This window comes from Oryza brachyantha, chromosome 5, assembly GCF_000231095.2.
Source record: "Oryza brachyantha chromosome 5, ObraRS2, whole genome shotgun sequence".
NCBI lineage: Eukaryota > Viridiplantae > Streptophyta > Magnoliopsida > Poales > Poaceae > Oryza > Oryza brachyantha.
In genome coordinates this window covers 14,313,692-14,416,924 of record NC_023167.2, presented here as the reverse complement: position 1 = coordinate 14,416,924, position 103,233 = coordinate 14,313,692, and the positions used below count along the sequence as shown (strand labels likewise).

Genomic DNA, 103,233 nt, shown 5'->3' with positions numbered 1-103,233 from the left:
CGGATATTCTCTCGCACAAACCAGAATCCTGTACTGATTTCTCCTCTCGTGCCAAGATGCGAGTTGGCCTGCCCGTTCCCATGTGACCAAAGCCACTACATGATATTCCGTTCCTCAAAAAAAAAACATGATATTCCAGTATACCGCAATCGACATCGGTATGTGATATTTGTAATTTCAGACGAAAGACAGCACAAAATTCTTGGAACGGCACAACCATGAAAGTCAAAAGAAAACCATTAAAGTTTCACTGTCATGTTATTAAACTACTGTTTCGACCAGATGATATTTACTAGATTTTCACGGGCGCTGCATGTCACGGTCAGTATCACCAAAACACCTTTTTTTTCCATGTGCTACAGAGAGGCTGAGAGGAATTACAGCGGCCAGCGTTGACGAGGAACCTTATATTACATGGCTAGCTATCGCACTCCTCTACCGACCTGATTACTGAAAGATATTTCTTCCCTGACATCCGATCACGGAAAAGAGTACAAAATCCACATTGCATTGTATGATAGGTTATCCTTCCTGTCCAGCACCATGATCTCGGCTAATGCACCAAAGAGTGAACGTCCAAAGCTCACATGGAGACAACCAGGCAAGGCGCCTATGATCTATTGATGTCTCAAGATGTCATCTCTCAAGTGTAGTGTGGCAGCCAACTCCCATATATGTGATATAGATGGACCGTTTGGACGGCTCTGATGATCAGACCGGCGTACATCACGATTGTACCTAAATGTAAAAAGGAATACTTGTCGGGCAACAGTAGAAATGGAAAATACAACATTGCTCTAATTTAACTTTATTTGTGGGTTTCTGTGTTCAACGTTTGATTGTTCGTCTTATTTAAAAATTTAAAATTAGTCACATATAAAGCACTATTTATATTTTATTATCTAATAACAATAAAAATAATAATCATAATTTTTTAAATAAGATAAATGGTCAGAACATAAACCATGAAAAATTCATTCTTTCTAGTTCGAAGGTAGTAAGAGATATGTATGGAAGATAGGGATGAAGCAAATCGTCCCGATGGTAATAAGAATGGGTAAGGTCCATGTGACCGGTCTGGTATTGCAAATTTGTTGAAAAGATAAAATTTAGTTTATTTAGTTTAACTAAAATAAGCTAAGTATTATTTAGTTTATTTAGCTTACACACGTTTAAACCATAGTGAATTTTTGTGATGATTTATTACTCCTAAAAATACTATTACCTCCCTATCTAAATAAGTATAATTTTCCAGTTTAAATTTGTACTTCTTTTGGTACACATGGAATAATTATCACTATGTTAACAATTGCGTCGTAGAATAAATATCCAATTACGGTATTCGAGGACGTAGGGTTCAGTTAATGTCAAGTATATACGAGATAGTAGCGATGAGAACGAGATAGGGATTTTACTTAGGTTTGGACCTCCTGATGATGGATAAGAGCCCTACTTCTGTCGACGGAGTTAGTTTCACTGTTATATTAACCTCAAATCAGTAAATATATGAGGAGAAAACCATAATCACTTCTACAGCTATATTAGTATGGTAGCACGAGAGTGGTTGTTGGCAGCTAGGATTGTCTAGCTTCTCCAATGCTAGTTTGATGGGATCTGCATTATATTGGACTCTAATTTCTCCTCAGGGTCTATTGGTCCCTCGAGGCTTGTTGGATTGTCTCCTCCTTATATGGATCTTGTATTTATACCCATGGTTATCCCTTGTCTATGTAAAATTAGGTAGACAAGTATGAAAACTATCCGAGTAATCTCGATAGGAGATGAGTAGGACTTTGAAGTCCTTCGCCAAAACAACTAGAAAGGTACAGTCGTAACCGGATTGGACTACTTATGTCTTTTTATCCGAGTACAATTTTCTTACTTTACGTTCCCTTCCTTATTTGCTTGAGACTCTCTCTATATATAAGACTTCCTTTTCTACAGGATTGAATATGAGACCCTCCCTCCCTCCCTCTCTCTCTATATATAAAAATTATTTTCTATAGGATTGGATATATATATTACTCCTGCCAAGACAAGTACACATCTATGAGACACCTCATATTTGTAGGACTAATAAATAGGAAAAATGTTTACTCTAAACCCCTAAATTATGTACTGAGTCCGAATCTTATCTTCTTACCACAACACCGAGCACAAAGACTCTCTCAACTATTAATATCGGGTCAACTTGCTTCCTTCGTCGGTTTGAACCGCGATTTTCTCTTACATGGCAATATGATCAGCAAAGTATGGTGGTTTTACTTTACATGGAACTACGGTGGATGTCTAGTTAGCAAAAAAAAAACAATTTAAAAATTATGGGAATTGCCACCGTCCACCAAGTAGCTTCAAATTCGTTGTTGTATCTAATATCGGTCCCAATTTTCCCACGATAAGCTTTCACTCTCACCTCGTACAACACATTGTCTTGCGACCAATACACCCACAGCCGCCTTCCCACCACCACTACCAAAGGCACCACCCCCGTGGCGACAATGATGATGGTATCCTTCATATTCTTTCCCTCCTCCTGCTACTCCCGCTCTGGCACTTGTAGCTTGGGAGAGAACGGGATGGGCACAACTTGAGAGGTGGGGATGACATGGCTTAGGGATGCGTGGAGCTTAAGCTGCTCCACCTAATGTCGCTTGCTTTGCCTGCCTAGACCCGACTTCAACCAGCATCACCTGGTCAGCCGAAGCCCACTCCGTGTCCATCTCGAGCCTTCTCCATGAGGAGTCACACTGCTCAGGACTCTGACATCCTCCTTCCTGCTTCTCTTCTCAGAGATGCTCTAGACGTCACCTCATCCTTCGAGAAGACCCAACCTTCACCCCCTGCTCGCCTCTGTAGCCACCGATGTGCCACTATAGCAATGAGATGCACATGGTGTCAAAGAGAAGAGACCTCTAACCTCCGCCTTGCTTCGCAAGTTCAATGATGTCACCGCCCACCTCCTGGTAAGAGAGGAGGGAGAGGTAAAGATGAAAAGAGAGAAGGGGTGTCTCAACGAAAGTTGGTGCCATATTTTTTTTATTTTGGCTAACTATGATTATACACAAGCGTCATGTAGGTGTCATGAAAGATAAAGACGGAATCAATATGCCATATATGCACCTTCTTAGCCAAAAGCCGTAAGCAACCGAGAGAGTTGACTTGTATTGGTATTAATACTTAGAAGAGACCTTATATCCAGTTTTGTGGTTAAGGGATATGAATCAAACTCAATCCATAGTTGAGGAAGACAAATGAACTTTGGCCACGTTCTTCTCCTCCTGCTGCTAGCCTAGATTCTCTCGTTTTTCACGCTCACGTTTCTCAAACTGCTATGGTGTGTTTTTTTACGAAATTGTTCTACTGAAAAGTTGCTTTAAAAAATCATATTAATCTATTTTATAATTTCTTTATAATTAATAATTAATTAATTATATACTAATCTATTATGACGTTTTTCGTGCTGAATCTTTTATACTTTATAATAACATGTGAACTAGGATGGTACATAATTGAAGCCCATCTCATGAAGCTCATTATTCTCGAGAAGCCGGCTTGCGCGGACATGTGCCGGGCGTTTGCCTGTAGAATTAATTGGCTACTTGGGGGTCCTTCTCGAGAAGGCCGGACGGCTCTATTCTATGGCCGTGGAAGGCATCTTGCAAGCGATGGCCGATTGCTGGGGGTTTTCCCTCTTCTGGGCCCAGATCGTATCTTCTTCAGTAGCCGTTTTCTTGGTCCAACTCCACTCCACACAGACCAGTGATTGGGCTGGAGGCCACTGTCGCTTGGCATTGCTCCGGTTGTTTCCTAACAAACCATGCGCGGACTGATGAGTGATGACTGGGGCCTTGAATTAAACTGCCAGTAATCATGATCAGCATGACGTTTTCAAGTAAAGCAAAAAGGGGCGATTGTTCGGTACTTTCGGGAAAAAGCTAAATAATATATTTGTAAAATAAAAATATTCTGTGAGTAAAAAATTTATATATGTATTCTTAGCGAACTAAAAAAACTAGGCTAAAAAATAAAATATGATGAAAAAAATCCTAAAATTACTTCAAGTTTAAAGTTAAAATTTTAAATTTTGACTTATAAACCTCAACAGAATTGAGAAGCAGTTGAAAGGCTAAGTATCCTATTCAAGATTTGCCATCCATATCGGTCGGTTTGATAACGGAGCCAGCATTATTCCAATCTTATCATATACCTACTTGACTTTTTTCTTTTTGACGTATTTGATTTTTTGACTTATATTTGATCGTTCGTCTTATTCAAAATATTTATATAATTATTATTTTTTTATTATAAGTTATCTTTTATTAAATATTCTTTAAATATGACTTATAATTTTATATATTTATATAAAATTTTTAAACATTCTAAAAGTTAGCGACCTCAGACAAAAACCAATAACACTATCTCTTTGGTCGATAATGATACAAGCCATCTTAAGACAAATCATGCGAGCGTTGCCATGCAGATCGAGAGGGAAAGGTGCCTAAAAAAAATCTACGCTTGTTTACAGTCTATAAGTCCTTAAAATAAGTGCTATGTAGGAGTAGTTACTACTACCGCATTGTCCTAGCAAGTTGTTTTGATATACTAATCGGTGATTTGACTCACGCCCACAATATGTGAGGGATGGGAGACATTCTTCTTTGGGAGTTTGGCAGGCAAAATCCGCCGCTTAATCATTACACAGATCGTCCGATTGACCTTTGGTACTACTACTACTATAGCCTCCTGGGCACCCCAAATCCTGGTTAATAATTCAATGGCGCGATTAAATTAACTTGATTAATCATTCAATGTACTGATCACTGAAATGTGCCTCGTACGGTCGTACCAAACGCTGAAATTTGCTCCGCTTCAATGTAAACCTTTCTAAAGTTCGACTTGGCCATAATCATCTCATCATTGTCTAAGGTTTTCCTTTCGGAGGTGTACATGCAAAAATTGGATTCTTTAATCTAATTTTTATGGACTCTCTCAATTCTAAAACGTGTGGCGTGTGTTATTTTGTTAGAACAAATATTTACTAAAAAATTACTCTCTCCATCCAGTTTTGATCAACTTATTTAGGATGAGCACCAAGACTAAGAGCCAAAACCCTCTCGTAATCAATTCCTAATACATTTATTGCCATGTAAAATACATCTTACTAGTAGATAAGATTTGTCATGCGATGACGTTTTGACACCATTCTTATGCATGCTGCCAGCTATCCAATTAATTTTGCATGTGTACGGAGCGACGCAAGCATTTGCATCGAGGAAATAATGAGGCCCCCTGCTAATGCATCGATCAAATTTGGATTTGCTTGGTTTGCTTATTCGTCGATGATGGAGGGAGTACTATGTTAGAATATAATTTCTATAAAACCAAATTGATATTATTAGATTTGTATTGGAAATACTTCCTTGTGATTTTATTTTTTGTCACATAATTAACATATTAGTAGAGTAATAACTAATTAAAATGTTATTCTAACGAAACCAAATATGCCCCCATATTTTGAAATGGTGGGAGTACAAACAACTATATCTGAATTTAGAGTTTTAGAGCATCCCCAACAGCTCATCCATTTTATCTTTCATTTTGGAAATAGAGGATGCAGAGTAAAAGTTGAGCTCCAGTAGAACATTTATCTCATCATCTATTTTTGGATGTCATCCATATTAGGAGAGAGAAACTCTATATTTAGATGTTCTCTCTCTAATTCTCTAAATAGATATAGAGTATGTCATAAATAGATGATCTGCTGGAGTACAAAGTGATATGAAGGATGAAAATGTTTTAGATGATCATCCAAATGAAGTATGGATGACCAAATTTAGATAAGCTGTTGGGATATGGATCAAGATACTCTTACCCGTTAACTCTCACCGTCCTTTACACTAGCTAACCGATAATGGATGCCTATACCTCTGATCGTGGGAGCTACATGGTTAGAAAACACCACAGCCATTAGTCCATTAGTATATGGTGCAGGTCGCTTTCCGTCAGGAGGGCTGAAGAAAGTGTTCCTATCTACAGCTACATGCCTAGTAACATTTAGGAACCGATTCCTGCAACATTGCAACAAGCTGTGAGGAGCTGAGTGGAATTTAGGCAGAATCTCAGCCATATGCCGATATCAAAACTTCTAGGAGAAAAATACTTAATTTGATTAGGTGTATCAGATGCATCCTTGGTATACTTCGTTTGATCTCAACCATATATGTACGAATACCCTCGCAGTGCATACATGACTATTATCCAAAGTAATAAATCTGTCATTTTTGATAGCAACATTGCGTACCATGTCGCGCTGCAAAGTTTTCTTTTGATATTGTACCAGGCACATACCAAGGCATCTGAAATTTGGAATGTTTTCTTTTGCAAAAGATAAAGAAAAAGGCAACATTTCAGTGCTTTCATGTCAAGATATGCCTCAAAAAGGCAGGTGCCATAGTTTCTTCATGCGTCTAAATAGTTGTAGAAAAAAAAGGAAAAAACAATAAACTAGATTATTGTAGAAGACATCAGAGTGTATACATTGATGATCAATTTTTGATATAGAGATGAAGAAACACTTCTTTTATAAAAACAAGTTTGAATGTGACATTTTTTAGTCTGATTCATGTATAGAGAAAATTTTACATCATATGCTTGTGTAACGATGGGTGCCATATTAAGCTAGCTACGATGTTTTTTTGTTTTAGATTCTTTTATAAATATTTGGACTGCATATTATATCTGAAAAAAGTGTTTGAACTGTAAATAAGGACACGTACTCTCGAGAACTTGATCGCTTTCTCTATGATGAAGTGCATTGCCTATTTTTTTGATCAACTATTCAAAAATAAATAAATTTTGTTGATCAACTAGTGTTGAGTGAAGTATGGAACTGAAAACTAGATATAGATCAAGGCTCATGTCTCTTTCTTTTCCCTGGAAGGCTGACGCATCACCCATGTTTAAACATTGATTCCAACTTGTAAGCATGTAGTTGGTTCAAGAGACCATGGAATAAAAAGAACGTCGTTCCATTTTTTGAGATGTTTGGATGGAAGTCAAATATAGATAGAATGGTGCCTAGGAAAATATTCTCTCAGCATATATATCAAGTTGATAAAAAAATGATGGATCAATCCACCCACTTCCTATATCTCGCTGACATGCGAGACACATCATCCCATCTCTCAGAAAAGAGGATTATCATATCTTATGCTAAACATGTAACTAGGATCACCACATACTTAAAATAAGGATGATCTCAACCCTTCCCATCTTGTTCCAAAACCAAAGACATGCAAAAGGAAAAAAATGGTCACGCACATCACAAAGAAGAGTTGATTTGGAAAAAAAAAATTCATTGCAAAAGGGAGGGCCTAAAATATGTAGAAAACGCTTGAAAATGCTATTGTGATTAGCTTTTCAATCCAAAACTGTCATTAGTGCCTTTTTTGGAGAAAGGACTTCCCAAAAATGCCAATGCCTTTTTTTGGGTCCACAAAAATGCCAATGCTACCCTTGAATCTCTTCCAATCGCTTCTATTTTGTACTCCCTCCTTCCCTAAATGTTTAACGTTGTTGACTTTTTATATACGTTTGACTATTCATATTATTTAAAAAATTTATATAATTATTAATTATGTTTATATTCATTCATTTAATGTTAAATATACTTCTGTGCATACATATAACTTTACATTTTTTAAAAAAATGAATAACACGAATAATCAAACGTGTATAAAAAATCAACGGAGTCAAATATTTAGGGATGGAGGGAGTATTTTTTTCAACCATACAAAATCTCATAATAGCTAACATTAGTTAATATGTAGTAAATATTGGGTTTAGTTGTAATTATTTAAAAAATGAGCATGGTGCTGTAAACTAAAAAAAACAGTATAGAATTATTAAAAATAAACTATCAAGGAAATAGTGTGGAAAATAAAATAAAACTGTACAAAATATAGGATTAACTATACATTATGAGGAGTCCTCTACATTAAGAAAAATTCATGATGGACAGTTCATGGAAATGGTAATTTCCCATCTCAAATCCTCTTGGCGATGGCATTTAGCAGCCTAATTAACTTGTTCACTGCAAAGGGCATTTTGCAACTCAGGCACGTTTGCTTGCAACCTATAGCTTGCTTGAAGCTCCACTATATATTCCGTAATGTGTGCTTCCGAAGTTGACATTGCAAAAACTGTTGGAACTGAGGAAGGTGCTTCCTTTTATTAACTTAAAACTATGGGTTTTTTTTATCATTTTTAAAAAGTAGTTCAAGGTGTTAATAATTTTAGTACAAATTTTTAATACCTCAAGGTACAATGTATCTTAAGGTATCATATTTTTTACATAAAAAACGTGATAATTTGAGGTATTTTTCTAAAAACGATAAAAAAAACTCTAAAACTATACATGCATGGAGGATATCAGAGGACAGATCTTAGCCATATGTCTTATCGGGCAAAATTATGATGATGTTCGCCGGTACCTGTCCATCTAATCTATCTACATAGCCTTTCGGAAATTCGAATCTAAAGACAGGCTCGAGCGTGCTTAGTGCTCTCCACCGGAGTAAGCTATTTTCCCAAGCAAAGGTTAGTCCCATGCGCATACTGCAAGCATCACATGACATCCACGTGGGGAAGACTTCGTGAGGTCTTACAATATTGCCATATCAAAAGTGAAATTTAGAACCACACGAGGAACCGCACAGATCACAAATAGTCCCGAGATTTTTGCAGTACTTTCAAATTTCTGATTCGTTTGATACGTTTTTGCAGAGTTTACACGTCTGCGGCTCCTTTTTGAGCTACGGGCACCGATGGACTTCATTAGTCTGGAAGGATGACGCACTGCCCTTTGAATTTCATCATGACACATGATAAATATTTGGTGACTTGTCAAGGGTCTTCTACCTTCAGTTGAGCCGGAGATATATTAAGGTTGACTCTAGTTTTACTAAATAGACTAAATTTTATTTTATGATAAAACTAGTTTATTTTATTGAGCTAGAGCTTACTCTAAATTACTATGGGTCGACCAGTTCCCATCCTTAATAGGGGGCGTGGAGGAACATGGCGATAGTGATTTCCGTTTTAAGGTTGATTACGATGAGAGGAGTTAAGGAGGTAGTGATAGTGGGTTTGAGTGGATATATATTTTCTATATAAAAGTTATTTTAAAAAATCAAATAGATATATTTACCAACTTTTAATAATTGCTATTTAATTAATCATGTACTAATCATGTTTCTTGTTTTGTATGGGGCTAATCAGCCGAAACAAACCATGGTCAAGAACGTGGCCATTCGATGGTGAAGCTGTGAAGGACCTATTATAAGAGGCAAGGAGGGGTAGACTTGAGGAGATCACATAGCTGGAGGCACGAGATTGGAGGAGCTGATTTGGGTTGATGGATGGTGGATGGAGCTAAGGATGCTATATGGTGCTATGAGGTGTTAGAGCGAGGAAAGAAAAATATAAGACGTCATAAGGAGGGGGTGATGACAATGGAGCGGACGACGGAGGTGGTGGGTCTTGTAGACGGCGATGGAGGGAGGTAGCTCAGGGAAGCAAAATGGGATTGGATCGGAAGATGGGGAGGATAAAGATTAGTTTGTTATGTATATAGCGTTGCATATATGACATGATCTGAGCCATTATTAGAAGAGTAATTACTCCCTCAGCCAAATGTATTCCCTAGGTACAAAAGCGTCATATTCGTAGAAAAAGAAGACATGTCTAGATTCATGGCTAAAGATAGCTATATTTTGAGAATAAGTGAATAAATATTTTCTAAATATAAATATCTACATGTCCAGGTTCATAAAAAGATTACAGTGTATTTCCTTATCTATTATATATCATCTAAATATTTGCAAAAATAAAAAAGCTATAGGAAAATGTGTTAATATAAAATATATCAATCTACAAGTAAGTGCAAATATAATTTCTACAAATTATAACAAATATAATTATGATCATGTATATAGTATCCATAGTTTAATTCGTTCTTTTTATTATACAATTTTGCAGAAGTTATATTTAAATTTACATGATTGTAAAATAATATATCATATATTAATCTATCTTTATATACTTTTAAAAGAATAAAAACTATTTAGATAACATATAATAAATCGATCCACTCGTAGTACGGGATCAATCTCTGACGCAAAATTTTAACGTGGTGATAATCAGTTCAAGAAACAAATTAGAGAGGCCTCTTCATCTGCTGAGCGTACGTTAACGTGTCAAGCAAAGCGCTACAAAATGGCAGTGCTACGTGCGTGGTTCCCCCCTCTAAGAATCCACACGTCAAATCACCGTGAAAAACGGGTGCACTCTCCCTCCGTCCCGCCGTCCCACGTCGGCCAGAGTATTTACCACTCGCCCGGGCGCGGAGGAGGAGAAGAAGGAAGAAAACCGGAGGCGCGCAGGCGCAGTCGCGGCCCCGGGTGGGAAGAAGAAGATCCGAGCGGCAGGGCAGGGGCGGCGTGCGGGTCTGCAGGATCCCGCAAAGCGCGCGGCGGAGTAGTAATAACTGCTTCCTCCGAAGAATCTCTCTGATCCTGTCCGCCCGCGCGCGCGTGATCGAGAGCTCGCTGACGAGCTGCTCTGCAGTTTCGGCTCCGCCCGCCGTTTGCCTGCCAGAAAGCACGCGCCTACCGATCGACAGAACAGTAAATTCCGCCGGCGCGTGGTGCAGTTTTGCCGGCAGCGCTGCGTGCAGCGTCCAGGTACATTTAGGCCTTGGGTAGTTTTCAAAATTTTTTTCCAAAAACATCACATTAAATTTTTGAACATCCAAATAAAGTATTAAACATAGATGAACCAAAAAACTAATTGCATAGTTACAGAAGAAATCTTGAGACGAATCTTTTGAGCTTAATTAGTCCATGATTAGCCATAAATACTACAGTAACCAACATGTGTTAATACGGATTAATTAGGCTCAAAAAATTCGTCTCGCGGTTTCCAGTTTAGCCATAAAATTCGTTTTTTCATTCGTATCCGAAAACCCCTTCCAACATCCGATTAAACATTTGACATGACACTTCTCCCAAAAATTTTCTAAATCTAAACGCCTCCATACTTCGCCCCCTCTCCGGAGGCAGGTTGGTCTCGGTATTCATACTCTCCACTGCCCCGGTCAGTCTGTTCGTTCGATCTGCTCGTCACTCTGGAGTCTGGACTCGTTCTCGGTTGGCAGGTTGCGAAGGGGACGAAGACGCAGGCGCGCGGCCGGAGACGGGAAGGCCAGCCAGGGGTAGGTAAAAGATGGTGCCGGGCGACCAGGCGGAGGAGGCCATCGTGGCGGACGTCTCCAACGGCCACGCCGGGAAGGGGGAGGAGGTGCGCGCCATGGGCGTCGAGTGGGACGGCGGCGATGGCCCCGCGCAGGCGCAGGCGCAGCAGCAGCACGGCGGGTTCAGCATGAAGGGCCTGCTCTGGCACGGCGGCTCCGTCTGGGACGCCTGGTTCAGCTGCGCCTCCAACCAGGTATGGTCACGAATCCACACCGTCCTCGCCATGCGTCTCGATCGCTCACATCGACGACGACGACGACGACGAAAGTGACGCGTGCTTCCTTCAATCTCGTTTGGATCTCCACAGGTGGCGCAGGTGCTGCTGACGCTGCCGTACTCCTTCTCCCAGCTGGGGATGCTCTCGGGCGTGCTGCTGCAGGTGTTCTACGGCCTCATGGGCAGCTGGACAGCCTACCTCATCAGCGTCCTCTACGTCGAGTACCGCACCCGCAAGGAGAAGGAAGGCGTCAGCTTCAAGAACCACGTCATCCAGGTCGGCAGCTAGCTCTCTTCACTCTTCAGTTCAGCCACACCTCCTCCTTGCATCTTCGCGACAGTTTCAGTTTCGTCAGTTTCCGGGTTTCCTGCACGCGGCTCCTCTGTTTCCGTCCGTTGCTTCTTTTCCCCATTGGAAATTGGATCCCTCGTGATCGTTCGTGCCGACCGCCGCGCCATATGCTCTGGAATTTCGTGCAGCGCCTGCGAGCGTTGCTTGTGCAAAGGAAAGCCTCTCCTGAAGGTTCCTTTATCAGTTTATCTCTAAAGCAAAACCTGCAACGCGATCAGCATGCATCCGCTTACTCCGGTCCAGTCTGGTACGCACATCAAACTGGCATATAGATTAGGAACTAAACTCTTGTTTCTTTTTGTTTTCTTTCTCCATTGACCAGTGGTTCGAAGTTCTTGATGGTCTCTTGGGCCCGTACTGGAAGGCGGCCGGCCTCGCGTTCAACTGCACCTTCCTGCTCTTCGGCTCCGTCATCCAGCTCATCGCCTGTGCAAGGTTCGCCGAGTTCTTGAGAAAACAAGATGGACACCTTTTTAAAACCATGGTTCTTCGAGAGGTCATTGAAATCGTAATGCAACGATGCCATGCAGCAACATCTACTACATCAACGACCGGCTGGACAAGAGGACATGGACGTACATATTCGGGGCGTGCTGCTCCACCACGGTGTTCATCCCCTCCTTCCACAACTACCGCATCTGGTCCTTCCTCGGCCTCGGCATGACCACCTACACCGCCTGGTACCTCACCATCGCCGCCGTCGTCCATGGCCAGGTGAATTCTCGACCGATCGCCGTCGGACTTGCTCATTGACCACACTGTTTATGAGCATGGTCGCAATGATTATATACTCCTATGATTCTATAGGGGCTAATTAAGGATACATGATTCGGCTTCGGCATGGCGCTGATCGAATTCGACCGATATCGCAGGTCGATGGCGTGACGCACTCGGGCCCGAGCAAGCTGGTGCTCTACTTCACTGGCGCCACCAACATCCTTTACACTTTCGGCGGGCACGCCGTCACTGTGTAAGTGCTGAAATTACTCTCCGTCACTGTGCAAGTGTGTGCTTGGACCATATATGGCATCTGCTAGTTTTGTCAATGACTTATGAACGATGATCAACAGCCGATCCAGTGTCCAAACCAGAATTTCCGAGAGCCATCTATGAACCAATGATGATAGTTGTTGCCTACCCTAGGTTTAACCATTTGCAGGTTTTTGCCTAGGTCTGAACATTCAGTTTGGTTTCTGTTCCATCTTTGGTCCCCCACTCCTTGGCCCAATAAAATCTTTAATTAGTTACGAAAAAAATCACAGTTCTTGATAAAATATCTCGAAATACTTAATTTTTAGCGTAAAAATTTAATATTTCAAGATAGCTACTACCTGGAGATACTAAATTTAAAAAAGCACAATTCTTGAAAAAATATCTTGAAATACTAAATTTTTAGCGTAAAAATTTAATATTTCAAGATAGCTAGTAGCTGGAGATACTAAATTTTGACCATAAAAACCTGGTACGTCAAGATATCATTTAAATGATGGTAAAAAGTTTATTATCAAACACGCGTGGATCAAGGCAAATAGATCATAATAAATAGAACTTGTTTAATTTGAAAATGGAATTTAATCTCTCAAGAAGATATTCTCATGTTTTTGCATATCATCTAAATATTTATGATTTTTTTAAAGAATCCTCAAGATTGATTAATGAGCGATATATTACTCCACAAAAATGCATATTTATGTAATGATATATACACATCTATTAATTATAACAAACATCACAAATTAAACATCTATTAATCATAACAAACATCACAAATTAAACAAATTCAACATCTATTAATTATAACAAACATCACAAATTAAACTCTGGTTAGCATACACATATTCACAATCACATTTGTTTTATTTTTTGTTAAATTGTAGGAGTCAAATTTAATCTTACATGTTTATGTAATGATATATACACATCAATATATCTTATTAATTTTTTACAAGTATGTTTAGATAACATATAAAAAATGAGGGATATCTTCTTGAGGGTTTAAATAGTTTCCCATTTAATTTAAGGAAACCAGCTGGGTTATCTTCTAACCATTGGTTACAGAGAAAGCCACTAAGGTTGGCGATCACCCTACACTGCTCAAGTCCTATGATGACCACCATGCATTTCAATAGTCCTAGTGAACATTCCTTTATTCCCGTTGTCCATTTCTCGTGTTTAATCTAAGATACCTGCTATGATGACCTTTGCATCGCGATCATTAGGAATAATTAGCACCAGTGATATGTTCAAACGCCCGAGTATTATTGAGTTCTTTGTGTATAAAATTCAACTTTTTTTTGTGGTGGTAAAAATGTTCTTTCCAGAGGGTAAGCGATATGGATTGGTTTCACTCCAGCTAGTGCGGAGTTAACATCGAATAAACCATGTCGCCCAACTTCAGTGACAGCCTGATAGGACATATATCGGATTGTGACAATTCAATAACTGATCGGTTCTTGTTCATGATTCCATTTTATATTTTCGTGACATCTGATAACCTTTGATTAGTGCTGTGAAATGCTACTTTGAGAATTCTTTCCGAAGTGTCAGTTTGACAGTACCCTTCTCGGTCACAATTTCTTACCCAAAGCAATTCAGGGCTTTTTTGAGTGATGAATGATGATAGTAGTTGCCATTACCTGAGCTGAGTGTTAGATTCTTAATGTAATCGGCAAATAGCTTATTTGGTCGTATTTGTCGGTCCCTCTGTTTACTTAGATAGCTTCACCGGAGGCGCGTGTGCAGCTGAATGAAGTAGTGAAAGTTAGGGATAATGGGAGATTCCTCGTGTAGTCGTGTCCTAATCCTTGTAAATATCCTGACTAGGATAAGCACTACCTGGCCCCCCCAGCTTGATCTCTTATCATTCAATCAACATAAAGTAAAGTTCTTACATTATTTTTGGCATGTGTATGAAAAAGCCCGTTTAGTACGTTATGTTCCAAGCATAGCTGATTCTCACTTTATACTAACAAACATTTTATTGGCTTTAAGATGAATACTTCCTTGTTTTGAATAATAATCATCTGATCTCAGCATGCATGTAGCTTTGGTAGAAATTTATGCTGTTGAACGATTGATTCAATTTCGTCTGAACAAGTGTAACGAGACTCGATTAACTCTGCGTGTGCAGCGAGATCATGCACGCGATGTGGAAGCCGCAGAAGTTCAAGTACATCTACCTCGTGGCGACGCTGTACGTGTTCACGCTGACGCTGCCGTCGGCGGCGGCCATGTACTGGGCGTTCGGCGACGCGCTGCTGACGCACTCGAACGCCTTCTCGCTGCTGCCGCGGTCCGGGTGGCGCGACGCGGCGGTGATCCTGATGCTGATCCACCAGTTCATCACGTTCGGGTTCGCGTGCACCCCGCTCTACTTCGTGTGGGAGAAGGTGATCGGCATGCACGGCACCCGCAGCGTCCTCCTCCGCGCCCTCGCCCGCCTCCCCCTCGTCGTCCCCATCTGGTTCCTCGCCATCATCTTCCCCTTCTTCGGCCCCATCAACTCCGCCGTCGGCGCGCTCCTCGTCAGCTTCACCGTCTACATCATCCCCTCCCTCGCCCACATCCTCACGTATCGCTCCGCCTCCGCCAGATTGGTAAGCACAGTAGTGCCATTGGGTTTTCTTTACTTACCATTAAATTGTCCGAGTATTAAATCGGGCTATCAGTCACCCTGCACCAGTGCCAACATGACACAAACACGCCGTTACACCAAGAATCTCTTCTGCTTGGCTGATGCACTTTATGAGCAACGGTGGCTGGATTGGCACGGATTATTGCTAAGCACTGTGCAGATATGGCATGGCCGGATCCTGTCCCTAACTGGGGCCACCCTACCACCATCACTATGCACTGTCAATATCACTAGTGCCACACGCACGAAGCCATGAACAGCACCCTCATGCCGAGAGCGTTCTAGCGCTGCTGCTCCGGCGCGCCCGTCTGATACCGACATGCTCATCCTCTGGTGCCCCGCAACAACGACGGCGCGGCCACGCGGATTGGCGCCGGTTACTTGGTCGTGTACGCTTGCTCGATCGGTCGGCGGCGGCAGGGACGCCCAGGCTGACGGGTCGCTGTCGCTGCTCCGTCTTTCTCCGGCCGTGCCGGCCCCCGGCAAACGCCAGGGACCTTATCGCACAGTTCGCCGGCCGGCAGCACGGCGTGAACCCACGAAGAGGTCGAGCCCAAACTTTGCCCGTGCTAACACGTTGTTGTTTTTGATTTGGATGCAACAGAACGCGGCGGAGAAGCCGCCGCGCTTCCTGCCGAGCTGGAGCGGGATGTTCGTGGTGAACGTGTTCATCGTGGCGTGGGTGCTGGTGGTCGGGTTCGGCCTCGGCGGCTGGGCCAGCGTCTCCAACTTCATCAAGCAGATCGACACGTTCGGCCTCTTCGCAAGGTGCTACCAGTGCCCGCCGAAGGCGCACACCGCCCCGGGGGCGCCCATGCCGGCTCCGCCGCGCCACTAGCCAACCGATCGAGTGGCAGGGCAGCTCGCGACGCCGGCCGGCCGGGCGGGCGGCGACATGGGGACAAGGAGCTTCCCGTCGTCGTGTGTGGTGCACAACTGCTCACCCATAGTAGGACAGCGTGTGGGTCACTGACTAGATTTCCCGTCTGCTGCGGGGCCTTGGTACATGTGTGTCGGCGTCGTTCTCTTTTTGTTTGGGAATTGGGATGTGAACTTGGGCTGTAAATCGTAGGTTTTTCTGTTCATGTTACATGTGCGAATATAAAGGAATCATGAAAGTTGTATGGGTCATGTAACTTATGTTACGATGCTCGTGTCGTGCCAAGGGGTGTTTGTTTCAAGGGACTCATATCGGATGTTTGGACATTTATTATAAATAGTAAACGTTGTCTATAAATAAAACTCATGCATAATCTTGGACTAATTTACGAGACGAATCTAATGAGCCTAATTAAGCCATGATTAGCCTATGCGATGCTACAATAAATATTTGCTAATTATGGATTAATTAGGGTCAAAAAAATTCATCTCGCAGATTAGCTCTTATTTATAAAATTAGTTTTTTAATTAGTCTATATTTGATATTTCAAATTAGTGTCTAAACATCCGATATGACATGAGACTAAAAAGTTTAGCCCCATCTAAACAACTCCAAAGTTTAACCAAGTTGGTCCTGAACCGGGCACGTACAACTTATTCGGCTATGGTAGAGGACTGAACGGTCAGGATTTCGTGGAATTATGTGGTTTGGGCCGTCCGATTTTAACTACTCTGACCAAACAATCAACCGGTTACACTCGGTTGGGTGGGGATGGCGTCACGGTGATGAGGCGATGAGATTGTGATGAGACTTGTTTTCCGGCCGAATCTCGGAATCTAGCGGAGCGACGAGCAATCCCCACCCATTTTGACTCCGGCCCTCCCCGGCCGGCGCAAGCGCCCACCCGATCCCCAAAATCCGCCGGCGAGATGGCGGCCAGCCTGTGGCGCGCGGTGATGGGAGCGGCCGGCGACTCCTCGTCGTCGTCCGCGGCCGGCAGCGACGCGGGGGGAGGCGTGGAGTTCTGGCACGGCGGGGAGCGCACGGGGTGGCTGAACAAGCAGGGGGAGTACATCAAGACGTGGCGGCGGCGGTGGTTCGTGCTCAAGCAGGGGCGGCTGTTCTGGTTCAAGGACGCCGCCGTGACGCGCGCGTCGGTGCCCCGCGGCGTCATCCCCGTCTCCACCTGCCTCACCGTCAAGGGCGCCGAGGACGTTATCAACCGCCAGTTCGCCTTCGAGCTCTCCACCCCGACCGATACCATGTACTTCATCGCCGACTCCGAGAAGGAGAAGGAGGAGTGGATCAATTCCATCGGCCGATCCATCGTCCAGCACTCCCGCTCCGTCACCGACGACGAGGTCGTCGACTACGACAGCGGCCCCAAGGCCCCGCCGCAGCCCAAGACGAGCGAGCCGAGTGAACCGTCGGCGTAAGACCCCGGTGATTTCTGTAACTCTCAGTATGCTCCCTGTTGTATGATTGATGTATCTACTTAAGTAATTGTGAATTTCTGGTTGTTGTTTCCTTCTCTTGGTTATATGTATATTATTGACTGCTGTCTGGGAATAAGCTCAATATTTTGCCATGTAGGCGTCTAGCCAGTTCTTTGACGCTATGGATCAGTTGCAACAGCATAATTCCGTTGCTGTTTACTTGTTTCATTCTGTATGTATGAAGTTACTGGCTTGGATCTCCAAAATCATGAAAAAAGTGAATAACCCGGTTCTTAACTTTCATTCTGGAGATTTTGTTTATTACCAGATAGCCTGAAATGCGATTCAGATGCAATGCTGGATGGAGTAATACTGAAGTTTGGACTTTGGAGTGTATTTATCTGTATGTTTAGCTTCGATCTTAATCTTGTCATCTGGAGTGGAAGGTCACGTCTTTGTGCTGACCTCTTTAAACATTTGTTCATCATGATTGTAACTGAAACCTGAAGTGTTAATGGTTACAGGTTGTGGTATCAGCCTCCTTTTAAAATGTTCAAGAATTCTCATCAGAAGCTGGAACTACTTTTGCTTTTGATATGCTAAGAAGCAAGCTGTTTTTAACATATTGAAGCCTCAACTTTCCTGGTAATTCTATGGCTTGCTGAAAACAGGAACAAATTCTACTCCATTGTTAATCCTAAAACTCCATTGTTAATCCTAAATGTAGCAGTGATATTTCCTCATCTGATATTGTCTTCATAATCTGATAGGTTTGGTTAGTTTACAGGTTACAAATGAGCTTGTTTGACAGTATTGTCATTCTGATATGTGATTGTTTTGGTGTTCAAACAATTCAAAGTGAGAGGAACACTACCGCCTCATCTTTTCACTTCTGATTATGCTTATTCACAAATTATTTCTTATTTGCAAATATATCGTACGGATATAGTGCAAGGGTTTAAGTTCTTAGCAAGTCTTTTGACTTCTACCTTGAGCAAAGGTTCTAGTTTCAAAGAGAGCTTGATAACAGTGGATTGTTGAGTGAAAAATAGGGGTCAGCATAAGTCGCATGTGCTTGGAAATTTGATCTGAATCTTTGATTTCTTTGACAACACTGCTACAGGTACATTGGAATTTATCGAGAATTTTCATCATGTCATTGCCATCAAGGCCAAGTAGACCATTTCAGTTCTTGTAAGATTGTGTCCTACCTGATACTCTTTTTTTTAAAGACTCTACCTGATACTCATTACTTCGTTCGTTCCAAAATAAATGACTACTTCGATCAATTCAAACAAATTGGTACTCAGGTACAATAATCTCGATGTCCCTAATTACTTATCCATTTGGTAATAAAAGAGTTGCTAACGTTATTCTCTAATAGGTGCAATAATTGTACATATACAATTTACTCTATTTTATTTTTTACTAGAAAAGTATCTGTGCGTTGCTACGGATAACAGTAATTTAAATTCTTAAGCACTAAGGGAAATACAATCGTGACATATACAGACAACAAAGATAGAAATAAAATAGGATCTAGCCAGTTAGTTAGGTTTGTTAGAGCAACTCTAACAGTTAGACAAAAATAGTTTTCCAAATATGATGTTTTAGTAAGTTTGTAAACAATATGGCAAAAGAAAAGTTATTTTATCTTCAATAGTTAGGGATATTTTATTTGCTAAAAACAGATGTAGTTATCGAAACAGTTGAAGTTAAGAAAGATCGCATCAGATTGCCGTCGCTCCATGCCGCCCATTCCGCGCCGCGACGCCGGCCGTGCCCCCGCGCCGCGCCACCCCGCCATGACAGCCATGAAAACCGGCGCCATGAACCAATGGTCTCAAGAAACAATGGTGCTAGAAATTGAAACCAAATACTAAATCAATCTCTTTTTGTAGTAGCAAAGCCAGACCTGGTGCTTCGCCAAGAAGGTGCCGGAGCTGGTTTGCACCTGGCTCATGACGCTCTTCCCTGAGTCGTTGTCCGCCACCATCGACTTCTCCAGTCTGCCCTTCGCCTAGCACCACAGTTAATCCAACAACAAAAGCATCAAGATCGCAATAACAACAACATCAACCTCGCATTCGCAATATCGCATCGCGTCACCAAGAAGCGGCAGCTCACCAGATTGACGAGGTGGTCGCACTCGGCGTGCGAGAGGAAGCCGCTGTAGAGGAACGCCCTGCAAAGGGGACGACAACGACGAGGCTGTGAGTGAGATGCAAAATCGCCAAACCATTCAACAAAGGGAAAGAGTGAGAAAAGCATGGCTGACCTGGGGCACCATGACAGCTGGGTGACGCGCGCCGGGTCGTAGAACCCGCCGCTGTCGGGTCGCGCGAGGGCCGGGCGGTGAGGCGGCGCGCGAGGCATCGGTGGAGCCGGCCGTGAAGGCGGCGCGCGGCATGGCTTGAACCGTCAGCGGAGGGCGGAGGGACCGCGGCGCAGGACGGGCGAGCGGCCCGGCGGCGGCTCGGCCACTGGACCGCGACAAGAGCGACGCCGGTACTCCACAGAAAAGAAAAAAGTCGCACGTGAATTTTTTAGGCGGAGACGCGAGAAAAAACAGCGTCGTACTTCTGGATGCCATGTAAAATCCGGCCTCTCATATATACGCGTAAACGAAAGAATATGATAAATTGCTAAATTTTAAAAATCCGGATGGCAAACTGTTGAAAACAGTTTTTTTACAATTTATAAAAAAACAGAGATAGTAAGTTAGGATATGAAGCTGTTGAAGTTGCTCTTATAGTGGTATTTTCTCACCCGGTTTAAGGCTCTTTTTAGTTCCCAAATTTTTACGTTCACCCATCATATCAAACCTTTACACATATATAGAACATTAAATATAGTTAAAATAACTAATTGTATGGTTTGAAAAGAATTTGTGAGATGAGCTTTTGTGTCTAATTAGTGTATGATTAGCCATAACAGCTACAATAACTCACATGACTAATGACAGATTGATTAATTAGGCTTAAAAATCGTATTGTGGTTTTCTGACCCCATGTGTAATTAGTTTTTTTTAATTAGTTACCAAAATATTCTTCCGACATTCAATCAAATATCCGATGTCACATTCAACCCAAAAATTTTCACGAACTAAATAAGCCCTAAATCCAAGATCTGACATTGATCATCTTATTTTCAAATAATTATTCTTTCAGTAGTAAATAATCATCTTATTTACAAATAACTATTCAAGTTCTTATTTACAAATAGGATGGAGTGTTGTAGTGCTCCTGGTAGACGATGCTCTAGGTGGACTAGGATACCAGCTACGTGTCTTCGTCCTATGGGCGCGTGTCGTGGTTATACTGAGATCAATCTCAATGGAGGTTTTATGGAGGTATCATACACATTAATAGATGAAACATTAATACAAAAGTGCATATTTAGATGAAACTACGAGAAGATAGACGGAATTAGTTTCATTGCCATAAAACATTTGGGTCACCGTTACCGAGTCCTCAGTAACACAATGAAACTTGCATTGAGGGACTTGAGACATTTTATGTAATTAAACACTCTCTGCATGCAATTAAACTTTTAACAGTAATTAAATTCTTTATTTAGCTTTGAAAATGGTGCGATGAAATGTTGTACTGTGAGTAGCTGTTTCATGCATCGTTTCATCGACTCAGCTGTTCTCAGCTGTTTTGAAAAAACTGCACGTTCAGGCTGGTCTTTGACGGACGAACGACGGGCGAAAAAAGACGCAGCGCGTGCCACGCGGCCTGGCAACCCAGCCGACTCCCACGGCCCATCGACCGCCGCGACGCGCACAGTCGCTAGCGTTATCGTACTCGGACACGCAAAACAGATCGCGCTCGGACTACAAATAGGATACGGAAAATAATACATATGCTGAAGAAACGACATATGAAATTTTGATAGAATCATTATTTTTTTTATAATAGTAAAATGTGTCTTAAAGTAATTAATCACTTATTTTAGTAATTAATCGCTAATTTCGATGAAGGAAATTTTATTTAAAATTAGCTGCGACATTGAAACCGGTAGACGTGCTACTCTTCATGAATCATGAGCGAGTACGAGTGGCGGCCGCCCGTGGTGAACTGTACGCAGTACGCTCCCACCGTTCCTACATCTTGGTCCTTTTTGGACCGAGGATGGGCTTGATATAATGATGCAAAATTCGGAATCCTAGGCCTTGGGCCTTCAAATTCCGGTTGGCCAGTAGAGCGGACTGCGTGATTTGCCTTGCCAGGTCCACCAGCTTCCCGGTTGGCTGGCCCCGCGGGAACCGTGAGGTTGCCGCGTGTAACGGCAGGAGCGGAGGTATCCCGATTCCCGAACACCGAGACGCGCGGGATCCAACGGGAGCCGAAGGCCGAGGAGACGATCGGGGCGAGGGCCGGGCCCGTGCCCGCTCGTCGTCTCCCTGCGCCTGCGCCGCACCTGTCCTGTACCCCCTCGTCGCCCTCCCCCCCTCTGCCAACTTTGCCTGCGCTGCGCCTGTCCAGGGGATCTCAGTACTCTCCCCTCCTCCCCACCGCAAAAATCCACGAAACCCTCGTGCTCCCGTGCCCCACCACCGCGCGCCTCGTCGCCACCCCGATCGATCGCCTCGTGAAGCGCTCCGCGGCCCCCTGCCCGGCTGCCCCTAGGCGGAAGAACAACCCCCCCTTCTCCCTCCCGTACATGGAAACCGCCGCGCTTGGCGGGCCGCGGGTGCAGGTCCGGGCCGCGGTGGTATACTGCCGCGGCGCCGGCCAGGGCAAGCGGCGCGCAGTAGCCGCTCGCCTCGCCCCGCCCGGCCGCCGGCGGAGGGCGTTTGTTGCCGCGCTCCCGGAACGGCTCGAGCCGCTCTCGCTAGCGCAGGAGGGCGCCGTGGCGGCAGCGCCCGGGGTATACCTTCCTTGCGTAGAATCGAAATCGCTGCGTTTGTTTGGGCCATTTGGCGCATCACGTTGCGGTTGAGGATCACACTGGTTACTGTTGCTGCAGGCTGATGGTGAGGAGGTCCATGGCGGTGTGGCTTCTGCTGAAATCTCGTCTCCCTGTGATGGTGAGCTCCTCTACTCTGCTTGGATATGGAAATAGTGAAAACTGGAAACCTCTGGTGAGATGGCTATTGTGTCTTATTGTATATCGGCCTGATGATTCCAGTTCTTGGGAAGACGGTGCGTGTTAGATTTGTGCTAAGGAAGGAGTGCACGTTCGGCCAAAGCTTCCACCTTGTCGGCAACGACCCCGCGCTCGGCATCTGGGATCCGTCAAAGGCAGCGACTTTGGATTGGTCGGAAGGTCACGACTGGACTGCAGAGAAAGTGAGCCTCACATTGTGCACATTGTTTGATGTTGTACTCTACTTTTGAGGTATTTCATCACCTCATTTCTTCTCTGTACACAGGATTTGCCAGCCAACAGCTTGATTGAGTACAAGTTCGTGCTGCAAGACTTGTCGGGCAGGTTGCATTGGCACAATGGGCCTAATAGAAGCATACAGACAGGTCAAACAACAAACACTCTAGTCGTCTACGAGGATTGGGGTAATGCGAATAATCAGATAATAGAAGAGGAGGCTAATGTGTCCGTTGGGATGGAGGAGGCTGTTGTTCCAGGTGATGGTGAGTGCAGAAATGGTATTATTGCTGCAGACGAGCTACAGATGGATGACAATCAAGCGGTCATACAAAATGAATCAAGTTTTGGTGAGGATGACAAGAAATCAACAGTTGCCACAGGTACTTCCATTCAAGCAGAATCAATGAGTGTACATGAAGCTAACCAACCAGAGGTAATGGCTTAATGAGATATCCATTGCCGATTCTGTCATGTGTTAAGTCTATTGCCCAAAGCATTCTATATTTCTCAACTGTTCTGCTGAAAATAAGTAGTTTGGTGTATCCTATATGCTTATTGGTTGAAATGTCAAATGTGGTTTTTTTATATCATTATTTTGTTTTCTTATCTCTATTAGCTTAGAGGAGTCATGATGCAATTTGCTAGTGACTGGTTGGATTACACGTGAGTTATTAAAAGCTATTTACTGTTTACTGGAACACCATATGCTTCTAGTTGTTATTTCCAGATAACACATTTAGTGTGCAAAGGAACTGATTTATCAAACATCAGGTCATCCATTCATGAGAAGATGAGACTTGGCGATACCGCCGGGATACTGTACTGGTAACCGTGCAGTAAATGCACCAAATTATCACAGATGTAAAAAATAATTTGATTTTTTTAATCAATTTTATCCGATTTTTCATAGTTTGCCGCAGTTATCGTGTGGTAACCGTGCGTACTACTGGTGTTGAGTAACCTAGCCCCCCAGTGGTAAGGTAAACACTATCATGTGACATAGGTGTAGTCATGTAGAAATGAATAAACAGGGGCTCTGAAAAGATATTCTAGTGTACGATATGAGCTTTTTAGTGCCTGTATTCATCTCATCAAAATATCCCACGACATTGGCTATAGTCTAGAGCATATTATCCTATTTTGTAGTTAACTGTTACTTTCTCACTCCATGTTGCTACCGTACTTATACAATGCAGTTTCTGAATCAGTTAATTATAGATGAACCACAAATTCAAGAGGCGCTTCATGAAACAGCAGGCACAGAACCAGAGAATGACAGTGTGGCAACGTATGCTGATGACGGTTATGCCGAAAGTACGGATGATGATGGTGTTCCAGTAGAAAACCGGTGGACCGGTGCTTTTGAACATGAGCTGCTTTGGGGTTGGAAGGCCCTGCAACAGTTGCTCATGAGCCTGGGTTTCAAGATGAATACATCATGAAAGAGTTATCAGGTACTGCAATACATTGATGGCAAGCTTGATGTATCCTGTTCCTTACATGGATTTAGCCGTAACAGCTGCGGCCTGCTGGTGTTTGCTGTATTCAGTTCTGTACATATTATTTCCCCAGAAAGTATGTTTAGTAAGGAATTGGAACCAAACATCAATAAGCTATCGAGTTTGTTCTTAGCTAATGGAGCAGCCACATTGCAGCTCAATGAAGATATTAACTTATGTAAGGGATGCCGTCCATCAGTAATATATACTTGCCATGAGAATCATGAGTATGACTTAAATCGAGAATAAACCGATCCTGGAATGTCCTACCATTCAAAGTTCGAAGTGCATGCTCGAGTCCAGAGTCAGACCAGCTTGACAACGGGTGGCAGAGGTAGAGCCCAGCATTTCCAATTTTGAATAAATACCATGTCCTTTTCTTTTCAGGGCATTTTGGAACAAAGGAATGGTCCCTACTATGTCTCTACATGAAATGGTTCGGTCCATTTGAATTTTAGAGAAAATATTGCATACGTGGTAGCGTCGAGAGGAAATATCTCCTGTTCGACCCACTCTAAATTCATGTACTCTTTTCCTATAGACCATCCAAAAAAAACATTAGACCCTTGCATTTTGAGTTCCAAAGGATTTGCCCTGACTTATTCCGTAGAGACCCTAAAGATTTTGCAACATCATTTTCACAACAATAACAACGAACATGTTGGCATGACAATTTTTGTGGTTTTTTTTTAATATGCTCAGCTAGTTGTGGACAAAAGGTTGGAAAATTTCCATATACACCACTCCAAAAATCTCCACTTTTGAGATATGCTAATTAAAATCTTGGAACTGGAAAAATACCACCAGACATTGTTACAGTCTTTACTGAGGAAGAGAAACAGAAACACCATTCATAAGATATTAAATAGTCTTATATTGACTGTGGAAGAACAAATGACATAGCTAGTCTGCAAGCCTTTCACCTAATTAGCTAGTTCAACATTTCTGGTCTAATAAATATTGGGACGTAAATGATCAATGAACCATGCGTATCCATGAGACCGGGGACCATTGGTATACGGTAAAAAAGATTGTTAAATATTGCTAATGTAAATTAGTCTCTTGTTTATTGAGTTAATAGCCAGTAATTATATACTTTATATATGATTATATGAATAACTTTAGATAATATGGTCTATGCTTATGATTATAAGATTAAACTTGCTCAAAGAAGAAGGGTGAGCGAGTTTTGGGAGTCGAACATGGGCCAAGGGCAGCATACCTGTAATGCGGTCTGATGGTCTTTGCATAATGTGTAATATCAAATTGCGGATGGGCTCTCGGCCTCTCGCATTGGATTTCTCCCCCAAATCGATTTGTTCACTGACTAGAGATGGTAGATGGCCGTAAATCTGAGCACCCTCCAATTGAAAAAAAATAATCTGGTTTTGTAATTCTCTCTGATCATAGATGAAGTATTAGCCATAAGTGTTATATCTGACATTAAGGTAACGCTTTTATGTAGTTTTTATTTTTAATTAACTTGTAATTTTATTATTTATAGTCGCTCATGACCACGGCGACGTTTGGGAGTGGGGGTGGGGAGGGTTAGTTATCTGGCGAGGAAAACGTGTAAGAGATTAGTACATGATTAATTAATTATTAATGATTTTAAAATATAAAATAGATTAATATGATTTTTTAAAACAACTTTTCTACAGAAATTTTTTGCAAAAAAATACACCGTTTAGCAGTTCGAGAAGCATGCACATGAAAAATGAAGGGGTTTAGATAACTTAGCCCCAGGACTGAACGCGGCCCACATCATATAATCCTAGATTTCTCTAAAGAAAGATCGGAATAAATTTCGCTATCTAAGAGGCCCGTTTGGTAGGGATCTGAACTTCAGATCCTAGCTTCAAATTTTAACTCCAGTGAGAGCTACTTCTGTGGTATGTTCTAGAACTAGATGATACCCTTGCGGATTATGTGTAGTCATAATTAAGCCATAATTTAATTATGTTTCTTTTTCATGTAATTAAATATTGATTATTTTTTAAATATGAACAACACAACTATATGGTTATAAAATACTACATGGCAATTAACACATAATATAAATATTTAGTAATAATATATAGTAGCATTGTCATAACCATAAATGAAATGAGCACAAAATAACATGCTATGGTATAAATCTATCGTGTCGCGAGCACCACCGCCAAGTCCTACACACGCCAACGCCGCTACGAACCATCCTATGCTTCCGTAAACGAAGAGAACAAATTAGGGTACATGAGTGACAAATTCGAGTAATTACAATAAAATAATAAATGATAGTAGATCTTTTAGCGTGGAGTGGAGCTGTGGAGCAGAAAAAATCAGCTCAATCCCTATAGTTCATTTTCTAGGAGTTTAAAAATATGTATCATTTGGTACAATTCTGGTTCCAAATAAATTAGAGTTAGGAGCAGAAGCCAAAGGCATATCAAACAGGCCCTCAAAAAACTGAAACCCCGCATAACTTTGCTTCTCCATGCTGGCAGCAAATAAACAAGGTTAAACCTACGTGACGTAGTATCCTATATTCCTATTCCCTCATAATTAAAAAAATGGGAAGGAAGGAAAAACTTAAAAAAATGGAAAGGAAGGAAAAACTATGGATGGGTTTTGGCCTTTTGGGCTTCTCTGCTGGAGGTAGGAGACTTGTTCCACGTCCATTCTTCTATGAAACACTGGAGCACGCATCCCACTTCCGGTTCCAGCTCTTCGCCCTAACCAGATCCGGGGACCCAGCCGATTCGCCGCCCATCCCACGCCGCGGAGCCCCTCGTCTCGTCTTAGCCTCCGGCGCGCCCGCCGGGACGGGGCGCCCCGCCGCGCTTTGATGATGGCCGACGGCGCCAGCAGCAGCGGCGCCGCCTCGGCCGCCGGGCCCGGAGGCGGGGGCGGCGGGGAGTCGGTGGTGATCGACTACGGCCGGCGCCGCACGACCTGCGGCTACTGCCGATCGACCGGCCACACGAGCATCTCACACGGTACGATCCCGTAAACTCTTTTGGTGTGAAAGGGAAGAAAGCGAAAAACTTTAGTGGATTGGGGGCTCTGTCTGCCCCGCGGAGTTTGTTTGTCGGTTGTGGTATCTCTCTAGTTGATGCGTATGATTGCTAGATGATCGCGAAATCTTCGGAATTTCAGGGGTAGATATTGTTGCCAATGGAATTGGGCTAGTACTAGCAATTAGCAAATTGCGTCGCCGTGTCTCATGGTTTGAGCTGTGGAGAATCTTCGTATCTCAGTTTGTGTTAGCAAGCAGCGTCGAACTATGGAATTTATTAGAGCCTATGTGAATACATGTGTTGACGCCTCGATGGTAATACGGATCGTTGGACGCTAGTAACGCAGGCAATATTTTCCCTTTTTGCTAGGCAACTACAACTTTTGTGACTTGTGGCTTGAGTCTATCCACGCTCCTCAAGGATGTTCTACCAAGTTACAGGCATACAGGCTCTGCAGATAACCTATTGACACTGATTTATGTTTTTTTATTAGCATATACCACTTATATTTCTTTGTGAGCTGAGGGCTAAGCGTTTCTGATGCTTTATGGCGTTTTGCTGAAAATAAGCATAAGAGAAAAGACTTATTAATGATTAAAAAACAATTTGTGGATAAAACTTATATATACGTGTTCTTAGCGATCTAAAAGCAAATGCTAGAAAATAAACTAGGATGAAAAAAACCCCAAAGCCAACTTCAAATTTATGTTTTTTTATAAAAAAAATCAATTTTGGTTTATAAGCATAAGCGAAAAAAAGGAGGGTCTTAGTTTTGCGCTTCATCAGTACATTGTCATCAAATCCTCTCTGAAATGGGATGAAAAGCAGGTCATTAATGTGCTTACCGTCCACTCTCAGTCACTGGATCAGTATAGAACATATATGTGCTGCTCATAATGTTATCAGCAATTAGTAGAGTTACCTGGTGCAGTTTCATGGTTACTTGAAATTGTATTTGCGACATGTCCTTATGCATATGACTACAAATATGTCATACAATGGTGATAGCTGTAGTATGTTGATCTATTATTCTGTTATTGATGTCCCTACCAAAATAGGCATCATAGATTCTTTTATTTTTCTATTTATTAGTGAGGGTACGTTTTCCTTTTATTTTTCAAGGTCCCAAAGCAAAGAGGCGACTTGACTGACTTCAATCAATCTCACTGGTTATTTTGTAATTGTATAGATAACTAACTTTTAATTAGATAGACCATCCTTGTTATCTCATTTTCTTTTTCCTTCTTTTGAAGCCTATTTCCACACCTTTTACCGTGCTCAGTTTTTTAGTCAACTCATCTTGCAGGTCTATGGGCTAACAGCCTGAAAGCTGATGACTATCAAGGTACATTGTTTTATTTAGTTTAATATTTTCCTCCTGTATGTAACCCAGAACTATGCCTCATTTAAAATAGAGAAAATGGCATCTATACAACCAAAATTTAAGTGGTACCAAGTAACACCATAAAAATTTCATCTCTATTCTATACTGCAAACTGGGAAGAAATCACCAAAAATATCACTAATGGTCCGCCACCACGCCCTCTCCTCATCCTTGCCTCCACCGCTGGTCCGCCATGTCCTTGGCCCATTTACATCAACTCATTCTCATGCTCCAGCTCTAGGTTGCGGCCTTGTGGAATGTGTGACCACCTATCTTCACTGCCAACCAACTCCTCCACAATCCAGTGGTGGCCATGTTCCCCATTGTGATTCCAGCAAACATGGAGCCATGGGCGGTGTCTCTGCCATTGTCGCACGGGCCAGCTGTGGTGCAGCTGTGTGCTGATCAGAGGTGAGGGAGGAGCTTTCTGCACACAGTTAGCAGCCACAGCGATGGATGGGTAACACCTCTACTCCTCGCGCAAGCTCGATGCAAGCACAAAATCTGGGTGCACTTCGCAAAGTGAAAACAGGGAGCTTCTCATGGAGTACAGTAGTAGTGGCGACCGAGGTGGTGGTAGTGGCCTGAGAGGAGTTGAAACACGGAGGAGAGACCGAGAAGAAGATTAGGGTATTTCTGTCATGAAAACTGAGTTGAGACAACTTAGTTGACGGTAATGGTATTTTTGTGAGGTTTTATCCTATCTGGTGGTATTTCTTGGAGGTATAAAGTTTTTATGGTATATATGTAATTTTCTCTTTAAAATATCCTATTTTTGGTAAAAAAATTGATGGGACAGGGATGTAGATTTTGGAGTCTGGGTATTTCTTCTGTTTATACACATAATATTTTTATAATATGAACATATCTTGTATACTTTTCAGCCCCATCCTTAAAAGGCTTGGAAGAATAAATAAATAGCCAATGAATTCATTTATAATTACTGTAAGGATTTGGAATTTTGTATGACTAGTTTACTGTAAGGAAGTGGGAATTTAAATGGTCTTATCTCTATTAATTGTTTTGCCCTAGCATTGTGTTACAGGTTTTGTATTGGTGGTTATGTTCACTAATGATGGGAATCTGAAGGTGATTATGAGCAGGGTTTCACTTGTCATTTTGGCTGCTGAAACTGCAGACCAGCGGTAGGGTGACTATCGCTGATAATCACAGAGAAAACGGACAAATTTGAATTGAACCATCGCTGTTTGGGTGGTCAAACTGCCAATATTGTGTGATTATCATTGGATATTATGCGGCGATCGATAATCGTGATATTCTTGACGATAATTGTGGCTGTTTCGCAATATCATTAATCGCGGTTTTGGTGTGTAAACCGCTCGATATGTAGTGACTATTACAATATATCACCACGAATTTTTTTTGGATTTATTCTCCTTTTATTTTCAAAATTTTGAATTCTCACGATATTTCCCAAACAGAATCGCGGCAAACCGATATCGCACCCTGGTGGCTTGACCGATAGTCACAATTATTGTAACGATAATAGTGATAAGTGAATTCCTGATTATGAGTCACTTGTTCTTATACAGCCTCCCGAAGGTGGCTAAAGAGCTATGCATCTGGGCGGGGAAAGGGTCTGTTTATGGTATTTGAATGGATATTTGGATAACACTATCTGCTTTTCTTGAACAAGCTAAAGGAAATTCATGATAACTTCATAGAAAAACTACACTGGATTATTTTGGGTGCCTTTTAGTTGATATTTGATGAGCTTTGAGTGTGCATGCGCTTGATGAGGCACTCCTATTTCATCAGGATGTCTAGGATGTAAACATTTAATAACACTAAGTTCCATTATTTCTTATCTTTGTTCATCCAAATTTTATTTTCTGCCTGTAATTGTGGCAGAGCATGTGATTCAAAGCCACCATAGCAGATCCAAGAACTATTTGATGCATAGCCAATTTTTTTAGCATGAAATGTGCATGGCATGAGGCAGGATGAATACATGTGCTGTGATGAGCATGCTGATAGTTGTGCTTGCCATTCTATACGCTATCCAGCAATTTAACAGCCTGCTGCACAATATTCACCTAGTAAAAGGCGATGCCATTATTTTATATTTCTGTTGCACCTATGGAATAGACAATAATGTGGTAACTATGATATCAACAGCAACTGATGGTAACTTAAAATCAGATTATTAAATAAAGATGATTTCTTAAAGTTCTTTGAAACAATTTGCAACAGAAAAAAATGTATACCATGAAACAAGTGCATTCAGAACAAGGACAAATGTATTGAAGTTGTGAATTTAACTAGAGATTTCAAAGAAAGTAGAGAAAAGGTGAGGCGGAATAAGCTGACTTATTGGTGTACTAAATTCTTATCCTTGTGATATTGAATATTCATATTTTTTAAATGAGAAGAATCGCTAATGCTGGCATGCTTTATCATGATTGGAAATTTTGGCGACTGTTTACAGCTCTGCTAGACCGTGGGTGGAGGAGATCTGGTTGTTTTCTTTACAAACCTGAGATGGAACGGACATGCTGTCCCCAATATACAATACGCTTGAAGGCAAGTGATTTCATTTGTTCAAAGGAGCAAGGTCGTGTAATCAAAAAGATGCAAAGGTACATAACCTATTGCTTTGTATTTTCCATCGTATTTGCATATACAGCTGCAGAATTGTTAGCATAAGTTGTCGTATCATTGCACAGGTTCCTTGATGGAGAGCTGGATCCACAGATTGGAAGTCCAGAGAACAAAATTAGCCCTACAAAACGTTCACTTGCTGAACCTATTAATTCGCCAACCTCAAAAATATCCAAGACATCAACAAATGAATTTCAAGTAGCCAAATGTCCAAGTTTATTTGAGGATGAGTTCATTTGTTGCCTGTCAGGCAAAATTAATGAGGCAGTGGATGTGTGCTTCCAAGGTGGTACATTAGGTTCTGATGTTCAACTCCCTAAAGCTGTTGTAAAGACTGTTAGACCACAAATAAAAAAGAATATAGGAGTATCACAAGAAAAGGAAGTAGGAGAACCAGTACAAGATTTATTGTACACATGTAACATAAGCTTCCAAATAGTGGCAGCAATCAGGCGCGCATTGCCTAAGGAGAAGGACACTTATCATAGTGAAGTATTAGCAGATATGTCTCCAAACTCTATTGCAGAAAAGCTGGCCATGACAATGGAGCAGCATGGATCTATAGCTGGTTTATCAGTAAAAGCCTGCAATGGCCATCTGAACTTCTATTCAGTCACCAATCAGACAGTGCAGAACAAAACCAATACCGTTGTGTCTGCGCATGCTACAGATATGTCTAGTAGCTCAAAAGAAAGCTCTGTGAACAAGAAAAATGTAAGACTTCCCCAAAAAAGAAGAAAGCTTGAAATTAAAATGAGAAGGTCACATTTTGATCCTGAGGAATTTGCTTTGTATCAAAGATATCAGACAAAAGTGCATAATGAGAAGACAGTTTTAGAAAGTTCATACAAGAGATTTCTAGTGGATACACCAATCGTTTTTGTTCCCCCACGGAGTAGTGATAATTCAGTTCCACCATGTGGGTTTGGTTCATTTCACCAGCAGTATAGAATAGATGGAAAACTAGTGGCAGTTGGTGTGGTTGATATCCTTCCTAAGTGCTTGTCAAGCAAGTATTTGTTCTGGGATCCTGACTTTGCTTTCCTATCTCTTGGAAAGTATACAGCTCTGAAGGAGATAGATTGGGTCAAGACAACACAGGAATGCTGCCCCAACCTTCAATATTACTATCTTGGTTATTATATACATTCCTGCAATAAGATGAGATACAAAGCTGCGTATCGACCATCAGAACTTCTCTGTCCAGTTCGTTACAAGTAAGAATTTTCTCCTCTTAATGTTTAACGCATCCAGGTCTCCTTTTGTTCATGCAAAATGCAACAGTGCAGGATTAATAGAGAAGGTGCACTATTGTGTTCTGTGTATGTATACTAGTCTTGGATGATAAAGTAAGTGTAAGCTATTGCAAACTTCAATAATGGATTAATATGATTCTTTAAAGCAAATTTTAGATTTTTTTTTTGTAAAACACACCGTTTAGCATACTCATGGAAAACGCGGGGAGTTTTCCTTCTTTTCCTTTCTTTCACTTAAGAATGAACGTAGGGGAGTTTTCCTTCTTTTCCTTTCTTTCACTTAACAATGAACGTTTCTTTCACTTAAGAATAAATGGTGCCTTAGGTTGTTGAAAAATGACTACTACCTCTTTTTCATATTGTAAGATTTTCTAGTCTTGTCTAGATTCATCTATTGATGAATGTATATATTTATATATATGTCTAGATTCATTAGCATCTATATGAATCTAGCCAAGGCTAGAAAGTCTTACATTGTGAAATGGAGGGAGTAGGATGTATCTTCTTCTAACTGCCTCTTTAATAATTTTGATTCAAACTCTTAGGATTTTGTACAAATGTGAACTGAACCAAGCAGTTTCCTGTAAGATTCCATCTCATCCAAACAGGCACTGTCTAAGAAGGGCGCAATTAATTTGCAAGAGACTTCCTTCTGTCACTGTTTACAATTCAATTACATGCTATGAAAAAAAAATAGAAAACCTTCACCAGCTCATAAAGATTATCGCAAACGTAACTATATAAGTGTAGGTTAGCTGTTTTTATGTTTCCAACCCAAGTGTTCAAACCGCAGTCTTCCAATGCTAGGCATCAGTTTGTTCTTTCTTATTGAAGCAAAAGTGTTTACAGTAAAGTTTTGGAGCGATGATTTTGCCGTTCTTTGGCTGCTAACATACACATATATCTCTAATATTTATGTGCGCCGTGCAGGTGGGTGTGCTATGACATTGCGAAACGATTACTAGATAGGAGCCTGTATTCTTCCCTATCTGATTTTGCCCAAATACAAGATGAGATGCTTCAGTCACAGATTTCTGGTCCTGACAATGAATTATCAAAAAATGACCACTGTGAGTCTCCCATTAATGAGGATGATGATTTGTCCTATGATGATTCGGGCATGATGGTTGATGAAGAGATGGTTCAATCAGAATCCAACACTGATATAATGGAGGATTGTTCCAGCACAAGTGAGATTGAAAATATCATGTTGGATCTGAATGGTTCTCGAGTTAAATATAAGGTACTGCAAACTGCATATACATAAAATTTGACCTCCAACCGAAAAGAATTGGAACGATGCCTGATCAGTCAGGCAGCAATTTTCCTTTCCCAGTCCTCTCTTGGAAATTGCCATCCTTTAGCAAGTCCTTTTTTACAGAACATGCTAATTAGTACTACTACAAATGTGTAGGAATTGCATTTGTTTGTTCTGATTGTTTTACCTAGAGTATACGCCGATAAGTTAAAGACTGTTGATTTATGCAGAATGTATACAACAAGAAGTTAAATGCTGGTGATTTATGCATAAGCATTAATTGATGCTACATTGGTTTTACTTCCCCTTTCAGGATCTTCAGGGAGTCATTGGGCAAATCGAAAGGAAACACCTCGATCAGCTAGAAAGGCAATTGAGCAGATATGCGAAGGTTGTAGGAAAGGAGCTATCTGATCGCATGGTTTATTCTCTGTAGCTGACCTTCAATTCTCCCAGGGAGCAATGCAACTATTTAGAGTCAATAACATGTTTATGCTCATCAACTTGCTGTCGAAATCTGGTGGGCTCAGTTTGGGGGTTGGCATGACACATTTTTCTGGCCGATTCGTTGTCTGTCACTGAAGTCCGTATTCCGTAATTTGTTGGCCGAAGAGTATAGCACAAGTCGTTTTGGTTTCCACACACGATTCGACATTTAAGAATGTCACACCTTGCTCCTGAAAAACTTGGGCATTGAAACGAGAAGAATATGTGATTGACACAGTTGTCTTATCTTAAGGGCCTGGTTAGTTTCTAAATTTTTTTTAAAAAAACATCACATCGAATTTTTGGACATTTAAATAAATCATTAAACATAGATGAACCAAAAAACTAATTGTACAATTATAGAAGAAATCTTGAGATGAATCTTTTGAGCCTAATTAGTTCATGATTAACCATAAGTACTACAGTAACCACATGTGCTAATGATGGATTAATTGGGCTCGAAAGATTCATCTCGTGGTTTTTAGGCTAGCTGTAAAATTCGTTTTTTCATTCGTGTCAGAAAATCCCTTTCGATATCCCGTCAAATATTTGACGTGACACTTGTTAAAAAAATTTTTCAATCTAAACACCAAATAAGTGTTAAACAGCATTTCACTCATTTCGCTGTCGTTCTATCCTACATCTACATGTGCTGTTCCTGGTTCCGGAAGGTTCAGGACCGCCTATTCCAAAATTGATTGTACCGTGCCGCAACTCACAAGCACAAAATTGATTCGTTGCACAGTTCCAAACCAGACGGTAGGTGGGGAGCACCACCACCGGTGGTCCGTCGCGAACGCCGAACGGCACGAGTTGGGGGCGTGCTAAAGAAACCCCTGCCTCGCCACGCTTCGCCACCAGACTCCCGCCACCTCCTCCCACCGCTCCCGCCAGCGGCGAGGCTCATCTTTCTGGAGGCTACTGCACCTCACGCGGGGAGATTCCGGCTTGCTTTCGTCCGTGATTTTCCTCTCCGTTCACCGGGAGAAATTTAACTTTTTGCCGACCGGCTAAAATAGATTTGTCACTCGCTGTCGATAATATATGAGTCTTCATGAGTCTATGATAAGTGAGTCCAGTAATAAATCTATTATAAAAATTCTTACTTAGTAATAAATCTATTATAAAAATTCATAAGAGTGGCAAAGAAAAAGTGAAAAACCCCGTTCACCGGTGCCCGCTCGGGCAGCGGGCCCAGGAACCTGTCGACCTCACCATGCCATGCCAACCAGCCGGGCGAACACACCTGACACGCCAGGACTGCAGAGCGGTGCGACTGGCCGGTGCGGCCATCAGTAGACAGAGATGAAAAAGGTTGATACCGTTCACTACTCCGAGTAGGTGAGAATAAAGTGCGTGCCGATATGGGATAACAAAGGGGCTAGAAGCAAACATAGCAGATCATCTGCCCTGTCATCCATTCGATCATCTGCCCTGTCATCCATTCCGAAAATAGATAATATAAGAAAAAAAGTTTCAACGGATTATATATCCCACCATTTAAAAATAGAGCATCATCCGTATAAAAAAACTCCAATTAGATATTATATCTTTTATCCGTATCTCAACATCTAATCATAAGAGTAAAGAGCAATATCAATATAAGAGAACGTGATTATAAAATATTAATAAAATATATATAAATGATGCAATATGAATATTATGTTAGAGTGGTGCATGATATAGATAGACAATATATCTTAGATGATCATCCAAATAACAATATAGATAATAAAATTTAGATAAATTGTCGAGATAATCAAATGGTCAAAACGACATATTTACAAATAAGAATTAATTTATAAATAAAATTTTTATATATGTATTCTATTAAAAGCTTAAAAAAATAAACTTCAAAAAAGCTAAATCAATTCAAGATTAAATAATTAAATATTAACTTATAAACATAGCATATTCTTAGGGAAAAGACAGGGCAGAAGAAAAAAAAAGAAAAATCGCAACAAGCTGAGGAGATAATGCAGGGCACGCATTCCGAATCGTGGTGGACCCCGCCTGCTCCTCTCTCGGGAAGAGGAGACTGTGGTGGTACTGGTGGTAGTCGCCTTTGGCGTGACCCCGCTTTGTGTGTGTGTGGGGGCAGCGGCAACCGCGGCCGCGCGCCGGCGACGGAGAGGCTGGCGAGACGGTGTGACAGACGGGCGGGACCCGCCGGCGCGCGGCGATCCCACCCTCCTCTGGAGCGGAGTGGCGCGCGGGGCGGGGGTAGCGCGAGACCCCGGAAGGCAGTTATTCTAGAGCGCGGGAAGGCAACTGCCAACAGACCTGGCCCACCTGAGGGTCCCGAGGTCCTTGGGGATGCACCTGCGGCTTCCGATTGTGTGTTCCGCTGTGTTGCCGCGACGGGAAGAGCGTTGGGAGAAATGGCAGAACTTTGTTTCTGGATGGAATGCGAAGAAATAAAAACTGTTGAACCAAACAGGAATAGAAAACACGGGGTGTTTTACGAAAAAAAGTCAAACAACATATTTACAAACGAAAAATAATTTGTACATAAAAATTTTATATATGTATTCTTTGTGATCTAAAAGTCCGGGCTGGAAAATAAATTTCGGTAAAAACTTTAAAATTAACTATAAATTTATATTAAAAGTTAAATTTTAGATTATAAACATAGACATAACTGAAAAGATGAGACGACGACACCTCTTAATTTCTTGCCGGAACCTTGTAGGTTCCCCTGCCTCAACCGTAAGTTCCAAAATTGGTTGAAATGATGAGATAATTGGAGAAATAAATTTATTTTAAAATAAAAAATAAGTGATAAAAATAACTTTATTTGGAAACAAATGAATTACTGACGTACTACTCTAGTAGATCCGTTCTTCTACCAATATAGGCAGAAAATAAACCGTGTGAGAAGACATGATGCGGTGATGCGACAATTCGCCACGGCGGCGGTGGCGGCGGCGGATGAGTATGGACCCATATACAGAGGGTTATATTTTGGCTTTTTAATTGAAAAAATAAAACAACATTTGTAAATAGAAAAAGAAAAATAGTTGTTACACATGCGAAAGCTTAGGCGTTGATTTGTTTAGGTTTTTACGGAAAAAACCAAAACGACATATTTGTAAATGAAAAATAATTGATAAGTTAAAACTTTTATATGTGTAGTTTTAGCAATATAGAAGCCATAACAGGGAAATAAACTGTGGTGAAAAAGCTCCAAAATCAACTTCAAATTTAAGGCTAAAAATTCAAACTTTGTCTTATAAGCATGCAAAAATAAAAAAAGGGAGCGGTTAGTGTCAATTCTTGGTATTTAATACAGTAAAATTTCTTGCATTAGGATAGATAAAAAATAAAGAAGTGTACTAAAAATTATTTTGTTATATCAACAAAGAAACCATAATTGACTATATCCTTATACAAAACTTTATAAGATAAGTTTTTGTTTGAGACATGGATCAGAGAAGAGTCGGTCCGGGCTCTATGTTTGAACATGACCTTAGACCACAACCACCTAAAATCGATTCCTGAAACCAAAATTTGGGAATTAGGATAAAAACATACGTTCAGTAGGTTTGCAAAACCATTTTTAATATTTACACATGTCTAATATCAATTCTCTCGTATCCTAAATTTGAGGCAGACATATGTGTTCCTAATCTCTCTATGTCGTGCAAAATTTTGGCATGGGCGTCATTTTTCACATCCACTCGGCCATCTGGTGTCACGCTGGTTCCACCCTCAGGCCGTTCACACTGCAAAATGCCTCACCGCATGGTTTGCTATTCCAGCCGGGATGAATTAGGTTTAAAACCACCCTTCTCACAGTGCATATATTCTTAGGTGGGCCCTTAGCATTTTCTCTCTTTCTCCCCTACAACACAAGTCCTCTCTCCTCCTCTACTCCCCATCCTCTCAATCCCTTGGCAGCGGAGGCCTCAAATCTAGACAAAGACGGAGGCTTTTGGCGGAGCTCCGGCGAGGAAGGTGGCAACGGCGGTGCGGTGATGGGGCGGGGCTGCTAGCGGAGCCTAAGCTTGGCGACCTCAAGATCCAGGCGACGACGGTGATGACGGGGCGGAGCTCGGTACAACGGCCTCCAGATCCCAGCGACGACGGCGGAGAGGGCAGCTGCCAACAAAGGTTGAGGGCGGCGGCGGTAGCCGACCGGAGCGGGGCTGCAGCTTGGGCAACGCCTCCTCCAATGCGTATCCCCATCATGCCTTAAACCGTTTTCTAAAAAAGCCGCGTCCGTCTTAATGAGGAACCAAGGATCTTGATGAAACTACTCCTCTCCATTTCTCTCACCTCCACACATGCACTTGGCCTACATGGCTAGCTGAAACTACTCACCACGTAGGTACAGTGTGAATGCCCTCAGGCACCTGTATGTTCTACCCTCTGACGTCTCATCCCCCAATCCCCCAACAGCGGACGCCATGGATATTTCTCCCCACCATCCGTCAACGAGGCTCTCCTTTGGCATCTTTCTAGTAGCAGCACATCAACAACTTGTCATGTCTTCATGTGAACTGCATCGATAAGTAGTTCTACGTGCAGAATACTAGTATACCACGCAGTATACCCAAAGCAATATATTAGTTACCTTGAAATATTTTTTCCCTAAAACATCACATCGAATCTTTGGACACCTAAATAAAACATTAAACATAGATGAAACAAAAGAAACTAATTACGCAGTTAAAGGAGAAATCTTGACACAAATCTTTTGAGCCTGATTAGTTTATGATTAGCCATAAGTGCTATAGTAATCCACATGTGTTAATGCTGGATTAATTAGGTTCAAAAGATTCGTCTCGCAGCTTCCAAGCGAGCCGTGAAATTCGTTTTTTCGTTCGTGTCCAAAAACCCCTTATGACACGGTTAAATATCTGACGTGACACCCAAAAATTTTCTTTTCCCCCTCATAGTATATGTGACCGTGACATGCATCTGTCATATCGGGGACAAATTGAGTCTTGGCCCATGTAAGATGACATGTCAAAGTTCAAATATTTTAGTATCTAAAAATTGAGGCACTGTTCGAGTAGGTGAATTTTAGGCCCAAGTTTCCCAAATCTATAGATTTTTGGAGCAATTATAAATTTGCCACTGGTTTAAAATGTTATCGTAAAACTGCTACTAGAAAATTAAAAAATACCATTGTAATTGTCATTCCAGTGACATCCTTGTAATTTAGAAAAAAACCGGTGACCAAATTTAAAAAACCCCTAATTTTTGGGGGCAATTTAGATATTCTTGAACATACTCTCACGATCATATGTGAAGTTTGTGCAGGACATGTATTTAACTTCTATTGCCATCCCTACCCAAGACACATGTCTATGTCCTATTTCTTGCCTATCAATAGGGGCGGAAGCAGGAACTGGTCATATGTATGGCTGAGTTAGCATGTGTTTTATAATTTTAAAATTTACACAGTAAAATGATAAGATCTAAGGGAAATACTATAGGACGTTTCGCCGTCGGACGGGACATGACTACGACGGCGGTTGCGGTGGCGGCGGCGACATCCGGAAGCAGCTACCGATGGTTGACGGCGGCGATGACCACCACGTACTAAAGGGCAGGGGCAACGGACGTAAGTGCGTGAGATAGATCAATGTGATCGATCGACACCAAGCTGGTTGATTGATTGATCGATCGATCGCAACGACATGCACAACAACCCATGAATCTTGTCAAGATCGCTAGCCGTGATCTTCCAATTCTTGTTAGAAGAAGGTGGATCGATAATCCTATAGTTAGCTGCCTATTATGATGACAGCCACGACGGCGACAATGACGAGGATTCATCAGTTTTTTAGATGATACTAACCAAGTATCAAATGTTATGGTATTAGTACCACCTGTTACTGGTGCGATATCAGAATACCAAGGGGTATCATGTTTGATACCTCGTCGGAATTACCTCGTTCTAGTATCAGATCTGGCATCGATGAGGTCGTTGGAATCATCTCGCTTCCGGTATAAGATCTGTTACCTATGAGGTATCCTCATCGAAATCATCACGTTTCAAAACGGGATCTCGTATGATACAAATCCCCAAGATATAAGTGGGGTGATAGAGCTAAGCCTAGGGTTTAAGCCATAATTGCCCCACCCTTAATTCCGCCCCTGCTATCAGGCTCGAGATCCAATCCACATATAGAAAAACCCAATCAATCCCCACATCCATCATTCGTCATCTTTGTAGAAATATTTTATAGAAGAATAGTAATTATCTTGCTAAGTTACTAGTTAATACAATAATAGGATTAAAAATATTTTATATAATTCAAATCTATTATACTTTAAAATATTATATCCATATCACTATTCAAAACTCATACGCGCTAAAATTTTAAAATTTCTAACGGCTGGTAACCGGATATATCCGATCCGTTTTCAACCCTACTAGCTCGCACGTAAAGTGTGAGCTGAGAAATGGCGAAAGACGAGACCCCGTCCTCCCTCCACCTGATATTTCTCCATCCACGCATTCCTCCCCTCCGTGTCACCATCCTTGATCCTTCACCCTCTCTCTCCCTTTCCAATGTGCAGTGCGAGTGCGAGCTGCAGGTAGGCGTCGCCTCCTTGCGCGCGCGGCCGGCGAGAAGGCGCAGGCGCGGTGTGTACGGCGTCCTCCCCTGGCCGATTCCGCCCGTAGCCCCCTCCTCTGTGGTCTGGTGCGGCCTGGCGTCGTCGCGCTCACGGCCGGCGAGGAGGTTTGGAGGTGGATCGACGCGGCCGGCGGCCTCGTTCCATCTGCCTCCGGCTCTCGGTTCGAATCGAAGGCACCTTCTGTTTCCAACAAAAAAAATTGGGGTTCAGTTGAACCACGGTGATCACTTTAATCAAGGTATTTCCTCTTCTTTTCTGGGTTTTGGGGAGGTTTTTCTCGTTCCCCTTTCACTGTTGCCTTCTCGGTGTTAATTCAGACTTCTCTTTTGGATGTATAATTTCATAGTCTTCTTCGTGTAGGTTGTGGAAGAAGCAAGTCAAGCAACGATGGATCCCTCAGGGCTTAACCCGCAGGCCAGTCCTGCTGAGAACCAGGAGAGCTCGACCTCCGGCGTGCCAGTTGGGAGGGGCACCCCAAATATGGGTGCTGGGGCAGCCGCCATGGCAGTCGGCAGCTGCTCGTCGTCGACATTGTTCCCAGGATCATCCTTGTCGTCGACGGCGTTGCTACATGCCATGCACGAGGGTTCCTATCCGCAGGCAGTCTCGGCGGGTTCCATGAGCGGCGTTGTTGAGCAACATGCTGCCCCTCCCGTACGGCCACCCTATAACCTTCCTGCAGGATGCACGCAGGTGCCGATAGGTATCCTGGTGTTCCACAGGAGGCTGACGGGAAGGGGCTCTAGGCGTCAGTTGCCACAGTCTCGTGGTTTTACGCCAGCGCCTGCCCTGTCAGGTGCTTCAAAGGGTGAGCATTTCTTGATGTTGCTCTTTTTTGTTGTGGTGTTATGGATGAATTATGGCACGATAGACTGACTGCCGTTTCTGTTTTCTTGAATAAACTTTGAAGGTAATCTCTTGTCGCTCGGAAGTGCATCAGAAGTTTTTGCAGGTGATATGGCAACGGATCGTTCAGAACTAGCCACTCCATATGGGTACAATTCAGAGTATTCACCCACACATTTTCAGTCAAATGGTTTATATACGGAAGCTTCCAAGACTAAAAGTGAAACAGAAGCTAGCCAACTGCAACAATCAGCAGCAGCACTTATCTGTGACAGCCGCAGTAAGTTGAAATCAGTTATTCCTGCAAACACAGAGAAAAGTCAATGTCAAAACCCTAAAGAATCAACTGACTTGGCTGTAGAGGGTTCCACTGATGATAACATCCACAACTACTATCAGATAACAAAAAGGGCCGAGACAAAAATCAATCACAGTGATAACACAGACTTGTCAACACCGTCTGGATCTGTATGCAAGGAAAAAACACTAACTCAGATAGAGATACAGATTGCAGGTGCTGAGAAAACTGAAGCATTCAACAGCAAGGATACCCCGGCACAAAAGCCAAAGACTCGGAGGAAAAAGCATAGACCTAAGGTAATCCGTGAGGACAGGCCAGCCAAAATGCAAAAGACCACAGTTACAGCATCAAAAGAAAAATCTCTAAATCAGAAACCGAAAAGAAAATACGTACGGAAGAAAAGAAATCTCAGTTCTTTGGAGAAATCTGCAGAGCCTTTCAGTGACCATTTAGTTTCTAGAGAAGGAACTGCTGTTAGAAGCAGCATTTCGTCAGTTCGAAGAAGATTGCAATTCGAGTTCGGGGAGCACGGAGGACAGGGGAACCAATCATCAATGGCCAACTCATGGTACCAAAACCAGGAGAAACCTGTTAATTCTCAGAGTTCTCTTTGCTCAGTGACTAAATCATCTATGCAGATTGAACATGCGCAGCAAGTACACACAGTGAATTCACCAGAAGGATTGTTTTTTGGTATCAACTCCAAATTGAACAAAATTTTAGATGAGTACATACATTTGCCTGAGGCTGCACCAAAGCCTACACAGGAAGTCCCACTGGCTGCTTCTGATCATGTCAGCAAGGAAATAGAGAGGAAACAAGATGGTGTGCGACACACTCATGATCCTGATTCTACAAGTTGTAATATAGAAAGGAGTGGTCTAATCATAACTGAAGGGAACACAAAGGACTTAGACCTAAACTATTCTTACACAGATGGTTTTCAAATGTATTGCTCGGCTAGCTCGTTACCGGTAGACTCCACAAAGGGTCATATGACTATGATGTCGAAAATGGACAAGAACCATACACGATATTATGGAGGTGAGTCCTCCCTATCTGGCACACAAAACTCCATTATCATGAGAACAGCAGCTGACATGCTAGCAGTCTACCAAGCTTGTCAGATTAAAAAGAAGCGATCTGCCCGAATCCGCAGGAATTCCTTTCTTTCTGTTATGGATCTTGAGAAGAACACTTCACAAGAATCAACAAGATTGCCACAGTCATGCATGGAGGCACTGTATGAGAGTTCATATATAAAATTTATGACCAAGAAACGCTCACAGAAGGCACGGCTAAACTCTCCCAATTACATCCAACCAAATAGAGATCAGAAAAACAGGTTTTCATCTGGAACCATTTTTTCTGGTGGACTCAGTGCATCAAAAAGATCAGAGGAAACTTTCCAGCAAACTTTGCCTCGGATTCCAGATGATAAAAGGGTCAACCTTGATATTCATTGTGAATTATCAGGAGAAAGCTCACCAAATACATCAGCGTTACCATATATGGATTATCTTCAAGGAGTAGCATCAAAGTTGAAATATCTTGATTTGAATACTGAGCAGGTTCATAGAACTGAGATGCATTTGTCTCAAACCATGCCCTCTCTTTCTTCTTTAGGAGCAACAAATTGTCTGGCAAATGCTCTAGTACCATATGTTGGTGGGGTGGTGGTTCCATATCAGACACAATTTCATTTAGTCAAGAAGCAATGCCCTCGAGCTAAGGTTGACTTAGATTTTGAAACAACAAGAGTTTGGAACCTTCTGATGGGTAAAGCAGCTGACCCTGTAGATGGAACTGACGTTGATAAAGAGATGTGGTGGAAACAAGAAAGAGAAGTTTTTGAAGGCCGTGCTAATTCATTTATAGCACGCATGCGCCTAGTTCAAGGTACTTCTGGTGCTGTTGTAAATCCTTTTCTGGACCCTCATTTTGTGTCGAGCTCAGTTTTCCTTGAACCTTCTTTTTACCCGTCTAGTACTGAGTACTGACTATCTCAGGAGCTTGCCACCCATATAGAATTTTATTTAGATTCAAAGGCTAAAGCCCCAGGCAGCCAAGTAGAACTAGCAGAGATTATCCTTTTGAAATTTTGTCAGTTTATGAGATCCACTATTGTATTGAGCAACCTTTTTTAAAAAATTCTCTGCATCTGACCTTACATCTTGACAGAGGAGGAATTACAAAACCATCTGTTATGCTGAAGTAACTCCAGTGCTCAACATGGGAAAAATATGACACAAAGAACTTTTGAGATATTCTTCTGTATGTGCTTGGATACTAAAGCATATATATCTGTCATTTACCAATCTTATGGGTAGCATTTAAACTTTTTTTTCTCGAAACGCAGGAGAGCTGCATTTCATTTCATTAAGGGGAAAAGAAACAGTACAACACAAAAAAACACCCAAAAAACACACAAACAAAAAATCCAAAACATGAGTTCAGGCCTTCATCTCCAAAAAGTGGAGCCAACATAGAAATCTTCCATGCTCATTAACAGTATTGAACAATGTGATTGCAAACATTTGAACTTTGTATTGTGATCTTCATATTACAGTATAATGGAAAGAAATAGAAATGTGATCATGTAAAGTTTTGTATTCAAACTTTCTTGTTCTGTATCCATGATTAAAGTTCTTAACTAACCTTACAACTGCCTGTTTATCAGGTGACAGGCGCTTCTCTCCTTGGAAAGGATCAGTAGTGGACTCTGTAGTAGGAGTGTTCCTCACTCAGAATGTAGCTGATCATCTTTCCAGGTATTATATTCACAATCAGTGTTAATAGATTCTTCGATTCTTTTACAATAAGGAATAAATGTACCAGCACCTTGGCGTGACTCAACTATTTTGACAATCTACAGCTCTGCATATATGGCCCTTGCTGCAAGTTTTCCTCCAGGGTCAGTCAAAAGCAATTGTAATGATGGCATTGCCAGTCAGGACAACGAAATTGTTAACATGAGTGCTGGAGACAAAAATACATTGGAATTCTTTTATAATGGGTCAAGACCAGATATAGGAATAAGCTTTGAGGAGCTCTCAATGGCCTGTGAAAAGATCCACATGGAATCAAAGGACAATCCTAATGTTAATGAGTTAACTAAAGGCGAAAATTATTCTCTTCATTGTAAAGAACCAACTGGAAGTTTTTGTAACCACGAGACAGGGATAGATCATAAAGCAAAACTTTGTTTAGATTTCTCCTCAGTAGAATTTACAACATCGATGAAAAACCTACAAGGGACACAGTTCCAGAAGGAAATATCACTGTCCCAGAGTGTTGTAACTTCAGAGTCTATTATTCAACCAGGGTTACCTTTGAGTTCGGGGATGGATCATGCACCTAGAAATTTTATTAGTAGCATTAGTGATGCAGCCTCTCAGCAGGTGGGAAGCAATTTTGATGATGGAAAGTCATTAGCAGGAAATGAAGTCACAGGCAATGAAACTAAGTACCAAGGAATCAAAACAACAACAACAAATAACTGTGCTGTAGATGAACCTGGGATTCCTTCTGATTCCAATATGTATCCATTTCTCTCAGCTATTGATTGTCAACTAGATGAGAGGAATGAGACACATGTTTCTTCTACCTCTCCTAATAGTTCTATTGGTTCTGCATCATCAAACTTCAAAATTGGCACAATAGAGGAGAACAGTTCTCTTTTCATGCCATTTGATGCCCATCTAGCACAGAGGAATGGAAATATGATTGTTGACAGAAATCTTAGCTCACAACTAACAAGTACAGAGCTTCGAGGTCAGCAAGCATATCTTTTCTCTACCCCTTTAATTAACAGTTTAACACACTGTTTATCTGCTAATTGCTTGACAAAAACTGGTTGCCCATGCAGTCAACTTATTACACCATGACAAAAGGAGTAATTTTGAAGCATCAGAGCTGCATGACCATGAATCGCTGTATGCCACTGGTGGAGCAATACCGGAAACAGCAACCAAAGCAGATGATTCAACCTTAAAATCTAATTTTGCTTCTTTTAATGGCTTACCAGACACAACAGCACAGACATCAAAACCAAAGAAATCAAGAGCCACAAGTAAAAAGAACAGTGAGAATTTTGACTGGGATAAATTGCGAAGACAAGCTTGTAGTAATTATCAGATGAAAGAACGAATTTTTGACCGAAGGGATTCTGTTGATTGGGAAGCAGTAAGATGTGCAGACGTACAAAGAATTTCCCATGCCATTCGAGAACGAGGAATGAATAATGTTTTAGCAGAGCGGATCCAGGTACTAGCTGAAAAGATATTGATGATTTACCAATTGGACATTTCTCATAATTTTCTAGGTTTTATATGCACTGCTTGATATTTTGTTGGAAATAAACTTTTCATTTCTCATAAGTTGTATGCCTGTATTAACATTAGGACTGAACAGTTGCAGTAATTTACTAGGCTTCACTTGATATTTCTTGAGTTGTCTTTCTCAGAGTTGGCAAATATTCCTTATTTCCTTAACTGTTGGGGAAATACCTTTTGTAGCACTAGGAAATTTCATTCCCACTAGTATAGTTTTTGCTCACGTCAATTGATGTTCACAGAAATTTCTGAATCGTTTGGTCAGCGATCATGGGAGCATTGATCTTGAGTGGTTAAGAGATGTTCCCCCGGACTCAGCAAAGTAAGATATTATGTTTGTATCTTCCTTTACCCTGCTGTTGAGATTTTCTAGCTCTGGGAATGATAAATGAAGTATGAAAGGAGTTTGTGAACCGATTAAACAGAGCAAGCTGGTGCAAGAACTTGCCAATTAATATCTGGAATTAAGTACGATGAGCATAGAAGTTCTGTGAAATGGGAAAGGATAACAGCAAAGGCTGTATAATCTATGACGCAAATAACCAAAACACTGAAGGACTTTTTTCTTTATGAAAGCAAATTCCATGAACCTTGTTTGTTTCACGGGTGAGAGTGTTTCGATTATGATGTGTTCGATTAATTTTCAGGGATTACCTGCTTAGCATACGTGGATTGGGGCTCAAAAGTGTTGAGTGTGTCCGCCTTCTAACATTGCATCATCTTGCATTCCCAGTAAGTTTCTCTTGGAGTAATTCTACTTCACCTGCAGCCAATTTGAGATTTACACTACATTGTTGCCATTCAGGTTGATACTAATGTGGGTCGTATATGTGTACGGTTGGGATGGGTGCCAATTCAACCCCTTCCTGAGTCTCTTCAGCTACACCTTCTGGAGTTGTAAGATTGTTGCATTGTCTAGTATATCTGTTTAAAAACTCTGCAATTTTATATTTTATTGTTTTAATTTAAATCTACCAATCTTGTTTGTGCCTTCAAAGATACCCTGTCTTGGAGACCATACAAAAGTACCTCTGGCCTCGTCTGTGTAAACTTGATCAACAAACGCTGTGAGTTATAACCAATTAACCATAAACAATCATAGTTGCACCTTTTATTAGTTTGTGTAATTTCTAGGTTTTTCTCTTTCATGCAAATTAGATATTTGCAATCGTGATTAAACAATTAACATAATTTGGACTATGAGGAACTGTTAACAGAGTGTCATGGTTTCCACAGATATGAGCTACATTATCAGATGATTACTTTTGGAAAGGTAATTTATTAGCATGTAACGAGTTTGTTCTCTTCATTAGCATCTACCGACAAACTTGTTCTCTTTTGAATGAGTAAAGATTTATTATCATAACAAATGCAGGTGTTTTGTACCAAAAGCAAGCCGAATTGCAATGCATGTCCAATGAGGAGCGAATGCAAGCATTTTGCAAGTGCCTTTGCAAGGTATATGGCATTTGTCATTCTCCTTTAGAAGCTTATTTATAACGAGCAGAAAATGAGATCCTTCTTGTTGTAAGAATGCTTAAAAAATAAATACATGCTCTCATTGTCACACTGTCGCTTTAAGTGCACAAGAAAAATCATGAGATGAATGCCCTTTTGCTGGTGAAGAGATACTTGAATCAGCTCCATTAACATAATATGATCACTAATAGTGCAGATCTAGTGCTTTTGAAAAACAAAAAGAAAAAGAATATTAGGACAAAAATCAGTTCATGGTACCATACATTTGGATGCTTATATTGGTTCTAGTACCATGGCACTTTTTGTATGTCTTTCTCTGCAACAAATTATATTCGCTGCTTTTACTTATCTTGGAATCTCTTTGTTCACATACACCCTTTGACTTTTTTTCTCATTTTGTTTGTATGCACGAGTGCACGCAGCTAAATATGTTCTTTCAGTTGACCTTACCTGGGAGCTTTCATTTGTGTATTTCTTCATTTGTCATATTTTTTCCTTATTGATTACTTCTCTGACTGTGATTAACTTTTTTGAATGAAGCGCAAGACTTGCACTTCCTTCTCCCCAAGACAAACGGTTAGTGAAGCTGAGCAATCAATTTGCTTTCCAGAATGGCACAATGACTACACCGAATTCAACTCCTCTGCTTCACCTTGAGGGGAGTATGCACGCAACGGATGTTCATGCTAATAACATGAATCCAATAATTGAGGAGCCAGCAAGTCCAAAAGAGGAAACAGAAATTTTAGAGAATGATATTGAAGATTTTGATGAAAATACTGATGAAATCCCAACAATAAAACTTAACATGGAAGCTTTTGCTCAAAACTTGGAAAATTGCATAAAAGAAAGCAATAAAGACTTCCAATCTGATGATATTGCAAAAGCATTGGTTGCTATCAGCACTGAAGCAGCTTCAATTCCTGTACCTAAACTAAAGAATGTGCATAGACTTCGGACAGAACACTATGTGTAAGTGGTGAACTGATTTTTTTAACTTAAAGCCATACTCCCTCAATTTTTAGTATAACGTTGGTTAGTATAATTTTTTAACTAACCAACGTCATATATATAAGAAAATGGAGGGAGTATCTATTTAAATACAATTATTATAGTCCTATGATGATGCTTTACATCCAGAAAACGTTTACATTTTTATTTCTGTTACTTACTTAACATTCTGCTAGCAGTTACGAGATTCCAGATTCCCATCCCCTCACGCAACAGGTGAGACCATGAGAGATTCTGTCATCTTTCTTTAAAGCACTTCAAGATATTATTCTTGACTACAAATGATTTAACAGCTAGGCCTTGACCAACGGGAGCCTGATGATCCAAGTCCTTACCTGTTGGCCATGTGGACACCAGGCAAGTGTATTTTCTTTGAATGTATGACTGTCCATATGTGTTGGTTACTTGGTTTTCATCAAATCATGCGGCTACTGTACAGATGAACTAAAGGATACAAGTGAGGCACCAAAACCATGCTGCTATTCGAAAACGGAAGGTGGCTTATGCAACAATGAGATGTGCCACAACTGTGTATCTGAACGAGAAAACCAATCTAGATACATCAGAGGCACCGTTCTGGTAAAGCAACCAACATTATCTAGCAAACTAGCAATCATCAACATTGTAGAGCTGAACCCCTGCATTAGTCAACTAGCAAACAAAATACTCGCTCCATTTTAAATATATGATGTTGTTGAATTTTGGACATGATGTTTGACCATTCATTTTATTCAAATATTAGTGCAAGTATGCAAAAGTATAAGTCATGGTTAAAGTACCTTTGATGATAAAACAAGTCACAACAAAAGAAATGATATTTAATACTTTTTTTGAAAGGCGAATGATCAAACTTCATTCCCAAAGTCAACAGCATCAGATATTTAAAAACAGAAACAGTATTCATTATACTAGAAACTTTGGAATGAATTCAATAGTTCAAGAAAATGTTTAAAATGATTTTTAATGAAAACTGCAGCTTATAAAATGTCAAGTAAATCAAATTTCTGGTGTTTATGTAATCTCTTTTCTTGCATTAAATAATTCACTACTTTAACTTTAAAGGTTAAGACTAACCTACATTTTGGGTTTTTGGATATACAACACAACTTAATATAAACTTATTTGAATGTCTACGAGACAACTCTGAACCTTTAAACTGCACACTATTTAACCAACAATCAAAACCGATCACTTCTGAATGTTATTCTGAACTAGCTTTGAGTGATAGGAGTATTTTTTAACCTGGCGATGTGGCCAAAATTGACCTTTTTAATTTTCTTTAGATTGGTAAATTACTTAATTTTTTCTTGAATAATCTTACTTCCACTGTGAAGTATTTATAGTTCAGATAAAATCAGTAAGACTCTTGATTCAGATAATATGCAAGAGAACTGCATATCTTTGAATATAGAAAAAGGGAGCAAGCTCCAAATACAATGGTGGGTGAGCAACCCAGGTTTACATGGAATTTACTCATGACAGATTTTTGCAACCTAACATAAGAACTAACACTGCAACTTAGCCACCAACACCAAATTGTGCTCCAGAAAGCTTGTAGGCTATTGCCGGGAAAACTTTTTTTGCCGGGCTGGTAGGCAATTGCCTCGGTTGAGATTGCCAACACCATCTGACTCCCGCTTCTGAATGTGTTGCTGAAAACGCCATTGGTTTGTTCCTTCAAAAGCATTCAGGTGGTCAAGCTAACCATGGTGTCAAATCCCCTTATGGCTCTTCTTGTGAATGGGCTCTGTGTCTTATACAACTAGTCCCCAAAGCTTGGGCCTGAATGACAACAATAATCAAGTTGTAGCATGTTCAGGGTTGTACACAAATTTGTTTAGATGCTGAAAATGGTAAGATTGAAATAAAGTATTTTTGGCCCATGAAAATTAGTGTTCAGAACTAGATAAAACCATTTTTACTAGCCTATTAAACTTTATTTAAGTCCACCCCAATTTATATAGGCTATAAATGCTCAACTGAGATGCTATGATTCTTTTAGTAAATTTTGATATCCAGAAACCATAGCAAAGTTTGAAGTGTTACTTGAATTTTTAGAATTTTTATGACTGAATATTCTGGAAAATTCTTATTTGCAATTGGACTAATATTTAGAACTAAAATCGCTTGGGTGGGCATTGAATTTAACCCGTCCATGAAAAATGATTTATTAGTTCTATACACTTTTTTGCAGCCCAACTATGCCTTGTTTTGCTTGTACCGTATTTGTCTACTCCCTCCGTTCCAAAATATAAGTATTTCTAAATTGTTTAGCAAATACTAAGGTTAAGTCAAAAGATTATCTTTTAGTCACTTTATTCAGTGGTTAATTTTTGAATTGGTTAGATTCTTTTTTGAAGCACCTTGTTGGCTCTAGAATCATTGGAATGATTAGAATCATAGGAATCAATGCACGTATGTTTATATTGTGGTACGAAATTTGAATCCTAGAAATACTTATATCTTGGAATAGAGAGAGTACATTATAAATACTCTATCTGTAGTGCAAGTGAGTATTTTCTTTCCCAATTTTTTATGTTCATTATTAAAATGCAAAACTTGGTTAAGCCTTGGGCCACATCATGCAAAACCACTATAAATTTGGGACAAGGTTGAAGAGTTCATGGTTTTGATACTTCAGGTTCAGGGTTGTGTTGTGTCCAGTTCGAAAACTTTCGGGTTGTTTCTGGACCGACTGAAACGTTCAGTATTGCAAAATGGACTGTTTTCATATATATAATTGTGAAGTTGCACGTATTTATCAACTAATGACAGTTACTTGAACCTGAACAGGTTCCTTGCCGAACAGCCATGAGAGGTAGTTTTCCACTCAATGGCACTTACTTTCAAGTTAATGAGGTATGCTGTTATTTCTGTCAAAATATGAGCATACTAATGTTTTGCAAGAATAAGACAGTAGAGAGTTACTATCACGGGCCTTAATTATCTATAGAGTTGATTTCAGGATCTCTGGATTTTCTTTTTCAGGTTTTTGCTGACCATAGATCTAGCCACAACCCCATAAATATCCCAAGGGAGCAGATATGGAACTTGCAAAGACGTATGGTTTACTTCGGGACTTCAGTGCCAACCATATTCAAAGGTAATATTCACCCTTATGTATTTTTTAGAGGCACTCATTGTACGAAGAAAGCAATGACTAAATAAATCTTATCGGTAATAGTGCCAACAACAACTGTTATTTTGATTCTGTAGGTCTAACAACAGAAGAAATACAGCAGTGCTTCTGGAGAGGTATTGACAATATTTTTCATTTGTTGTTTCAGCACATTTTTCTCTGGGACATATCTTGTTTCCTCATATGATCAAACAATTTGCAGAATTCTGATACCGGGATATAATCACAATACATTTATACTTTATGCAGTTATAGGCATTCGTGTGATTGTGTCAAGGTGTCTGCACGCATTTTGCAAAAAAAAAAAACACTTAGTATTAAGGATCTACTAAATTTGAGTCTCGGTTTAGCTCCTAGAGCTACATAAAGGTGTCTCCTCCAATAAATAAACTATGGCGCCTTTAGTTATTAATCACCAGCAATCCAGTATAGCTATAGTAATAATATCTTTGGTAAGTTACATGGGGCTAAAAAGGCAAAGATGCTGCTGCTACAGTGGCTACCAAACTAAAACCCCTACTTCTGAGTTAATAGGGATGTTAGCATTAGTTGGTCCCAAAGAAAATGATTGTGTTCTTTTACGTGAGTAAATTGGCTGCTTCTAAATCGGTCAAGTGAAAAGGGTTATCATTTCAGGATGTAAACATATAAGTTAGAACATATCCTCTTGTTGGGGTTTTAGTTTCAACAGTGAAAAAAAAACGAAAATGTGGGCTACTCGTTTTGCTTTAATATGGTGTTTCATTTACATATGCTAGAATATATTGCAGGATTTGTTTGTGTGAGAGGATTTGACATGGAGACGAGGGCACCAAGGCCTCTATGCCCCCATTTCCACCTTGCAGCAAGCAAATTGCGAAGATCCTCGAAAACAGCAGCAACTGAGCAAACACACTGATTTCAGAAAGGGCATATCAGTTCTATAAATAATGTTGATGGTGATTACATCAGCTCTCGGTCTGTGCATGGGTCATACTAGTTCCTGCAGGAAGATAGCAATCCTTCTAGGAAATAAACAGTGGAGTGGGAACAGTTGATTTTAAGATGTAGGAGCCAATTGGGCACGAGAAAGCACCAATATTTCGTATGCACCTCTGGTGCAGGTCAGATGTGAATCATCATCTATCAGCTAACCTGAGTGTAAAATATCATTCCGTTTCTTTTTTCTTTTTGAGTTGTATCTGATTCACCTTTCATTTGTTTTACCCATTCAGCTAGCTTGACAAGAGATGTTGTCAATGTAATGTTATCTTCTTCTTGTGTTATACCATTGGTTCTCATAACAGGTTAGCTTTTCAGAACTTATAGCTGGTACTCCCTCCGTTTCACGTTTCAGGTTTCAGGTCTTTTGGCTTTTCTTAATTTATGTATAAATTGTTGTATATGCTTATATATATTTAGATTTATTAGTATCCGTATGAATGTAGGAAAAATCAAACCGTCTTATATGTTTATATATATTTAGATTGTTTATATATATTTAGATTTATTAGTATTCGCATGAATCTAGGAAAAATCAAAACATCTTATAACCCGAGTTTCAGGTATATCTTCTTATACGACTGATTTTCAGTACTTGCTGTTTACATGTATACACAGCGTCATATCAACGGAATTTCTGCAAGAAGTGAGTCTGGGAGTGATCCAAGATCAATGACAGTATTTGCTTAATTGTTTCCAACGCTGGTTTACTAGATTGTGTCTGGTATATACGGATGGCATTGGTCATAGTGTTCATCTTTAGCATTTCAATTGGTCAGGGGGTTAACAACTGGTTTCTAGTATTATTTAAATTGCATCATATGCTATGGGGGGTGACAAGCGTAACTAGGATGGTTGATGATTGATCTGGTCGGCCATCAGTTCCTATGAGAGGGGAACTCGCCGGTCTTGGATTACCCCAAAACCATGATTACGGGGAAACGATCACTCAATGGCGGTGTGTTGCAATGATGGTATCTAGCAAAATGTGGGGAAAATTGCGAAAACACCACCAATAAAAACAGAACTCTTCAGAACGTTATTAGTAAACAAGAACACTTCAAAACATCACTAGTAAATAAGTTAGTCATGCCAAAACGCCAAAATTCACAAAACAAGCATTAAAAGTGACCATCCCACCCATAAGCCTTGTATTAGCCATATATTATTCCAGAAATTAATAAAAATTATTTATTTTTGAATAAATAATCATAGAAAATATGAATAATTGTTTTTCGTGCAAAAAAAAACCATGAAGTCTTCAAAAGCCATATATTATTCCAGAAATTAATTTTTTTGCATAAAAAATAATTAGTCATATTTTCTATGATTATTTATTCAAAAAAAATACTTTTTATATTTTTTATTAATTTCTAGAATAATATATGGCTAATACAAGGTAGGGGTAGAATGGTCACTTTTAATGCATGTTTTATGAATTTTGGCGTTTTGGCATGACTACCTTGTTTACTAGTGGTGTTTTAGAGGACTCTTGTTTACTAATGGTGTTCTGGAGAATGCTAACTTTACGGGGAGTGTTTTGGCGATTTTTCCGCAAAATGTGCAGTGTGTACGGCAGTGAAACAAGGGGGCGATTGTTCGGTATATTTGTAAATGAAAAATAATTTATAAATAAAATGTTTATATACATATTCTTGGCGATCTAAAAGCCCAGGCTAGAAAATAAAGTTTGATGAAAAAGTCTTAAAATTAACTTCATATTTAGGGTTATAAATTTAAAGAGGGTTATAAATTTAAATTTTGGGTTATAAACATAAGCTTCTAAAGGGGTGAAAATCTTCTTTTAACACTGTAACGAGTCGCTACACAAGCACACAAGGATTGCTCAGGAAGCAAGCGAACGATCAACACTAGTATGATGACTATCCATTATCTAAAAGAGTATCATCACTTTTGCCTGAATGACCGAAGGTCATTCAATATAAATATAATTAAGATATGAAGAAAAAGTTATCAGACAAATTTTACATCGACAGCTTGACTGTCAAGGAAAGATGTGCACCAGAGCACACGCCCCGAACCATATGCCAAAGAGTATCATAACTATCATGAAACAGTTCCCTTGGCATTTTTTTTGGGAATACGTGGAGCGTAGCATTGTATTAAGATTGTGTGTGGGGGTGTCTTAAAACACAAACTTACATCAGCAGAACACAGAGCGTAGAGAGGGCAAGGAAGAAAGAGAAAAAAAAAAGTAGCGGAGCAAAGGTTTATATCTCACAATTGGCTGTAAACTGAAAGACAGTATGGCTGGGAAAAAATTGATTAATTGATTATGGTGGAGTCCAGGGCTCAAGTACGTATAGGCAAGGATATCCCCACAATAAGAAAGCTATAATCTAAAAGATCCCTAACAAGAGAAGCTATAATCTAAGAGATCCCTAACAATAGGAAAGCTATAATCTAGAAGATCCTTGCCAAACATAATCAACTAACAAAAAAAAAGGGGAGACGGCAGCCGCACCTATTAGGGTTGCAGCCGAACTCCCCTGATCCCATAGGCCTGTACATCACGCTAACAACCCATGTGCCGGAGTTCTTTAGAAAAGTCTTCCAGCCTCCTTCCAGAGTGCTGCCTCGTCTGCAGCCGCTTTTGCAACCACGGGCCAGGTGCGAGATCTGCCCTCAAACACCCTTGCATTCTGTTCTTCCAGATTATCCAGCCCACAAGCACCACCAAGGTGTCCCTTTGCCTTTAAACTACATGATCTACAGAATGAAAAACTGTAAGGACCCATGAATGCAATACCTGACATGATGAGCGGTATTGTCTGGCAGTAAGGCTTGAGATCAGAGACTCCAGCGCTCCGATTTTTTTTTTCCCTGGTGGATGCATGTACCCATCCTCTCAACAAGTTTCATTTGTAAGGAAAATGGTGTCATGTTGAACTTCAGTGATGTCAAATTACCGTGTCACGAGGGCATATCAGAGAATCTATCAGGCAGAAATGCTGCTTATAAGCACAACTTATTCATCGATTGGAATATTACATGTGATACATCATCATCAATCCGTACGTAGAATTGATACTACAAAAATCATCCTACTTAAATTATACTCTGATTTCTAAGCATGCGTAGCTACAAAGTTGTCCACTTGTTCGAGCTGTAATCACCACCAAAATGGAACATCCCTAGATCTCCATAAGGCATCCCTCTTCTTAATTCATTGCTAGATCTTGGAATCTCAGGGAGGACAGAAGCGTCCCTTACTGTGAAATCTGACACTGGATTGCTACATCCGCCATAAGTAGGTATCGACAACAATATAGAATTACGAGGGTTGTAAACTGAATCCGGTGAGAACTCAGAACCATGTCGTGAAATTGACAGATTTGCCATGAAATGATTTCGAAGGTTTTCCTGAGTTGTTGCTGTCAAACAGAACCTTGAGCCGTAGCCATCAGCAGGGCACAAATCATTTTGAGCAAAAGAGTCTGTTGGCAACCGGAACAAACCAGAAAGGCCCACTGGCACTTTCAGGTCATCCCGTGGTAGGATCCTGCTATGACAGTCTTCTGGTTCTGGTAGCGCCAATATATCCTGGCTGGGAAGCCTTGACGTGCAAAGTGAAAGTTGTCTGTCTTTGACTGTCAAATCATCCATTGCGTAGTGATACTCTGGTGCTGGAAGTGCCAACATGCACTGGGTAGGTGGACTTGGCTTCCTCAGCTTTTCTCTAAGGGATATCTTGGCACGTTGAAGAGCATCCAGAACACCTCCCACACCATCACTTGAAGGTTGGTGCATCTGTGTGTCAATCTGGTTATCAGTATGATTATGAAAGCATGATGAGCTCCATTCAGAAACTTTGCTTTTAGGGGTGTCGCTTGATCGGCTTGCTACTGATGGTGTGTTGATGTAGTGCTCAGAAGAGCAAGCATTTACAAGGTAGCCTGGACCACTGTCCGAACTTTCATCTACTTGACCTTCGTAATGCATTGCATTCCGGCTGCTATTGTAGTTTCCTTGTTGTGAAGGTAACGACTTTCCAATATTGTTCGCACTTCCTTCAATAGTTTCAGTGCAACTTTTATTTACCAACTCATCCCTCCTAATCCGTGGGCCACTATCAACTGAAACAACTGCTGAAGTAGCTTCCCCAAAATCATGATCAGATTCAGTAATTTTGTTCTGCTCAATAGCATTTTCTTCTGGTGCATTTGGGGGCAGTCCAGAGACAGAATCAGTCGACAAACATTCAGAAGGACTGTCATTGGCAAAGAGATTGTTATTACTTGATCCTCCCTCTCCAGAAACTTCTGTATCATTGATCTGAGCGTCTTTGTCCCTCTGCCCGCAAGTTTTCTCAATCTGATTTAGCTTATTGCCTAGCTCAACATCATCCTGCAAGTTAAAAATGTAAATGTGTAAGTCAAAATAACAACATTTTCAGATATTTTTAATTTTAATCAGTCAAAAGCAAATTCAACAGACATTAAGTAAAGAAAATTTGTTTGGTTTACTGTAGAGCAAGTATCCCATGAGACGAAAACATCGACAGCAAGTATTTCTAACAAAAAGTTATATGGTTTTCACCATCCATGCAAAAAAAAAAGCTAAATAACCACCGAACACCAAACAAATCCATGTTATTTTCTTAAACAGATCTTATGCTTGTATGAAACAGCATTTTGTGACAAAAGATAGTGCATACCGCCGTGGAATCTCGGGAAATGTTGAACTTCTTCTCCCACTCCCTCTGAGCATTTTCTTCTGCTTCAAATTGCCCAATTAGCTCTGCCTGTTTTTCAAGAACTCTCTCCATCTCCCTATCCTTCTCATACTCCACAGTATATCGACCATCGTTATCTCCGTCTCTTCCATCGCCAAAAGAATCTGGCCCATGTTTGCACACCTCATCATCCATATCAGGTTGGTCATCAGTACAGACAGTACAATCTGATCTCTCCTGCCCCTCCTCAGTACTTTCCATGACATTGTCCCTCCCCTCCTCTCCTTCAGTTTGAAAACTGAAAAGGCAGTACAACTACATTTATGTCAGATTGGCAATGAACAGATAGAGATGAAGATTGAACAATTATCACATAGTATTTCATATTTGGGTAAATTTCCAATTCTTGGACCTCAGCTCCTTCCTCTTGACCTTCCGGCAGGATTGCCCTGGCTGGTACTTGGGCGACGAATCTCCGGTAAGCAAGTAAAAGTAGCCTCTCCTATGGCTATGCCTCTGCCTGAGCTGCCTTCCTTTCAGTTGCTGCTGCTGCTGCTGCCGCCTCTGGGATTGGGAATCGTGGCTCGCGGCGCGACCCTTCCACGATAGCCCCCCGGGCTGAGCCGCCACAGCAGTGCCTCCCAGCTCTGACCCCGACAGCGCATCCTCCGCTTCCCCGCGAGCCTTGCCGCCGCTCCCGGCGGAGTCGGGGTCGCCCTCGTCGTCGTCGGAACCGGAACCGGAATCCGCGGCGTCGGAGAAGCGCGCGAGGCCCTGCGACTCGAGGATGGCGAGCACCTCCCCCGCGGCGCGCTCCGCCTTCCGGCGCTGGGCCGTCACCGCCCGCAGCTGCTCCTCCAGCTCCGCCACCTGCGGCGACACCGTGAGCTTGGGTCAGGGAGGAATGCGGTCGAGAGAGGAAGGCTGTACAGTACAGAGAGCACACACGCACCCGCTTGGTGAGCTGGTCGGCGCGCTCCTTGGCGGCGCGGGAGACGGAGCGCTCGGAGAGGAGGCGCGCCCGGAGGAAGTCGATGGTCATTGCCGTGGTCGCCGCCGCCATCGCGAACCCCTCCACTGCTCTCCTCTCCTCTCCTCTCAGCTCAGCTCAGCGCGGCATCACACAGTGCCCCGGCTCTCCATTCCGCGGCGACAACGCGACGCGGGTGCGAACCTGTCATTCCGTGCCCGGCCGGGTGCCTCTTTCTCTCCGTGGCAGCCACCGCCCTGCCGCGACGGGTGCGTGCGCGGCGCCGTTGGTTGTGTGTGTTGTGTGGGCGCCCCCACGCGGTCACGTGACGGTGCCTTTGTCCCCCGGGCCCCCGCGTAGTACGCTTTACGCTTCTTTACCCCCGCGCCCGCGCGGCACGGCACGGTGACTCGGCAACGCGCGCGGCTCACCGACACGTGGGCCCAACAGCGCGTGGGACGCACTCATCAGCCACCGATCTGGCGCATGACGTGTTGGTTGCCAACATGAACGCGTCGTGCCTTACAAGCCCCGCAATGTACGGTACTACGAACAGCTCCACCCGGCCATGCAGACGCACTTACCAACTCCATCCAACTCCGGACTCCGATGTGTTTGGTTGGTCACCGCCTCACCGGGCCGGGACGAGAACGCGTCTTCGGTGGATCGAGGGAGAATAGCTACAGGGTCATAGTTTGGCATGTTAAAAGAAAACTCCAAACATTATATTTATAAATAAAATTTCTTAGCAATGTGAAAGCAAATAATAAAAAATAAATTACGATAAAAAATTATTAAAAATCGACTTTAAATTTTAAATTAAAGATTTAAAATTTGCACCTGTAAACAAACGGAAGCGAAAAGAACCATACGACTTCAACCTCGAGAGGCTTTGATTGGTTCAGATAGTCAAAGGTCAGAAAGGCTCGACCCTAGTAGACTCGTTATACGGGCCATCATATATGTGTTGCTCATTGTGCTGTGCGTATAGTTCACTGTTTGAAGGTTGCGTTCAACTGTTTTCACATTGTTAACCAAAAAAAAAAAGAACTGTTTTCACATCTCACTTTCGGGAGGAAATAGCCACCCAGGACTGAAACCCAAAGACCACTCTGGCTCAGTCCGTAGTTCGACATTTTTGAAGATTGCAGTGGAGTTGCTTCAACAGTTGCCATCTCTCACGTAAAAGTTAGAAACTTAGGGGTTGTTTAGATGGGGCTAAACTTTTTAGTCCCATATCACATCGGATGTTTAGATATTAATTTGAAGTATTAAACATAGACTAATAAAAAAACTAATTTCATAAATGAGTGCTAATTCGCTAGACGAATTTTTTAAGCCTAATTAATCTATAATTAGAGCATGTTTACGGTATCATTACATAGGCTAATCATGAATTAATTAGGCTAATTAGATTCGTCTCGCAAATTAGTCCAAGATTATGCATAGATTTTATTTATATACTACGTTTACTATTTATAGTATGCGTCTAAACATTCGATAGAACAAGGGACAAAAATAAGTCTCTTGTCCCAAACACCACCTTAGTGGCCGACATATGACATATTGACCCATGAGCGATAGGGCCCACGTATCAGTAACCGTGTCTCTCTCTGACTTTACGTTTGAAGAATTGCGATCATTTCAAAACACAAACAGCAATACTACCAGTAATACAGCTACAGAGTGATTTACCGGTAAAACAACTGCTCCCTCCTTTTCATATTATAACTCTTTATATTTATCCTCAATTAAACCTTTTTAAAATTTAACCAAGTTTATAGAGAAACATATTAACATCCATGACACCAAATTAGTTTTATTAAATCCAAACAATTTAATATATTTTGCGTTGGAGATGTTACTGTATTCTTTTAGAACAAACACAAAGTAACTTCAAACATGAAACGGAGTAATAGTTAAAGGGATCGCTGGTTGTGAAGCCTCGTGCGTAAGGATGTTGCTACTCAACTGGACTGCAAGAAATGGCCTTCGGTATTAACTCCGATTGTCATCCAGGCAACTGCTGGACGGGTGGAGGGTGTGGTGCAAAGTCGCAGCAGCAAGAGGCAAAAATTGTGATCAGTACAGTACAGAAACCTGATAGCTCAACATGTTAAGCACCAAACATAGTAGATAGCCTGGTACTATCATAGCAAGAAGTGGTCATACAGTTTTAAGTAGTTCTAGCAGGGTACAGTAATCCATCAAGCAAGATCTGGATAGTTTTTACCAAACCAGTTGTGAACCCAACACGCTAGGAAATCGTCACCACACGCATGACATAGCCCAGGTATACTCACCACATGAATCGCCTGATTATATGGTCATATGGTGCCTGCCTTATCAGAGATCAAATACAACGGAACATCTTGAGCAATTAGACTCGAATTATTTGCATCCACAGGATGGCAGCTTCAATCACCACTGGCACACCCTCTGCATCCACAATGGACACACTCTATAACTTTTTCTTCCCTAAGGTGCTTGGGCACCCTGCATACACAAGTGGTTGCAAAGTTGTGGTCTCGTGTTTGTATGCATCGGAGGCAGCAAAGTCGCTCATAACCTGGCTGTAAACATCTCAGAAAAAGATGAATGGCAGTGAGCAATCAGGATGTTTCATAATTTAAGGCTTCTGATGTCTAGAAAGAAAACAGTAAAATTGTACATAATCCACAGGAAAAAAAATGAATTACATGCCACTGAATGGTCTCAACGTCAGCTATATATAGACCAAAATAGTTGGATGCACTAAAATCCCATTAACAGAGCCCTTGTATCGTCTTTTAAAACTTAAAATGAAGAGAGATCGCACAATGAGAACAGAAATCGTAGCACAGTCTCTCCTATAGTTGGGCTTATAGCCCATCAGAATGCTCAATTGCTCATAAACCACTACTCTGTTTGAAACCTCTGAAGAATTTTGATTTTTGGATTCTCCGATTTTTGTGACAGCTATTTGAGGGTACAAATGAATGGATTAACTACTGCAAAGTTGAAATTTTGCTCTACAAAGATCAAATGAGGAACATTTATATAGAAATATTTTTCACAAAAAATTCTGTTTAGACACTTGGGAATAAAAAATACAAAATCTGTAGAGGAAAAGAACAGGGCCCACATTCTGATATGAGGTTCTAGATAGAAGATATATGCCCATGTTTTTCTCTAAACATTTGTTTTTGGAACAAACAGATTTAAACTGATTTCGTCATGCTAATCATGTCCGAATGAGTGACTGGCGTCTGCGATCCATTCAGTATGCACTATGCAGACAGTGCTGCTAGATGATTTCTTTCAGCTTAGGGGTGTTCTCAGTAAAACGTAACAGATGTTGTTTGCTGGTTAATTGAAAATCTGTAGGCTCGTCGTGAAGCTAACCAGGTCATGAGTAACCCTTTTAGAGGAAAGGCCTAAGAAACTCACCTTCTAAATCCTTTTATGGATGTGGAAATGCGGTGAATAATATTTTGTTCTTGGTTACGACAGATTGGAAAATCACATTAGCTGGAGTTTGTGCAATCAGATGATGTGTCTCAGTTGTTTGATTGTGTTTGTGAATCATATTTGAGAAACGATCATGTATGTGAGAATAAAAATTTGAAATGAACCTTATTTTAGCAATGGTTTAAAACATAACCAAGCCAGAATCTTTTGATGGTATATAGCTAATTTTGGGGGTTTGGGTAATATATTATATATACCAAATTTTCTTTTAGCTTAACTACTGAATCATAAAGAGTGCACTTTGCAGCGATAAAGTTCAACATGGAATTACTCACATATTCAGAAAGATTCTACGGTTACATAACTTTGGGGCTTAGAATGCATTCGAAGTTAAATGAATGTTGATTACATTGTCTTTTATAGCGTCTCTTCCTTCAGATAGAAAGCCAACCTGCCAACCGTTTTCTTATCAACATTAATATGAGACAGACAATGTTAAAAATAGGTATGACATTCAGACATTAGCATCGCCTCGTGCTATTTTTTTTTTCATGAGAATGAACTAAGCTCAGATATTATGGTCTACAAGAATTGGAACATAAACTGCACCGTCCAAAGTTTAAAAGGCGAAACGCACTCCTACAAGGCTACAATAAAGAGAAAACATCAAAACAAAAGCACATCACAATGTGTACCTACCTTTTTCCACTTAGCAATCAGATTTTTGTCGGCATAACCTTGGTCCAAACAAAATTCATACAGCTCTTTTGATATCTCCTTCCTTCGATAGTAAAGATCATATATGTAGCGGCTCTTTTGATGAGAAATACGGAAGATCGGCCAGAGAGCTTCACACTTTCTCTTCCCATCATGCGAATCATTCTCAGCTGCATCATAAAACCACATTGTATTTTAGCTATTAGGAAAAAAAAACACATCGTTACCACCCTGCACGGCTGCACTAGGAAATATCAATATGCATATTGAGAAAGAATCGACGAGCAATTACAGGTGGGACATATGTGCTCACCTTCTCTCATCTTGGCTTCCAAATCACGCAGAGTTGGTTCTATAAGCTCCCATCCTTCAGGATACTTGACACGGCTTGTCTTTATCTTAGGCATATCGTCTCAAGTCTCAACGAACTAACCAAACAGAAGACCACGAATATGTGAAAAAAAACACCAATAGGATGAAAATGATCTGTTCAAAGGAGAGGGAAATCGAAGCGACAACGCGAAGAGAAACCAGTCAAGCTAGGGTTTCCTTACCACCGCGAGACGGAAGCGACCGGGGTCTCGGATCCACGCGCCCAGCCGATTGAAGCTGCGGAGGGGGAGGACGCCTTTGATCCCCGCTTCGAAGCGGCTGGTCTGCTTTCGCAACGAGGACTAGTTTCGGCGGCCGGGACGGCGGAGCGTCCCTGCGTTGTTCCGCTTTGGCGGCTTGGATGCTTCGATTCGATCCGGCCGCTGGAGAGAGTGGAAGGGCAAAAAGGGCAATTCACTCCATGGAATAGAGATGGGCCCGGTGGGCTGGCGTTCTGGCTCGGGTGCGATTATTTGTCTGAATTTTCTAGTTGTTATTGCTCTCGGACTGGATGAAAAATTTCGGTCAGAAATCTACGAACCGAGTAGATTTCATACAATTACAGGTTTTAGGGCACATATAACGCAAAAGCCCGGTACTGTGATTTGTTTCAAGAAACCATGTATTTTAGGGCATAATGTTTCAATAACCCTATGTTAATTTAACTACCACACGTTTAAAATTTTGAGGGTGCGCACGCGTGTGAGGGGAAATATCCCCGGGTGAGACGCACGAGTCTTTGAGTGCGTGCTTTTTATTGTGCGAGCGCGTGCTTTTTATTCCACACAAGAAATAGTTTCGTTCATGCAGTATTCATAACAAAAGTTAGAGCCGCATAATGAACCTTTATTTTATCTTATTTGATTGGTTAAACTTGTCGAATTTTTTTATGTAAATCACATCAGGCTACATTAAATAAACTTCATTTAAAATTCCCCATAAAAAAAGGTTTTTGTGAAAACATAATACATTTAGAGGTGAGTTTCTTGTACACGCATAAATGACGTGTACATGGTGGTGATTGTCAAATGGCATATTTACAAACAACAATTAACTTGTGAATATAACTTCTATATACATATTCTTTGTAGAAAAATAAACTTCAGTGAGACCCTAAAATCAACTATGAATTTAATGTTAAAATTTCAAAATTTAACTTATAAATATAAGCTAAAAGCATAAGATCAATTTATAAATATAAGCTAAAAGCATAAGATCAATGTGTCCATTTCTAGGAATGGTCTTTATTATTACTAGCAAGCTGCCCATGTTCTCATTAAAATGGGCAAATGTTAGAAATTCAAACATAAATAGTATTTTCATGCTCCCAACGCAAATATTGAAACCTCAACAATAAAGTAAATAAGTAATGGTTATTTTTTCCCTTTGTTTGTGGAGAAATTGATATTCCGGTTTTATCACAGAGAGCGTTACACGGGAAAAGAGGACCAACAACTACGCCTAATTTAACAGACTAGGATATTCCTAGTAATAAGGTCATACTGCTATAACAATAATAGATTCAGCATCTACAAGGATCGTAAGGTTAACGTGATAACGTATCGTCGTCCAAATAAAAGTATTGGAAGTGCTTGCTTCGTCGATGCATTCATCCACGAAAAGGGAGTAGAAAATGCTAGCTAAAGATCACAAATATGAAACATCACATGTTTTGGCTCGGTTCCCTCAAATTTTACATTAAATTTCTTAAGGTACTAGACATATACAGTCTCGACCAAAAATAGCACAAACACATAGGGGCAACGTTGCTCATTTTGCAGGTAGCAAGCAGCGCACGACAGATACTGGGTAGGTAAACAAGAAAGCTGATAAACTTAGTCGAATAAGCTGAAGCCCATGTCCTGCAGATGTTCAACGACAAAAACATCAGTACTCGGTACGACAACAATAATTGTACAAACAAACTAGACACACTAATAGTTTGATGAATAGTATGGCATAAAGTACATCTTCATGTTGAGATAATAAGCAATACTTTTGAATGTATGCAAGCCAGGTCAAAAAATGATTGTGGCAAAGACGGCAATTTCTGTACCAAATGCACTTCTAATGGAACTAGAGAGCTATGTAGATTACTGATTTGTTAATAAACAGATTTCAAATAAATACTTAAGTTATTCCTACATGAATAAATGGTGCCAATGATGGATAATACTTACGTCATCAGACTCTTCCTTCTCTTCAACCTTCTCCTCTTTCTTTGCTTCCTCAGCAGGTGCGGCACCACCACCACCAGCAGCAGGAGCTGCCACAGCAATTGCACCACCACCACCTGAAGGCACAGAAGCGAACTTCTCCCTTCCAGCAGCAATCACTTCTGTTATGTCCTTGCCTTCCAGTTCAGAGATCAGGAACTCTAGCCTCTCCTCATTAGCTTCCACCCCAACTGTAAAGAAAATTAGACATTTGTCATGGAAAATACTACATAGAATAACAAATCTGCATTTTTTACATTAGTACCAGCAATAAGCATACTCTAGATGCCTTTGACATTGGTAATTATCTCATATAGTACTAATCATAACAATATGACTATTAGCAGATAAAAAATGTATGGATTCGTCAATGTTACCTCCAGCAAAACTATCATCGCGCTAACTGAGCAAAACAAGATTTGAATCAACGGGGCTTAGCACAGCAGAAATACCTGATTCCAGAATGTTCTTAACGTCATCAGCAGATGGCGAGGTGTTTCCACCCAGAACAGCGAGCAGGTAGGCAGCGATCAGCTTCATTGTGAAAAGTCAAGAGACACCTAAAATAAACAGCCCATAAATCACAGCATTCAGCTCAGTATATCCTAACCACAGATGAAAATACATGAACAAAGTGGGATGGAAAGAAATTGCAATCGCGATATATAAAAGGCTATAATAACGCATCCATTCTATCAATTCTATAATGAATTTGAGTGCAAAAATACGAGTACAAGGGAATGATACAAATGTTCATTCATGCAAATTCATTTCAATCAAACAAGATTCCAGCACTAAGGATTAAACATGCCAGCTTTCTCTGTTGAATTCCTCTGATGTAATCCTAACTAAGAGAATTATGCTTTTCTTCCCCTTGATAAATGAAAGATTCAGGTGGGGAAGCCCCCTACTAGAGAAAATTGGTATAATTTGCGAGCGCGCGCGTTTCACATAGTATCCTACCGTCTCCTTTCAACCACGCAGAGAGCAAGTCGAGATTAAGGTCAAGGTCCCAAATGGAAAATTTGGGATTTCTACGGAACGCCTACTGATCTCTGCAAAAAGATAACAAGCCCACTACCGAATGGATAATCCGAACATATTGGAGGATGAATTGAACAAAGGCCTAACCAAATTTACCCTGCAAAGTGTCAAAAATTAAGGAGGAGAAGCTATTAGATCGGAGCAAGCATACCTCGAAAGCAGGAATTGGAGAGAAGCGAGGCCGGCGGCGGTGCAGGGGAGGATCGTGCGCTCGTAGGGTTTCTCCCGAGCGAGCCGAGGCGGCTGTTATATAGCGGGAGTGAACGGCTGGGATGGATGCAGTCCCAAGGCAGGGTGAATCCTATTCGTTCAGTTCGGATAACTCGCCGTCGGAGCGGGAGCGGAGGCCCACAGCCCATGGGCCAGAAGCATCTAGTAGCTTCCAGAGTCGCTGCAACATGAGTGTGCTCGCTGGCCTGGCCCATGTGTATGGCTCATCAAGCAACGGGCCAGAATATTACAGCCCATAAGAAACAGCCCACGCGGTGCAATTTCTTGTACTAAAACTCAAACTCAAGTGTGATGACTGATGACCGTCTCCAGCACGTACGTCGGAGACAAAAGTACAAAGCGTTAGGCGCGTGTGTTAAGTGTGCTACAGTGTATATCTTGTTCGCAGCGTGCTGCATGCATACGTACTGTAGCATGCACATCCGTACATCACATTTAACTCTTTTTTTTTCTGATAGCTGAATTGAGCAGTTCATTTTCTTCGGTTATACTCCAATTAATGGACTTGCATATGGGGTTATGAACCAACAGCGCCAATTTTGTAACACCAGCGGAATAATGGACTTCTGGGGTATACTAGTGGACCCTATCATGACAGTCCACAGGAATACGAACCGAAGCTATGAAAGCTCTCTACCGCTCTCCACTAAACCTGGAGAGAGAACTAGACCGAGAGGCTCAAACGAACCACTTCCCAAGTTCGTTGTTAACCATCACGTGTGTGCAGTGCAGCACAGCAGTAGCACGTCTCGGGTCACCAGTCAGGGCTCAGGCACGCACCGGCACAACAACCCCCGCGGCACGCGCGGGACGGCTCCTCCCACGTTCGCCTGATCCGATCGGTGATCTCTCCCTCTGATCCCGTGCGCGAAACGAGCGATGGAGGTGAGGCCACGTTTCGCAACAGCTCGCGCTGCCCTGCCCTTGCCCATGAACGCCGCGCCATATTCCTCGTTCCGCGCGCGTGCAGTAGGTGGCGGGGGGGGGGGGGGGGGGGGGGCTTTGGATTTGGGGGGCCATACGCCATATGGCACCGCGCGACGCGGGGCTTCGTACACTCAGCGCGACAGTGCGTCGGTGGTGGCCACCGCGCCTGGGGGAAGAGAGGGGAGGGGGGATCACCGGCATCGATCCCACGACCGACCTTCTGCTTGCCTGCCGGTGGTGCAGGGACCGAGTTGTGGACTTGTGGTAACGCGCGGCGCGGCTGTCACCGTGTCGGGTAAAGTGGCGAAAAGCTGCGGCGCCGGCGCCCCAAGAAAAAAGATTTCACGCATGTGAGTTGTGTTGATAAGGCCACCTCCCATGAGTAAACGTAAGATATACTATACCATTTTTTAATACAATAGAGATAAAAGTTATCTTTTAATCTCTTGTACATATTTTTAATATCGAGTGAGAATGAATTGTATTATAAGCTATTTGCTAAGAGCTAGACCATTAAAGACGTTATCTTTTAAAATGCTTAGAGATATTCACTCTGTCCCTAAATATTTGACACCGTTGACTTTTTAATAATGCTTGATCATTTGTCTTATCAAAAAATTTACATAATTATTAGTTATTTTTATATCATTTCATTTATTGTCAAATATATTTTGATGCATATATAAAACTTTACATATTGTACAGAAAAATTTGAATAAAACGAATTGTCAAATATGTGTCAAAAAGTCAACGACGTCAAGGCCTAAGCATATTTCTTTCTTGCGGAGCGGAGAGAGAGAGAGGTATGGAAGGAGATCATCCGACTTAAAGTCAGTGGGGCTGTGCCGGTGACATGTCAGCCTCAGGACCTGTTTGGGGGAGCTTGGTAGCCAGTTTCTGAGAATCTGGAAAAGCTCCTAAGCCCAGCTTCTGGATTCTTAGTTCATTTTTCAGAATATGTAAGTACAGATTCTCAGAAGCTATGGACCATTTAGGGCAGCTTCTGTCAGAAACAGATTTTAAAAAAAGCTGTAGTTAGGAGAAGCTCCACTAAGCAGGCCCTCAATGTCTCTTCCAAAAGGTATGTGGACGCACAAGAATGGACCAAGGATTCACTCTAGCTACAGTAGATAGTTCTCTTTATCTGTAGCGTAGTTGTGCGTATTTTGTGCTTGGCCTTATTTGGTTAAGAACAACTCAACAAGCGTATATTGCCCCGGTCTAGAGAGAAACACCGTACGGTATTTTGTACAGAAAAAGGAAAAACTGCAATAAACATATCACTGGAGTCTAAGGTGGGTCCACTATAAGGCTATGGGGTTCTAGCCTTAAAAGACTAATGGCAACCCGTTAAGCTTAGAATTCTATAAACCTTTAGCTCATCATTTTAGATCTAACTCTTAAATTTTATAAGCCACAACACTAGGCCCTTACCACCTTTAAATATATAAAAAGGGAGTTAGATTGTGAAAGGATTCATAAGTCTTAATCTATTACCACTCATGCTTATAAATTGTTGCTACACAAGCTTAGTGTCACTGACGAAGATTGCCGCAGCTGCCCCAAAACTTGCTTCAGTACATATTAGTCAAACTTGTGCCGCTGGTGGTAACAGGGGCGGTAACGTGCTGTAGTTTTTTGTCTAAAATTTTAGGGTTAGGTTCAAAACGGGATAAGTTGAAAAATTATAGTTATGTGATTTAAATAGGGTTATGAAAGGACCCATGAGCCTTAGTCGGTTATCACTCCTTTGTGTGTGTGGTAATGTAAGGTGAAGGGGGGAGATTTAATAAAGAAGAAAGGGATGTGTTTGTACTGTATTCGGACCAAAATAAGATTAGGAGAAGTATTATAGTTATCACTCCTGTGTGTGCGTGGTTATTAAGGTGAAGTGGTAGATTTGATACAGAAGAAAGGGATATGTTTGTACTGTATTTGGACAAAAATAATATTAGGAGAAGTATTATGATTATTACTACCTCTATCACAAAATATGTGCATTTCCAAGTTGTTTATATAGATTAAGAATGTGTTAAAAATATTTCTTTTAGTTATTTCAGTAGTTAATTTTTTAATTTTGAAATGATTAGATTCTTTTTTAAGCATTTGATTGACTTTAAAATTATTAAAATGATTGAAATCATGGAAAATAGGGCAGAAATATTTATATTGTGCTACAAAATTTGAATCATATAAATATTTATATTTTGGGACAGAGGAGTAAATTCATATTTAAATGCATAACACTATTCGCGTACATTTATGTATATTTTTGAATAAGATGAATGATGTAATGTATACCAATAAGGTAATGACGTCACCAATTAAAATATGGAGTGAGTAATTATTAGTTCTTTCTTTGTCCAAACCTTCCTCTTTCTATATTTTGTAGTTTTACCATCATTTATTTTGCACGTGTAACACTGTATTTTGTTTCTCTGTAAGTTATTCCTATGTTGTGTCAGGGCCTCATCCCTAACCAAAGAACCTAAGGAAAATATCTGAAGCAATTTTTGTCCCGAAACATTTTCCAACAACTATGAGAAACTTAGAGCATAAATATCATCAGACAGCGCATCATTTGGCTTCAGCTCCCAAGCTTCTCCAGCATTCTCTCACATTATTTGCCTATCAATCTATTCTCTCGCATCATTTGCCTATCAATCTCCTGTTGCTCTCTCGTCCTCTTTTTGCAACAATCGTCATCTCCGCAGAAATGACAAAGCTTTATATACATCCTGCAGAGGAGGTTTTACTAACAAGTTCCCCAAAACCAAATCACTCCAGGTCAGCCAAAGAGACCAAGAAAGAGTAGCCACGCTTTCTGCACATTCCCAGAGCTAAATTCTAAATAGGATTTTATGTCTAAAGGCAAGCTGGATAAACCAAACACCTCCCTAACTGATTACACTCCAGACAAACTGAGCTGAAGGACTGTAAAGGATAATGTGGTTTGTTGATTCTTCTTTTTTTTTTCAGACATAATTTGCGAAACTCATTGCCCTTCTTCCAATTTGTCTTCATAAGCTGGACAGCGCAAGGGTCCTATCTCAACACACCAAGAAAATGTTTATAACTTTCAAAGGAATTTCGCTCTTCCAAATCTTCATCATCTCACTATCTATAATATTTGGCCTTGTTTCTGTCTCTTGGTTTTCAAAATCACGTGGCAAGCATGAAAATGTATCTATCAGTTGTAATTCTAACACGACCACCGATCGGATTGCACTGGTGCTAATATAACAATTAAGGACAGAGCTACAGTACAACCATCGGGGTCAGCTGACCCCGATGACCTCCGACGAAATCCATTGTTATATTGTTTAGACCGTTAAGATGATACTAAAAATTACGTAAGATTAGTGTATTCTGACACCGGTGATTCCGATGAACTAATTTTCAAATTTTCTAGCTCTGGCTCTGATAAAAATGGTGTATCAATTATCGTCTCCAGCACCACAGGCCTCCATTTGTATACAAAAGTACTACTCGGAGGTATAGTATAAATTTTTATAGAGTTCTCATATAAAGTCCTTTGATTCTAGAAGTTTTTTTCACGCTATGAATAAATAAGGACTAAATGATCAGTTATTTTCTAGACACTACAGGGTTACTCGGGTGCCCATGCTGCAATAGATAAAATCAGTCGAGCAACCTTTGTTCTAAGGGCAATAGTAGACATGTTTTACAATCCATAAGGCCACAACAGACAAGGTTGTCCCTAACAATTTGGGAGCATATGCCAAATATTAGATAAGGTTATACATTTCTGTTAATTGTATGATAGACTAAAAATACATATACGTTTCACAATATATTAAGATGGGTCTCTACTGTCATTGCTTTTTGCTTGACCTACATTACAATGAGTGACCCTCCTATCACGTGAAGAAAACTGTCATCCATCGAATGGTTCTTTATTTAGATATATATCCTGCTATAAAATGACCATCAACATTACAACAAAGAGCTACGTCAAAAAGGCTCACCTAACAACATGTGTAGTGTTGATTTGGCTAGGTTAAGAAGAACCATTGCCGCAATTCAGTCTTTCTTGCTAAATGGAAAATGAAATATGAAACACACGTTCACATTGTCATCACAAAATACCACTAATTCTTTAATATAGCCATGATTACCAATTTACCATCAAACACTTGCTGGAGACAAGAAAAGAAAATTATGTTCTAACTAATTTAGTGGAGCATAAAGAGAGAAATTTGTAAAAAAAAATAAAAAAGTAAATATATTGAAACATATTTACTTAAATTAAAAAACATAAAAAAATTGGGTAGGGGGAGGGGGTTCTATTTTTTGGGGCATATGCGGCCGCTCACCTCATACGTTGGTATGGATGGGGTCCAAACCAAATACATGGGCTCTAAATTTAAATCACAACAGAGAGCAGCATGGTATTCTAGTCTTGATCAACCTCTCCCACAAAAACAGCATGTTACTTGCCCTCCGGTCATGGCACCTCCTGATGTCTTATATCTTAAATATTCTCTCAGTCCCTAAATGTTTGACACCGTTTTTTTATATATGTTTGATTTTTTGTTTTATTTTTTTGTTAAAATTTAAAACTATATATATGCATAAAAGTATATTTAACAATAAATGAAATGATATAAAAATAATTAATAATTATGTAAATTTTTTAATAAGACGAATAGTTAAATGTGTATAAAAAGTCAATGACATCAAATATTTAGGTACGGGAGGAGTATTCAGTGGCTGTTTGGATCCAGAGACTTTTTTATAGTCCCTTGTTACATCGGATGTTTGGACATTAATTAGGAGTATTAAATATAGACTGATAACAAAACTAATTGCATAAATAAAGACTATTTTATTAGATAAATTTTTTAAGCCTAATTAATCAACGATTAGCAAATATTTACTGTAGCATCATATTTCATTAGGCTCAATAGATTTGTCTCGCGAAATAGTCTAGAGTATCAAGTATATTATATTAATAGTCTATATTTAATACTTCTAATTAGTGTGCAAATATTCCATTTGATAGAGACTAAAAAAATCAGAGGGAAATAAACACCCCATAGTACGTTAGACAATTATAGAATTCATTCTATTAAAACCTAGAAAACTCTTGCAGATCTATGGAAAGATTCTTCCTTTCTGAAAACTAGTGGGAGAGATATTTAAAATAGTGAGCTCATCATTCTGATGAACCGTGTGAACCAACCGGCCAGCTACTCGACTCAACTTTCTTTCTTTTGCTACTCTATTTTGCATGTATCGTCAAATGGATATTCCTCACATTGTTCGATTTAGCTCACACTCTACTGCTCTACCTGAACATATCAATTTGTTTAATTAGCATTCAAATAATATATATACAGCAACCACTCACCAACTTCATACCAAGGTTTTGAAATGCGATCGTAACCACTCAATTAACACGGTTATTAGCCTTATCGAGCTAATTCACACGCAGAAACCATTAATAAACCAATGAGAATAAAAATAAATAAAATCTTTTTTGGGATAAATATCTATCATATATATATATATATATATATATATATATATATAAAGTAATAGAAAAATAAGCCACCATGTTCACCTTCATAGGCTAGAAAATCCCACATTAATTAAATAGAATTATAATTCAATTGTAAATACAATTTTAGAATTAAAATAAAAAAGTAAAAAAAAGCACATGTGTAAATACGGGCACGGATCCTCTGCAGTACTGCATGCGCAGTACTACTCACTAACATGTGAGCTCTATAAGTTATGGGGTCCACATGTTAGTCTGTTGTATTACATATATAATATTATATAATATTATAGAGGATTCTATTTGGTGTAAATACAGTTTAACAACTTTTATTGGTTATAAGAAGTGACAATGGTTAAAGATAAAACAGTCAGAGAGCTGTGAGTGACCGGTCGTATTTGTAAATTCTGCTCCGCAAGCTAGACGCAAAAGAAGAAAATAGGGTACTAGGACATATAGGATTGAGTCAGTAATCACAATGTTTTTTTAATCAAACCATTGTCAAAAGGCGACCACTTTTCAACAAGTGTTGAGCATTAATCGATAGAGCAGTCGAACCTGCAACCAAGCGATGCATACGAACATGGTACCGAACACATGGCGAATGACGCATACCCCCCCTTTCTTTTCTTTTCCTATATTATTTCTCTCTCGGTTGCCTTTCTCTGCTAAAGAAAATGTGCTCCCTGTAGGAAATATGTGGAAAGGTTAATTCTATTCCATGTCAAGGCACAGGTATATATTGAGGCTGGGGTGGCTGTAAGCCAACCGCACAGCCTTGGTACATGCCACTAATCAAGGGCATCCTACTATAATTACACTTGCTATAATTACAATAGGCTAACACTCCCCCGCAGTCTAATCGGGAGCATCGCGAACATTCAGGCTGGATCGAAACTCCTGAAACAGTGAGGTAGGAAGGCCCTTAGTGAAGACGTCGGCGTACTGCGATGTCGTAGGAACATGAAGGACCCGAACATGACCGAGGGCGACCTTCTCTCGAACAAAATGGAGATCAATCTCAACATGCTTCGTCCGCTGATGCTGCACTGGATTGCTGGAGAGATATACAGCACTGATATTGTCACAGTATACCAGGGTGGCACGACGAGGTGGGTGGCGAAGCTCAAGGAGCAACTGACGTAGCCATGTAGCTTCAGCAACACCATTTGCCACAGCACGGTATTCGGCTTCGGCGCTTGATCTAGAGACCGTGTGCTGACGCTTGGAGGACCAAGACACCAAATTGTCCCCAAGAAATACTGCGTAGCCAGATGTCGACCGACGAGTCTCAGGACATCCGGCCCAGTCGGCATCCGTGTACACCACAAGCTCAGCAAGTGACGATCGGTTCATGGTCGACCCAAGTGACAATGTCCCCTGCAGGTAGCGCAAGATCCGCTTGAGAGCAGCGAGATGTGGCTCCCGAGGATCATGCATATAGAGGCATATCTGCTGAACAGCAAAAGCAATGTCTGGACAGGTGAAGGTCAGATACTGCAGGGCGCCAGCTAGACTGCGGTACTCTGTAGAGTCAGCGACAGGAGGTCCATCAGCAGATAATTTGGAGTGTACATCCACAGGCGTGCTGCAAGGCTTGCACGCACTCATCCCGGCGCGCTCCAAAATATCCCGAGTGTACTGTCGCTGAGAGAGAAACAAACCATCTGTAGAACGTGTCACTGAGATGCCCAAAAAATGATGAAGCGGACCCATGTCGGTCATAGCAAACTCACGCTGGAGTGCACCAATGATATGCTTCAGAAAATCATCCGAGGAGGCAGTGAGAACAATATCATCCACATACAGCAACAAATAAGCCGTGTCTGGTCCACGACGATATATGAAGAGCGAAGTGTCTGACTTTGTTTCAACAAATCCAAGTGATACAAGGTGAGAGGCGAACCTGTGATGCCAAGCACGAGGAGCCTGCTTCAAACCATATAAAGACTTGTTGAGCCGACAGACATAATCTGAGCGAGATGAATCCACAAAACCAGATGGCTGCACACAATATACTGTCTCCGTAAGAGTGCCATGTAAAAATGCATTCTTCACATCCAGTTGATGAATGGGCCAATTCTGAGATAATGCCAGTGAAAGAACGACACGAACTGTCGCGGGCTTGACAACAGGGCTGAAAGTCTCATCATAGTCCACCCCGGGCCGCTGTGTGAAGCCCCGAAGGACCCAGCGTGCCTTATAGCGATCTAGTGACCCATCTGCAAGCAATTTGTGTCGATAGATCCACTTGCCAGTCACAACATTGACACCAGGAGGGCGAGGCACAAGACTCCAGGTGTCATTGGCGAGCAGAGCATCATACTCAGCCTGCATAGCAGCGCGCCAATTGGGGTCTGACAGGGCATCACGAACAGAGCGCGGGAGAGGCGACATGGGCACAACATGGAGGTTGAGACGATCCACGGGTTGTGCGATGCCAGCCTTGCCCCGTGTGCGCATCGAATGCGCATTGGTGACCGGAGGTATGGCGGTCGGTCGAGTCGCAGTTGTACGGCCGGTGCCGCTGGCAACAACCTGGGCGCGAGCACCAAGGGCAGCAGAACCGGCAGTACTCTCGGGTGTCGTGGAGGTGCTGCTGGCAGCAGCCTGTGCGGGGTGCACAGGGGCAGCAGCACCAGTCGACGTGGACGGAGGCGCGGAGAAAGCCCCATGGGAAACAGTGCTGGACCCAGGGGACTGAGGTCCTACGCCAGGACTGGGCGGCGCAGGGGCGGCCTCGGGCACGGGGTGTGTCACCGAGGGATCAGCACTACCTGCACGCACAAAACGAGCTCCAGGAACTGAAGCGGTAAGATCATGATCATCGACTAGAAAATCCAAGGCTGAGGAGGCCATGGGTGTGGTAGACATGTCGGAGAAAGGAAAAAAAGATTCATCAAAAACGACATGTCTAGAAATAAGAATGCGATTCGACTGAAGCTCGAGACACCGATAGCCTTTGTGTTCCGAGGAGTAGCCGAGAAAAACGCATAAGGAGGAGCGTGGTGCAAGTTTGTGGGGCGCCGTGGAGGACATGTTGGGATAGCAAGCGCACCCAAAAACTTTGAGGTGATCATAGGAAGGCTCGGTAGAAAATAGGGTAGTGTATGGTGTGGAGGAAGCGAGGGTCGTAGTGGGGAGACGGTTGACAATATATGTGGCAGTGTGAAGGGCCTCAACCCAGTAAGCTGGAGGGAGACTCGCCTGAAACAAAAGGGAACGCAGAGTGTTATTGATGGTGCGAATGGAACGCTCTGCTTTACCATTTTGTTGTGAGGTGTATGGACACGACATGCGGAGTGCAACACCGTTGGAGAGGAAGAACGTGCGGGCCTGGGAATTGTCGAATTCACGGCCATTGTCGCACTGGACGCTCTTGATGGTGGTGCCAAACTGCGTGCGGACATGAGCAAAAAAATTAGAGAGAGTGGAAAATGTCTCGGATTTAAGGCGAAGCGGAAAAGTCCAAAGATAATGTGAACAGTCATCAAGAATAACAAGGTAATATTTGTATCCTGACACACTAACAAGTGGAGAGGTCCATAAATCACAATGTATTAAATCAAAATTATGAGTAGCTCGAGAGCTAGATGAACCGAAGGGTAGACGTACATGACGGCCAAGCTGGCACGCATGACAAATGTGATCGATATCATCTTTATTACAAGAAATGACATTGGACCTAATGAGTTTGGACAAAACATCACGCCCAAGATGACCGAGACGGCGATGCCAAAGGGAGGTAGGTGCAGCGATGAACGCGGAGGCACTGGTGGAAGGTGCATAGAATGGGTAGAGGTCACCAGAACTATTGCACCTGGCGATCACGTTCCTGGTTTGCAAATCCTTCACAGAAAGACCAAATGGATCAAACTCAATGGAACAATTATTGTCGGTGGTAAAACGACGAATGGAAATTAAATTTTTAATAATGTTGGGTGACACAAGAACATTATTAAGAGCAAGGGTACGATGCGGTAAGGAAAAAAAGTGTGATCCAGTGGCTGTGACAGGAAGTAAGGCACCATTTCCCACAACAATAGATGAAGGAGTAGACAAAGAGGGTGGGGAAATGGTGGAGAGTATACCAGCGTCCGAGGTCATATGCGAACCAGCACCTGAATCAGCGTACCACTCAGAGGTTGGCGGGTTCAGCGTCATGGTGTTGAAGGAGTGCGCCAGGGAGTCCTGGTGCCAAGAGCCGCCGTGAGTGGGGTTCCAGGGCGCTGCCTGGTAAGCTGGTGAGGGCGAGGGCGCCTGGAAGAGCGGCGGTGCAGCTCCCCCGTGGTACATGCTGTACGAGGGTGGCGGGCCAGCGTATGTGCCACCATAGGCACCGGGAGGAGCACTGTACCCACCATAGTGCGGGGCTGTGTGGAATGCAGGTTGCGGCGGCGGAGGACGTCCTGACGGATCGTACGGCCACATGCGCACGCTGCCAGCCCAAGGGTGCATGAACGATGGGTGCACACCAGCACCGTTGTAAGCGCTGCCCTGTCCACCAGGTTGTGCACCAGCGTTGGGTGCAGCAGGAGCACCACGTCCACCGCGGCCACGACGGCGTCCGTTGCGTTGGCCCCCAGTCGGTGCAGCGGGGCGTGGAGGAGGGGGTGCGCCCGGACGTGGAGCAGCAGCTGCACCTGGTGCCGCTGGACGCGACGGCGCGACGACGAGGGCGGCTGGCGGGGACGGAGGACGAGCGTCGATCTCCATCTCCTCCAACAGGAGGTGTGTACGGGCTTCACTGAACGTCGGGAACGGCTTCTGCATCTTGAGGATGGACACCATGTGGCGAAACTTGCCACTGAGGCCGCGGAGGAGCGTGAGGACCATTTGTGTATCACCGATGGGGTCGCCGAAGTCGGCGAGGGAGGCAGCCATGGACTCAAGGCGGCGGCAGTAGTTGGTGATGCTCAGGGCCTCCTGACGAAAGGTACGGAACTGTGTCTCAAGGAGAAGGGCACGGGACTCCTTCTGCCCGAGAAATTCATCCTCGAGGTAGCACCACGCATTGCGGGCAGGACCTTGCCGCATCATCAACGACTGCTGCAAGTCGCTGGAGACGGTGCCATAGATCCACGTGAGGACACAGCAGTCCGCCTGGATCCATGCCGGGCGGGCGGGGAACGCCTCATCCTCAAGGGCGTGGCGGGTGAGGGCATACTTGCCGAGGACGGTGAGGAATATGCCGCGCCACTTGGTGTAGGTGTCCGTGGCCTTGTCGAGGACGATGGGGATGAGGGCCTTGACGTTGACGACGGCAGTGGCCTGCGCCCAGAGAGCCTCATGCGTTTTCTCATACTCGTCTAGAGCAGCAGCACGAAGACGGTCTTCTTCAGCCCGGCGTGCTGCATCAGCACGGGCAGCGGCCTCGGCCGCGAGGCGATCGGCGGCCTCCTTGTCCTTGGCGGCCTGGGCAGCTGTGGCGTCGTCGTCGTCCGCCATGGCAGACGGGACCAGCGACCGCGCCCGGTGACGATGTCAACGACGGGGCGGGTGATCGGGAGCGAACCGGCGGCCACACCCGGCAAGGAGAGCAGCACGAGGTGTGGGCGATTGGCTCGGGAAGCAGGTGCTGGCGATGAGATCGCGACGTCCGGCGACGAAATCTGCGGCGGCGCGGCGATCGGATCAGCGACGGCGTGGGGTGCGGAAGAACAGGATCGTTACGTGATTGATACCATGTAGGAAATATGTGGAAAGGTTAATTCTATTCCATGTCAAGGCACAGGTATATATTGAGGCTGGGGTGGCTGTAAGCCAACCGCACAGCCTTGGTACATGCCACTAATCAAGGGCATCCTACTATAATTACACTTGCTATAATTACAATAGGCTAACACTCCCCACCACACCAATATGAAAATGAAGTGCCCCCCCGTAAAGAATTGGAGCACATGGGCATCGCATGGCAGGTATTAGTTGGCAAGGGTTCGGGAGAATGCACTTGTACAAGGTAGTAGGATCCAACAGTGTCAGCCCCACCTTCCTGAGGCCCCCGAGCACACGTGCGTTGTTCCCTTTCCTCTCGTGCCATCCGATAAGTCACGAAAAAATGATCGGGCAATAAAAACATAATGCAAATAAATTGATTTTATACCATTAACAGTTTAAAAGCTAATGCTAGAAAAAGCTAATATAATAAAATCAACTTTAAAATTAGAGCTTTTTTAACATCCTTAAAAATGTATCACATTTTTCAGTGTAAAAATTTAGTACATCGAGGTACAAGGTATCAGAATTTTACATTAAAATTTTTCATAACTCAAGGTGCTTTTCAAAAAGATAAAAATAAGCCCATAAAATTAAGTTTTGAAATAAAATTATAAGTATGACTGATAAGCTAACAAGCAAATGATGATAGGTTAAGTTTTGGCCTGTGAATTCAAGGAATTCAGCTTCACTTTTTTTGGGGGGAATTATTTCTGTTCTCACAGTAACTGGAAAAAAATGGGTTGTTTTAATTTTCAAACTGATCTTTTGTTTTCCTTTCTTTGCAAACTGTTTAGTAAAAGCACGGCCGACAGCATCATGTGACCAAGGGACGAATCTTAAAAAAAAATTACCTATGTACACCTATCACGTTTACAAATTTAATTCTCTATTCATGGGTTAAGATGGTCCGACGGTACTGAAATTTCGAGCTACTGGTGTCCTAAGCACACCTGTAGCTGTGCATCGATCCACCGCTAGTGATCATCTCACTCTTACAAGAACAGTAAATCCTGCATGGTTCAATTGTGGATTATAATTGGAAGCTGATTTTGAATTTCAGAGATTGGATTTTGTTGTTAACTTTAAGAATTTTCTTCTCACTTTCGTTGCTCGGCCGGGTCTCGTTTAGTGGCGGCAAAGAGGACATGTTAAAAGACTATCTATAATTAACTTTTTTAGAAACAAACTTCGAATTTCAAAATCACTTTCGGTTATAACCCGTGGCTGAAGGTTATAAGAGGAAATGCACAGTCCTACCGTATAAAAAGGAAACATGTTCTAAAAACCGAAAGAGTTAAGGTGATTGTACATTTATCACTTGCTTGAATCATTATGGTAAAGTTACTACTAAGAAATTACAAAGATACCAAAAAAACCATAGTTCTAGTGGTTCGTATCATTACAATTTAGAAAAAAAAACAGTGACAATTTTTGTAAAAACACTAAAGAATTAACACATGGAGCTTACCTTATGTTTACCCTTGATGCTCTATTAAAAAAGAATTTTGCTTAGGTTGATTTAAAAATTAGTTTGTTTAGACGAAGAGAGTACTAGTCTAAATGCCGGTGCTCACGACACCTCTTGATCTCATCACTAGTCAGTCTGACTAGCGACTAGAGTACACTATACATTTCTAAATCATATGCTTATGTATCGAAAAGAGTCATCTTTAGATAATCCCCCTGTTTATCCTGTTGATGCAGACACCATTGCAACTCACCCTCATCGATCAGTCAACACTTATCCATATAGTTGTGTATTTTATTAATGGAAATTAAACACTTTACAATTTTCTAATTTTATGGCCGACCACCTTGCAATAATTGACGTTGGTCCGTATGAAAAGAGGGCCACGCGGAAGAATATCTAGATGTGCATTCTATAACATTAAGAATCTGCCAAAAAAATTCTCAAGAATGGCATCAGAAGTACGAATTATTCTTTGAAGTTTGAAATAACAATATATACGCCGGGATGAAATAATTATATACATTCACACACGCAGACTTTAGTGACTGCTGCAACTTTTATTCGGTGATCAAAAAGAATAGGCGTGTGGTGGAGTTGTGCATAGGACTTTTCTGATCTGGTTTTAAATTCTCCTAGTTACATTTATACAGTCTACATGGTTTAATTGGAATTTTTAGTATGAGGTTTTTTACATCAAAGAGAAGTAACTTAAGGTACCAAAAATATTATTGTAAAATTCTGGTATCCCAAGGTACTAAATTTCTACCCTAAAAAATATGATACCTTGAGTTATTTTAAAAAAATCTTTTAATATATATTTATAAATGGTTTTTTATCTATGCAGCAAGTGTGGAAGAGACCTATGTGTTATTGTACATCTTCTGTGTGATCGAAAAATCTTTAATTATGGTCTACGAAGGAATCTTGAGTGGAGGATAAGAACCCAGCGCACTTGCCAAATTGAGTGGTGACTGTTGACTCGAGTGACACATAGATCAGTGCAGCTTTCCATGGGCATGCTGACATAGACTAATGTTTCCCGTTTCAAAGAAGAAGAAGAGAAGAAAAAAAAAACGAATAGATCGCTCGCGCGTGGCGACGCGACGTATTTGATTGAGCTAGCTTGGCGCGCAGTGCCCGCTCGCGCGCGCTCGCCGGCGCACTCTGACCGGGACGCCCCCGGCGAACGTGGCGGTGAGCCCGGGCGCGAACTTGGGCCGACGCGAGCTCCGGTCGACCGCCTCCACGTCGAAGCTAAGGACGACGGCGACGATGACGGCCTTCATCTCCATGATGGCGAGATCCTTGCCTATGCAGACCCGCACGCCGCCCTGGAAGACCGGGTAGTGGTACGGGCTCTCCGGCACGAACTGGCCGCCGCTGAGCCACCGTTCCGGTCTGAACGCGGCGCAGTCGGGGCCCCAGACGGACTCCATCCGGCCCATGGCGTACGCGTGGTAGGTCACCCGTGTGCCCTTGGCCACGAACGTGCCGTCCGGGAGCGTGTCCTCGCCGGCGGCGAACTTGGAGTCGAACTGCACCGGCGGGAATAGACGCATGCTCTCGTACAGCGCCGCGTGCACGTAGTGCATGTCCTTGAGCTTGTCGAATTCGAAGGAGGCGGCGATGGGGTCTCTTCCTCCGGCGACGCGGAAGACTTCGTCACGGATTGCTGCAGCCACCTCGGGATGGTCCGAGAGGAGCAAGAAGAACGCGGTCAGAGCTGAGGCGACCGTGTCGCGGCCGGCAAGCATGAAGCTCACGACGATGTCGCGGAGGTACTTGTCGTCGTTGATGGAGCCCATGAAGCGCGACAGGAGGTCGTAGCCGGAGGCGGCGGAGCCGAGCTTGCGCCGTTGCCGAATGACCTCGGCGGCAAGCGCGTCAACGAGATGGATCGCATCGCGGAGCTCCCGCTCCTCCCCGATGTTGAGTAACCGCTTCAACTTCCAGACAACATGCATGGGCACCGTGGCGCGCCGAGCCGAGAGCATCGACGCCGTGTCGAACGCGTCCGCGAACGCCGATATCGGCAGCGAGAGCTCGAGGCAACCGGGGTCGAGGCCGAAGGAGATCTTGCATATGCAGTCGAACGCGAAGCGGCGGAAGACGTCCTGAAGATCCAGCAGCCTCTCGCTGCCGTCGCTGGAGGCAGAGTGAAGCAGAGGAACAAGGCGGCACCTCAGCTCGGAGGCCACGACGTTCCCCGCGAAGGCTCGTATCGCCGGCGACGCGAGCTCAGCCGCGGCGAGCTTGCGCTGGAAGAGCCAGGCGTCGCCGTCGACGTTGAATATGCCGCGGCCGAGGAAGTCGGCGAGGATGGCCGAGAAGGGAGCACCCTTGGGATAGTTGTCGAAGCGGCAGCGCAGCATGTGGTCGACGGTGGCAGGGTTGGCGGTGAGCACGTTGCCGAGCACGTGCACGTGCACGGTTCGCCCCGGCGCGCGGCGCAGCAGGTGCGCGTACCAGTCGCAGAGGTTGTCGAACTCGCGCGCCCACGACGCCGTCACGTACGCCTCACACACCGGGCACGCGCACCACCACGGCGGCCGCAGCCGCAGCGACGCCAGGAGAAGCGCGAGGACCACCGTGCACGCGGCGGAGACGAAGAAGACGGTGGCCACCTGCGGCTGCAGCGAGCTCGCTAGGGCGTGAACCGCGACGTGCAACGTGGTTGCGTCCGCGCCGCCCATGACGAAGAACAAGCGGGTTTCTCTCGATCCTTTTTCGCGCGCGTGCGTCTGCCTCAGCTGTGCCTGTGCGTATGTGTGTGAGACACAGAGCTGCGCCATTCTCGGCTTACACACCGTTTTTATATCGAACGTTTCACTGTTAAAAATCGTACGTAGAGGCGTGCGAGGGACCAATGTTTGTACCCCTGTTTTATGGTTACTTTTGACATCCCGTCAGCTCTAGGGCATGTATAATAATATATAGACAGCTACTGTCTATAAGCTATATATATATATATATATAGACAATGAAATGAAATAGATAACTTATATAATATATTGTTTACTTAGCTGTCCCTATAATATTTAATACATTATTTTCTATATTTTGTATTTGTTCCATGTAACCAATACATGGAGTTTTTCTCTAAAAATGATTGTATGTAGCTTGTGAGCACGTGCCCAAGCAATAGACGAATGAAGAGACCGCTTCTGAGTTTTTCTTGAGTTAATGTTAATGATGACACGCAGAATGATTAATCTGGTGTGGATGTATATAGAAAGCTATTGTGCCGCCGTTAGACAAGCTGGTAACCGTGCAGTCGTACGTGCTTTGCAATTGAATTTTTGCCAAAAGCTAGGTGTATTTTTAATCCCCACAAAAAGGACTTTACTCAGAGTAAAGCAATTTGTTTGTTAATAGGTCTAAATTCTAAATTAGTAACTATAAATAAAATTATATGTTCAATGTAGCCTAATACATTTTCCGTTGATTTCTCTTTTCCTATTAACTAGGGGATTATTGAGTGGTGCCCCGCGCATATTGCGCGGTTAGCATCGTTATAAATTGTATTAATATAATGTTTATTACCGCGCATCGTTATAAATTGTATTTATATAGTGTTTATTATTTTGATAATAATTACATTTTAATTGTTAATTCAAATTTAAAATTTTCTAAGTTATATTTTTACATGAAAGCCCACTTACCTGTATTATAAACTGTACCGTATGTAAACTCTTTTATACATAATATTTAATCTGTAATTTAAATTTTAGATAGTTCTAAATTATATTTATATGGTTACTCCTCTTAATTTTTTTCTATTTTAAACTGAATTTTTAAATCTTTTAAAATTATATTTATAGATGGACTCTTCCCTCAATATCAATTATTTTAAAATTTTAAATCTGAGATTTGGATTTTTTTTATATTTTAAATCCGATATTTGGATTTTTGTTTAATTTTAAATCCAAGATTTTGATTTTTCTAAAATGTACTTACGCATGGACTCTTTTATTATTATTTTTTATTTTTAATTGATCTTTTCTTTCATTGTCCAATTCCAAAAAAACATTATCATTTTTTCCTGTTATTTTCGTTTTATTTTCCCTGTCGATTCCAACCAAAGGTTATATTTTCCTTGATTTTTCTTGTCCGATTCCATCAAAACCGTTATTTTCTCTTTTTTTCTTGTACAAATCTGAAACGTGATCTTGTCTTTTTTTTTGTCCGATTAAAAACAAACATAATCTGAAACGGGATCATGGTGCTGCATCATTACCATGAAAATCTAGCAACGATCGCGGATGTTATCTTAATTAGAGATTCACTTTCCTTGGATTGGGGATCTTTTTTTTTTTCTCTTATAGTTGTCCGATCTAGAAAAAAAATATCTTTTCTTTTCTCCCTATTTTCCTATGATTAATCTTAGATACAACATGGAGTCTCCTTTTCATACTACTTTTTATATATAATAGATTCCAGTATATAGATTCTACACTTGGGATGGAGTCTTGATTTGAGTTTTTTCTTTAAAAAATCGTAATTTCAAAAAATAAAAAAAATCACTTTGGTGTATTAATTGTATCACCATCATAATTGCACATATTTGAAACCTCGGTGAGGAGGGTGGCGACGCGCCGAAAGTAATTGATTTATATTATGAGAAGTAGATGATTTACGTTGACCTCGGGCATATATATTTATACCCACGAGCGGATACGAGTCCATATCAGATAAATTCCTAATAGATAAAAGGAAATAACAAATCCTATTTGGACTCAATCTCTAATTTTTATTGAATACAACACTGTTTCCTAATAGCCAAAATGAAATAATAAGTCTCGATTGGACTCTAACTTCCTTTCCTTAAAGATAAAGGAAAAATCCTAAACTAACTGTAATTAATAGATAAAATTACGACGTCGTGCCTTGGTCTTCACGATTCCTTCTTACATTCGGACTCTTTCGAATAAGATTTTCATCGGTTGAATGCGTCTTTCCTTAACCAAATCCACTAAGAAATTTTATTAGTACCAATTGATATTAGGATAATACTAACTGATACCAGAACAATATTAACTGGTACCAACTGATACTAAATTGGTACCGACTAATATTATAGTGGAACTATCTGATACATTCTTGGTAATACTTGTAAAGAAAAAAAATAAAAGGTCTTAAGTGACTGTACAACAGGCCATGCACAACGTTACTTAGTATGCTTTTTTCAGTGGAATTACGTAGTATGTTTTGATGGGAACTAAGGGTGTCACGTTCGTAACGGTATGGATGGGTCACCGTACTATATGCAATGGTCTTACTTCATCGATTCGAAAGAATAGATGAACAGTAGCCTGACAAACAGTCGTTCAGTCCGATTCAGGTGCCTAATCAAATAGTACCCTATTGATTTACTGGTTGATAAGGTAAATATCCAGCCCACTCAATGCTAGGCGTAATGACGATACGGGCAGTTTTTCCCTTAATTTTATCAAACCACAATTTGTAAGGTAAACGAACGACAATGTTTTAATTTTTTATTTCCACAACGCCTTAAAAGATAGGCATATAGCATATCACAACATATAACAATCACAAACCTAGCCTTAATCTAAACTGTTACTACCACAAATCGGTCCCAATCAGATGAATGGCTAAATTCGTTCACTATTTATTTGATTATGTATCATTTTCTATAAATTGTCTGTTTTTAATATTGTAGATTGTTCAATTAGTATATGTATATATTTATCTCTTTGTATTTGTCTTAGTAAACTAGTTATACGTCTTGTCTACTAAAAATTCGAAGGTTTAGGACTGATTTGATACAATTAAAGCTATTTAGACCATGTTGTGAACTAGTGTGATAATTTTTATGTGAAATTTCTACATAATTTTTCTATCCTAAAGATGTCATAATCCCCTTCACCTAGGGACAAGTTAAGCAACAAAAGGTGAAATTATTCAAACCGCTACTTGTTATACTCATAGCCCACACAACTTATTGGTGTAATGACAAAATAGTGTTTGGGGATTGCTAGCCTTAAGGCGTCTGAAATCCTCTTCATATTTCAATCACATTTGCACTAGTCGTTGGATCACAATCCAACACTACGTCATTGTCTTCAAGCTTGAGATTTGGTGGAGAAATGAGGGAAAGGGGGTAGTTGACTAGTGACAGGGATAAAGGCCACTTTTTCTTGTGACAATAAGCCTCTACTCTTCTTTAGCGCCAATGACGATGCTTGTTGATGGTTGTAGTACGCTATAATTGACATAGGGGGTCAAGGTATGGGGTTGGTGAAGGGAGGAAAGAATTGGGTTTTTCTGAGTTTAAATAGATGACTATAAGTAGTGGCCAAACCAATGGTTAGAGGTGGAAAGGGCAGGTGGCAATGTGTAACTGGTAGCAATGGTATGGGCTATTGAAGAGAAGGGCTAGCAGGGTGGCCGGAGGAGCAAAGTGGAGAGGGAGGTGACACGATTAGTTAGGAGGTGAAGATGACGACGGAAGCCACTAGAGACTATGGAGGAGAGGTGGGGCAAGAACAAGGCTACCAGCTAGTTAGATGGTAGTGCTGGCGGATTCTATGGGACATGTTGTTTAAGACGAAGTATGTGAGGCGAGAGATAGGAATGCCACTCGATCTAGGGTGGACAACAGTGGACATAATGGTGGCGTGGCATATCTAGGGCAGCCAAGGAGGAGGAAGGAGGTGGTGGATCCAATAGAGCAAGAGGAGAAAGGAGATGACGAGGAGGGCACGGTAAACGGACCTTGCCAGTGCTAGCGAGGTGGGCGATGGGGGGCACAGGGATGACGAGGCTGAGTCAGCATGTTGGCAACAACCGTATGATGAAGAACTAGGAATCAAGGTACAAGAATTAGGCTATAAAGGTATGCATAAATGTTGGAGCAATATTTGTTGTTTAAAAATTACTAAAATTTATGAGTATTTTTAGGTGATTGGAAACTAAAAGGTGTCTTGGTGAAATATCCTAATTTGACGTGTATGTCGGAGTACCAATCGCCATTGTCATCACCGTTAGAAGACTTCATCACCGTTGTGGTCTTCCGTATGCCTATCCGTAACATCCATTTCTGATTTCTTCTTAAATGGTTGCAGATTGAATTAACTGCATATGATAGGTCTCAATCCAATAATCAGAGCGTAGGTAGGGTCACGTTATGAGTAGCGCAATCACTAAAATTAGCTCTTAATGTTTTAACACAATGATAGTTTTAACGACCAAGTTGCAGTTGTCCAAAATTAATCAAAGAAAAAACAAAGACAATGCTCATGTTTCCAGGTTATATGATTGGCCTATCGAATAATTTAGGGATAAAAAGTCCAGGGTTAAAACTTTATTTCTACAACTACGTCTCTGTGAATTTCAGAAGGTTTGTAAATTTATCATTTAAGTAATTTCACATAAAGTATATATAATTTGATTAAACACATCATTGAACTAGGTATATATGTATGTATGTATGTGTATGTGTGTGTGTATATATATATATATCACAAAAGTACATATTTAACATAATTTTTTTCCCAAAAGTACATGTTTAAGACATTGTCTTAGAAAACTATAGACTTAATATCAATTTTATCCTAAAGCTACAATTTAGTAACTTAAATAAGACAATAGTGTTATGTATGCAAACTCTTAGATATGTAGTTATTTGATAATTCACCATAAATCTATAATTTTGATATACGAGACCTAAAATATGTATTTTTACGATAAATTTGATGTTAAATTTGTAGTCTCATGATACATGTCCTTAAATTTGTAATATTTTATGATAGTTTGGTTAAAGTATCCAGTTCTATAAAATTTCCTTAAATTATTTTATAGAGAAGTTTTATAGTACTTGAGAAAATAACCAGAGTTGCCAAATGTTTAGCGTAAAAGTTTCACATCTCTAAGTAACTACTATATAGAGTTATCGAGGTTTTGTAGTAGAAAACACGATAAGGATGATCAATAGATCATTATAAATTGGCAAGATTTGTTAAGCATGCGTTACATAGATACACTCATGGATGTATGAATATGGTGTGGCTTTCATATAATTGAAAAAAATGTAGAACACACTTGATCTATCATTTTTAACCTCTATTGTTTGTTGCAAATTAAATTTATTTTAAGCGATCGTCGTATTGGAGTTTGTGAAAGTAATTAAATATATACATTTGAAGTAGATAGAGTAATAAACAGTTAAATTAGATTTGATAAAGTGATAGATATTAATAATATTTTCATTTTTTATATTGGTGCGTGCGAGATAAATAAAAAATAAAATTATTTTAGAACGGAGGAGTACTGCATAGTTTATTATCTCCGACACTTGTACAATGGTTTCAACATGAAGCTTCGTTTGGAATGATTCGTGCCCGTGAAAACATGATCCTCGTGCCGAAATGACTCCCACGAACCAAAGGCGACCACTGTACTGTCAAGCAACGCTCCCCAGTTGGCAGGTACGTGGACACAACACCACCTGCGTGGGGGCAAAAAGAAAAATGTCACGGGAGCCAACCAACCAGCTCACTCACCCATCCGCCACCGTGCGGACCGCATGCCGCGCGAACTTGTTCAGTTGGTTGTGGGAGACCACCCACGTACCGGGGCCAGCCGATCGGCGTTGCCTTCCCGCCCTCGCGCACTAAGTCGCATCGACGGCTGCCCGGGAAATAATTAACTTTTCACCACCCTTATAAGTAATGTTAATAAATTTATCACTTCACGATATATCATAGACATATAAAGATTTATATATTATTTATAAAAGTGATAAAAAAGTTAAATGTTCTGTCTTGGCGCGCCGGCCCCACGTACCCCGGCCGGTGGCCACCACCGGCGAGCGATCCCGCATGGTCCGGGGGCAGGCAGAGCGCGCGCGCGCGCATGCATCAACCGCCGCACTGACGCAAACGCAGTCACTGATTGAGCCGCCCGGGGAGGGGACCGCGGCCAGATCGATCAGCGCGCGACGACCCCGGGCCGGCCGGTGCGCTGCGTCCCACGCGCGGAGCGTGCCGGCGTTCCACCGTTCGCCCGGGGTTCGCCACACGGGAGTCACGGGGATCTGATGGGGATGGCCAGTGGCAGGTGGGTATTCGGTTATTTCGGTAATTTAGTGGTCTCCATCTTTGATTTTCAACTAAATTTTGATTACTAGAAATTTAGTATTAATTGGTTTCGAGAACAAGAATGAGGACCAAATCCTTCGGTCTTGTCCCGGCCTCTGGCGTCAGCCATGACATCAATAACTTCATATATAGAGAAATCATACACATTTTTAGCATAAAAATCATTTAAAAAATTACAATAACATCCAGTCAAGACTTTTATTGGGATTCAATTTAGAAACAATAGAAATATAAAAATTAGAGTTGAATACTATTAAATTTATGTATGGTAAGTATTTAGAATTTTTTTGTTAAATCCGCATTTTTGGTTAATTAATAACCGAATTCCATTAATTATGGTTTTTCGATGTTGGTTTTGATCTTTTCATTCGGTATCCCAATCTTTTTTCTCCCTGTCGATCCGTCGGGTCCGTTTACCGCGTTGCGTAGGGTAGGGAGGCGCGCCATGCCCCCCATGCATGCATGATTCGGTGCGCGCTACTAGCTTCTTCCGGCACCGGATTCGGGTAGGCAGGCTACTACAGCCTACGGCTCTACCGGGTGTCAGCTTAGCTGGACAGTGTCGCGAGGCACGTACTGTGCGGATAAGGATGTTCGATCAGAAAGGGGACGTGGGGGCAAAAATTCCGTGGCACGTGCGGGAATACGTACGTGGCGGCTGTTTACGTGTCGAACGGGCAACGGTGCAAGCCTGCACTACGTACGCTCGCTGTGGAGAAGCGAGTCATAGCAAGTAATACCTACCGTCCCAAAATAAATTAATTTTTTATTTTTTATTTATAATTTTTGACTATTCGTTTTATTTAAATTTTTTTATTGATATTTTTGCTTTTATTAGATGATAAATCATAAATAGTACTTTACGTGTGACTAATTTTTTTCTAATTTTTTGAAAATTTTTCAAATAAAACGGAAGATCAAACGTTAGACACGGAAACTAGAGAATTAGTTTTTTTGACAGATGGAGTACAACCTAATCTTTCCCTTCCTGTTTTGAGCTAAACTTTGAAACTTTTAGTTCAAATTTAGAGTCAATGGTAAGGTTTTTTATTGTAATTTATCTTTTTAGTTTTTTTAATCGCCAAAAATACTCGTATAAAAGTTTTATTTATAAATTATGTTCCGTCTTGCTAATATGTTATATGTTGTTTGACTTTCTTTTTGTTGCTATGACCATAATATCACGTACCAAAAAGTGATTTATTATATACTCGTATTTATTTTCGGTTTGCCCTCATTAAATAGGGTCGTTTGCTAATACAATCTGTTACTTTGAGTATCACGCTAGAGTTCAACGCGTGCATGCATACGTCTAAACATCAACGGTTAGCATTCACTGATCCCAAGTTTAAACCGTCCATGGACGACTGTTTTGTGGCATATTTTTTAAAAAAATATGAATAGTATTTTTATATACGTATTATTAACGATATAAAATTTAAGACTCAAAAATAAATATTGGTAAAAAAACCCAAAATTAATTTTAAATTTATAGTTAAAAATTTAAATTTTGGTCTATAAGCATAAGCAGAAGCGAAAAGATAGGGGTGAATCATTTTTGAACTGAGAGGACTACATGTTTTATTATACTTTTGCTAACGTATCAAAAGTTCATCCGTTATTCTTGTCTAATACAAATATACAATGAGTATGAACCATAAGAGTTTCTGATACCTGGAGAGCCGGCTGAGAAACGAAGAGAAAGCAGAGGAGTGCTTCTAGGTGCTTATGGAGTGCCCTTAGATTTGGAAAACCCCACAACACATACGTAATCTCAGTTATATTTTGTACGGTTAGGATTACAATGAGATTGTATGATCTACATCTTTTATAACGTAAGATGTTTAACTTTTTTAGTTACAATGTTTAACCATTCGTTTTATTTAAAAATTCAGTGTAAATATAAAAAATGACAAGTCATGCTTAAAGTTCTTTTGATACTAAAGTAAGCCACAAACAAAATAAATGATATTTATATAATTTTTTGAATAAGACGAATGCTTCAAAATTATAAGAAAAAAGTCAAACATCTTCTATTATGAAATGGAGAGAGTAATTTATATTTCTTCTCCTCCCCCTGCGCTGAGATCGCCAAACACAACAACGACCACGCCGGCGCCGATCCCCTTCCTGCGTTGCGCATATGATCTTGACAAATACAACTATGGTATTTTTCATCATATATGGATGTATGGAATACTCCCTCCATAATTAAATATATGACGCTGATTAGTTCAAAATTAAACTAACCAATGTCATATATAAAAAATAAATATATGACGCTGATTAGTTTAAAATTAAACTAACCAATGTCATATATAAAAAATGGGAAAGAGTATGTATTGATCTAGACAAGTCACAACTAGTGAAATTTTCCCAAAGTAGCATAGGGTAGCTGGAGACAATCTGTCTCGTTGTGAGTCCTTCGGAAACTTTTGGTTTGTTGCACAAAATTGAAATCTCAATATGCCATTTTTGTTGCTCCACGAGTTCTATGAGAGAATAAATTTTATCTACCTTATCTTTTTATCCAATTAAACACTTGCACCATGAAAGTTTCCTGATTCCAGCCTTTTTTTTTACAACCACTTGTAACAATTCTATTAGTTTCACTAATTAATACTCATGTCTAGCTATAAATTTTCTTATATCGTAGGACAGAGGAGTATCTTTCTTGTTCTTTTATTCTTTTCTGATTATTCCACCAAATAATTACGGGTATACTCCCCAAACTTTTGATTAATGGTATGATTTTTGGGAAAACATTCTTTTATCAACATTCAAATATAACTTTTTAAATCAACTTATCAACCCTCTAATATTTAACTCATATTTTCATATGCTCGTGTAATTGTCATAAACTGAGGGTCAATGTCTAAAATTATCTAAGCTTCCCAAACATTTTTCACCAAATTACCAAAGTTGTGGCCAAGGAACCTGAAGTCACATCTTAGACTCCCTACAACAACTTACCGTGTGTACGAAATATGGGCCAGGTTGAAGGGAAAATTTGGCATAGCCAACTTATAACAAAAACGAAACATTACATTAACATGGTCAAGCTGCTTACTAAAATTATGACAAAATAAGTAAAATTTATCTAGCAACCAAATATCTCATCAGTTTTATTCATAATCCATCATACATGGACACTTTAAAACTAACCCCACCAATTCTTCAATTTTTTATCCCGGCCCTACCCGTAAAGCCAACTACTTTGGATCGCTCCTTTTTCTTTACAGCTAAGTTCAATAGTATAGTCAATTACCAGCTCTAATTTATCTATAGTCAATCTAATAGCCAATTCATATAATAGTTGTCTACAAAACATTAATATATGGTCCCACATGTTATACACACGTGGCGTTTTGGAGCCCGTGTTGTAGCTAGCTATAAATTAGTAGTACACTCCTTTCTCTTTACTCTTTTATCTCTTTAAAATATATTTATAGCTGATTTATAACATGCTATACCTATTTTTCTTGTCATTAATTTGCCCCTATCTCTAGATTGTATCAAAGGAAAAGTATGGGCAGCGTATTGTTTCATCTCCCAATCCTTTTTCTTGGACAAAGAGATTCCGGGTCCTTTCATGGAGAGAGAGGCCACTGGCATCGCTGAAGAGCACCATGAGTCCCTGATCGTTGATGTCTGCCGCTAAATAGGTGTGAAATATCTTCCTCAGGTCATGGGATCTTAATTCCTTGAATTGATTGGTTCTCGTTAAGTGGACGATTCATGCTTTCATGAGTAGAACCTTAACACCTGTTTAGCATCACGTTAAATCTTTAAACATTTAAATAAAGAGCCCGTTTTAGTTCCTTATTTTTAAAAAACATCACGTCAAATCTTTGAACATCTAAATAAAGTATTAAATATAGATAAAAAAACTAATTACATAGTTAGAAGGAAAATCATGAGACAAATCTTTTAAGCCTACTTAGTCCATGATTAGCTATAAGTGCTACAGTAACCAACATATGCTAATGACAAATTAATTAGGCTCAAAAGATCTGTCTTGGTTTCTAGCGAGTTGTGAAATTTATTTTTTATTCGTGTCGAAAACCCATTCCGATATCTGATTAAACATCTAACGCGACACCCAAAAATTTTCTTTCGTAATTTAATATCAAATGAATCCACCATCCTATTTATTATCTCTAGTCCATGCCTGACTTCTCAGTCTCTCAAAGGGGCAGAGTTATCCACTCAACCTTAAAAAACTCTGCAATCGATAATTGCACATGTGTAGACTATGTAACAGCTATTCTTAATTCCTGCATGATTGATAACTGGTGACATTTTTTTTTTCTGAGATGACACATCCTGTCTTGGATGAAAATAGTTACTGTCTCACTTTTTCGCTTCTTATTATGTTTATAAACTAAAATTTAAATTTTTAATCTTAAATTATAAGTTAATTTTAGAGATTTTATTGTTAATTTACTTTTTATATTTACTTTTAGATAGTTAAGAATAAATATATAAATGTTGTATTTGCTAATTATCTTTTATTTGTAGAATATTTCGTTTTGTTTTTACCCTCAATCCGCCAAAACAGAACTAACTAAAAAACCGCGGCTACCAGCGACTTTTTGAGGAATACTACTTCTTCTCCCTTGAGACGGGAATATCGTCTTCTTGTCTTGTGGAGAAACATTTTAAGGTAGCCTTGATTCGTATGACGCACATATCATGTAATCGAAATGTTTACTTTTATTTTCTTTTCTTTTTGAAAAGGAAATGACATGTGCCGTGTCAATCAACCAAAAGAGGATAATGAGAATACAAACAACCTGCCCCCTCAGGCCAAACAATATGTGTGTAATTACACTTCAGGTTATCTTGCCTCGTGGTAAAGAAAGAAAAGATGTTAATGTTTAGCGCTTTTACTATCCTTAAAAAGTATCCTAAAGTATAAAAAATTTTACTACAAAATTTTAATAGCTGAAAATACCTGAAGATACTAAATCTTTACATTGAAAAAAATATGATATCTCAAGATATTTTTTCAATGATAATAAAAAGCTCTAATGTTTATTTTATCAATAAAGAAATCCTAGCGGGTGTGTCTCCCTTGGAGAAAAAGAATTAATGGATACTCGGAAGAAAACAAATTAGTATGGTCCTTCCTATGGAGAATTTTACCTGGAGGTACTACTAGGTTATTAAATTTTACATAGAAAACAGTGATACCATCACTTTTTAAGATAGGAAAAATGCTCAATGTAGGTGATCTAATTCGACCACTCATCTCCGGCTCGCAGACAAGTCATTTTATTATTATCAAACGTTGCTGTCTTGACACGGCCAGATTCGTTGATGCATTGGATTTGCACATGTGGTGTGCTGTCTCCTCCATCCATGTCTGCTGCCTGGAACACAAGATGCGGTTTTTTTTTTCCTTGACACTCAAACGGCTAACGACGCATCAGTTTGGAGTCCGTTCCTGCCACAAAACCCGCCAATCAAACACACGACCTCATAGGCTTATAGCCTCCTCTAGGCGAAGCCGCAAGCTAGATACCACTGAGAATCAAAGGACGGATATGCAGCAGATACCTACTCGCTACTCCTACCTAGCAAGATGAAATTGAACAGCACTGCGGCCTCATCTATTTGACTTGGGTAAGCATAAGTGAAATAACATATTAAAGATTAAAAAAATAATTTACGCATAAAACTAGCTTCTCAACGATTTAAAAGTAAATACTGAAAAATAAACTAAGACGGAAAAAATCCTAAAATCAACTCTAGATTTAAGTTTTAAAATTTATTTTGTGAATATAATTATAAGCGAAAAGATAAGAATATTGCATTGAAGTTTGTAATATGCATGTCAAGATGAATAATGCTGATCGATGACCAGCAGTGTGTTTTGATTGAGGAACTATTAATTTACAGGGTCCTTTTTTGTCATGATTCCAGTTGGTTAAGACAATCCTGAATTGTAATGCCATGTTGTCATAATGTGATGCCCCCCACCCCCCCCCCCCCCCACACACACACACACATGGCAAGTGTCCTGAACCCTTGCAAGATCGGCAAGAGCTAACATTGGTCAGTACATATATACCTTCAGCAAGGTTGATGTTTTCCTCCTAATAATCTCGATTTTTAAAGGAATTATATATTTTCTGCCCATGAGGAATGACCCTAGAAAGTAGAAACTGAGTCTACCTAAGTTTAAGTACTTGCCGAGATGAATATTTTACCTATTTATTTTTAATTATTAATAATTAAAAATCGTCCTAGTTTCTCTTAGGTTGGTCATTTCTTTTTCTTTTGAAAGAAGGCTCTCTCGTGTCGCTAGAGTAACAGACGGCCTAACAAGAGCTTATATAGACAAAATAAAAGGTTTTATTTCACCAAAAGAATATGAGAGAATGACAGGTCTTTCCTTTCTTTGTAACCCACTAAATATTTACCTCCTTTGTTTTATATTATATTATAGGATGTGTTGGTTATTCATATATTCATCTATTGATTAATTTATATTGTTTTTATATATATTTGTCTAGATTATAAAACGGAGGGAGTATATAGTTCCTGTTTAATTATTCTTGTCTATCATACTCTAAAATGTACTCAAATATATTTTTTATTCTTGATGGAGTATTGCGCTCTTCGTAATATTTCCCGTAACAACAATACAACATGGTGTCATCTAGTAAGCATTATAGGACTAAAAATCCAACCATTAAAGATAAAGCAGAGTTTAAAACAAGAAGTTAGAAAACCATGAATTTTCACCGGTGCAGTAGCCTTGTGGCTAAAAATGCCACACTAGAACAATGAACTCCAGCCAATTTAAAAATCTACATCTAATCATATAAAGAAAAATACTGCCCCGTCCAATAATGTAAGAGATTTTGGCAATAATGTAAAAGTCCTTTATATTTTGGGACAAAAATAGTAGATGATTGACAGATAACAAACATAAAAGATACATTTAACTCACCCACCCATAAATTTAAAAAAAAAAAGACTCATCCACACATATGATAACATTACCCCTGTCGCTTGGTTGGCAACTGGAGGAAAGGGCATTGGGAGTACTTTAGAGAAGGAAATCAACGGTGATTAAGATGTAAATTTGATTTTTTGTCTGAATCCCCTTTTTTGGGTAAGGTGGGTGGAAATTCATGGACAGTTAATTTACATGTCGACTAATTTTAAGTGGTGATGAAAATTTTATCTAGACAATGTAAATGGGGAACTCTCTCCAACTCCCACCTCATGTATTAAACTGCAGAGAGTTTTTTTTTTTCTCAATTCCCATCCATATCTCTCTATGGATCCTTTAAAACACATGATCGTGAAAATACAAGAATAGGAAAAACGTATAGATAGAATGACATGCCCAATAGATTTTTATAGGAATTGAAAATACAAGAAAGTTCAAAATCATTGTTTGATTTATACACGGGAGAAACACATGAATTTAGAGTCATGTGAAGAAGAAAACGTGAGGTAGGACCTCATGTTTATTTTCCTCCAAAATCAATGTAGTATATTACCAAATCCATAGGAATTCAAAGGAAAGGGTATGATACAATAATCTTTTGTTTCAAAAGCTCCCATATGTAATTTTATCATAGGATTGAAATCCTCCAAACTCCCCATTGTTTTCCTACAAACCAAAGGGAGCCTAAAACTCTTATGTCTTCTAACCAAACAAAAATGTTAATAACCCAAAATCTCTTAAATCACATCCACTTTTAAAAACTCCCTCAACCAAACACACGAACTTTATCCGTGAGTAGGAAAGCTAGTTGCTAGCAAGATGCATATGCATGCATTCCTAGGTTTAAAGCACACCTTTGTGTTTTAATACATGACATTTTGGCTTTTAGATATGATGTTTGACCAGTCAATTTGTTTAAGATTTAATGCAAATAATCTAAAATATATGTTATGATTAGAATACTTTTAATGACAAAATTAAGTTAAAAATGAATAATGTTTTTAGAAAGCCATAGTGTCATATACACGCATGTGCTCCTATACAAACCGATGCTTGTCATATCAGTCCTCGTATATAAACTTTCGAGATGTAGGGATGTGTGGTCAGGGCCGGGCTGCCAATCTGTCATGTGTCTCGTGCTCGGTTGGATATGCGTACCTTTTCTCAGATCAATGGAATTTTAATGATGTTAAATCAGTACTAAGAGACATGCCGTAGCTGCAGTAGGCAGTACATGAACACGAAACTCTGTCCACTGATGACCCACGAATACGGTGCGTTTAGTTGGCAAAAGAAAATTTAGGAGAAGCTAATATCAACGCGCACGATCATATATTTAAAAGTATTAAACATAGTCTAATTATATAACAAATTTCAGATTCCGCCTAAAAACCGTGAGACGAATCTTTTGAGTCTAATTAATCGTACATGTTGGTTACTACAGCACTTATGGCTAATTATGTACTTAAATAGGCTCAAAAGATCGTCTCATAATTTTCTCCATAACCGTATAATTAGTATTAATACTCATATATATTTAATCCTTTATTTAAACATCCAAAGATTTAATGTTATATTTTTGAAAAAAAAATTGGGAACAAAATAGGGCCTAGGTTTCCAAGTTGCAAGTTGCAACTTCACCAGGACGATCCGCTGTAGTTGACCAGTCCGTCCCAAGAGAAAACCATGGGCTGCTTTTGGCTGCCCTGCCCTGCCCTGCCCTGCCCACGATAATTTCCCCGTCCTGATCAAGGATAGTGGCGTAATGCCGCTCGATCGACCAGACGCTGTTCTCTGACGCAGCTCCACAGTCCGCGTCACATTCAGATACAGCATGTCGTCCTACTCCTACATAAGCACAAGCAGCATCTACCATACCAAGCAAGCAAGCATTGCAACGTTGCGAATTCGGAAACCTTGTTTCTATAGGAATACGGACGACTCCTTTCAAACGTTAAAATATTTCATCAGCATTCATGGAGTATGTGGCTCCCATGGTTTCGCTGGTACAACTGTTTAGCTAAAATTTAAATTTAAAACTTTTTCTAGACTTGATTTTGTAATTTTTTTATCATGATTTATTTTATAGTTTTATTTTGAGCAAGAACAATTTGAAGTTTTTGAGGACCCTATACAAACACAACACTATAGTAGTTATATAAGCACCCGATAAATATTAATTGTGAAGTAAATGAATAATTGAATAACTCAAATACTTAATAAGGAAAAATATGTACTGTATATGCTCGTGTTTAGCTCGCGGTCAAAGTCATGTGGCAAGGCACGACAATCGTTTGGCGGCCGACCGACCGTGCACAAACCACCGTGACCCGAGCTTGTTATTCGGATCCCTGCTTGGCGCTAGGCACGACGGTGGGCACAGTGTAGGAAGGGAGTGCGCAACACCGGCTAAAGCAGCTCGTCGTCATCATCTGTCACTTGCGACGTTTACCGTCTGTCACTGTGAGGAACCAACACGGTCGCCAACTCGCACTCTCGTGGCCGAACCTAAACTAGTCCGCAGCTATGGCAATATGGTACCTAAAATGACGCGATATGAAACGAATACGATGGGATGGCTCCGGACCTCACATGAATTGTGATTCGTGAATATGATAGAGGTATTTATGGCTTGACAACCTTGACATGATGTTTCTCGTGGGAGGAGGATAATGACCCCATTCTGTTGTAGGCCCGAGACCATCATCCTCGCTGTCAAAACATAGATGAGTCTATTTGAGTTACGGAGTATTTTAAACACATATATAAAATTGTAGCACGCAGGAATCGCTTCAATCCCGGTTCTGGAAACGACGAAAGAACTTCTACTCCTACAGTAGTTGTCTCAAAGGTGGATGAAACCGGTAAAGTAGACCGACTGTCGTTTTGCCGGTGAACCGTAGTGGAGTCTGACACGAACGGCAGCGAGGACGCACGGGTGCGCTCGGTCGAAGCGAAGCGATGGACGACGCATCGTCATCATCATCATCTCTCACACTTTCCATGTAACCATGTTCATCGTCATCCTCATTATTATGTCGTGTGGCCCACGGACAGGAGCCGGTAGCTTCAACTTGACAGGGGAGACAGCGAAAGCAGCAGCAGCATGATCGATCGGCGCGCGAGCGGCGATTTCCGCCGAGACTTTTTCTGAACGAGACGGGACGCAGCGGCCTGTGCGCGCCTCACTCACATCACAGCGACCCGGCCCGGCCGGCCTAGGACCTAGCTAAAGCTAAGGTGATGTTTAGCTCGAGAAAATTTTTGGGAGAAATATCACGTTAAATATTTTATCGGATATTGGAAGATACGAATGAAAATACAAATTTTACGGTTAACCTAGAAACTGCAAGACAAATCTTTTAAACCTAATTAATCCGTCATTAGTATATGTTGGTTACTATAGCACTTTTGGCTAAGCATAGACTAATTAGGCTCAAAAGATTCGTCTCAAGATTTCTTACATAATATGTAATTAGTTTTTTTCATCTATGTTTAATGTTTTATTTAGGTGTTCAAAAATTCGACGTAATATTTTTTTAAAAAAATTTTAAGAACTAAACAAAGCCTAAGCTATCAGACAAAGAAACCGCTCGCATGCTAGCTGCGGCGGCACACGCGCGCGCAGCCGTGCGTGCAAGTTGATGATCGCACGAGCTGAAGGAGCTAGCTACGCCTACGCGATCCGTGTGATCCGTCGGCCGTCTAGGCTGGCTGGACGTGGACGAGGAGTAGGTATCGGTGTCTCGGCTAACCAGCAACACATGCTTTTTTCTCTGCTCTGATCGGCCATGTGCGGCATCGCGCACGGGCGTCCTTCCATCCGGGTTGGGGACTGGCCCCATCCATCGCGGGGTCGCGCCAGAAGGTGACGCCTCGCTGTTTGGTTCCCGGGGCGGTGGGCCGCTGGTCCATTTGCGCCATTTGGTGAGCGGTGACGGTACGGCGCACTGTGATCGCTGGGCCGAGGATACGACGCGCTGGTTGACCTCGGAACAGTGGACGCCTAGGCTCGATCGGTTTGAAGCAAAAGCTTAACTACTGATGCCTTCGTCCCAATATAATTATATTTATAAATTTTTATGTCGTTTATTTTATTTAATTTTTTAAAAAGTAAAAATAATCATAAATAAAGTCTATTAGTATTTTATCATCTAATAGTAATAAAAATATTAATAATATTTTTTCAAATAAATCGGACTATCAAACGTTAAATATAAAATCGGTAAAAAATACACTTGTTCGTGGGACTGAGAGAGTATAGGGATGGCAATGGGTAAATATCCATCAGGTATTGTACCCTATACTCATACCCACCATTGAAATTTAGACCCACCAAAATCCCCATACCCACCACGGGTATAAAAATTTCTCCATACCCGTACCCGTCTGGGTAAGCCTCACCCGCGGGTCGCCCATTTACCCGTCAAATTTGACATGACAATAAAAATAACACAAAATGTTTTGATCCAATTGTAGCAACGACAAGGCATCCGTATCAGTCACATAATAACATAAATCCCATCAAGTAGTGCTTAAGTAGTAGACAATAACGTAATTTCATATATGGGTTAAGGCTTAAATAGCTAGGGTTTCATATTGGGCTAACCTAATTTCACACATAGGCCAAAATGTTCATTTGGGCTTCCGGTTATTTATTATCCGCGGGTAAATGGGTATGGGTATCATAGGAACGTTCTCATACCCACGTACCCATTGGGTGAAGGTATTTACCCATTTACTTATCCAGGGGTAATGCATTTAGCTCATACCCGTACCCTAATAGAGTAAATATCCATCGGGTCTCGGATCACGGGTCCCATTGCCATCTCTAGGAGAGTACCACTAGACTCCAGCACTCCACTATACCAACTTGCTGTGGCCACCACTGCCGGCTGCGTCTGCGCCATCGCTCGCTGGCTACGGGCATCCACGCGATTCGTACGACCACGAAGGCCCAGTTTAGTTTCCAAAAATTTTCGCCCAAAAACATCACATCAAATTTTTAGATATCTAAATAGGGTATTAAATATAGATAAACCGAAAAACTAATTGCACAGTTATGTGAGAAATCGTGAGACGAATCCTTTAAGTCTAATTAGTACATAAGTAGTCATAAGTACTACAGTAACCTACATACGCTAATGACGGATTAATTAGACTCAAAAGATTCATCTCATGGTTTACATGCCAGCCGTGAATTTTGTTTTTTTTTATTCTTATCCAAAACTTCTTTCAACATTCAGTCGAACATCTAATATGACATGAAAAAACTTTCATTTCACCAACCCCCTTCATTTCTCGGCGTCGTACGGGCCGAGGGGAGGGCGCCGAGGCCGGCCTGCGCACACACGTGACGTGCAGGGGCAGAGCCGTCGATGTGGAGACATTCTGAGCACAGGTTTCGATTTATAGCTGAGACATCTATCTCCATTGTTGTTTCGGGGGCCGGCCGGTGTGCGTCGTGTCCCCGCGCTCCCCCACTGTGCGTGCGTCGCGGTTTCCGGGACGCTTGTAATTATTGAGCCATTTGTCACGAGGGCGCACTGTTTGAAAAGCAGATGGCATCAAAAGGTACTGTCAGCGACAAAGCTGGAGCATCTTGTGATAGGCGTATCTACGGTCTTTTGCCTTCCTTTCTTCATTCTTCATGTAAATTCACCGGTCACTACACATGTACTGCACTTTTTTATCTTCTCGGTCTCAAAATAAACAAAAATCTAAACCTAAATGTTACATACTTCCTAAATGTTACATACTTCACTACACATACACTTTTATATCTTCTCCATCTCAAAACAAACAAAACCTAAACCTAAATGTTACGCATGCTAGTGCTACGACTCTGATATGATTTGTAAATATAAAAAAATAGATCCTATCAACAGATATACTTATTTCATTTATGTCTAAGGTGCATAAACGCATTCATACCTGTTTCTGTTCGCACCCAACAGAAAATACAAACACCATTAAATTCCATAAAAATAATGTAACTATGTATGAATAATATCTTCTTCTAGAATAATATAGATAGATTGGCAAATGCTGTTGAGGCTGTTAATTACATGTGGATAGTTTTTTATGTTAAAATAGCTAAATACATGTGTTTGGCTACAGAGAAATATAAATTATATGCATGCTAGTATTTTCTAGAGCAACTTGTATTTTATTGATAAAAAATAAAACTAATATAGGACTATTTTATAATATTTTATACTTAATTAAGTAGTTTGTAAGATAAAAATATAATAGAGTTGGTGGATCTGTCATCCATAACATTCATAATATTAATATGTGTCGCTTCAAGCATCTAATCGTATGTTTGTTTATATAGGACGAACGGAGTCCTTATTAAGCGAATGAGCGCGTAGCTCGTACAAATATGATTTGTCCCTTGGGAAAAAAATGGAAAAGACACAGGGACGGGGCGATGTGTTGTCACCATTTGACACACT

The 103,233-nt window shown here is 41.0% G+C and overlaps 10 protein-coding genes across 14 annotated transcripts; 5 read left to right on the top strand and 5 right to left on the bottom strand.

Moving 5' to 3' along the window:
- Positions 1-11,129: 11,129 nt before the first annotated feature.
- Positions 11,130-16,724, top strand: LOC102705345 (auxin transporter-like protein 2). The gene is made up of 7 exons (XM_040523881.1): positions 11,130-11,505; positions 11,620-11,805; positions 12,203-12,315; positions 12,411-12,594; positions 12,753-12,850; positions 15,011-15,476; positions 16,119-16,724. Exons 1-7 carry the CDS (start codon positions 11,284-11,286, stop codon positions 16,350-16,352), a joined length of 1,503 nt encoding a protein of 500 aa, XP_040379815.1. The 5' UTR covers positions 11,130-11,283; the 3' UTR covers positions 16,353-16,724.
- Positions 16,725-17,173: 449 nt separating this feature from the next.
- LOC102705627 (pleckstrin homology domain-containing protein 1-like) lies at positions 17,174-18,573 on the top strand. 2 transcript variants are annotated; one of them, XM_006654422.3, is made up of 2 exons: positions 17,174-18,233; positions 18,355-18,573. In XM_006654422.3, exon 1 carries the CDS (start codon positions 17,324-17,326, stop codon positions 17,828-17,830), a length of 507 nt encoding a protein of 168 aa, XP_006654485.1. In that variant the 5' UTR covers positions 17,174-17,323; the 3' UTR covers positions 17,831-18,233; positions 18,355-18,573. The 2 variants fall into 2 exon arrangements, with proteins under 2 accessions (XP_006654485.1, XP_015693170.1); XM_015837684.2 differs by having other exon boundaries at positions 17,174-18,276.
- Positions 18,574-22,288: 3,715 nt separating this feature from the next.
- On the top strand, positions 22,289-25,288 carry LOC102708247. 2 transcript variants are annotated; one of them, XM_015837131.2, is made up of 5 exons: positions 22,289-22,705; positions 22,805-22,865; positions 22,967-23,127; positions 23,211-23,597; positions 24,361-25,288. In XM_015837131.2, exons 1-5 carry the CDS (start codon positions 22,499-22,501, stop codon positions 24,604-24,606), a joined length of 1,062 nt encoding a protein of 353 aa, XP_015692617.2. In that variant the 5' UTR covers positions 22,289-22,498; the 3' UTR covers positions 24,607-25,288. The 2 variants fall into 2 exon arrangements, with proteins under 2 accessions (XP_015692617.2, XP_040379726.1); XM_040523792.1 differs by having other exon boundaries at positions 22,294-22,705; positions 24,373-25,284.
- Positions 25,289-27,298: 2,010 nt separating this feature from the next.
- LOC102705074 (arginyl-tRNA--protein transferase 2-like) lies at positions 27,299-34,914 on the top strand. 3 transcript variants are annotated; one of them, XM_006654420.3, is made up of 6 exons: positions 27,299-27,641; positions 28,969-29,007; positions 31,496-31,646; positions 31,734-32,885; positions 33,855-34,167; positions 34,496-34,914. In XM_006654420.3, exons 1-6 carry the CDS (start codon positions 27,491-27,493, stop codon positions 34,616-34,618), a joined length of 1,929 nt encoding a protein of 642 aa, XP_006654483.2. In that variant the 5' UTR covers positions 27,299-27,490; the 3' UTR covers positions 34,619-34,914. The 3 variants fall into 3 exon arrangements, with proteins under 3 accessions (XP_006654483.2, XP_015693151.2, XP_015693152.1); XM_015837666.2 differs by having other exon boundaries at positions 27,624-27,641; positions 30,092-31,646; XM_015837665.2 differs by lacking the exon at positions 28,969-29,007 and having other exon boundaries at positions 27,416-27,641.
- Positions 34,915-41,183: 6,269 nt separating this feature from the next.
- LOC102707966 (protein ROS1C-like) lies at positions 41,184-53,667 on the top strand. Its single transcript, XM_040524695.1, has 20 exons — positions 41,184-41,500; positions 41,623-42,070; positions 42,173-44,308; positions 45,090-45,180; positions 45,285-46,183; positions 46,278-46,675; positions 46,986-47,065; positions 47,391-47,475; positions 47,549-47,640; positions 47,742-47,810; positions 47,980-48,016; positions 48,119-48,201; positions 48,763-49,194; positions 49,413-49,449; positions 49,527-49,590; positions 49,673-49,812; positions 52,027-52,092; positions 52,222-52,336; positions 52,450-52,488; positions 53,143-53,667. Exons 2-20 carry the CDS (start codon positions 41,650-41,652, stop codon positions 53,268-53,270), a joined length of 5,412 nt encoding a protein of 1,803 aa, XP_040380629.1. The 5' UTR covers positions 41,184-41,500; positions 41,623-41,649; the 3' UTR covers positions 53,271-53,667.
- A 1,935-nt stretch (positions 53,668-55,602) lies between these two features.
- Positions 55,603-59,345, bottom strand: LOC102707680. The gene is made up of 4 exons (XM_040524560.1): positions 59,002-59,345; positions 58,462-58,919; positions 58,032-58,347; positions 55,603-57,721 (listed from the first exon to the last, which is right to left on the bottom strand). The coding sequence occupies exons 1-4, from the start codon at positions 59,110-59,112 to the stop codon at positions 56,456-56,458; spliced, it is 2,151 nt and encodes a 716-aa protein (XP_040380494.1). The 5' UTR covers positions 59,113-59,345; the 3' UTR covers positions 55,603-56,455.
- A 1,803-nt stretch (positions 59,346-61,148) lies between these two features.
- Positions 61,149-63,937, bottom strand: LOC102704613 (protein BUD31 homolog 2). Its single transcript, XM_006654418.3, has 4 exons — positions 63,741-63,937; positions 63,500-63,614; positions 63,169-63,356; positions 61,149-61,592 (listed from the first exon to the last, which is right to left on the bottom strand). Exons 2-4 carry the CDS (start codon positions 63,591-63,593, stop codon positions 61,437-61,439), a joined length of 438 nt encoding a protein of 145 aa, XP_006654481.1. The 5' UTR covers positions 63,594-63,614; positions 63,741-63,937; the 3' UTR covers positions 61,149-61,436.
- Positions 63,938-65,118: 1,181 nt separating this feature from the next.
- Positions 65,119-67,043, bottom strand: LOC102704336 (60S acidic ribosomal protein P2B-like). The gene is made up of 4 exons (XM_006654417.2): positions 66,970-67,043; positions 66,227-66,334; positions 65,739-65,965; positions 65,119-65,420 (listed from the first exon to the last, which is right to left on the bottom strand). Exons 2-4 carry the CDS (start codon positions 66,312-66,314, stop codon positions 65,394-65,396), a joined length of 342 nt encoding a protein of 113 aa, XP_006654480.1. The 5' UTR covers positions 66,315-66,334; positions 66,970-67,043; the 3' UTR covers positions 65,119-65,393.
- Positions 67,044-77,216: 10,173 nt separating this feature from the next.
- Positions 77,217-79,345, bottom strand: LOC121054561 (programmed cell death 6-interacting protein-like). Its single transcript, XM_040524673.1, has 2 exons — positions 77,592-79,345; positions 77,217-77,349 (listed from the first exon to the last, which is right to left on the bottom strand). The coding sequence occupies exons 1-2, from the start codon at positions 78,946-78,948 to the stop codon at positions 77,312-77,314; spliced, it is 1,395 nt and encodes a 464-aa protein (XP_040380607.1). The 5' UTR covers positions 78,949-79,345; the 3' UTR covers positions 77,217-77,311.
- Positions 79,346-81,552: 2,207 nt separating this feature from the next.
- LOC102703777 (cytochrome P450 94C1-like) lies at positions 81,553-83,519 on the bottom strand. The gene has a single exon (XM_006654416.3). The coding sequence runs from the start codon at positions 83,479-83,481 to the stop codon at positions 81,808-81,810; it is 1,674 nt and encodes a 557-aa protein (XP_006654479.2). The 5' UTR covers positions 83,482-83,519; the 3' UTR covers positions 81,553-81,807.
- Between the last annotated feature and the right edge of the window lie 19,714 nt (positions 83,520-103,233).

Coding starts and splice junctions, on each gene's coding strand:
- LOC102704613 (XM_006654418.3), bottom strand. CDS start 63,593: ATGCCTAAGATAAAGACAAGCCGTGTCAAGTATCCTGAAGGATGGGAG. Junction 63,357..63,499: donor GGAAGCCAAGATGAGAGAAG/GTGAGCACATAT, acceptor TTTATGATGCAG/CTGAGAATGATTCGCATGAT. Junction 61,593..63,168: donor TGATTGCTAAGTGGAAAAAG/GTAGGTACACAT, acceptor AGATGTTTACAG/CCAGGTTATGAGCGACTTTG.
- LOC102707680 (XM_040524560.1), bottom strand. CDS start 59,112: ATGGCGGCGGCGACCACGGCAATGACCATCGACTTCCTCCGGGCGCGC. Junction 58,348..58,461: donor GTCAAGAGGAAGGAGCTGAG/GTCCAAGAATTG, acceptor CTGCCTTTTCAG/TTTTCAAACTGAAGGAGAGG. Junction 57,722..58,031: donor TTTCCCGAGATTCCACGGCG/GTATGCACTATC, acceptor TTTAACTTGCAG/GATGATGTTGAGCTAGGCAA.
- LOC102707966 (XM_040524695.1), top strand. CDS start 41,650: ATGGATCCCTCAGGGCTTAACCCGCAGGCCAGTCCTGCTGAGAACCAG. Junction 46,184..46,277: donor AACAAGTACAGAGCTTCGAG/GTCAGCAAGCAT, acceptor TTGCCCATGCAG/TCAACTTATTACACCATGAC. Junction 52,093..52,221: donor CTTACTTTCAAGTTAATGAG/GTATGCTGTTAT, acceptor TTTCTTTTTCAG/GTTTTTGCTGACCATAGATC.
- LOC121054561 (XM_040524673.1), bottom strand. CDS start 78,948: ATGGCGGACGACGACGACGCCACAGCTGCCCAGGCCGCCAAGGACAAG. Junction 77,350..77,591: donor GCATATGACCTCGGACGCTG/GTATACTCTCCA, acceptor CTTTCTGTGAAG/GATTTGCAAACCAGGAACGT.
- LOC102705345 (XM_040523881.1), top strand. CDS start 11,284: ATGGTGCCGGGCGACCAGGCGGAGGAGGCCATCGTGGCGGACGTCTCC. Junction 11,506..11,619: donor TCAGCTGCGCCTCCAACCAG/GTATGGTCACGA, acceptor GGATCTCCACAG/GTGGCGCAGGTGCTGCTGAC. Junction 15,477..16,118: donor GCTCCGCCTCCGCCAGATTG/GTAAGCACAGTA, acceptor TGGATGCAACAG/AACGCGGCGGAGAAGCCGCC.
- LOC102704336 (XM_006654417.2), bottom strand. CDS start 66,314: ATGAAGCTGATCGCTGCCTACCTGCTCGCTGTTCTGGGTGGAAACACC. Junction 65,966..66,226: donor TAAGAACATTCTGGAATCAG/GTATTTCTGCTG, acceptor TTTTCTTTACAG/TTGGGGTGGAAGCTAATGAG. Junction 65,421..65,738: donor AGAAGGAAGAGTCTGATGAC/GTAAGTATTATC, acceptor GAACATCTGCAG/GACATGGGCTTCAGCTTATT.
- LOC102708247 (XM_015837131.2), top strand. CDS start 22,499: ATGGAAACCGCCGCGCTTGGCGGGCCGCGGGTGCAGGTCCGGGCCGCG. Junction 23,128..23,210: donor ACGACTGGACTGCAGAGAAA/GTGAGCCTCACA, acceptor CTCTGTACACAG/GATTTGCCAGCCAACAGCTT. Junction 23,598..24,360: donor ATGAAGCTAACCAACCAGAG/GTAATGGCTTAA, acceptor TATACAATGCAG/TTTCTGAATCAGTTAATTAT.
- LOC102705074 (XM_006654420.3), top strand. CDS start 27,491: ATGATGGCCGACGGCGCCAGCAGCAGCGGCGCCGCCTCGGCCGCCGGG. Junction 32,886..33,854: donor CTCTGTCCAGTTCGTTACAA/GTAAGAATTTTC, acceptor TGCGCCGTGCAG/GTGGGTGTGCTATGACATTG. Junction 34,168..34,495: donor GTTCTCGAGTTAAATATAAG/GTACTGCAAACT, acceptor TTCCCCTTTCAG/GATCTTCAGGGAGTCATTGG.
- LOC102705627 (XM_006654422.3), top strand. CDS start 17,324: ATGGCGGCCAGCCTGTGGCGCGCGGTGATGGGAGCGGCCGGCGACTCC.
- LOC102703777 (XM_006654416.3), bottom strand. CDS start 83,481: ATGGCGCAGCTCTGTGTCTCACACACATACGCACAGGCACAGCTGAGG.